The 144,179-nt window shown below is 44.7% G+C and overlaps 1 long non-coding RNA gene and 2 pseudogenes across 1 annotated transcript; 1 reads left to right on the top strand and 2 right to left on the bottom strand.

Moving 5' to 3' along the window:
• Positions 1-36,731: 36,731 nt before the first annotated feature.
• On the bottom strand, positions 36,732-36,842 carry LOC123132825 (uncharacterized; annotated as a pseudogene).
• Positions 36,843-61,453: 24,611 nt separating this feature from the next.
• Positions 61,454-105,084, top strand: LOC123129430 (cytochrome P450 89A2-like; annotated as a pseudogene).
• On the bottom strand, positions 67,227-68,490 carry LOC123130242 (uncharacterized). Its single transcript, XR_006463772.1, has 3 exons — positions 68,359-68,490; positions 68,086-68,260; positions 67,227-67,984 (listed from the first exon to the last, which is right to left on the bottom strand). It is a non-coding gene; the product is annotated as an uncharacterized lncRNA (long non-coding RNA).
• Positions 105,085-144,179: the final 39,095 nt, after the last annotated feature.

Raw genomic sequence — 144,179 nt, 5'->3', positions numbered from 1 at the left:
AAAAACAAGGTAGGAGCAAAGAAGGATGCAGTTCACTGCACTAGATAATGAAAACCACCATCAGCCAGCACGCGGGGATCAAAGAAGGATGCAGTTCACAGCACTGGAAAACCAAAGCAGCCATCAACCAGCACGGGGGGAGCAAAGAAGGATGCAGTCCACAGCGCTGGAAAACCAAAGCAGCCATCAACCAGCACGCGGGGGGCTACAAACACAAAGGTGCAGAGACAAGAACCAGCAACAATGCCATGGAAAACAAAAGAAAGTGCGACATTAGACACGCTCCAGTCACCGCGCAAAAGTAGCAGGTTAACGACAAAATAGATGAACAGACAATAAATTAATCGTATGCATAGCAGTTTGCTTATCTCTATGACTTATGTATCAGTTTAAATGTTGTGTAAACACAAATTTCTCGTTGACTATGAGTTATTCAACTAAACCATGTAAAAGAGAAAATGGTATATAGAGTATACCATATATATATATATAGCAGTCTTGAGTAAAACATTGACACATTTTGATTCAAAAACCATGTAAAAAATGCTGTTAGCTCGCTGCAATCCAACGAGTAGTACATATAAAACGCATTTCAATATGCAGTATGGAACTTGCAAATATGTAGTATGTTTCGAACTATCATGCAATACTATAGACTAACTACATGTAGTGCACAACATACAAATTGGGAAAAAATGTGGAAACATGTAGTGCTCAGCTAACATATAAGCAGTTCACATATTGTAACCATGTAAACACAAATTTCTCACTGAATAATAATTGAAGTGGTTCAGATCACAAAAGTGCTTGTTATAAAACACATCAAACAAGATGAAGCGTTCAACACGCAAAAGTACTTATTACAAATCAACCTCATAACCTTAGCCAATCACGTCAAACGTGATTCTAACCGTACGATCCTCGAGTTCAAAGAAGTTGAGGACAACAACTTGCTCAGACTTCAGGCCACTATCAATGACAAATTCCTTCCACCCTTTGTGCTGACACAGCCGCCCGTCAACGCCTACAGTGTACTTGGCTGGTTGAAGGTATCCATTACCAAGAACAACTTGAAGAATTCCTTTCTTCTTGAGCCGGACATACCTAACAGCTCGTTTAGGAATTTTCTATAAAAAATAATAAAACTGTTTGAGAACGAAACTAGCAGTACAATTCTCATAGTGTGCACAGAGATAGATGAAGTGCACAACAGTCCAACGAGTAGTACATATAAAACGCATTTCAATACGCAGTATGGAACTTGCAAATATGCAGTACGCTTCGAACTATCATGCAGTACTATAGACTAGCTACATGTAGTACACACCAAAAAAATTGGGAAAAAATGTGGAAATATGTAGTGCTCAGCTAATATATAAGCAGTTCACATATTGTAACCATGTAAACTAAAACATAAGCTACATGCACACAAGCATAAAAATAAAAACAAGAAATAAGAACACATTGCAGTACACTTCAAAAAACAAAGAAAAAAGTGCGTTCCTAAAATACTGCAAGTTTAGAATGCAATGGAATTATACAAAAAAACACAAAGAAAAAAATCATATCTAACGAATCATACCATCTTGTAGTGAGTCTCCACATCTGTTGGCGTAAGCTGATGGACAAAAGGACTCGTGCAGCCAAGGCCACGCCGAATCAAGGCAGAATAGAACGCAGAAACGTTGATCTGGCCCATATCCAATCCTTCCGTGAATACTGTACCATATGCAAGCTGCTCGGCTCGCCCAGTTCGGCACAACACCTTCCCACCACGACGAGCACGACAGGCCTGCGAGCAAGCTGAACAATTGCAGTGCGTCGGCACAGCACAACCATGGCCACAGCAGAAGAGATACGCACAGGGGCCTGGAGCCATCGCAACAAAAATCTAGAAAAGCAAAAAAATAATAATAGGCCGGAGAAAGGAGAGAACTTGCGGCTAGCGCAGAAATGAAATGCAAAGGAAGGGTATAAGTTAGCCTTCATTTATATAAGAGGAATGCAAAAAGGTCAAAACAGAAAAATTAAAGGGGACTTAATGGAAATTATGTTCCCAAGAATAAAGGACAATCAATAAAGGCTTATGTTACCAAAGAAAAAGGAACGAAAAAAGAAGGTGTACTTTGACTGCAGCAATTCCCATGAACAAAACCGCAGATCATTAAAAAATAATACTCTGAAAAATTATAATCCACACACCATTTTATGTGTGCAGTTCTCCAAATTCGTACCAGGAAGTTCACTATATGTGTGGATGAAGTGCAGTACATGATAAAAAAGCAAAAGAGAAGCACTTTCGCAGCATTGGCATAGCCAGTCACAACTTTTTGGCAAAAGGAGGATGCACGCAGTGCAAAATGTGTACATCTGCAGCACAGAACTATGACGAATGCAGTGCGCATAGGAGCACAAAACCAGTGCACACCCGTACACTAAGAAAAAAGGATACGAAAGAGGAAAAAAAATAAAGAAAAATGATACCAATGCAGTGCACAAAAATGTAGCCCAGAAAATGTGCACTACGGTATGCGTAGTGCGGACATTCTGTTTTTCCCATCAAAGGGGACGCACGCAAAAACCCACCTGGACCCCACACACCATAAGATAGACAGGGGGGCGACGGGGTATGACGGACTCGCCTACGCATGCGTCGCCGCGGCAAGCCGCGTTGCCGCCTGCTCCGGCTCGTTCCAGGCTCGACCTCACAGGGGGATGTGGAGGGGGGTCACGACCCCCCCTCCCCACCCCCTGCCCGGCCTCGCGCTAACGCATGCAGTGCGCTTGGTTGACAGACGTAGTGCGGACATTCTGTTTTTCCCATCAAAGGGGACGCGCGCAAAAACCCACCCGGACCCCACACCCTAAGATAGACAGGGGGCGACAGGGTATGACGGACTCGCCTACGCATGCGGCGCCGCGGCAAGCCGCGTCGCCGCCTGCTCCGGCTCGTTCCAGGCTCGGCCTCGCAGGGGGATGTGGAGGGGGGGTCACGACCCCCCCTCCCCACCCCCTGCTCGGCCTCGCGCTAACTCACGCAGTGCGTACAAGAACAATACAAAAAATATATAGACAGCTAAAAAAATGGGGGGGGGGCCAACCCCCCCCATGTACCTTAACATACAAACAAATAAAAAAAACCAATTACAAAACGCAACTATAGGCTAAAAGCAATGCGTTTTTTGTTTTGGCAAAAAAAAGCAGTTCGGTGTCATAAAGCAATGCAGCTTCGGCATGCACACATGTGCAGCACTTTGCTTGAATGCCAAAAAAATGCAGTTCTCTTATATTGGACAAAGAAGTTCGGCATCAAATGCGATACAGTTTATCGAACACATATCATACATATAAAGCGTGACAAAAATGCCAGTTCGCATAGACCGTGGTCGTCAACAAAAAATAAAATTATACACTTATATATATTGTATCAGTTATTGATATAAAATACACATACATATACAAAATCATCCACATGCACTGCTGCATAAACAAACAAGAAGAAACACAACGACAAAAAAAAGTCTTTTTCATACATTGTCTACCTTAGTCAGCACACACAAACACAACATCAAAACCTAGCTATTGTCCACGCACAGCCTTTTGCACCCAGTAGAAAAACAGTGCCCCAAATGACTGTTACTGCGTCTGCGACTGCGTCTGCGATTGCGACAGGGAAGTGAGCCCGAGGTCCGCAATCAGTTCACGTAACTCAAGCGGCATGTCTTCATAACACAACATGTTCAAAGGATTGAACAGCAGCTGGAACATGTACTCCGCCTTCCAATCTTCAGCAGCAGGCTGAAAAAAAGAAAACAAATGCAAACAAGTGATTAAAAAAAGGTTGTCATAAAGAACAAAAAAGTAAAAAGAAAACAGAGAAGCTGTTACGTCGGATTTCAAAATTTTCTCAACTAGACGTTGGCCGTCATACAACTGCGTCATCCTCAGAACATAGATTCCGCACTCATTTGCTCCCTGCGCTGGCACGACCGGGTAAGATGGCTTCTCTGCCAATTTAACCCAGTCAGGAAGGTTCCTCGATTTATACATTTTTTCACCATAAATCGCCTTCAGCAGCTGAGTCATCCTCCTCATCTGGCAAAAAAAAGAAGCACAAGGTAAGAATAACACACATCACGGATCAAAAAGTTGATATTCAAACGAACCCAAAAAAAAGTTGTTCTCAAACATCTAAAACAATCCCTCTTTTAAGTGCACGTGTGAGAAAAATGCAGTTCTGTCGCGCATATGTTGAAGTTCACTACATAAACAATTGCAGTTTATAAAAAAATACAGTGGGAGAAACACAAAGAAAGCTTTACGCTTGGCAAAGAAAAAATAACATACCACTTCAGTGCAATCTGCGTGGTAGTCAGTCCTGCGCCACCTTGTCGTGACATCAGGATGGCCAGTGTACTTCCTACTGTCATGGATATCAAGGGTCTGGCGATGCTGGTTCATCGTGTATAAGGAATAATGACCATCCTTGAATCGCGGCATCATAATCTGTTCGCATAAAAAAATGAAATCAAAAGTTCTTTCGACACGTACCACCAGGACCACTGTTCCAAAAATAACTATAAAAAGAAATGCAACAAACCAGGAAAAATAAATGACAAAAAACAATGAATTTACCAGTTTTGCATCCAACAGGTTTGCGCCGTCGTTCACAAAAAATTTGAACTGCTTAACTGCATCTTCTAAAACAAACGAGCTATGCACAACTGGCAACACAGGATTTCCGTCATTATCTCTCGTCACAGAGGTTTCCATTTGAAGAACGTACTGCACACAAAAAAGAACAAAAAAAGGACATGAAAAAAAGAATAAACAATGCAAGCAGGCATGGACATGAAAAAGCCCAGTGCAGTAGGAAAGAATGACAGCAAACGTTTACCGTGATAAATAAAGGTGAAAGTAGCAAACGTTCACCGGATTGATAAGCTAAACCCAATTCAGGGTCTTGCTTCCAGTACTTGATGACAAAATCCATGATATACGAATCCATTAAAGCTCCTTTGCCAAATGTATCATAGATATAGTCGATATTGTAAGTATCGACATCACCAAAAGGACCATGCACCATAAAGAACGCGTTCCTGCAGTAAACATACACAGATGGGATCAATAAAATTAGAATTAAAATCAAAACACACAAAAAGCATGAAAGGGCACACGCATCACATAAAAAACTTACTCGCGGTATTTGGTTACAAAATCTTTGCTGAGAACAAGATCCTTTATTTTAATCGCCTCATCCATATATCTGAACCTCGGAGGCTTCAATTTCTCTATAGAGCATCTCAACTTAAAAGCCCTCTCACCTGCCCTCTTGTTCGAAAATACTTCAACCTCATCCAAATGAGGACGATTAATTGCTGCACTCCTAGTCCTAGTTGCACGTGCACACGGTGTAACAAAATCATCATCATCAACATCATATACATCGTGTGGAGAGCTAGGTCGAGAGACACTTCCACCATCAGGTCCAGACGCCACATTTGTGTTCAAACCAGAATTATCTGGAGAGATTTCAATGACACAATCCTCCATAACCACATCAGAACCCTAGGACTCAAACAGTGACGTACAGCCTTCATGAAGCCCCCAATCGAAACCTAAAAACGTGCAGGAAAAATATGAAGCACTCAGTACAAAACACAAAAACCAAAAAACATGTATAGAGAAAAAATAGAATGCAGCCCACTGTTGTATACAGCAATGCAGCCCGCACTTGTATACAGCAATACAGCCCACATATAAATAACAATGCAGCCCACTTCTCTACAGCAATGCAGCCCGCACTTGTATACAGCAATGCAGCCCACATGTAAAAGAACAATGCAGCCCACTTCTCTACAGCAATGCAGCCCGCACTTGTATACAGCAATGCAGTCCACATATAAATAACAATGCAGCCCACTTCTCTACAGCAATGCAGCCCGCACTTGTATACAGTAATGCAGCCCACATATAAAAGAACAATGTAGCCCACTTCTCTACAGCAATGCAGCCCGCACTTGTATACAGCAATGCAGCCCACATATAAATAACAATGCAGCCCACTTGCCCATAAAGAAGCGGAACCAAGCAGTAGTCAAAAATAAAATAAAGCGAGGATAAATAAGTTCAATAAAACAACCTTTATCTGCAAAAAATTAGAAGTGATGTTAAATCAAGGCAACACTTCCTCGATGTTAGCCAGCTATAGAGCATGGCCTTTCTGATGTAGCCAATGTGCTCCACCCCAAACTTAGCAACTCGAACACCATCCCATGTCTGCAAGAATTGAAACATATAGAATCCACAATCATGCCTGCAATAAAAAGAATAAAAAACATCAGTTTCACAAAAATTAAGTGAAAAAAAACTTGAACGGTATGACACAGAAGGGCTGTAAAGAACGCACCCATTTGGCTGCAATGGGACAATGACATGTTTCAACACAAATCCATCAAGTGTGGGAGGATTTAGCGGCTCATCAGAACTCAAGCTACCTTCTTTCCATGCACGCTTGATATTTTTAACCATCCTCCTAAAAACCCTGACCGCATCAGGGCTGCCAGGTTTGTTGAGCGAGTCAAGAAATTCAAACCGCCTTTCTTTCACATTTAACGCAACTACACAATAATGACCAACACCATCCCTCGTATCTGGCGGATCAAAAGTTGCAAAAAGGACCTGTTGGAAGCATGAATAAATAAATAAAATTATTATAACAAGAAAAAACAGAACGCTATAAAAACAAAACAGGCAAAATACACATAAAAACGTCTCTCACCATATCCTTTTTATCAACACGCTCCTCGGCTTTTGAAGAGAACATCATTTTAACACTCCTGCCTACAGTACCACCATTCCAAATATTTGTCTGCAAATCAAAACCAAAAATCAAATAAGCAAAACAAGTCGTCGCACGAAATCAGAAAAGAAAATGAAAAAAATAAAACAAAAATTTCTGCATTCTTACACAAATATGGTACGGGACAACCATTGTCGGAGATCTCTTAAACTTATCTACCAGCAAAGAAACCCCAAGATCTACAAGCCTTGTAGTGAGCATCCCTTTATCCCAAAAGGATTGACCAACTTCGCCAATGCTAATATCACCCATCTCAGTTTTAAAAGCAATCATGTCCCTGAATTTTTCATGAAAAACTCAAACATAAGATACTAAAAAAATAACAACAAATAAAAACGGGTAAATACAAAAATTAGATAATACATATGAACAAAACAATTTCTAAAAAACCATACTTCTTCTTCTTGTCCTTCCGAGCCCTTGTAACAGCAGCGTACAACTCATTGTATCTTTTCAGAAGAGCTGGATCAATGCTCGACGGTGTCACAACAGGGAGTTCATCATCTGTAATAAAAAAGATGAAGTTCACTTATACAAACAATGAAGTTTAAATATTAAGATAAGGGAATTCTGCTAGCTATTTTGAAAATTATAGACAAAAGATCAAAGTTTCACTTATCATTAAACATCTAATACAGATACCATAGTAATTAAACAACATGAATGAGAAAAACATCAAACTGCACCGTTAAAAAAATCTCTTGCCTTCAGTGTCAGAGTCTTCAGGCTGCTGTTCTTCAGAACTGAGCAAAATATTTTCTTGCATAGGTTGCGACGAATCCACCACAACCTCACTGGACTTTCCTTCTGCAGCAACATCAGCATTCTCTCGATTTACAACAGTCTGGTCAACAGCAGCTTCCTTAGATACTTCAACTACATGAGGCTCCACTATCGATACTTCCGGAACATCATTGGACACCAGAGAGACAGGGGAAGCAACAACACTAGCAGCAGGGGCAACATTCTCCGGTGGCTTTTCAATGCCAACATCAGAATCTTCATGCCGACTGGTGGGAACAGCATCATGGGATCCTTGAGCTACAGAAGGATCTGCACACTCAACGGCAACCGATACAGAAGCATCAACACTGACACGGCCATCAACAGCACAACTGCCCTGATTCAGATCAACGTGGACTTCCACGTTTTGTTCTCCAACCTGTGGAAAGTTTAAAAAACACCCAGTAACACAAAAATAAGCATGGGGATAACCAACACAACAACACACAGCACACTTATGTCAAAAGACTGCTAGCAACATACACATAACAACTACAGTCCACATATGCAAAACAACACCAACACACATGTGTCAAACACAACTACAACTGCAACCCACATATACATAAAAAAACTGCAGTTCGCTTTGACAAACGCTGCAGTTCAGTTATGTTAAATACTGAAGCTCACGTACGTAAATAAGTATGGATCACGCATGCCAAAAAGAACTGCAGTTCACTTCTGTCAAACAGTGAAGATCACACATGTAAAACTATTGCAGCTAACATACGCAAATGAAAATGCATATGGATGAACATAACAACGTACATCAAGTTTATAACAGACAACAAAAAATTAGATTACAACCCACTAACAGAACAAGTAATACAACTATACCTTATCAGCTACAACATCCAGAGGGGACGCTGCATCACCCAAGACCTCATCCTTCCCAGAGCAATCGTAAGTCTCTTTGTGCACATCACGAGCAGCGACACCAGTCTACGGGCATAGAACAAACCAAAAACGAGAAATAAGATGGTACCGACAGAAAAAGAAAAAACTCCAACTATGCACAAGCAGTACACACTTCACAACAGAGAAGTACACAAAAAAATATGGGAACCAAACAAATGTAAGTTCAAATAAAAAGGGAAGCATGGCAGAACAGACATGGCAGGAGTATTTATACCTGACGAACTCCATCGTCTCTAGTTCCATCGACACCAGAAGATTCCACTCCAGCCTATAACAAAAAAAACAAAAATAGTGAGGAGCAGTCAACATAATACACAAAAAAGAGGTCCAAAGCCACAAAAAACCTAGAACATACATTATCAGCGCCAACGCCAGCGTCCTGACGGATCATTTCATCCACAATATGCCCAGCATCCTTCTCATACCGACCGCATTTTTCTTCTTGTGAATGTCTCAATTGAGCATACGAAGAACGAACATTTGTCACTGCAATCTTCAGGCTTTCAATCACACCACAATCAAAATTGTGAGCAGCAACAATATCTTCATCTCGTGGGCCATGGCCAACAGGGAAAAAACCAGCAACTGTCCTCAACCTGTCACCAGAGGTTGGCAAATCTTCAGTCAGCTTCAAAACCTTCAGAAGAAGCTCATCAATCTCCTCATGCTTTTTGCCGCCAACAAATGTCTGTTTATAAGAGCTTGTATTATCAAACATCTGTCGAGGCATGAAACCACGAGTATGCGGCACCTCATCATCACAGGCAGGAAGCTGACTACAGATAGGCTCATAAAACCTATCATGAATGCTAGGCCCCGCATCAGAGCTGCCGTGTACAACTGCAACAGGACGGTTGTACACAATATCACCTGACGCCTTCCACTGCAAAAAAAAGACAACACGCAAAGAGAAGTACACATGTGAGTACTAGAAGAGTTCACATTTATAATGACTGCACATTTTTTAAAAAAATATGATATTAAAAAATCAGCTGCACTAACCGGCAGCTTCCCAAATTTGTAACTTTCCAAGTAAATCTTTCCCTTCACAAGCACATCCTCATTGTACAACTTCATCAGGTCCTTGGTCATCAGGTATGACGCGCGTGGCGTCAACGTGTGCATGACTGAAAATTTGCGAAGCTTCAAGCAGTCAAGATACATAATCAGGGGGACAATGGCACAACCCTCTGCACAATTCTGCTTGCTGCCTTCTGATTGCCACCTAACCACAGCTGCCTGCAACTCATCAACAACAAGCTGACAAAAGTCCATCTGAGCCATAGCCGCATAATCCATGTTCTCTACCATCGCAGCAACTCTACCCAAACGAACTGCAGGCCCCGGGCACAGCAAATTCTGGTAAAGTATCAGGAAGAACACCTTCACAGCAAGGTCAACACTCACATAATCATCTTCCTCCACCAACACCTTCAACTTCTCAAGCAAGTCCTTGACACCTATACTTTTTGAACGGTCAAAGCCAAGCTCATCCTTGAGGGCAGTCAACGATTCATCATGACCGCTGGAAGCAGGCATGGGTGCAGTGTGACGTCCCATAGGTAAATCAAAAATGTGATGAACTGCATCACGATTGATTCGAAGAACCCTGCCATTCCCAAAGTCCATTAACATAGTGGCAGGGTCAATCACTCCCATCAAATAGCACATAAGAATGCGCGACACATTTTTCTTTACTGTCAGATCAAAGACAACACCAAATCCAGCATCCCTAACACGGCTGCAATGCGCCTCTTTCAACAAAGAAGCAGCCTTGCAAACAGTGGGAAGCGACAAACGCACGGTCTTGTTAAATCGAGAATCATCTCCCTCACCATCATCTTCAGTTGCATTGCTCTTACTAGACTTCTTCCTCTGTGTAAAGGGAAATGCAGTCCACATTAGAAGATTAGGCATAAAAAAGAGACATAGAAAATACAGAAAGAATAACAAATGAAGGAAACAAATGCAGTGCACTTCAACAAACCTTTGGAGCAGCATCCACCTCCTCGCCAGAATCACCACCAACATCTTCGTCGACATCATCATGGGCACGCTTGGGTACACTCTTAGATGAACCACAGTCTTTGCGTCTAGAAGGATGAACACCCTTCACATAATCAGCAAGCACAAAGTCGTCGTCATCAGAATTGGGACCTTCAGTGACATGTAGTCGTTTGCGCTGAGGATCATCACTTCCACCAACTTCAGCGGTTCTCTTGCCAAGATTCTTCTTCATTCCAGCAACACGTGGACTCCGCCGAGGTGTACCACCTTCCTCAGCAACAGTACTCAACCTCTTCTTCACCTTGCCAAATTTACCACCCTTGGCACCATCTGCAGTTCTCCTCTGCTTCTCCTTTCAGCAAACTCTTTTTGACTCAATTTCAAACCTCAACTTCTTCTTGCTTTGCTTCAACTCATATTGACGAAGCTGTTCCGGGACCATCCAATCCTGTGTAACTTCCTCTGTACCATCAACAGACTGCGACTGTGTTTCAGACAAGACAGGACGTCTCTGATCAAAGCTCACACCAACATTACCCTCTGCAAAATAATGGTCAATCAATTGAGTAACCTCCTCAAACCCAGGCGCCCCAGCATGGAAAACAGACACTGCGTCAAAATAAAGTTTGTCTATGCTCGTTAAAATTGCACAAAAAGAACAAATGCAGTACAGTTAGACATATAAATGTAGTGCTCAACCATAAACTCAAAATAAAAAATAATGCATTGTACAAAAAACTTGAATAAAACAACAATGCAGTTCACAAGTACATACACTGGAGTTCACATACAAAAATAAAATGCAGTGCTGCATATACTAAATTCACGGATATTCGCAACAAAAATGTCGAACTAGATAAAACAAAGCATACACAAAAATAAACAAATTAATCACATACCAGAAGAAGGGGCCACACTTATAGGAGAAGATTCAATCGGCGAATTCACTTGATGTCCTCCCTCGACACCATGATCCTTACCACCAGGACAAGGAGAGACAATTGGTGTATCATTATGAGCACTGCAATCACCTGCTAGATTAAAAAAAACAAGAAAAAAGAAATTACAAAAACATCACATGACAAAATAATGCAAACGAACGCTGACAACTAACAGAGCATAACCCAATATGCAGGATGAATTAGGAAACTAGATAAACACCAAACAAAATAAACAAAGCCTAACGAATAAGCACTCCACATACCCTGAACTCCTTCTCCCGGCCTGCTCGGCGAAGACATAGCGTTTCCCTGCAACACAAAGGACGAAGTGACAGACATAAACAACAAAATCGGCGAAAATCTCACGAAACCCTAGATCCGCATTGCTACACACAACTATCGACTTCAAAACGAGATAAAATCGACTGCCTACGAAAAATTACACAAGCAAAAAGAGCTACAGCAACTACAAGAATCACAAAAGCAAGGCGAGGGGACAATCAACACCGAGCCAAGCGGAACGTACCGAAGAAAAGTGTGCAGCGACGGCGGCGGGAAGGGGGAAGGGGGGCGGCGACGGGAACAGACAGGAAAGGGCTGCGGGAGCGCAGCGGCAAGGGCTCACAGAGCGGACAGTGACGCCGAATGCAGGAATAAGGACCTCTTAAAGGCGGTGGTTCTCCGGGCGACGGCGGTTGCTGCGCGCGACGGTGGTTTTGCCCGAGGGAGAGATGCCTCTGGAGAAACTGCAAGAGAGGAGAGGGGATTGTTCTCGGTCTCTTTCTCTGACAGCGGAGCAGTGGAATAGCCTGGAAACGATATGTAGCAGGCCCGCGTGTCGCAAAAGGGTCACAAATAATGGGCCGGCCCAAAAACAGCCCGGACAAAATAAGCCAGTCTACATCAAAACGCACATATTACTAAAAAAACAACAAAACAAACATGATGCAGTTCTCTGTGAAGAATCATGAAGTTCAAACGGTAAAACAACTAATAAAATACATACAGTTCATAAGAAAGTTAAAATCAAAAACAAAACGCATGTTAAGAAAACACATCCGAAAAAAAGTCTACCTTCAATTAAGTGCCACACAAAAAAATGTGCCCCCCTCCGCTCTCCCCTTAAACCTCCCGTACAGTGAAGTAAGCACAGGCAAAAAAACAAATGTAGTACGCACTGCTGGAAAAATGCAGTGCATTTCTATACGGGATGCAGTACGCCATTATGCATTTCTTTTTCGGGATGAAGAAAAACGCGAACGCGGAAAAAGTAAACGCAGTGCGCAAGTACACGAACGTGCAGTACAGTATCATAAACAATGCAGTACAGTCGTAATTTGCTAAGCAGTGCAGTCCCGTACATTCGAAAAAAAAGATTACAAAAAAAGTAAAAACACGGGAACAAAAATGAGAACTGTACATGCAGTAAGGAATGAAGTTCACATCTAGTACATAACCATGATCAATGCAGTGCACCGATGATTTACCAAAAAGCAGTGCACTCCACGACATTAAAAAGCATACAAAGAATAAAAACTGATCACCCAAATGATACCAGCCCCAGCCACACAAAATTTGACAACGTACATGCGTCTCTGAACTACCCGAACACAGGCCCAACAAAACCGACTAAGAAAAAACAATAAGTTCAAAAAAAGTGGGGGCCCCCCACCCCCCTCCCTCCCATTTCCCTACCCGTCTCGTGCAAGGGAGTGCAATAAGTACCGGCAAAAACAAGATGCAGTACGGTGCGGTAGAAGTATGCAGTGCATTCCGTTGCGCAATGCAGACCGCCGAAGCATATAGCAAAGACACGCAAAAAACGATGAAGTACACACATGTATACAATGTTGCAGTTCTGATTTGTACGCAACGCAGTGCGTAAGTGTAATCAATGCAGTTATGTTGTCACGCAGTATACATCTATAAAACATGACAAAATGCCCGTTCGCATAGAAAAATGTGGTGGTTAAAAAAATGTCCCGATCAAAAATAAAACAAACCCACCTTAAAAAACCCCACGTTCGCATACATCCACCCGATCAGAGCAGTTCCATCGCCACAAGCCCACGATCACAGATCCAAAAACCAAACCACGATCCGCACAACCGCATCATTAGCGCGATCGTGCAGTTCATCCGACGAGGCCATCCCACCCCGCGCCCTCCCCTTAAATTCACACCCCTGCCAAAGGCCTTCTCATCCACAAACAACACAAGTATCCATTGCGCTCCCACCAAAAGCACCAAGCCCTGCCACCGGCGATGACGTTCACCGACGAGTACAATGGCGACAACACCGTGGAGGCGCACGGCAACACCAAGTTGCACGTCATCCACACCAATGACAGGAAGCAAATGACGATCACCCTCGCGCAGTACGAGCGCCACCTCAGCCTCTAGCGCCACAAGATCGTTGGCATTGATCTCGAGTACGACAACGACCCTGAAGCGACGCAGAAACCCGCCCTCTGCCAGCTCTCCATCGGTAAGAATCACCCGGTGCTGCTCTTCCAAATGAGCGACAGTGAAAGGTGCACCGTCTTCGACAACTTCCTCGCCGACCCCAGGTACACCTTTGCAGGCTTCTCCATCAACGGCGACAAAACCAGGCTGGAGCGCGTCAAATTGGAGGTCGCCAACTTCGTCAACATCCAGAAGGAGTGGAGGGTTCCCGAGGCAACCAAGCCATTGGACTCCCTCGGAGACGTCTCCGGTGTGCTCATCGACGACTACTACAACAACATGAAGAAGAAGATCACCAACGACGAGCACCAGCGCTGGGCCATCCTGCCTCTGTCCAGGAGGCACATCGAGTACGCGGCAAAGGACACCTACGCAGCGTACGAGATATGGAACCGCATCACCCTCACCCAGGACGGCCTTCGCCGTGCAATGCTGGCGAAGGAGGAGCCCCCAAGAAGCGCGCCAGGAGCAGCTGGGGATGGGGAGAGCCTGACTGGTGAAGAAGAAGATGGTGCCGGCCAGGAGCCAACAATGCCAGCGTTCTTTTAGAATTATCATCAAATTTGCTTTTTGTTGTTTGCTTATGTATCATTAGTTTGCTTGTGTGCTGAACCTAGTTTGCTTGCCATGCATAATCGCTTTGTAATGATGAACTCTGATTATGTTAGTTTGCTTTCTGTTCAACTTAGCTTGCTGGTGATGAAATTGTCGTACAGAATATCTGTGATAATTTGTTTTCGGTTGTTTGCTAATGTATCATTAGATTCGAGCAGTGAAGAAAATGAAAAAAGAGTTGCAGTGTGCAAACATGACATATGTAGTGCAAGTTGTGTATGAATGCAGTACAGAATCTGTCCAATGAAGTCTTAACATACCTAACAAAGCGGTGCACGAACCTAAATTTGAAAAAAGAATACATAAGAGCAAAACCAGAAATTGAAAAACGCAAACACGTATTAATCAATGAAGTACAGAAATATATGAACGTGCAGTACAGAACCATAATCAACGCATTACGCGTATGATTTACTAAGCAGTGCACTCCCATACATTGGGAAAAAAGATTACATAATAGCAAAAAGACGGAAACAAAAAAATGACAACTGTACAAGCAGTACGTAATGTGTACACATGCAGTACAGAACCCTAATCAATGCAGTGCAAGATCCCGACATTGAAAAAAACACCTAAGAAAGAAAAATAAAAAGAAAAAAAATGACCACCCAGGTGGCACCGGCCCCAGCCAGTCTCGTAATAGGTCTGCGCCCACAGAAGGCGAGTCATTCTGAGTCACAGTGCATGGGGCCGGCCACACATGGGCCCATAGGTCAAAGAGCATACAGCTGCGAGCGCCGTGTATAAGCGCCCAAATAAGTAACAAGAGGAATTCAACATAGATGCCTCGCCACCGCTTATAAACATGTCGGCCGCGCCTTCCGGGGGTGAGGTGGGACTAAACATTAGACCGCACACAGCGCACCGGGAACCAGCCGTATGCTCACAGGCCGACCTGGGCCCAATTGCGTCTTCACTACTAGAACACAGGGCCAACAAAAAAAAGAAAGGCCAATGAAAAAAAATGCTACATACCATACACAAACACAGGCCCAACCACGCGTTCGTAGTTTGCCGTGATATGACAATGCAGTTTGCTATTTTCAAGTAAGCAGTCCTGTTGCTTCTTAAATGCATTCGTGTTCACTGAATCACACCCAATCCACCACCTAACGCCAACCACACCATTTATTACTTCCATTGCTCGATTGGTTGCATAAAAACTTATCCATTCGTGCTACAGACTAACACAACTCCTCCCCCCGTTCCTCATTTTCCTCAAAACGTAGATCTAGGGTTCATGCCATCCACAGCTCTTCTCTGGAATTCCACTGAACCCGCCATGGACTGTAAGTGCGGGTGCTTGGCAAGGATGGCTCCAGTAGCGGACACATGCATCTACGCAGAAGGCCTACAGCTCACCAACACCGAGTGGCGCAGCATGCTTGGCTGCCTGATGATACCCAATAGGGGGTTTCGTGCACCATTTCTTCATCGCCTCACAACCGCAGATCTACCGGAAAGTTGGGTATGTTTTTCCACTCACAATTTTTGGACATAAATTAGACTGCAAATACACATCTGAATATATAGTTCAATCAATTTGTTCAGTAATATCAACAAAAATACAAAACAGAATTTGTATTCTTGTTCAGATCTGTTAGCTATTAAGACTAGATGCTTCCACCTATCTTTCTTCAGTACCACACCATGTATCGACATATGTACAAAAAAAGGGTCAGTAGATAAGTTGCAGTTATCTTAACATGCTGGAGAAGTACACTGTTACTGACATTGCAGTGCACACATGTTGCAGTATAATATATATCCCAGTAAAACTAGGAGTCAATTGCGTATATAAGTTTGTTCATACATTGCAACTACTTTACAAAATACAATCATATGTATGTAACTATTTAAGTAAACATAAACAAATCATACTAAGTATAAAACAAAAACATTTGCTGTTTACTTACAAATTCTTTTTCCACCCATTACAATATGCAGAAACTGCCATCCACAATAAAATTTCATGCTCCGAGTTCAGGGAAGCTTACTTTGGAGACAGAACATAAGAATGGCTATGGAGACATGGAAGCTGACTACCACATCGACTCTAAAGACTGCATCAACATAACTACTGGTTGGAAAGATTTTGTCTCCCAGAATGGTTTTGAGGCCAGAGAAGTGGCCATGGTCTTTTTCTACAAAGAAGAAGACTCCATCAAGTTTACAATATTTGCACTCCACGCTGTCTAATATGAAGCAACAAATATTTCTAATGCTTTGCTTAAGTTGTATGTGTTGGGGAACGTAGTCATTTCAAAAATTTCCTACGCACACGCAAGATCATGGTGATGCATAGCAACGAGAGGGGAGAGTGTGATCTACGTACCCTTGTAGACCGACAGCGGAAGCGTTAGCACAACGCGGTTGACGTAGTCGTACGTCTTCACGGCCCGACCGATCAAGCACCGAAACTACGGCACCTCCGAGTTCTAGCACACGTTCAGCTCAATGACGATCCCCGGACTCCGATCCAGCAAAGTGTCGGGGAAGAGTTCCGTCAGCACGACGGCGTGGTGATGATCTTGATGTACTACCGTCGCAGGGCTTCGCCTAAGCACCGCTACAATATTATCGAGGACTATGGTGGCAGGGGGCGCAGCACACGGCTAAGAATATGATCACGTGGATCAACTTGTGTTCCTCTGGGGTGCCCCTACCTCCGTATATAAAGGCTCAAGGGGGGGTGCGGCCGGCCTTGGAGAGGCGCGCCAGGAGGTGTCCTACTCCCTCCGTGAGTAGGATCCCCCCAATCCTAGTTGGAATAGGATTCGCGGAGGGGGGAAAAGAGGAAAGGGGGCCGGCCCCTTCTCCTTGTCCTATTCAGACCAAGCGAGGGGAGGGGCGCGCGGCCCATCTCTGGCTGCCTCTTCTCTTTTCCACTAAGGCCCACTAAGGCCCATATATCTCCCGGGGGGTTCCGGTAACCTCCCGGTACTCCGGTAAAATCCCGATTTCACCCGGAACACTTCCGATATCCAAACATAGGCTTCCAATATATCAATCTTTATGTCTCGACCATTTCGAGACTCCTCATCATGTTCGTGATCACATTCGGGACTCTGAACAACCTTCGGTACATCAAAATGTATAAACTCATAATATAACTGTCATCGAAACCTTAAGCATGCGGACCCTACGGGTTCGAGAACAATGTAGACATGACCGAGACACGTCTCCGGTCAATAACCAATAGCGGGATCTGGATGCCCATATTGGTTCCTACATATTCTACGAAGATCTTTATCGGTCACACCGCATAACATACGTTGTTCCCTTTGTCATCGGTATGTTCCTTGCCCGAGATTCGATCGTCGGTGTCCAATACCTAGTTAAATCTCGTTACCGGCAAGTCTCTTTACTCGTTCCGTAATACATCAGCCCGCAACTAACTCATTAGTTGCAATGCTTGCAAGGCTTAAGTGATGTGCATTACCGAGAGGGCCCAGAGATACCTCTCCGACGATCGGAGTGACAAATTCTAATCTCGAAATACGTCAACCCAACATGTACCTTTGGAGACACCTGTAGAGCACCTTTATAATCACCCAGTTACGTTGTGACGTTTGGTAGCACACAAAGTGTTCCTCCAGCACACGGGAGTTACATAATCTCATAGTTATAGGAACATGTATAAGTCATGAAGAAAGCAATAGCAACATACTAAACGATCGGGTGCTAAGCTAATGGAATGGGTCATGTCAATCATATCATTCAACTAATGATGTGATCCCGTTAATCAAATGACAACTCTTTGTCCATGGTTAGGAAACATAACCATCTTTGATTAACGAGCTAGTCAAGTAGAGGCATACTAGTGACACTCTGTTTGTCTATCTATTCACACATGTATTATTTTTCCGGTTAATACAATTCTAGCGTGAATAATAAACCTTTATCTTGATATAAGGAAATAAATAATAACTTTATTATTTCCTCTAGGGCATATTTCCTTCAGTCTCCCACTTGCACTAGAGTCAATAATCTAGATTACGCAGTAATGATTCTAACACCCATGGAGCTTTGGTGCTGATCATGTTTTGCTCGTGGAAGAGGCTTAGTCAACAGGTCTGCTACATTCAGCTCCGTATGTATCTTGCAAATTTCTATGTCTCCCACCTGGACTAGATCCCGGATGGAATTGAAGCGTCTTTTGATGTGTTTGGTTCTCTTGTGAAACCTGGATTCCTTTGCCAAGGCAATTGCAGCAGTATTGTCACAAAAGATCTTCATTGGACCCGATGCACTTGGTATGACACCTAGATCGGATATGAACTCCTTCATCCAGACTCCTTCATCTGCTGCTTCCGAAGCAGCTATGTACTCCACTTCACATGTAGATCCCGCCACGACGCTTTGTTTAGAACTGCACCGACTAACAGCTCCACCGTTTAATGTAAACACGTATCCGATTTGCGATTTAGAATCGTCCGGATCAGTGTCAAAGCTTGCATCAACGTAACCGTTTACGATGAGCTCTTTGTCACCTCCATATACGAGAAACATATCCTTAGTCCTTTTCAGGTATTTCAAGATGTTCTTGACCGCTGTCCAGTGATCCACTCCTGGATTACTTTGGTACCTCCTTGCTAGACTTATAGCAAGGCACACATCAGGTCTGGTACACAGCATTGCATACATGATAGAGCCTATGGCTGAAGCATAGGGAACATCTTTCATTTTCTCTCTATCTTCTGCAGTGGTCGGGCATTGAGTCTGACTCAACTTCACACCTTGTAACACAGGCAAGAACCCTTTCTTTGCTTGATCCATTTTGAACTTCTTCAAAATCTTGTCAAGGTATGTGCTTTGTGAAAGTCCAATTAAGCGTCTTGATCTATCTCTATAGATCTTTATGCCTAATATGTAAGCAGCTTCACCGAGGTCTTTCATTGAAAAACTCTTATTCAGGTATCCCTTTATGCTATCCAGAAATTCTATATCATTTCCAATCAGTAATATGTCATCCACATATAATATCAGAAATGCTACAGAGCTCCCACTCACTTTCTTGTAAATACAGGCTTCTCCGAAAGTCTGTATAAAACCAAATGCTTTGATCACACTATCAAAGTGTTTATTCCAACTCCGAGAGGCTTGCACCAATCCATAAATGGATCGCTGGAGCTTGCACACTTTGTTAGCTCCCTTTGGATCGACAAAACCTTCCGGTTGCATCATATACAACTCTTCTTCCAGAAATCCATTCAGGAATGCAGTTTTGACATCCATCTGCCAAATTTCGTAATCATAAAATGCGGCAATTGCTAACATGATTCGGACAGACTTAAGCATCGCTATGGGTGAGAAGGTCTCATCATAGTCAACCCCTTGAACTTGTCGAAAACCTTTTGCGAGAAGTCGAGCTTTGTAGACAGTAATATTATCGTCAGCATTAGTCTTCTTCTTGAAGATCCATTTATTCTCAATTGCTTGCCGATCATCGGGCAAGTCAACCAAAGTCCATACTTTGTTCTCATACATGGATCCCATCTCGGATTTCATGGCTTCAAGCCATTTTGCGGAATCTGGGCTCACCATCGCTTCTTCATAGTTCGTAGGTTCATCATGATCTAGTAGCATGATTTCCAGAATAGGATTACCGTACCACTCTGGCGCGGATCTTACTCTGGTTGATCTACGAGGTTCAGTAGTATCTTCTTCTGAAGTTTCATGATCATTATCATTAGCTTCCTCACTAATTGGTGTAGGTGTCGCAGAAACAGTTTTCTGTGATGTACTACTTTCCAATAAGGGAGCAGGTACAGTTACCTCGTCAAGTTCTACTTTCCTCCCACTCACTTCTTTTGAGAGAAACTCCTTCTCTAGAAAGGATCCATTCTTAGCAACGAATGTCTTGCCTTCGGATCTGTGATAGAAGGTGTACCCAACAGTCTCCTTTGGGTATCCTATGAAGACACATTTCTCCGATTTGGGTTCGAGCTTATCAGGTTGAAGCTTTTTCACATAAGCATCGCAGCCCCAAACTTTAATAAACGACAACTTTGGTTTCTTGCCAAACCATAGTTCATAAGGCGTCGTCTCAACGGATTTTGATGGTGCCCTATTTAACGTGAATGCGGCCGTCTCTAAAGCATAACCCCAAAACGATAGCGGTAAATCAGTAAGAGACATCATAGATTGCACCATATCTAGTAAAGTACGATTACGACGTTCGGACACACCATTACGCTGAGGTGTTCCGGGTGGCGTGAGTTGCGAAACTATTCCGCATTGCTTCAAATATACACCAAACTCGTAACTCAAATATTCTCCTCCATGATCAGATCGTAGAAACTTTATTTTCTTGTTATGATGATTTTCAACTTCACTCTGAAATTCTTTGAACTTTTCAAATGTTTCAGACTTATTTTTCATTAAGTAGATATACCCATATCTGCTTAAGTCATCTATGAAGGTGAGAAAATAACGATATCCGCCACGAGCATCAATATTCATCGAACCACATACATCTGTATGTATGATTTCCAACAAATCTGTTGCTCTCTCCATAGTGCCGGAGAACGGTGTTTTAGTCATCTTGCCCATGAGGCACGGTTCGCAAGTACCAAGTGATTCATAATCAAGTGGTTCCAAAAGCCCATCAGTATGGAGTTTCTTCATGCGCTTTATACCGATATGACCTAAACAGCAGTGCCACAAATAAGTTGCACTATCATTATCAACTCTGCATCTTTTGGCTTCACCATTATGAATATGTGTGTTACTACTATCGAGATTCATCAAAAATAGACCACTCTTCAAAGGTGCATGACCATAAAAGATATTACTCATATAAATAGAACAACCATTATTCTCTGATTTAAATGAATAACCGTCTCGCATTAAACAAGATCCAGATATAATGTTCATGCTCAACGCTGGCACCAAATAACAATTATTTAGGTCTAATACTAATCCCGAAGGTAGATGTAGAGGTAGCGTGCCGACCGCGATCACATCGACTTTGGAACCATTTCCCACGCGCATCGTCACCTCGTCCTTTGCCAGTGTTCGCTTAATCCGTAGTCCCTGTTTCGAGTTGCAAATATTAGCAACAGAACCGGTATCAAATACCCAGGTGCTACTGCGAGCTCTAGTAAGGTACACATCAATAACATGTATATCACATATACCTTTGTTCACCTTGCCATCCTTCTTATCCGCGAAATATTTGGGGCAGTTCCGCTTCTAGTGACCAGTCTGCTTGCAGTAGAAGCACTTAGTTTCAGGCTTAGGTCCAGACTTGGGTTTCTTCTCTTGAGCAGCAACTTGCTTGCTGTTCTTCTTGAAGTTCCCCTTCTTCTTCCCTTTGCCCTTTTTCTTGAAACTAGTGGTCTTGTTGACCATCAACACTTGATGCTCCTTTTTGATTTCTACCTCCGCAGCTTTCAGCATTGCGAAGAGCTCGGGAATAGTCTTATTCATCCCTTGCATATTATAGCATATCACGAAGCTCTTGTAGCTTGGTGGCAGTGATTGGAGAATTCTGTCAATGACGCAATCATCTGGAAGATTAACTCCCATCTGAATCAAGTGATTATTATACCCAGACATTTTGAGTATATGCTCACTGACAGAACTGTTCTCCTCCATCTTGCAGCTATAGAACTTATTGGAGACTTCATATCTCTCAATCCGGGCATTTGCTTGAAATATTAACTTCAACTCCTAGAACATCTCATATGGTCCATAACGTTCAAAACGTCTTTGAAGTCCCGATTCTAAGCCGTTAAGCATGGTGCACTAAACTATCGAGTAGTCATCAGCTTTGCTTTGCCAGACGTTCATAACATCTGGTGTTGCTCCAGCAGCAGGCCTGGCACCCAGCGGTGCTTCCAGGATGTAATTTTTCTATGCAGCAATGAGGATAATCCTCAAGTTACGGACCCAGTCCGTGTAATTGCTACCATCATCTTTCAACTTTGCTTTCTCAAGGAACGCATTAAAATTCAACGGAACAACAGCACGGGCCATCTATCTACAATCAAACATACATAAGCAAGATACTATCAGGTACTAAGTTCATGATAAATTTAAGTTCAATTAATCATATTAATTAAGAACTCCCACTTAGATAGACATCCCTCTAATCTTCTAAGTGATCACGTGATCCAAATCAACTAAACCATAACCGATCATCACGTGAAATGGAGTAGTTTTCAATGGTGAACATCACTATGTTGATCATATCTACTATATGACTCACGCTCGATCTTTTGATCTCAGTGTTCCGAGGCCATATCTGCATATGCTAGGCTCGTCAAGTTTAACCTGAGTATTCTGCGTGTGCAAAACTGTCTTGCACCCGTTGTAGATGGACGTAGAGCTTATCACACCCGATCATCACGTGGTGTCTGGGCACGACGAACTTTTGCAACAGTGCATACTCAGGGAGAACACTTTTATCTTGATAATTTAGTGAGAGATCATCTTATAATGCTACCGTCAATCAAAGCAAGATAAGATGCATAAAAGATAAACATCACATGCAATCAATATAAGTGATATGATATGGCCATCATCATCTTGTGCTTGTGATCTCCATCTCCGAAGCACCTGTCATGATCACCATCGTCACCGACGCGACACCTTGATCTCCATCGTAGCATCGTTGTCGTCTCGCCAATCTTATGCTTCCACGACTATCGCTACCGCTTAGTGATAAAGTAAAGCATTATAGTGCGATTGCATTGCATACAATAAAGCGACAACCATATGGCTCCTGCCAGTTGCCGATAACTCGGTTACAAAACATGATCATCTCATACAATAAAATTTAGCATCATCTCTTGACCATATCACATCACAACATGCCCTGCAAAAACAATTTAGACGTCCTCTACTTTGTTGTTGCAAGTTTTACGTGGCTGCTACGGGCTTAAGCAAGAACCAATCTTACCTACGCATCAAAACCACAACGATAGTTTGTCAAGTTGGTGTTGTTTTAACCTTTGCAAGGACCGGGCGTAGCCACACTCGGTTCAACTAAAGTTTGAGAAACTGTCACCCGCAAGCCACCTATGTGCAAAGCACGTCGGGAGAACCGGTCTCGCACAAGCGTACGCGTAATGTCTGTCCGGGCCGCTTCATCCAACAATACTGCCGAACCAAAGTATGACATGCTGGTAAGCAGTATGACTTATATCGCCCACAACTCACTTGTGTTCTACTCGTGCATATAACATCAACACATAAAACCTAGGCTCGGATGCCACTGTTGGGGAACGTAGTAATTTCAAAAAATTTCCTACGCACACGCAAGATCATGGTGATGCATAGAAACAAGAGGGGAGAGTGTGATCTACGTACCCTTGTAGACCAACAGCGGAAGCGTTAGCACAACGCGGTTGATGTAGTCGTACGTCTTCACGGCCCGACCGATCAAGCACCGAAACTACGGCACCTCCAGTTCTAGCACACGTTCAGCTCGATGACGATCCCCGGACTCCGATCCAGCAAAGTATCGGGGAAGAGTTCCATCAGCACGACGGCGTGGTGACGATCTTGATGTACTACCGTCGCAGGGCTTCGCCTAAGCACCGCTACAATATTATCGAGGACTATGGTGGCAGGGGGCGCCGCACACGGCTAAGAATATGATCACGTGGATCAACTTGTGTTCCTCTGGGGTGCCCCTACCTCCGTATATAAAGGCTCAAGAGGGGGGGGGGTGCGGCCGGCCTAGGAGAGGCGCGCCAGGAGGAGTCCTACTCCCTCCGGGAGTAGGATCCCCCCCCCCCCCCAATCCTAGTTGGAATAGGATTCGCGGAGGGGGAAAAGAGGAAAGGGGGCCGGCCCCTTCTCCTTGTCATATTCGGACCAAGCGAGGGGAGGGGCGCGCGGCCCATCTCTGCCTGCCTCTTCTATTTTCCACTAAGGCCCACTAAGGCCCATATATCTCCCGGGGGGTTCCGGTAACCTTCCGGTACTCCGGTAAAATCCCGATTTCACCCGGAACACTTCCGATATCCAAACATAGGCTTCCAATATATCAATCTTTATGTCTCGACCATTTCGAGACTCCTCGTCATGTCCGTGATCACATCCGGGAATCCGAACAAACTTCGGTACATCAAAACGTATAAACTCATAATATAACTGTCATCGAAACCTTAAGCGTGCGGACCCTACGGGTTCGAGAACAATGTATACATGACCGAGACACGTCTCCGATCAATAACCAATAGCGGGACCTGGATGCCCATATTGGTTCCTACATATTCTATGAAGATCTTTATCGGTCAGACTGCATAACAACATACGTTGTTCCCTTTGTCATCGGTATGTTACTTGCCCGAGATTCGATCGTCGGTATCCAATACCTAGTTCAATCTCGTTACCGGCAAGTCTCTTTACTCGTTACGTAATACATCATCCCGCAACTAACTCATTAGTTGCAATGCTTGCAAGGCTTAAGTGATGTGCATTACTGAGAGGGCCCAGAGATACCTCTCCGACGATCGGAGTGACAAATCCTAATCTTGAAATACGTCAACCCAACATGTACCTTTGGAGACACATGTAGAGCACCTTTATAATCACCCAGTTACGTTGTGACGTTTGGTAGCACACAAAGTGTTCCTCCGGCACACGGCAGTTACATAATCTCATAGTTATAGGAACATGTATAAGTCATGAAGAAAGCAATAGCAACATACTAAACGATCGGGTGCTAAGCTAATGGAATGGGTCATGTCAATCAGATCATTCAACTAATGATGTGATCTCGTTAATCAAATGACAACTCTTTGTCCATGGTTAGGAAACATAACCATCTTTGATTAACGAGCTAGTCAAGTAGAGGCATACTAGTGACACTCTGTTTGTCTATGTATTCACACATGTATTATGTTTCCGGTTAATACAATTCTGGCATGAATAATAAACCTTTATCATGATATAAGGAAATAAATAATAACTTTATTATTGCCTCTAGGGCATATTTAATTCAGTATGCTTTTAAAATTATGTCCAACAGACAATTTGAACGATGCCTATTTAAAGTATGCAACCTCAACTACGTCATTTTATCATCCTTTTTAGACAAAGTTGCTGTTGGCAGTAATGCAGTTCTCTCGAACACATAGTGTGGTACTAATAATAAAAAAAGCAGCCATCTGAAACAGTAACAAGGAAATGCAAATGGTAGAAACTTTGCACTTAACATACGATGTTCAAAAACAATTATCATAGTATGCAGTTAAAAAAAATCTTATAATAACTATTCAGCTAACACAAGCGTATCATGGACCATCCATTCTAATAGCAGAATAGAAAATTAACAACACTGCTAATGCAGTACAGAAATGCATATTATGCAGTCATCTAGAACACAGAATGTAGTTTAAGAAAAGGAGAAATCTCATAAACAGCCATAACCACTGTAATACAGCTACAACGAAGTACGCTACCAAAGAAAATGCAGTGCACTACAACGTATGTTGCGACTACAACAAATAAAATTAAAGCACTGAAACTACAGACAATGTGATAGACTGATAGAGGTGTCAATTTCACTCGCACTTCCATAACTCGCCTAAAAATTGTACAACCACTAAACTATCGAAAAATACACCAGCAAAAATTTACATGGAAGACATGGCAACTTGACGAACAACATCACCTTTCATTTAATAACCGCGATTCAAAAATGACAATTATACCCGCAATACAATGAATTCAAACCTACAGCAACAGTAATTACAATATTCAAACATGCGTGGACGGGCAAAAATCAAAAAAATCAACAAGAACAGAGGAGCGGACGAAGCTCACCCGCCCGCACAACCAAAATAGCAAGAAATTGAAAACTAACTCCTAAAAATTAACAAATTATAGAGTGAACGGACCGATTAAAACAAACGCAATCAAACAATTCCTACTAAATAACAACATCCGAGCACAAAAAAATCGCACCTGACGCGAACACGAACGAACAGAGAAAGCTCGTCCGCCAAATCCCTCGATTTGCAAGCACTCTAGTATATTTTCCTGTAAATTAGAAAGAATAAAGCTAAAATGAGATGCAGACACAAACTGAATCATCCCGCGACACCCGATTCCACATAGAACACCCGGGCGGAACACCGGAAAATGAAGCAGTTCTCCCGTGAAGCATTGCAGTGCCCAACATAAAGAAGATGCAGTGCACTTGCGTTCAGCGTGTAGTGCGGAAGTGGTGTGCAGAATAGTTATTCTGCTAATATTAGCAGAATAGACCGTCTATATATATATATATATATATATATATATATATATATATATATATATATATATATGATCCGTTCTACTAGAAATTCATTTATATATATGCATAACGTGTACAATATGTAGCATCGTAAAATACTAGCAAACGAAAAAGAATTAAATGGAAAACAAAAAATTAAATGAAAAAGAAATCATAAACCCAAACCCCCCCAACCTTTTAATACCGGTTGGTGTCACCAACCAGTACTAAAGGGCTCCCTGCCCCTGGAGCTGGCTCGTGCCACGTGGTTGCCCTTTAGCACCGGTTCATGCTGAACCGGTACTAAAGGGGGGGACCTTTATTGCCCACACTTTAGTGTCGGTTACCTAACCGGGACTAAAGGGCCTTACGAACCGGTGCTATTACCCGGTTCTACACTAGTGATCCCAAAGGGCGGCCTCATCCTTGATCTTCGTAAGCAGGTCACTCACCGAGGGTCGTCCTCGGTTGAAGACATAGTCGATATGGTGTTTCCAAATCATCCTAGGAGTGAACAATATTATAAATTTCCAATCAATCTATATGCTTTAGCTTTCTAAGTTGAAATATACTACAATGCATGTTCTGTGTGGCTCATGAAAACTGACAACAAAAGTAAATTCTTGTGATGTGGTGTACAACAAATTAGCACCCTTATTAACAAAGTTTTACATGCCCAATGGATCCTATATTTTAGCTTCCTAAGCTGAGATACTCCAATATATTCTTCTGTGGGTCGTGAAGATAATGAGAGTTGATCTAAATTCTTGCAGGGTCCCAACACAGGAGAGCAAGCTCTGTCCAACATGGGAAGCAGTTCAAATGCGTCAGCATCTGCATGCGTATCAACCGACAAGAACATGAAACTACAACGTCCTGTGCGCCCTGGGCTGGTACCTCCTGTCGAAGCCCAACAAGACGGAGGATTTCGTCGACTAATATGGGTCTATGGATGTTGGTCAGTCCCGCTCCCCCATGTTTTTACTTACTGCACATGGACCTACGCGATGATGATGCTGATAATAGTTTTTGATGTCGGTGAACTATCTTGCCTATTTAGCCGTGTCCTGAGAATGTGAGACTGAGATGCTGAACTATAGTATGTAGTTGTTTTGCTATGGCGGTTGGCACCTGTGGATGGTATGGTGGTGCTTTTGCTGCTGCTTAAAGAGGCATTGCTGATGCTTAGTTGTTTTCCTATTGTTGCAATGCATGGTCATCTAATGTGGATTCTCCCTCGTGCTTGGTTTGGTCAATATCTTTTGTCGAAGTGGTCAATTTTCCCTGTTGTACTCGGTTCACTAAGAATTAGGAAAAGCAAAACAATCAACTCAGAGAGATGACATTTTGTTTCGCATGGTTCACACTTCACAGTCCACACCTTTGGCTTGACTACAACCTATTTCAATCCTTTTTTATTCCTTGCTGTTTCAGTTCCGAGAATAACAAATGTGATGAAATCATGGTTCTCAAATGCTTAAAATCAAGAAAATGGTTGATGCTATTTATTTCTACCATGGCTTTTACGTAGGTTTTCTTGCTGTTGCTGTTGCTGTTGTTGTTGTTGTTGTTGTTGTTGTTGCTGTTGCTGTTGCTGTTGCTGTTGCTATTGCTGTTGCTGTTGTTGTTGCTGTTGCTGTTGCTGTTGTTGTTGTTGTTGTTGTTGTTGTTGTTGTTGTTGTTGTTGTTGTTGTTGTTGTTGTTGTTGTTGTTGTTGTTGTTGTTGTTGTTGTTGTTGTTCTTGTTGTTTAAAATAAATAAAGTTTGACCCATTGTTGTTGGTGCCACTGAGGTTGCTGTCAAGAAGGAATGCTAGTTAACAACTCAAATTTGATGCACTTCATAGTTTAGTCTCAGGAGCAATGATGATGACTTGTACTTGCTATTGGTGTCAAGATTTGGCCCTTTGTTTGGTGTTCGGGTTGCTCGTGGAGTCACTGCTATGATTATGCTGGCTGAATATCATGGTTATCATCTCTTTTGTGCCAGAGAATTTGGAAATTGCTAGTCACTCCATCTAAAAAAACTTGTCACAAGCTTGTTCCTCAAATGGATGTATCTAGCACTAACTTGGTGCTAGATACATTCATTTGAGGGACAAGCTTTTCCGGATGGAGGGAGTACTATTTTGGCTTAGGCTTTGCGATGTTCAAGATGCACTTAGATTTGACACCATCATTCATGGTTTAGGTTGAGGTTCAAACTGTCGAGAATAGGTTTATGTGCCGATGTGTAGTTGCTTATCTCTGTGTATATTTTATGGCACACATGGTGCCCTTGGTGTGTTTATGATCAAGGTAGTATTAGGCGTAAATCAGTTTATGTGTAAGTGCGAGTATTCTAAAGCTCATATGGAGTTTCCTGTGATTTTTCTTCTAATTTTGTTTCACCTTTTTCTTCCAGGTCATGTAACCTCCAGACTATTCTAGAGCAGATTCTTTGAGGTTATGCAGCATTGTACGACCTCGGCTTCCTCGGAAAGGCGAGTCATTGATATTGCTGATGACGACAATGTAACCTCCAGATTATTTTAGAGCACGGTCTTGCGGTGGGCCTTGACGGTGTCGAGCTGGGATCCGTTGCTTGTTGATGCAGGCGGACTGCTAGTCACCTCGGCCTCCGGCGGTATCTTCGGGCCCCGTGCCAGCAGACTGTAGATCCTAGACGGCTGAGGTATGCCTATTCTCCTTCCTTGCCCTTCCTGCCAAGTCTAGCCTGCTTGTGATGCTGTCTCAGTTGATTCCATCAGTACAGTTCAGTGTTTGATAGTTGCTCTTGTTAAGTTCTTGTGTCTCCGTAAAGCTACGCAGTCTTGCCCTTGTATGTAATCTCTTTTGGTTTTGGATGAAAAGCCCCAGCCCATTTTATTCCAATGAAACCCAAATATCATCCATGAAAGTTCAGGTTTCAACATGAAGCAACTCCTGCAGTCCTTCTTGGTTGCAGAAGGACTGATCGAGTTAATCAGAGCAAGCGTTTTCACTGTGGGATTTTTTTCTAAGTAGCTAGTGTTGTAGTGTTTCGATTGGCTAAAGATTGTGGCTTTGAAAGGTTGTATATATTTGCGATCTGGCAATGATTTATAGGTCTCGAGTTTAGTCGAGAGCAAATTTTCAATGCTTGAGCTGAAGCTTGGTCCTTTTTAGACTACTGCAGAAGTTTTTTTTGGTTATTTTTAATGCTTGAACTGATGCTTGGTCCTTTTTAGACTATTACAGAAGTTTTTTTGGTTATTTCCAACCCATGGGTCCTTGTTAAATTTCCAATCAATGTGTATTATTTAGCTTACTAAATTCAAATATACTACTATGCATGTTCTGTGTGGCTCATGAAAACAGACAACAAAAGTAAATTCTTGTGATGTCGTGTACAACAAATTAGCAGCATTATTAACAAAGTTTTACATGGCCAATGGATCCTATGTTAGCTTCCTAAGCTGAGATACTCCAGTATATATCTTCTGTGGGTCTTGAAGCTAAGGAGAGTTGCTCTAAATTCTTGCAGGGTCCAGCATTGTAGAGCAAGCAACATTGGAAGCGGTTCGAAGGCGTCAGCATCTGCAGGCGTGTCAACCGACTTACACCATCCTGGCAGGCACCCGCGCCGACCTGAGCGCCCTGGGCTGGTAAGCCCAACAAGACAAAGGAGGTCATTGACTAATTGGGATCTATGGACGTTGGTCAGTCCCGCACTCCATGTTTTTACTTACCGCACATGGACCTACGCGATGATGATGCCAATAATAAGTTTTTGATCTCGGCGAACTGCCTTGCCTATTTAGCTGTGTCCTGAGAATCTAAGACTGAGATGCTGAACTATAGTATGTAGTTATTTTGCTATGGCGTTGGCACCAGTGGATGGTATGGTGGTTCTGTATGGGTGCTGCTTAAAGAGGCGTTCTAAAACAGGCATTGCTGCTGCTTAGTTCTTTTTCTGTTGTTGCAATGCATGGTCTTCTGATGTGGATTCTCCCTCGTGCTTGGTTTGGTCATTATTTTTGGTCAAAGTGGTAATATTTCCCTGTTGTACTGGATTCACTAAGAATTAGGAAAATTAAAACAATCACCTCAGAGAGATGACATTTTGTCTGGCATGGTTCACAGTCCACACCTTTGGCTCGAGTACAACCTCGATCCTTTTTTATTCCTTGTTGTTTCGGTTCCGAGAATAACAAATGTGATGAATTCATGGTTCTCAAAAGCTTAAAATGAAGAAAATGGTTCATGTTATTTATTTCTATCTTGGCTTTTACGTAGGTTTTCTTGCTGTTGTTATTGTTGTTGGCTTTTAAAATAAAGAAAGTTTGACCCATTGTTTGCTGTTGATGCCATTGAGTTTACTGTCAAGAAGAAATGCTAGTTAACAACTTTATGAAATTTGCTGCACAACATAGGTTAGCTTCGGGAGCAATGATGATATAACTTGTACTTGTTGTTGGTGTCAAGATTTGGCCCTTTGTCTGGTGTTCGGGTTGCTCGCGGATTCACTGCGATGATTATGCTTGTTGAATCATGGTTATCATCTCTTTTATGACAGAGAATCCGGAAATTGCTACTGCCTTGTCTTAGGCTTTGCGATGTTCTCTTAGATTTGACACCATCATTCATGGTTTAGTTTGAGGTTCATACTGTCAACAATAGGTTTATGTGCCGATGTGGAGTTGCTTATCTCTATGTGTATATTTTATGGCACACATTATGCCCTTGGTGTGTTTATGATCAACGAAGTCTTAGGAGTAAATCAGTTTACGTGTAAGTGCTAGTATTTTAGTAGCTCATATGGAGTTTCCTGTGAATTTTTTTTTTCTAATTTTCTTTCCCTTTTTTCTTCCAGGTCATTTAACCTCCAGACTATTCTAGAGCAGATTCTTTGAGGTTATATAACAATGTACAACCTCAACTTCCTTGGAAAGGCGAGTCATTGGTATTGCTGATGACGACAATGTAACCTCCAGATTATTTTAGAGCACGGTGTTGCGGTCGGCCTTGAAGGTGTCGAGCTGGGATCCGTTGCTTGTTGATGCAGGCACTCTGCTAGTCACCTCGGCCTCCGGCTGCATCTTCGGGCCCCTGCCGTTGGACTGTAGATCCTAGACGGCTAAGGTATGCCTCCTCTCCTTCCTTTCCCTTCTTGTCAAGTCCATAGCATGCTTGTGATGCTGTCTCAATTGATTCCAGCAGTACGGTTCAGTGTTAGCTAGTTGATCTTGTTAAGTCCTTGTGTGTCTGTAAAGCTACACAGTCTTGCCCTTGTATGTAATCTCATTTGGTTTTGGATGAAAAGCCCCAGCCCAGTTTATTCCAATGAAACCCAAATTTCATCCATAAAAGTTTGGGTTTAAACATGAAGCAACTCCTACAGTCCTGCTTGGTTGCAAAAGGACTGATCGAGTTAATCAAAGCGAGTGTTTTCACTATGGGATTTTTTTCTAAGTAGCCAGTGTTGTAGGGTTTGTAAAATAGGTTGGAAAGCGTTGAACCCTTTGTCTCGGGCCGCATATGTATATATATGGCATAAGCCTTGGCGTACAAGTTGTAGAGTTTGATCGTTACAGAAGATATAGAGAGGAGAGCTACGGGAGAGAGAAGAAGAGATAGAGATGAAGTACAAGTTTAAACAACAAGTCCTATCCCTATACAACAATTCTAACACTCCCCCTCAATCTGAACCTCAATGAGCTTTGCCAAGGTTGAGATTGTATGTAAACTTTTCTAATCTTCTCAAAGTAAGCGGCTTTGTAAACCCATCTGCAAGCTGATCTCCTGTAGGAATGAACTTGATTTCAAGCAACTTCCGAGCCACTCTTTCTCTGACAAAATGAAAGTCAACCTCAATGTATTTTGTTCTTGCATGAAAAACCAGATTGGCTGAGAGATAGGTTGCACCAATATTATCACACCATAGTCTCGCAGCCTGAGGTGCTTTAATGCCAAGCTCATAAAGAAGTGTCTGAATCCACATTACTTTAGCTATAGCATTAGCCAAGGCTTTATATTCAGCCTCTGTACTTGATCTTGAGACAGTGGCCTGTTTTCTTGCGCTCCATGACACAAGATTTGTTCCCAGAAAAACAGCAAAACCACCTGTAGATCTTCTATCATCAGCACATCCCGCCCAGACTGCATCTGAATAAGCAGTTACAAGAAGAGAGGAGGACTTGGTAATTTGAAGTCCAAGACCTTCTGAGTACTTAAGATACCTTAGAATTCTCTTAACTGCAGTCCAATGAGCATTTCTAGGTGCATGCAAATATTGACATACCTTGTTTACTGAGTAGGAAATATCAGGACGAGTAAGAGTTAAATATTGCAAAGCACCTACAACACTCCTATAATTTGTTGCATCAACTGGTGCAAGAGCTTCTCCACTTTCTGCTGTAAGCATTTCTAAGGTAGAAATTGGTGTACTAACCGGCTTGCAATTTTCCAAACCCACCCTTCTGAGAATATCAGTGGTATATTTTTCTTGTGAGAGAAGTATGCCATCTTTAATTTTCTTCACTTCTATTCCAAGAAAATAATGAAGGTCACCCAAGTCTTTGAGGGCAAACTCCAACTTTAAATCCTTAAGCAAGCAAGTAGTAGCTTCTGCACTTGAACTAGCAACAATTATATCATCAACATAAACAAGCACAAAAATAGTAACATTGCCTTTTCTAAAGAAGAACAATGAGGTACCTGCCTTGGATGGTATGAACCCAAGGTGTTGCAACTGCATGCTCAATCTGGAATACCAAGCTCTTGGTGCTTGTTTCAAGCCTATAATGCTTTATCCAACTTACAGACATTCTGTGGTGTGCTGTGATCCTCATAGCCTGGTGGTTGCCTCATGAACACTTCTTCCTAAAAGAACACCATGAAGAAACGCGTTCCGAACATCTAGCTGTCTTAAGCTCCAACCTCTGGAAATAGCAATAGACAGAACAAGCCGAATAGTGGCAGACTTAACAACAGGGCTAAAGATATCTTCATAGTCAACTCCAAACCTTTGCTTAAAACCTTTGGCAACTAATCGAGCCTTATACCTGTCTATGCTTCCATCAGACTTTCTTTTTATCTTGTATACCCACTTACAACCAATAACATTGTCTCCATGTTTTGGTGGTACCAAGTGCTAAGTTTTATTTTTCATAAGTGCATCATATTCATTGTCCATGGCTTCCTTCCAATCCTTATTAGCAAGGGCATCATGCAAATGAATTGGTTCACCGGTAGTGGTAAGAAAGGCTCGTTTAATTTTGTCATACTCCCTCCGGTCCTTTTTAGTTCGCATATAAGATTTGACTGAAGTCAAGCTTCGTAAAGTTTGACTAACTTTATAGAAAAAAGTGTCAACATTCACAATCTGAAATCAATACCACTAGATGTGTCATGACTTAAAGTTTCATATTATATAACTTTAGCATGATAGATGTTGATATTTTTTCATATAAATATGGTCAAACATTGTGAAGTTGGACTTCATAGAATTCTAATATGCAGAGTAAAAAGGACCGGAGGGAGTACCTTATAGTACCATCATTGTACTGTTTTTCTTTGACAATACCTGACCGGGACCTTGTTTGCCGAAGAGAAGTCGTAGAAGGCACAGGAATAGCCGTTGTGGGTGATGGAACACGCGATCCTGGTGAAGTTGTATTGGCCACAGAAGATCCAGCCGGTTCTCTATTCAAGACAGGGAGCGAATCTGTCGGCTCCTGATCCGAGGCGGAATCTAACGCCCTGCCGGTCGGGGACCCAGGCGCGCAGCCGTGGCTGGCCACTTTGGGGCCAGTCACACGCCTGTGGTCGGCGGCTGAGGAGGCCCGCGGTGACGTGGCAACTGGGGATTCGCCCCTTTCCACACATGGGCTGGCGGGTGGCTCGACGCGCGGAGACGTGGCACGAGGCGACGCGTTAGGACCAGTGGGCTCCGCCCTGGCTGCACGGTCGGCCGCCTGCCCACGTGAGTCCAGGCCCATGAGCGGATCGCCCTGGGATCGCGCGCTGACAGTGGCAGGCTGAGTGCATAGATCCACCTGGGATTGCGTGTTGTCAGCCAGATCTGCATTGTGTTCCGCGCCACCCTTGTTTGTTTCCTCACACATGAAATCACAGTTTGGATTAGTAGAAACTGCAACAGAATCAGAATTTCTTGTGGATTTTTGCACATGATCAAGTCTAGTTAATTCTCCGCCGTGATCAGAAGGTGCATCGGAATCATATAAGAGTGCAATTTTAGCACGAAGTAAAGCTCCCGCATTAGGATGAAGTTTGGCAAAAGGAAAAAGTGTCTCATCAAAAACAACATCACGAGAAATATAGATGCGTCCGGTAGAAACTTCAAGGCACTTATACCCTTTATGGAGATTGCTGTATCCTAGGAAAACACACTGAGTGGATCAGAACTCAAGCTTATGGTGGTTGTAAGGACGCAAATTGGGATAGCATGCACACCCAAAAATTCTAAGATAGTTGTAATCAGGTTTTTGATGGTACAAGCGCTCTAATGGAGTAGAGTTGCCAATGACTTTGCTAGGAAGCCTATTGATAAGATAAGTGGCGGCAATAAACGCTTCATCCCAATATTTGAGAGGCATGGAAGCATGAGCTAGAAGGAAGAGGCCAACTTCGACTATGTGGCGATGTTTGTGATCGGCAGAGCCATTCTGTTGATGTGTGTGAGGACATGACACATGATGAGCAATGCCAATGCTCCGGAAGAAAGAGTTAAGTTTTTCATACTCCCCTCCCCAGTCACTTTGGACTGACAAAATTTTCCTATCAAATTGTCTTTCAACAAGTTTCTAGAATTCTTGAAAGATAGAAAAGACTTCAGACTTATACTTGAGTAGATAAATCCAAGTAAACTTGCTGTAGCCATCAATGAAACTCACATAATATTTTTTTCTTCCAAAAGAATCTCGGGAATGGCCCCAAACATCACTAAAAATAAGCTCTAAAGGAGCATGAGAAACACTATAAGACTTGGGATATGGAAGGGGGTGACTCTTGGCACACTGACAAGCTTCACAAATAGACTCACTAAGGGAACTTTGTGAAAAAGGGAGTTTGTCTTTATTAACTACTTGTTTCACTATAACTGAGGATGGATGTCCTAATCGTTGATGCCACCTTTCTAGAGAGGGTTTGATGACGGAGTAGACTTGACGACGCCGGCGGCTAAGTGCTCCAGATGTGATGGGCTAGAGACCCCCAGTGCATCTACCGTGATGGAGAAGTTCCCTCGTTGCCCGATCCTTGATGAAAAAATAACGAGGATGAGTTTCAAAGAAAACATTATTATCGGTGGCTAGACGAGACATGGATGCAAGATTTTTATCAGCTTGTGGAACATGAAGGACATCCTTAAGAATGAGATCACGTTTAAGGTTAGGGGAATTAATTGAAGCTTGACTAATGTGGCAAATTTCCATACCTCCTCCACTTGTAGTATGGATCTGATCGGCGCCATGGTACCTCTCGCGAAGAGCAAGTTGCTCTAGTTCATTGGTGACATGATCGGTGGCACCAAAGTCAACGTACTAGACGCCTTCTCCTGCTTGTTCGCGCATGGCAGCAGCAACATGACGAGTGTCAGGGACAAAATTCTCATAGTAGCGGTGCCAGCAATCCATGACCGCATGGCCGGGTTTCTTGCAGAGCTGGCATCGGGGACGAGGACGTGGGGCGGCAGGATGGCGGCTATTGTTGGGGTTGAAGCCGCCGCCGCCGCCACTGCTGTTGGAGTTGTTGTAGCCATAGCCTCCACCAGAGCGAGCGCCGTCGCCCTGAGGGGCACCGCGTCCGCGGCCGCCGCCACGGTTCTGCCCTGGTGACCGCGCCCACGGCCGCGGCCACGAGCAGCAGAGTTGGCCGAGGACTGCCGTAGATCGCTGCCATGAAGAAGGGTGAGGCGAGCGTCAAAGCTGAGTAGCTGGCTGTACAGCTCCTGGATGGTGATGGGTTCCACACGAGCAGCAAGTGAGGAGGCGACCGGATTGTACTCCATGTCCAAACCAGCGAGGATCTTGGAGACGATTTCCGGGTCGGAGAGAGCCGCGGCAGTGCACGCGACTTCATCGGTGAGACTTTTGATCCTGCCAAGATATTCAGCCATGGTCATGTTACCTTTTTTTAGGTTAGTGAGCTCGATGCGGGTGTTTATGGCTTGGGCTTGGCTCTGGGCGACAAACATGGCATGGATGGCGCTCAAGACTTCGGCCGGCGTCTGCAACGTCGCTACCTGTGCGAGGATATCGCGGGAGAGAGATCCCATCAGATACCCTTGTAGTTGCTGCTGTTGTGCGTACCAGAGGGATCGGGCATAGTTGAAGATCTGTTCCTCCTTGCCGTCCTTGGTAAAGGTGAGGGTGGCCGGCGGTGGCGGGCTCTTCCCGTCGAGGTGGTGTTCCATATGAGCGCCTTTGATCTGAGGTAGCACAATGGCCTTTCAGAAGAGGAAGTTTCCCCTCGTGAGCTTCTCCTGTGGTGGCGATCCGAGAGACCCCGCGGTGGTGCTGGATGAGGATGGTGCGAAGGCGGAGGACGAGGTGGTGGTGAGCGCGCCCGAGGTGTCGGACAGCGATGCGGCGGCGGTGGTGGACATGATCTCGATCGAAGGAGGAGGCTTGATGCGCTTTTAGGGAGGTAGCTAGATGCGATCTTTGATCTATGAGGAAGAGGCTCTGACTACCATGTAAAATAGGTTGGAAAGCGTTGAACCCTTTGTCTCGGGCCGCATCTGTATATATATGGCATAAGCCTTGGCGTACAAGTTGTAGAGTTCGATCGTTACAGAAGATATAGAGAGGAGAGCTACGGGAGAAAGAAGAAGAGATAGAGATGAAGTACAAGTTTAAACAACAAGTCCTATCCCTATACAACAATTCTAACAGGGTTTTGATTGGCTAAAGATTGTGGCTTTGAAAGGTTGTATATATTTGTGATCTGGCAATGATTTATAGGTCTTGAGTTTAGTTGAGAGCAAATTTTCAATGCTTGAACTGAAGCTTGGTCCCTGTTAGACTATTGTAGATGTTTTTTTTGGTTATTTCCAACCCATGGGTCCTTGTTAAACTGTTGTACTCCCTCTGTAAATAAATATAAGAGCATTTAGATAACTTACAGAGGGAGTACAATGTAAAGATCCGTGAACCTCTTCTTACTTATTTTGTTATCATCTTTTTTCTGTCTTGTTTGTGCTCATTAGAGCATCACCTCACCTGGTTCTTTGAATGTTTACAGGGATCATTGCTAAAGGGGAAAAGAATGATCTGTAAGTCATGGTTGTTGCAGGGCGAGGGAGCTCGAAATGCTCAAGAGCAACGTCGACGAATGACCGAGTAGAAGAAGTGCTTGAGAAACCAGGCAGCACCGCGATTGCTGAACTCATAGAGCTTATGGATGTCGGCAAATATCTGAGTATATGAGGTCCTACCAATGAAATGCATCTTGAACGGTGCATGGCGAGTCTTCCTTTTCTCACTCCCTACTCCATCTTTGCTCGATGCATCCCAGATCTGGTGTTTGTTTTTCTTTGTGCATTGCTGTATGACCTTTTGGCTCAAAATATATAAGCATCCTGATTCTTGATAAGTTGCATATCAGTTGTTTTTTTAATAGGAAAAAACAAATAATTAAAAATTAGGTTTGCTTTCCATAGTATGTGATATCTATATAGGATAATCAAACTTTGGGGAGTGCTAATAGGCCAGAGTCTGTTTTGTAATATGAGACTAGCAAGGTTGTTGGTCTTTTTCCTGAAAAGGAGGATAAACCCCGGCCTAGTGAGGATACCGGTGAGATGCATCTTGAACAGTGCATGGTGAGTCTTTGTTTCGTTCATATTTATCTCTACCCCAATGAGATGCATTCCAGATCAAGCTTTTGCATTTTCCTCTGCTGCACTATATAACCTTTTTGCGCAAAAGGTATGAGAATCTTGATTCTTGATTCCGCACACATGAGTCGTGTGTACTGGAAACACAAACCAATATTTATGAATTAGGTTTGCTTTCCATGGTGCTTCTGGAGAGTGCTAATAGACTAGAGTCTGTTTTGTAATAGGAAACTAGTGACGATACCGATGAGATGGATCTTGAACAGTGCTTCGCGAGTCTTCCTTTTCTCACTCCATTTCCATCATTGCTTGATGCATCCCAGATGCATTTTTTTTGTATTTCCAAGTGCACCGTTGTTTAAACACTTGTACTTCTATTTGTCATCATCCCTCCTGATGTGTTAATCACATGGAATCGATAACCGACCATTACAATATCGGCATTTGGATTTGAAATAGAGATAAGTAACTGAAACGTCTGTTGCAGGGTAGCAGAAAAATATGGGCAATAGCATCATTATGGCTGCTTGAATATTAGACTTTTGCTATGGCTGTCATCGGATTGTAACATGCCAAAGTGAAAATTGTGACTAATAGATAGTCCCACATCGTTTACATGTCGAGAGTCCCATCAGTTTAAATGTGTTTGTGAGTTGACGACAACAAGCAGCGTCGAAGGAGTTGGTCAAAGAAGGAATTAATCGAGCGGGAGATGCTGCCTCAAGAATCGAACGAATTAATGAAGAAGAAAACAGAGGGATCTTGCGGGGGAGGCGGACGAGCCGAGCGAGGGGACAAAACTGCACCAGGCCGACAGCGAGGTAGGAGGTTGCAGCGGCGGGGCTCTTCCCGGCTGGATCACGCCTGATCCGGGAACGAAGTGAGGGCGAACGGATCCACGTAGGAGGCGACGAGCTTGAAGGAGGCTGCTCTTGCCTGAAGAAAAAATCAGAGAAGAAAGAGACGGCAAGGGAGATGGCAGGGGCGCGACGGGGCGACTGGATTGGCGCGGTGAAGGTCCAGCGAAGCGGGGATGGCGGCGCGCGGACCTGATGCAGCCCGGGGCCGAGGACGACGAGCTTGAACCTGCGAAGCAACGAGGGAGAGAGAGGTTAGAGACGAGCGAGGGAGAGGGAAACAAGAGGTCGCCGGCGCGCTCGCTGGTGGATCGACAGAGGAGATGAATTTAGGATCGGCGCGCTCACATGTTTTGAATAAAACATGTGATGGGCCCTTTTCTAGGCCGCCTAGGCAACTGGGTGTTGCGCTGCTCCTCCCTCTCTCTCTCTCTCTCTCTCTCTCTCTGCTATTTTTTATGAATTTTTAATTTAGAAATAAACAGACAAGTGAGGAAAATTCCAGTCGAGTTTTGAAGTGAGGATATTTCCCCTCGATAAATTTAAATGTGCTTAATCCAAGACCTTATAAGATTTGGTCATGATGGAAGAATTTGATTTTTATTCAAAACAAATGTACATGGATCCCTATGCCTCAGAGCTAGCTGAACGCGGTTCATTCCAAGTCTGAAAGGAATCTATAGAAGATGGGCAAGTTTGGTCAAATGACGAATATACACAAAGAAATAGTAGATGGTCAAGTCGTGTACACAAGGAAAAACTCACGAATTTATTTCCATCACAGAAAAAATACTCCCGTAGTTCCCGCAAGCACATCGATTAATTTCAATTAGAAAAACACACTGTGCATGTTGCTGGCAAAATATAGAAAGAGGAATAACCATGTGTGGACTCGGCCGACGAGGAAGCACGCCATGCTTCTCAGATTGTTCCTCCAACGACACCTGATAAACACTAGCTTCAGGAGGATAGGAATAGGAATACTCCAGGACCAATCTATCAAGAAGCATGGTCGGCGGCGAGTGGGAGCCAAGACCACCACGCCATGCACACATACCACCATCTGCGTCAGCAATTACCACCGGCTACCGATGTTTGCAAGAACATGAACATATACCGATGGGGATGGGAGCCAAGCCGAACACCCACATAAAATGGTATAAAACTCACGGGCACTCACAAAATTGTTGTTTGGAGCAACAATTTGAGTATATTTTCTCTTTTTTAAAAATAAAATTAGGTGCAAACAATCAAAACATCTTTTAAAAAATTGGTTCAAACAATCAAAACATGTATGCTCTACATGAAAAAAACATAACTACACATTTGAGTTTTTGATTTCCTTTTCCCAGAAACATAGTGATATTTGGGTACAAAGACCAAGGAAGATCATGTAAAAAATACAACTACAAGTTAGAAAATCCACACTAGAAGTTGATACTCTATAGCTATCTCTATAGTGGAAAACAATGCATGCCTTTGTAACTATTGTTGGCACTATTAAACCATATTTGGGAAATTAAGCTTTAGTAATATTTCATATTCATGGTTTATGCTATTAATGCTTCTCTGCCGTGTTGAAATGGTGGGCATGTACCTGTGTGGGGTCTTGAACCATTTTCTTTTACTAAAATTGAGTTATTTTTTTCTCCCTTTGCAACGCACGGGCATGTTTCCTAATCACACTAAAACATGCAGACGGAGGGAGTGTAAGTTTCGGTTGGCAAACATGCATATGGTGATAGTTTTGGTTTCCAACCTGATTGATTGATGGTGGTGGTGGATTTTAGCATCCTGTCCTGTAACAGTTTGCTGCTTCATCACTCAAGTTCCAGGCCCTGTTTGGTTCATAAGTTCTAGGACTTTTTCTAGTCCCAACTAAAAAGTCTCTAGTCCTAAAAAGTCCCTCCATGTTTGTTTTCAGAGACTAAAAAGTTCTTAATCCCTTCCTGGAGGTTATTAAATGATCATGTTGCCCCTAGTATATAGAAAAATAACAATCAAACAATATCATGGGATGGCGGGCCATTGAATGCATGGAGGGGCATTGTTGAAAAAGTCCCAAAAAGTTTCAAAAAAGACTCTCCTCGAGAGTCTTCTTCATTTAGTCCCAAATGCCTAGTTTAGTCCTAAAAAGTTCCTCCCGTTTGGTAAAAATGTCTCTAAGAGGGATTTTTTATAGTCCCTACACAAAAAAGTCTTAGGAAACAAACACCCCCCAGTCTAGCAAAAGAAAAAGTGCATCATCAGTTCATCCAGGGTACGTGGAAGCAAACAAGCTGCTGCTGTCTACTTTAGGTTTTTTTCAGACAATTTAGTGGGAATTCTACGACAGATCTCGGCGGCGGCGATGAAGACCCTGTCTAGGTAGTTGGTTGCAGGGTCTTTTTATCTTTCTGTGGGACAACTGTTGTTGTTCTTGACGGTTCCCCTGTATGTGTTCTGCTAAAATCCACAGGATCTTCTTTGCATATAAAAAGAAAAAGAAGATAAGTTGGATGTCGACCATGAATAGTAATTAGGAAATACACTATTTTTTTGAGGGAACGGAAATACACTATAATTGGTGTGAACAATCCCATCCCACGTAGGTGCCTACCTAACAAGCGTAATTCGAGGGAGCACTAAGGGCATGTACAATGGTTGATAGGACAGTCTTATCTTAAGTCTTGCATGTAATTTAGAGATGACAAAAAAATATGTCTACAATGGGTTATATCTTAGCCTTATCTTCAATAACTAGTTATTCCTTAAAATATGGTGAGACAAATTGTGCTAAGAGATCATCTCTTGTCTTATGTTAAATAAGAGAAGACAAGCCTTTTCTTATGAGTTCTCTCTCCTCCACCTCACCATTTATCCTACGTGGCACTCCTAAGATAGCACCATTGTACATGCCCTAACAATATGATTTGAGGTAGAAAACCAGTCAACCTCCCGATGGATGGGCTGGATCCTTTAATTGTCCCTTGAAATCAGGCGCCCCATGAATCGCCTCCCAAACCAAGGCAGCGCCGCCTCTCCCTCGTTTCCAACATGCTTCGATCCATCACGCGGATCGACCCCCCATATGACGCCTCCCCTCCTTCTCAAAAATACGATGGCCGGCACCCCCCTCTATAAACTTCCCTGCCCGCCCTCCCATTGCTAGCTCCTCTTTTCTCCTCAATCCAACACCTCAAGCTAGTCGTAATGGGAGTATCATAGCTAGTATCATGCATGCCAACTAGTAGACTATTTTACTGAGGTGGCATGGAATTAAATGAGGAAATTAAGAGAGAGTTGAATATCATATCATGATACCGTATCATAATAAATGCTATGCTACTATGTCATGCATGACAATAAATAAGATCACTTAAGATACTAGTATATGATACTATACATTACGGAGGTAGTATCATACCTTAGTATCATGTGCATGATACTAAGGCTCCTGCCAATGCATGGGTGCTTAGATGAGGTGCTAAACACATTAAATAGCTTAGCAACTATACTCCCCAATGCATAGGTGCTTAGGCTGGTCACAATGGGGAGGAACTTAGGAGTAATATCACACACTCCAATACAACTTTGTTTATGTGGCACATATTTAATGAAGAGAGAGGTGCTTGTGGTAACTAGCTAAGTTACCGGAACATCACACACTCCAAAAAACAATGAGTCTATAACCTAATAAATACATTGTTGCATGACACTACATAGATGTTCCTACCCACTATGGAGGTAGTAACATAGTCTAGGGAAGTGTGTAAGTTACTAGCTTATGTTCTTGCCCATTATGATCAGCCTTATCTTATGGTTGCTAAGCTTGCTTTATTTAATGATTTAGCAACTAAAGCTCTTCATGTATTGGTGGGCTTCCTTCCTTTAAATGTTTTGCCTAGGTTCACGCGCTTAGCGTTGTTTCTTCCTAGGGTCACCACACTCATCTCTCTCCTCTTAAATAACATGCCACATCAGATTTTTTGCCTACGTGGAAGGCTTAGCACCTGTACAAGGTGGAGCATTGGGAGGGGCCTAACGTATGATACTACCCATTACGGGCAGCCTCATGCACATCCTATCTGTACAACATCATCAACCTGCCAATGATGCATCTTCGGCCGGCCGGCTTGCCTGTTTGGTTCGCTATCTCTATTCTATGTAAGACCGCGCCTGCTATCTCCATCTAATCTTCTGCCTTAAGTTTTTTTTTTCAATCAGAGGAGCCACACGGCCCCCATTTTCATTACGAAAATAGAGCCACAGCATACGAATCAAGTTTCATACAGACTCGACTTCTTTCGATGCCTAACATATGCATCATGAAAAAAAACTACTCCTACATCTTGAGGCACTTCATCTGCACCTACAAGATGCTACAACATCTTGAAGCTCATCAACAAAAAAGCTTCATTTTTGCATCAGGTGAAATAACTCACTACAACCTGAGATACCAAACTCTGCACCTACAGGGTGCTATAGCAAAAGAACAAGAGAGATCATCGCAAATGCTACATCTATCACCACTTGATCAACAGAGCCTCCGTACAGCAGGCCCCCAATCGTAAGCACGCTTGAAGACGTCCCTCGCTATCTGGGCCAACCTCTTGGTCACTTCCTTAAGAGTTTTTTGCACTCCTCATTTCTGTAGTACACCCCACGAATCCAACACGGAACATAAGGAGAAGATAATATCAGTAGGATCATTAGGTAAAGAACCTTGAAAGCAAGATTTATTTCTTGTTCTCCAGATCGACCATAATAAAGCGGCCGTACCAATAGCTATATGAAGGAAATATGCCCTAGAGGCAATAATAAAGTTATTATTTATTTCCTTATATCATGATAAATGTTTATTATTCATGCTAGAATTGTATTAACCGGAAACATAATACATGTGTGAATACATAGACAAACAGAGTGTCACTAGTATGCCTCTACTTGACTAGCTCGTTAATCAAAGATGGTTATGTTTCCTAACCATGGACAAAGAGTTGTTATTTGATTAACGGGATCACATCATTAGTTGAATGATCTGATTGACATGACCCATTCCATTAGCTTAGCACCCGATCGTTTAGTATGTTGCTATTGCTTTCTTCATGACTTATACATGATCCTATGACTATCAGATTATGCAATTCCCGTTTGCCGGAGGAACACTTTGTGTGCTACCAAACGTCACAACGTAACTGAGTGATTATAAAGGAGCTCTACAGGTGTCTCCAAAGGTACATGTTGGGTTGGCGTATTTCGAGATTAGGATTTGTCACTCCGAATGTGGGAGAGGTATCTCTGGGCCCTCTCGGTAATGCACATCACTTAAGCCTTGCAAGCATTGCAACTAATGAGTTAGTTGCGGGATGATGTATTACGGAACGAGTAAAGAGACTTGCCGGTAACGAGATTGAACTAGGTATTGGATACCGACGATCGAATCTCAGGCAAGTAACATACTGATAACAAAGGGAACAACGTATGTTGTTATGCGGTCTGACCGATAAAGATCTTCGTAGAATATGTAGGAGCCAATATGGGCATCCAGGTCCTGCTATTGGTTATTGACCGGAGACGTGTCTCGGTCATGTCTACATTGTTCTCGAACCGTAGGGTCCGCACGCTTAAGGTTTCGATGACAGTTATATTATGAATTTATGAGTTTTGATGTACCGAAGGAGTTCGGAGTCCCGAATGAGATCGGGGACATGACGAGGAGTCTCGAAATGGTCGAGACGTAAAGATCAATATATTGGACGACTATATTCGGACATCGGAAAGGTTCCGAGTGATTCAGGTATTTTTCGGAGTACCGGGGAGTTACGGGAATACGGGGGGAGAAGTATTGGGCCTTATTGGGCCTTACGGGAAAGAGAGAGGGGCTGCCTAGGGCAGGCCGCGCCCCCCCCCAAGGCCTAGTCCGAATTGGACTAGGGGGAGGAGCTGCGCCCCCTCCTTCCTTCCTTCTCCCTTCCCCTTCCTTGTCTCCTACTCCTGCTACATGGAAGGACTCCTAGTTGGACTAGGAAAGGGGGAATCCTACTCCCGGTGGGAGTAGGAATCCCCTAGGGCGCGCCATAGAGAGGGCCGGCCCTCCCCTCCTCCACTCCTTTATATACGGGGGCAGGGGCACCCCATAGACACACAAGTTGATCTTCGTGATCGTTCCTTAGCAGTGTGCGGTGCCCCCTCCACCATATTCCACCTCGGTCATATTGTAGCAGTGCTTAGGCGAAGCCCTGCGACGGTTGAACATCAAGATCGTCACCACGCCGTCGTGCTGACGGAACTCCTCCCCGAAGCTTTGCTGGATCGGAGCCCGGGGAGCGTCATTCGAGCTGAACGTGTGCCAAGAACTCGGAGGTACCGGAGTAACGGTGCTTGGATCGGTTGGACCGGGAAGATGTACGACTACTTCCTCTATGTTGCATCAATGCTTCCGCTTCGGTCTACGAGGATGCGTAGACAACACTCTCCCATCTCGTTGCTATGCATCACCATGATCTTGCTTGTGCGTAGATTTTTTTTTGAAATTACTACGTTCCCCAACAGTGGCATCAGAGCCTAGGTTTTATGTGTTGATGTTATATGCACGAGTAGAACACAAGTGAGTTGTGGACGATATAAGTCATACTGCTTACCAGCATGTCATACTTTGGTTCGGCGGTATTGTTGGACGAAGAGGCACGGACCGACATTACGCGTACGCTTACGCGAGACCGGTTCTCCCGACGTGCTTTGCACAAAGGTGGCTAGCGGGTGACAGTTTCTCCAACTTTAGTTGAACCGAGTGTGGCTACGCCCGGTCCTTGTGAAGGTTAAAACATCACCAACTTGACAAACTATCGTTGTGGTTTTGATGCGTAGGTAAGATTGGTTCTTACTTAAGCCCGTAGTAGCCACGTAAAACTTGCAACAACAAAGTAGAGGACGTCTAACTTGTTTTTGCAGGGCATGTTGTGATGTGATATGGTCAAGACATGATGCTAAATTTTATTGTATGAGATGATCATGTTTTGTAATCAAGTTATCGGCAACTGGCAGGAGCCATATGGTTGTCGCTTTATTGTATGCAATGCGATTGCGCTGTAATGCTTTACTTTATCACTAAGCGGTAGCGATAGTCGTGGAAGCATAATATTGGCGAGATGACAACGATGCTACGATGGTGATCAAGGTGTCACGCCGGTGACGATGGTGATCACGACGGTGCTTCGAAGATGGAGATCACAAGCACAAGATGATGATGGCCATATCATATCACTTATATTGATTGCATGTGATGTTTATCTTTTATGCATCTTATCTTGCTTTGATTGACTGTAGCATTTTAAGATGATCTCTCACTAATTATCAAGAAGTGTTCTCCCTGAGTATGCACCGTTGCGAAAGTTCTTCGTGCTGAGACACCACGTGATGATCGGGTGTGATAGGCTCTACATTCAAATACAACGAGTGCAAAACAGTTGCACACGCAGAATACTCAGGTTATACTTGACGAGCCAAAGCATATACAGATATGGCCTCGGAACACGGAGACCAAAAGGTCGAGCGTGAATCATATAGTAGATATGATCAACATAGTGATGTTCATCAATGAAACTACTTCATCTCACGTGATGATAGGGCATGATTTAGTTGATTTGGATCACGTGATCACTTAGAGGATTAGAGGGATGTCTATCTAAGTGGGAGTTCTTAAGTAATATGATTAATTGAACTTAAATTTATCATGAACTTAGTCCTGGTAGTATTTTGTAAATCATGTTGTAGATCAATAGCTCGCGTTGTTGCTTCCCTGTGTTTATTTTGATATGTTCCTAGAGAAAATTGTATTGAAAGATGTTAGTAGCAACGATGCGGATTGGATCTGTGATCTGAGGTTTATCCTCATTGCTGCACAGAAGAATTATGTCCTTGATGCACCGCTAAGTGACAGACCTATTGCAGGAGCAAATGCAGAAGTTATGAACGCTTGGCTAGCTCAATATGATGACTACTTGATAGTTTAGTGCACCATGCTTAATGGCTTAGAATCGGGACTTCAAAGACGTTTTGAACGTCATGGACCATATGAGATGTTCCAGGAGTTGAAGATAATATTTCAAGCAAATACCCGAGTTGAGAGATATGAAGTCTCCAACAAGTTCTATAGCTAAAAGATGGAGGAGAATCGCTCAATTAGTGAGCATGTGCTCAGATTGTCTGGGTACTACAATCGCTTGAATCAAGTGGGAGTTAATCTTCCAGATAAGATAGTGATTGACAGAATTCTCTAATCACCATCACCAAGTTAGTAGAACTTCGTGATGAACTATAGTATGCAAGGGATGACGAAAACGACTCCCGAGCTTTTCATGATGATGAAATCTATGAAGGTAGAAATCAAGAAAAACATCAAGTGTTGATGGTTGACAAGACCACTAGTTTCAAGAAAAGGGTAAAGGGAAGAAGGGGAACTTCAAGAAGAACGGCAAGCAAGTTGCTGCTCAAGTGAAGAAGCCCAACTCTGGTCCTAAGCCTGAGACTAAGTGCTTCTACTGCAAAGGGACTGGTCACTGGAAGCAGAACTGCCCCAAGTATTTGGCGAATAAGAAGGATGGCAAAGTGAACAAAAGTATATTTGATATACAAGTTTATAGCAACCCCTCAGTATTTGATACTGGATCAGTTGCTAAGAGTAGTAACTCGAAACAGGAGTTGCAGAATAAACAGAGACTAGTTAAGGATGAAGTGACGATGTGTGTTGGAAGTAGTTCTAAGATTGATATGATCATCATCGCACACTCCCCTATACTTTCAGGATTAGTGTTGAACCTAAATATGTGTTATTTGGTTTTTGCGTTGAGCATGAATATGATTTGATCATGTTTATTGCAATATGATTATTCATTAAAGCCAGAGAATAATTGTTGTTCTGTTTACATGAATAAAACCTTCGATGGTCATACACCCAATGAAACAAGTTCGTTGGATCTCGATCGTAGTGATACACATATTCATAATATTGAAACCAAAAGATGCAAATTTAATAATGATAGTGCAACTTATTTGTGGCACTGCCGTTTAAGTCATATTGGTGTAAAGCGCATGAAGAAACTCCATGCTGATGGGCCTTTTGAATCACTTGATTATGAATCACTTGATGCTTGCGAACCATGCCTTATGGGCAAGATGACTAAAACGCCATTCTCTGAAACAATGAAGCAAGCAACAGATTTGTTGGAAATCATACATATTGATGTATGTATATTAGGGCTTGCAGCAGGTATCATTATTTTTCTGACCTTCACAGATGATTTGAGCAGATATGGGGATATCTACTTGATGAAACATAAGTCCGAAACATTTGAACAGTTCAAAAAATTTCAGAGTGAAGTGGAAAATCATCGTGACAAGAAAATAAAAGTTTCTACGATATGATCGCAGAGGTAAAATATTTGAGTTACGAGTTTGGCCTTCAATTAAAACAATGTGAAATAGTTTCACTACTCACGCCACCTCAAACACCATAGTGTAATGGTGTGTCCGAACGTCATAACCATACTTTATTAGATATAGTGCGATCTATGATGTCTCTTACCGATCTACCACTATCGTTTTGGGGTTATGCATTAGAGACAGCTGCATTCACGTTAAATAGGGCACCATCTAAATCCGTTGAGACGACACCGTGTGAACTATGGTTTGGCAAGAAACCTAAGCTGTCGTTTCTTAAAGTTTGGAGTTGCGATGCTTATGTGAAAAAGTTTCATCTCGATAAGCTCAAACTCAAATCGGAGAAATATGTCTTCATAGGATACCCAAAGGAGACAGTGGGTACACCTTCTATCACAGATCCGAAGGCAAGACATTCGTTGCTAAGAATGGATCCTTTCTAGAGAAGGAGTTTCTCTCGAAAGAAGTGAGTGGGAGGAAAGTAGAAAACTTGATAAGGTAATTGTACCTTCTCCCTTATTGGAAAATAGTTCATCACAGAAATCTGTTCCTGTGACTACTACACCAATTAGAGAGGAAGCTAATGATGATGATCATGTAACTTCAGATCAAGTTACTACCGAATCTCGTAGGTAAACCAGAGTGAGATCCGCACCAGAGTGGTACGGTAATCCTATTCTGGAGGTCATATTACTTGACCATGACGAACCTACGAACTATGAGGAAGCGATGATGAGCCCAGATTCCGATAAATGGCTTGAGGCCATGAAATCTGAGATAGGATCCATGTATGAGAAAAAAGTGTGGACTTTGGTGGACTTGCCCGAGGATCGGCAAGCCATTGATAATAAATGGATCTTCAAGAGGAAGATGGAAACGGATAGTAGTGTTACTATCTACAAAGCTAGAATTGTCGCAAAAGGTTTTCGACAAGTTCAAGGTGTTGACTACGACGAGAGTTTCTCACTCGTATCTATGCTTAAGTCTGTCCGAATCATGTTAGCAATTGCTGCATTTTATGAAATCTGGCAAATGGATAAACAAAACTACATTCCTTAATGGATTTATTAAAGAAGAGTTGTATGTGATGCAACAAGATGGTTTTGTCAATCCTAAAGGTGCTAACAAAATATGCAAGCTCCAGCGATCCATTTATGGACTGGTGCAAGTATCTCGGAGTTGGAATATACGCTTTGATAAGTTGATCAAAGCATATAGTTTTATACAGACTTGCGGTGAAGCCTGTATTTACAAGAAAGTGAGTGGGAGCACTACAACATTTCTGATAAGTATATGTGAATGACATATTGTTGATCGGAAATAATGTAGAATTATTCTGCAAAGCATAAAGGAGTGTTTGAAAGGAGTTTTTCAAAGAAAGACCTCGGTGAAGCTACTTACATATTGAGTATCAAGATCTATAGAGATAGATCAAGACACTTGATAAGTTTTTTCAATGAGTACATACCTTGACAAGATTTTAAAGTAGTTCAAAATGGAACAGTCAAAGAAAAGGTTTCTTGCCTGTGTTACAAGGTGTGAAGTTGAGTAAGACTCAAAGCCCGGCCATGGCAGAAGATAGAAAGAGAATGAAAGTAATTCCCTATGCCTCAGTCATAGGTTCTATAAAGTATGCCATGCTGTGTACCAGATCTATTGTATACCATACACTGTGTTAAGAGAGGGAGTACAATAGTGATCTAGGAGTAGATCAATGGACAGCGGTCAAAATTATCCTTACTGGAATAAGGATATGTTTCTCGATTACGGAGGTGACAAAAGGTTCCTCGTAAAGGGTTACGTCGATGCAAGTTTTGACACTGATCCAGATGACTCTAAGTCTCAATCTGGATACATATTGAAAGTGGGAGCAATTAGCTAGAGTAGCTTCATGTAGAGCATTGTTGACATAGAAATTTGCAAAATACATGCGGATCTGAATGTGGCAGACCCGCTGACTAAACTTCTCTCACAAGCAAAACATGATCACTATTTGGGTCTTAATTACATAGCGATGTGAACTAGATTATTGAATCTAGTAAACCCTTTGGGTGTTAGTCACATGGAGATGTGAACCAATCACATAAAGATGTGAACTATTGATGTTAAATCACATGGCGATGTGATCTAGATTATTGACTCTAGTGCAAGTGGGAGACTGAAGGAAATATGCCCTAGAGGCAATAATAAAGTTATTATTTATTTCCTTATATCATGATAAATGTTTATTATTCATGCTAGAATTGTATTAACCGGAAACATAATACATGTGTGAATACATAGACAAACAGAGTGTCACTAGTATGCCTCTACTTGACTAGCTCGTTAATTAAAGATGGTTATGTTTCCTAACCATGGACAAAGAGTTGTTATTTGATTAACGGGATCACATCATTAGTTGAATGATCTGATTGACATGACCCATTCCATTAGCTTAGCACCCGATCGTTTAGTATGTTGCTATTGCTTTCTTCATGACTTATACATGATCCTATGACTATGAGATTATGCAATTCCCGTTTGCCGGAGGAACACTTTGTGTGCTACCAAACGTCACAACGTAACTGAGTGATTATAAAGGAGCTCTACAGGTGTCTCCAAAGGTACATGTTGGGTTGGCGTATTTCGAGATTAGGATTTGTCACTCCGAATGTGGGAGAGGTATCTCTGGGCCCTCTCGGTAATGCACATCACTTAAGCCTTGCAAGCATTGCAACTAATGAGTTAGTTGCGGGATGATGTATTACGGAACGAGTAAAGAGACTTGCCGGTAACGAGATTGAACTAGGTATTGGATACCGACGATCGAATCTCAGGCAAGTAACATACCGATGACAAAGGGAACAACGTATGTTGTTATGCGGTCTGACCGATAAAGATCTTCGTAGAATATGTAGGAGCCAATATGGGCATCCAGGTCCCGCTATTGGTTATTGACCGGAGACGTGTCTCGGTCATGTCTACATTGTTCTCGAACCGTAGGGTCCGCACGCTTAAGGTTTCGATGACAGTTATATTATGAGTTTATGAGTTTTGATGTACCGAAGGAGTTCGGAGTCTCGGATGAGATCGCGGACATGACGAGGAGTCTCGAAATGGTTGAGACGTAAAGATCAATATATTGGACGACTATATTTGGACATCAGAAAGGTTCCGAGTGATTCGGGTATTTTTCGGAGTACCGGGGAGTTATGGGAATACGGGGGGAGAAGTATTGGGCCTTATTGGGCCATACGGGAAAGAAAGAGGGGCTGCCTAGGGCAGGCCGCGCCCCCCCCCCCCCAAGGCCTAGTCCGAATTGGACTAGGGGGAGGAGCTGCGCCCCCTCCTTCCTTCCCTTCTCCCTTCCCCTTCCTTGTCTCCTACTCCTACTACATGGAAGGACTCCTAGTTGGACTAGGAAAGGGGGAATCCTACTCCCGGTGGGAGTAGGACTCCCCTAGGGCGCGCCATAGAGAGGGCCGGCCCTCCCCTCCTCCACTCCTTTATATACGGGGGCAGGGGGCACCCCATAGACACACAAGTTGATCTTCGTGATCGTTCCTTAGCCGTGTGCGGTGCCCCCCTCCACCATATTCCACCTCGGTCATATTGTAGCAGTGCTTAGGCGAAGCCCTGCGACGGTTGAACATCAAGATCGTCACCACGCCATCATGCTGACGGAACTCCTCCCCGAAGCTTTGCTGGATCGGAGCCTGGGGAGCGTCATCGAGCTGAACGTGTGCCAAGAACTCTGAGGTACCGGAGTAACGGTGCTTGGATCGGTTGGACCGGGAAGACGTACGACTACTTCCTCTACGTTGCATCAACGCTTCCGCTTCGGTCTACGAGGGTATGTAGACAACACTCTCCCATCTCGTTGCTATGCATCACCATGATCTTGTGTGTGCGTAGGAATTTTTTTGACATTACTACGTTCCCCAACACTATAACCACTCTATCTTTCCCAGTATACTTAGGAAGCCAATTCTGGCAAAAGTCAAAGAATGACAGGGGTGTTTGGGGATTTCCCAAAGCACTCCCAACTACATTCCAAAGAAACCGAGCAAAAGAGCAAGTGAAAAACAGATGGTCAATACATTCATTGGCATCACAAAATTCACATTTGTTGGTACCTTTCCAGCCTTTTTTACACAAATTGTCCTTTGTCAGGATCCTCCCTTTGATAACTAACCAAATAAAAGCCTTAATTTTCAAAGGTACCTTCAGTTTCCACATAAACTTAAAAGGGAACACTACTCTCCTAGCAATAATATATTGATAAAGAGATTTAACAGAGAACTGGCCAGAGCTGGTCAAAAGCCATTTGACTTTGTCAGGTTCCTCACTCAGAACAACCTGACTGCACATATCTGGAAGTTTATTCCACATATCCAATGTCTCCCCATATAAACATCTCCTAAATCTAATGCAGTTAAAATCTTGTTCAAATGCTTTAGCAACCGTAATGTTTTGATGGAAAGTAAGTTTGTACAAGTGAGGAAAAAGTTGACAGAGAGACTTGTTGTGGATCCAAGCATCTTCCCAAAATCTAGTTTTACACCCATCTCCAATAATTCTCTGACAACAGTTGTAAAAGATATTTTTAACACTCATGATACCATTCCAGAAATGAGAGTTGGCAGGAGATGACTCACATTGAGACAAAGTTTTCCTCTTCAAATACTTTGCTCTAATCATCTCCTGCCAATCCCCATCTTCATTCTCAAGTCTCCAGAGCCATTTACACAAAAGACAAATATTCTTGATATCCAGATTAGTAACACCCAACCCCCCTTGGTCTCTAGGTTGACAGACATCAAGCCAGTTAACTAAATGAAACTTCCTAACCCCCTCTTTCTCTTGCCAAAGCACCCGAGCTCGAAAGAAGTCGATTCTTTTGCCTACTCCCTTTGGTAGATGGAAAAAGTTAAGTAAATGACTAATGACGTTAGTCAAGCAAGTTTAAGTACGGATAAGCCTACCACCCATAGATAAAAGAGCCCCCTGCCACGCTGCAACTCCTTTCTCTACTTTTTCTTCCGCTGGCTTCCAGTCAGCATTACAAAGCTTTTTATAATGCAGGGAAATACCTAAATACTTAAAAGGGAAGCCCCCAATAGCACAAGTAAAAATGCCAGCGTAGTCAGCTTGTTTCTCCAAAGCTTTACCGAAACAGAAAATTTCACTTTTTAAAAAATTAATCTTCAGACCGGTCAAATGCTCAAAAACACATAGAATTATTTTGAGGTTCCTAGCCCCCTCAAGATCATCTTCAAAGCAGAAAATAGTATCGTCCGCATATTGCAAAATATTTAGACCTCCTGAATACAACCTAGGCAACACTTCCTTGATAAATCCTTGTTCTTGCGCCCTTTGCACCAGGGTAGCAAGAACATCAGCCGCCAAATTGAAAAGCAAGGGGGGAAAACGGATCCCCTTGCCTCAAACCCTTCCTGGTAACAAAATACGGGCCAATAACATCATTAATAGTGATGGAAACCTTTCCATTACTAACGACATCTTTTGTCCACTGGACAAAACGTTCAGGGAAGCCTTTCATTTTTAGGACATCAAGCATGAAACTCCAGTTAATTTTATCGTAAGCTTTTTCGAAATCAACCTTAAAAAGCACAACAAAACATTTATTTCTATGTAAAGAGTGGATAGCTTCATGAAGCATAAGCACATTGTCCAGGATGTAGCAACCCTTTATAAATGCAGATTGCGTTTTAGAAATTGTTTTATCAGCAATTTTCATGGCTCTATTGTTAAGAACTTTTGTAAAAAATTTAAAAGGAACATTCAGCATGCAAATGGGACGGTACATTTGAATCCTATCAGCCCCCTGCCCCTTAGCAAGCAAAGTGACTACACCATAGTTAAGCCTTGAAATGTTAATCTTGCCCTCATAAAAGTCATGAAAAAGCCTAAGGAGATCGTTACAAATGAGGTTCCAGAAAATTGAAAGAACTCGGCAGGAAAGCCGTCCGGGCCAGCCGCTCTGTTGCGCTTCATAGAAAATAACACATTTTTAACTTCATCCATAGTAAATTTGCAACTAAGCTCAACCTTATCCTCTTCTGACAAAACATCATCAAGAGGGATACATAGAGATATAGGGGGTAAATCTACATGACCAAATAAGTCCTTATAGAAATTAGTTGCATATTTGAGCAAGTTATCATCCCCCTGGATTATCCCCTCATCCTGGATAAGTCGAAAGATTTTACTCTTGCGCTTCCGCCCACTAGCCTTAATCATAAAATACCTAGTGTTGCTATCCCCTTCTTTGATATCCCTCTCCTTCGAGCGTTGATACCATTTTATCTCTTCCTCTCTAAGAATTTTATTCAAATCATTTTGCAAACTATTTCTTTGCACATAGTCAGCTGCTGATACACCAGCAAGCTCACACTTCTTATCAAGTATATCTAAAGCGTTAATAATAAAACTCTTCTTTCTCCCGTAACTACCCTCAACATTAAGGTTCCAACCCTTGAGCCTGCTTCTTAATTTTCTCATAACAGCCTGCCACCACTCCATGATGTTTTTATTAGGAGCGATAGAGTTCCAAATTCTAGAAACAACGGCCGGCAACTCATCTTTGACAAGCCAGTAAAGCTCAAATTTAAAAGGCCTGATAGCTACAGCATTTACAACTCCAGTATGTACCAAAAGAGTAACATGATCAGAGACACCTCTAACGAGTGTCCTGACCGTAACTAAAGGAAAATGATGTTCCCAAGATGGGCTAACAAGAATCCTATCTAGTTTTACATACAAGGGGTCGTCCTGGTTATTAGACCAAGTAAAGCTCCTCCCTGAGAGCTCTAACTCTTTTAGCCCCCAGTGTTCAATGATGGAATTGAAGTAAAAAGATCAAATAGGGAGTTTTTTAGCTTTACTTCTCTCATTGATCCTCCTAATGATATTGAAATCACCACCAATAACAAGGGGCAATTTATTATGACCTAACATATGGACAAAATCGATCAGGAAGTCCTTCTTGTCTTTGGTATGAGCAGCCCCGTACACATTGATCAAAGTCCACTTGAAACCCGATCTCTTATCCATAACGATCATACTGGTAAAAAAACCTACTAGCAGTGCACGTGTCGACCTCAAACAGGTCCTCCCTGACACCCATGGGGAGCCCACCCGAGGCTCCTACAGAGGGTTGCCAAAGCCAAACGAAAGTAAATCTGCCACCGATACTAGCTAACCAAGGATCAGAAAAATCAGTTTTATTAGTCTCCTGAATACAAATGAATTCTAAAGCATGCTCAGAAATGATTTCTTTAAGAAACATTCTTTTTTCAGGTTCACCTAAACCCCTAGCATTCCAGAAAACACCAGCCATAAAAACAGATTACTTTTTTGTTGCACCACACTTGACATTTGGCTTGACGCTGACCCCTCTAGCGCAAGTCTGCTTTAGTTTGGATTTATATAACGATGATAAAAGAATTAATTCGTCTCTAAGTTCTTCATCGTCCTCAGATTCACATTCTGAGTCAGATACAAGGTTCCTAATGGTATCAGGGTCAAAACTTCCCAGTTTTGACTCTTCATCACTATCTTCCACATTATTCTTCTTTCTCATATTAGCAAGAAATAAATCACTCCTAGTTTTTTTCTAAGCTCTTGATCATCGAAATAGTGCTATCTATTTCCTCAGGAGTTTTTCCTAAGCTAACACCAATGCATTGCGTAATGTGCGAAATAAAACTAGGTACTGTATTTAAAACAGTAGGTATATTAGGAGCAATATTTAAATCTGTAGGAGCCATACCTGGGGTCTCCACTTCTGCCTTAAGTAAAATCAGTCATTTTTTGTGACCAGGTGATGCTTCTGTTAGACATGGAAGCCGGATATGCGGACCGGACAAGAGCAAGAGCACTGCGACTAGGCTTGATACAATAGTATATATGTTCCATCGACGGCGATGCAACATCTGCACCGGTTCAAGCAAAGGTTAGCGGGAAATCTGTATATGCATTGACATGTGTAATCCTCCTTCCAGTTCTTAGCCCATATTGATCCGTTATGCTCATAGCCAGGCCGATATATAAGACAATAATAAGCAAGATATATTAACAAAGTAAACAAGTGCTCAGAAAAACTTTCTTTATTCCTGGGTAAGTTCAGTTCAGTTAGTTGGATCATCCATACCGAAATTAGATCATTAGTACTGTAAGCTCGGAATCCATCATGCTTAATTACTTTCTTAGAGCTCTAAAAATAGTTTGTTTCGTCTTCTGTTTAGTAAATAATTGCTCTGAATACCAGGATATCTGTTTTTGTTTGAGAGTGAAAAAAAACTGGGATATCTTAGTTACTTTTATCTACCGAATTGGAAACACAGAACCACCACTGCTCAAGCTACAAGTGCAGAACGACGATGACTATTTGGCTAGAATCAGGAGACACCGAGCTCAAAAACCTGAAACTGAAACTATGTACATATTACTGTAGGCGACAGCAAGAAGAATACAAAAATAGGAATAATTACTGTAGGCGACAGCAAGAAGAATACAAATAGGAATATGCATAAACAAGAAGGATACAGATAGGGTGTGTACAGGTTAATTGGTTGATGGACCGGCTGAATACATGGAGGGAGAATTAACTGAGGATTTGATTGTGTGATCCTTGGGAAAAATGTACTAGTGGTATATATGGTTGTGCTTAGTTTTTTTTTGAAAGAAATATGGTTGTGCTTAGTTTCCTTTTATCCTTGGGTGAATCTCCGGCTATTGCACTGCTCAACATAACTAGGCTCTCATTCTCGTATAGATGATGTACGTGGCTGTGATTTTCATTTAATATATATAGTACTAGGCTCAAGGCAATGAATCCGGTGGTGAAACTTCACAACATGTCACACTTCTGCTCCTTTTACCACACGATATATGTTATTAGGCTCAAGGCGAGTCTTTCATCCTTGTGCTAGCCCGGCTTCTTTCTCGTTCTAGTGATGCTGACCACGAACCGGATTATCTCATAATCCTTGTCACGTGGTCATGCTTATCTTGGTCGGATCACACGAGTGGACCAGAGTATATCTCTCCGGACCGGGAAGGAAAATCTCGTCTTGCTCGACCATGTCTTACGACATGGGTCTAGTACAACGATACATTCTATGTCCTAAGACCTGAGCTAGCGCAAATACTCGGGATGGTGACATACCTGCTTTGAGCCTTATAGTGGGTCTGTCCAACTCGGACCTTATTTTGACTCGGATTCGACATTGAATCTGACCATATCCTTTCGAGTCCATATTATCTGGTTAGTATCCAAGGCTTCATGTCTAACGAGACCGAACTATCCACCGTGTCATATGTTAATTTAGTCGGTTAGGTGTCCACACAGCCCTTTCGACTAGGGACCTTTTAGGACAATCATCATACAATGCATAGTCTCATAAACAAATCAAGTACTTGCTGATACACATTACTGATAATGTCCAAGGATTATCTTTATTTATAAACACATAAAAAATACCATCATACATGCATGATTGCCTCTAGGACATATCTCCAGTAGGTCGTATATGATCACAATTCTAGTGACAAATTTGGGTTCGTTGGTAAAGACACGATACTGTGTGATGGAGGAAGTGATGCCGTCAAGGTTTTATTTTTATGACGACGCTTTAGTGACGGTTAGGGTAACAGAGGAAAACGGCACCCGACCATTTTCTGTTACGAAATTAAAACAATTTAATGTGACACAAGTGAAACGTCACAAAATAGCTGAGATTTTGTAGTGGAACTCTATCTCGAATTGAAGTAGTTTTATACTACTCCCTCTATCATATTAGTTGTCGCTCAAACAGATGTATCTAGCACTGAAATACATCTAGATACATCCATTTCAGAGACAACTAATATGGAACGGATGGAGTATTACTCTATATGAATGACGTAACTAGGTGAAGCTGTATCGTTACTTGCCTGTCGGTATGTTTCGAGAGGATACTTGTTCGCAGCTTGATAATTTGACAAAATAGGCAAAAAGTAATGTGCTCTGTCTGAATCATTCGCTTTCTTCAGAGTTATGACAATCTTCAACCGAAGGAAGGGACTGACCAATCTTCAGAGTTTCCGAATGATTTGTTCTTACAACACAACAAGACTGAATGTGGTGTTAGAAAGTAAATTAACTGACAACGCCACACTACGGTGCACACAAAAGTCAGGTGACGAAGACCATCAGAATTAAGCATAAAAACTTGGTGCATGCCAAAGTACAACAAAGATAAAACAGAGTAGATTATTATCTGATAGTGGGTATTGGGTCTACGACTAGTGAGATCCACGTGACGTCTTCTGGATTAAAGACCAAGTATTGCATCATTTTGTAGGTGAAATGCTTCGAAGCAGAGTATATATGTTTTTGGTTCTACTCAAGCAATCACCAGCTGCGCACAAAGATTCCAATGTGTTGAAAATTGTTTCTTCAGGAGCTTTATTAGAACTAGATTGATGTCTAGAAAATACATGTATTTATGCGGCTTTATCCATGTTTGTACTCTGAAAAATCCTATTTGTTTATGTTGCTAAAATCTTGTAAACTGATAGACGCCGGCGCGCCAGCCCAAATTTGGGCCAATCGCACCGCAGCCATACGATATAGCTGTAGGCAGCCGTCCAATCTGTCACTTGTGTCGTCTTGTTTCTTCCCACTTTAATTATTTCTTTCTTCCCCCAAGCGCCGACGCACCAAGGCCACACCAACATCGCGAATCCCCTTCCCGCCCCGCCCCCCGACGATCCCCCAATGCCGATGACCTCGCCAACTTGCCGCTGCTCGCCATTACCGATCCCGAACAGCCGCAGTTCTAGCCCCCCCCCCCCCCCCCCCCAGTTGCAACAAAATATCCCAGCGCCAGCAGAAGCTTTCCTGCTGTCGGTTTGCAGCAAAATTCACAGTACCATCGCCACCGCAAAAAAGATCTAGAAAAGCAATAAAATCCTCAATGTTTGGTTGAAGCAAAAACATTATAAAGTTCCAGCAAAAAAGGACATCGGTGCCAGCAAAATCAATCTCAGCAGGAGAACTTCCATGGTCGATTGTAGCAAAAAAAAAAGCTAGTTCTAGCAAAAATAAATGCCGCTTCCAGCAAAAATAACAGCAGGGAGACTCCCATTGATTCGATTGTAGCAGACAAAGAAAATGATTGTAGCAAAAAGAATTACTAGTTCCAGGAAACAAACACTTGTTCCAGCAAAGCCAGATCCGGCAATCCAGATCACCCGTTACACCTCGTCGTCGCCGCCCCCTCCATTAGCTTGTACTACACAGTTGTAGCTCGTCGTCGGGTGCATCGCAGTATGCAGCTCGACCAACGGGCGGTTGCAGCTCCTGGAACCGCCCTTTGTAGCTAGCTATCTGGCGGCCGTCACTGGATGCAGCTCGACCATGCCTCGATTGTAGCTCCGCTAGCCAGGGGTTGCAGCTCCCCATTCCGCCGGTTGCATCACGTAGTGGCACCATCGCAGCCTGTGGCCTGTTGTGCCGCCCCTCCGCCTCTCAATATCTTGGTGTAGGCCAGCTCCCCTCCACCTCCCACTCTCGTAACTCTGCCCGGCCCCCTCAAAAACCAGCTCGTGGATGCCTGGTATGGAACTAGAGCACAACAGCTCAAGTCGGACGGTGGATGGACTTTTCTGGTGAGACGTCTTCGTGATGAGGAAGAAGATGTTGGAAGAAAGGGAGTAGATAGATAAGGAGGGGAAGGAATAAAAAACTGATGGGAGGTAGTGCTAGTTGGGTCACGGGGACATGTGGCTAGCGTGGCCCCATGCACTTGCGTCGCTAGCGAGCCGCGACCGGCCGAGCGTTCACCTTTCAGCAAACTCATGCTGAAGTGCTCTTGTGTGATAATTTCATTATGTGTGAAATTTTGCACAAAGAAATTATGTGTTAAATTTCAGCATTATTTGCAGTAATCTCAGCAAATTTGTGCAATTATATGCACTATATTGCATCCTTGGCACAAGTGAACACATGCACGTACTGACTGTCAAACCAGCTCTATGTGTGGTGGGGAACCAATAATCCAAAGTCGGAATGGAGTTAGTAGCGGAACAAGTTATCTTCTCCTGATTTGAGCCAAGCGCTCTAAGTGTCGGTTGACCTACCACGCTTACATTATGAAGCAATGTACTCCCTCCGTCTTTTGAAGAGTGTACTTTCAACTTTGTTGGAAAGTCAAACGTTTTTATGTTTGACCGTATTTACACAATAATATGTTAACATTTATGACATCAAAGTAGTAGAATTAGATTCATGATAAAGTATATTTTTACCACATATCTATTTGATTTCACAAATATTGCTATATTTTTGCACAAACTCGGTCAAACTATGAGATAGTTTAACCCTCTAACAAAGTTGGAAGTACACTTTTTAAAGAATTGAGGGAGTAGCTCCCTGTACGGGCGTTGAGCCCGTCCTGTAAGATTTTTTTTTTCTATATAAACACCACTGACAGGAGCAGAGCTGCAAGCAGGTTCTTACTGATTTCCAATAGGAACAATATATGGAGTCTTTGCTTTCAATACTTGCTTATGCCGCCTTCTTCTTCCTTGTCCTAGCCGTGTTCCGACGCATCTGCCGGCGCCGTGCGCCGGCGCGGGTGATCCCTCAGCCGATCATCGAGATCAGCGATGATGCCGTCACCAGGCGCGCACTGGTTGAGTACGCCGACGCTTTCTCCAACCGCCCAATGTCCATGTTCCGCATCCCTATCGTCAAAGGTCACCGCCGCTGACGGAGCGACAACATAATCTCCGTGCCATACGGCCCGCTCTGGCGCACCCTGCGGTGCAACCTCGCCGCGGAGACCATCCACCCCACGCGCTACGCTTCCTATGCGCCGCTGCGACGGGCGGCTATCGACGACATCGTCGCTAGCGTCCAGTCAGCCGCAAGCAAGGGCAGGGGGTGGTCGTCCGCGACGGCCTCTATGCCGCTGTCTTCTCCATGATTGCACGCATGTGCTTTGGAGACGGCCTGGTCGACGAGGCCGACGTGCGGGCCATGCAGTGCGAGTTCCGGGAGTTCATCCTCGCCGCCGTGGAATCCACCTCCACGTGCGAGTCTAAGCTCTTGGGCTACTGGAGGCGACGGCAAAGAGAAAGAGATCCTGTCGCCTTGCGCCACCGGCTGGCCGAGCTTTTCCTCCCTCTCATCGAGGAGGCACGGCGGCAGTCTTCACGATTTTGCGACGGCAAGGCCCATTCATACGTCGATTCGCTCATCCATCTCCGCGTTCCAGACGAGGACGACGACAATGACGAGCGTCTCCGCCGAGCCCTCACAGAAGACGAGATGGTGAGCCTCGTGTTAGAATTCCTCGGCGCCGGCACGGAGACCGTTGTGGCTTGCGTCGAGTGGACCCTCGCTCACCTAGTCACCCGGCCGGAGATCCAGAACAAACTGCGTCGCGAGGCCATCATCAACATCAAGTACGACGGTGACAACAAGTATCCCTCCGAGGACGAGGAGAGAGAAATACTCCACCGCGGCATGGCGCCGTACCTCCACGCCGTGGTGCTCGAGAGCCTCCGCATGCACCTACCGACGCCGTTCGTCATGCGCGACATCCGCGCTGAGGGAGGAGTGGTCGGCCAAACGGCCATGCCGGCCGGCGGTTTGCGCGTGCACTTCGTCTTGGGGGACATCGGGAGGGACCCCAAAACATGGACGGATCCCGACGAGTTCCGGCCGGAGAGGTTCCTTGCCGTAGGAGAGGAAGAGGCCGTTGGGCCTCCGCCGGGGCCCAAGGAGATCAAGATATGATGCCGTTCGGCGCACTACCGGAAAACGGCCCTACCCCGACGGCCAAACCTATGCCTACGGCTGCTGTCGGCCTAGTTAGAGATATACTGACAGCCCAGTCTTGGCCGTCGGCTTAGCCAGGCCGTCGGGTTATACGGATCTATGCCGACGGCACCCGTCTCCGGAGTGTGACCCCCTCACGTCCGCGGTGTGCCCCCCTCACGGACGGCGCCGCCGCCAGCATCTGGAGGGCGGAAACAGCCGCATCGGGTCTATACGGAGGGGACGTTGCTCCCAAGTGTTTCTATGGGATGACCTACCACAACTGGGTGGTGTTGTGGCATGTTCGAAGAGGCGGCACGCGTCTCCGGGGCGTGGCCCCCCTAACAGACGGCGCCGCCGCCGGCACCTGGAGGGGGAAAACAGACGCATCGGGTCCACATGGAGGGGATGTAGCTGTCGGTTTGGCCCGGATGTTGCTTCCAGGTGTCCCTCTGAGCTGAACTGACACAACCGGGTGGAGAGGTCCACTGTTCAAAGCCCGTACGTGGAAAGTCAAAGGGCTAGACCTCGTGGTCAACCGCTCCAGGGTTAGGCGGGACGGGGGCCTTGGGGGGGGGGGTAGCAATGCCACCAGAGCGTCGCACCGGCCCCTCATACATGCGGGGTGGTGTGGTGGCATGTCCGAAGAGGCGGCACGCATCTCCGGGGTTTGGCACCCCTCATGGACGGCGTCACCGCCGACACCTCGAGGGGGGAAACGGACGCCTCGAGTCTACACGGAGGGGATGTAGCTGTCGGTTTGGCCCAGATGTTGCTTCCAGGTGTCCCTCTGAGCTGACCTGACACAACCGGGTGGAGAGGTCCACTGTTCAAAGCCCGTTCGTGGAAAGTCAAAGGGCTAGATCTTGTGGTCAACCGCTCCAGGGTTAGGCGGGACGGGGGCCCTGGGGGTAGCAATGCCACCGGAGCGTCGCACCGGCCCCTCATACATGCGGGGTGGTGCGGTGGCCTGTCCGAAGAGGCGGCAGGCGTCTCCGGGGTTTGGCCCCCCTCACGAACGGCGCCACCTCCGGCACCTGGAGGGGGAAAACGGACGCGTCGGGTCTACACGGAGGGGATCTTGCTGTGGGTCTGGCCCGGATGTTGCTCCAAAGTGTTGCTATGGGCTGACCTAACACAACCGGATGGAGAGGTCCACTGGTCAAAGCCCGTCCGTGCAAAGTCAAAGCTCGCCCGCCGCCGACACTTAGAGGGGGGAAACGGACGCGTCGGGTCTACACGGAGGGGATGTAGCTGTCGGTTTGGCCCGGATGTTGCTTCCAGGTGTCCCTCTGAGCTGACCTGACACAACCGGGTGGAGAGCTCCACTGTTCAAAGCCCGTACGTGGAAAGTCAAAGGGCTAGATCTCGTGGTCAATCGCTCCAGGGTTAGGCGGGACAGGGGCCCTGGGGGGGGGGGGTAGCAATGCCACCGGAGCGTCGCACCGGCCCCTCATACATGCGGGGTGGTGTGGTGGCATGTCCGAAGAGGCGACACGCGTCTCCACGGTTCTGCCCCCCTCACGGACGGCGCCACCGCCGACACCTCGAGAGGGAAACGGACGTGCCGGGTCTACATGGAGGGGATTTAGCTGTCGGTTTGGCCCGGATGTTGCTTCCAGGTGTCCCTCTGAGCTGACCTGACACAACCGGGTGGAGAGGTCCACTGTTCAAAGCACGTCCATGGAAAGTCAAAGGGCTAGATCTCGTGGTCAACCGCTCCAGGGTTAAGCGGGACGGGGGCCCTGGGGGTAGCAATGTCATCGGAGCGTCGGACCGGCCCCTCATACATGCGGGGTGGTGCGGTGGCATGTCCGAAGAGGCGGCACACGTCTTCGGGGTTTGGCCCCCCTCACGAACGGCGCCACCGCCGGCACTTGGAGGGGGAAACGGACGCGTCGGGACTACACGAAGGGGATCTTGCTTTGGGTGTGGCCCGGATGTTGCTCCAAAGTGTTCCTATGGGCTGACCTAACACAACCGGGTGGAGAGGTTCATTGGTCAAAGCCCGTCCGTGCAAAGTCAATGCCCGCCCGCCGCCGGTACCTAGAGGGGGGAAACGGACGCGTCGGGTCTACACGACGGGGATGTAGCTGTCGGTTTGGCCCGGATGTTGCTTCCAGGTGTCCCTCTGAGCTGACCTGACACAACCGGGTGGAGAGCTCCACTGTTTAAAGCCCGTACGTGGAAAGTCAAAGGGCTAGATCTCGTGGTCAACCGCTCCAGGGTTAGGCAGGATGGGGACCTTGGGGGGGGGGTAGCAATGCCACCGGAGCATCGCACCGGCCTCTCATACATGCGGGCTGGTGTGGTGGCATGTCCGAGGAGGCGGCATGCGTCTCCGAGGTTTGGCCCCCCTCACGGACGGCGCCACCGCCGACACCTCGAGGGGGGGAAACAGACGCGTCGGGTCTACACGGAGGGGATGTAGCTGTCGATTTGGCCCGGATGTTGCTTCCAGGTGTCCCTTTGAGCTGACCTGACACAACCGGGTGGAGAGGTCCACTGTTCAAAGCCCGTCCATGGAAAGTCAAAGGGCTAGATCTCGTGGTCAACCACTCCAGGGTTAGGCGGGACGGGGGCCCTGGTGGTAGCAATGCCACCGGAGCGTCGCACCGGCCCCTCATACATGCGGGGTGGTGTGGTGGCATGTCCGAAGAGGCGGCACACATCTCCGGGGTTTGGCCCCCCTCACGGACAGCTCCACCCCCGACACCTCGAGGGGGGAAACGGACGCGTCGGGTCTACACGGAGGGGATGTAGCTGTCGGTTTGGCCCGGATGTTGCTTCCAGGTGTCCCTCTGAGCCGACCTGACACAATCGGGTGGAGAGGTCCACTGTTCAAAGCCCGTCCATGGAAAGTCAAAGGGCTAGATCTCGTGGTCAACCGCTCCAGGGTTAGGCGGGACGGGGGGCCTGGGGGAGGGGGGGGGGCAGCAATGCCACCGGAGCATCGCATCGGCCCCTCATACATGCGGGGTGGTGCGGTGGCATGTCCAAAGAGGCGGCACACATCTCCAGGGTTTGGCCCCCCTCATGAACGACGCCACTGCCGGCACCTGGAGGGGGGAAACAGACGCGTCGGGTCTACACGGAGGGGATCTTGCTGTGGGTCTGGCCCGGATGTTGCTCCAAAGTGTTCCTATGGGCTGACCTAACACAACCGGGTGGAGAGGTCCACTGGTCAAAGCCCGTCCGTGCAGAGTCAAAGCCCGCCCGCCGCCGGCACATGGAGGGGGGAAACAGACACGTTGGGTCTACATGGATGGGATGTAGCTGTCGGTTTGGCCCGGATGTTGCTTCCAGCTGTCCTTCTGAGCTGATCTGACACAAGCGGGTGGAGAGGTCCACTGTTCAAAGCCCGTCCGTGGAAAATCAAAGGGTTAGATCTCGTGGTCAACCGCCCTAGGGTTAGGCGGGACGGGGGCCCTGGGGGGTAGCAATGCCACCGGAGCATCGCACCGGCCCCTCATACATCCGGGGTGGTGCGGTGGCATGTCCGAAGAGGCGACACGCGTCTCCGGGGTTTGGCCCCCCTCACGGAAGGCGCCACCGCCGGCACCTCGAGGGAGGAAACGGACGCGTCGGGTCTACACGAAGGGGGTGTAGCTGTCGGTCTGGCCCGGATGTTGCTTCTAGGTGTCTCTCTGTTGACGACCCCTTCCCCCTTCACTCTCCTGACGAACTAAGCTACCCCGCCCCCACCCCCACCCCCACCGTCGACGACCCCCTCCCCCTTCACTCACCTGACGAACTAAGCTCCAGATCAAGCACGTGAGGCGGCGGCCATGGCGCTCCCATACCCGCGACCAGGCCACGGCCTTGGAGGACGAAGCTGCTCGAGTTCGGCGCCTCCTCTCCCCTCCCTTGTGTGTGGTTTCGGGAGAGGATAGGGCCGAGCGGTTAAAAAAATAAAAAATCTATATGTAATTATAATACATAAAAAATAAAAAAGGAAAAATATAACTATAAAGAAAATTAAAAATCTAGATGAAATAAAAAAGATAGATATAAATATAAGAAAACATTTAAAAATTTATATAAAATAAGAAAAGGAAAAATAAAAATATGCCGATGGCAAAGCCGCTGGCATAGCTGCGGCCATACGGAAGGTGCTACGCGGATCGGTGACGTGGATAATATATATATATATATATATATATATATATATATATATATATATATATATATATATATATATATATATACTAGCTAAGTGTCCGTGCGTTGCCACGGATTAACAAATATATATATACAAAGAGAAAATTCATGTGACATGAGAGTCAAAGGTCATTTCTATGGGATGATATCTCATGGTCATGATCTAGTAGATACATACATCTGTCATTGTCTTTCTTCCACACTCCATGTCTGAGCTACCACGCGACATTCGACTTCCTTCTCCCACCATGCATGCTTTTATCTCCTATTTCTCCTACCTTTACCTTACACGACAGTACCATGTTTCTTGTCCAACTATCATAATCTTCTCCGGTAGGGCACCCCCTTAGATTATTACTGACTTGTACATGTTGCAAATAAGATCAACGAAAATGGATACTAAATTTCTGATGAGAAATGAGAATTCAGGGCAATATCTTCCCAAGACAATAATAATTCCAAGACAATCTTTTTATACCTTCTGTCAACATTGGGACACACATTCCACACAATAAGCATGCAATGATGTTGATACTTGATTAATTGTCATTATATGTCTACAGTAAAGATAACTTTACTCAAAACCGCCTATCTTAGCCAAATCAACAAATCTCTCTCATTAATGCAATTTTCTTTAGAAAACAAATAATAGATTCTTGCCTATCTTAGCCAAATCAACGGATCTCTTTCATTAATGCAATTTGCTTTAGCAAACAAATAATAGATTCTTTCCTACCTTAGCCAAATCAACGGATCTCTCCCATTAATGCAATTTGCTTTAGCAAACAAATAATAGATTCTTTCCTACCTTAGCCAAATCAATGGATCTCTCCCCGGTTCGCTGGGCGCGTTTCGGTGGGTGGGCGTGGGGGTGGGGGTAATTTGATGGAAATAAACCGGTTGAAAATAAACCGGTTGAAAATAAACGGATCCTGTCTCACTCTTCACTTTCTTTACAATAAACTTCAGAATAGCAATCTTGGCGAGTGATCTCGACGGGGTTCAATCGGCGTGGCGCACCGCTGATTCTTCCAGGAGTGGGTGCTGAGAGGAAGGATCCCAAACCTCCATTGTCAATCGGCCAGAGCTGCATCTTCCTTTGGATCAGAGCGTGGACGGGATCAAGACGGTAGGGTTTGAGGAATTTGTAGGACATGAGGGTTTATGGTTGGCAGCACGAGAACTCACCCATATCTTGGCAGACGGCAGGCCCGAGGTGCGGTCGTGTTCATGCTTCGGGAGCTGCCACATGCTGTCCTCGCCGCCATCAGCGACACCACCGCCATCGCCTGTTGCCACCACTTCAGCGCCACGAGCGTGGGACCGAGGGACGAAGGGAAGGGAAGGAAGTGAATTGACGTACCTATGTTTGGTATATATCACACGAGGAATCAAAACTGGATGCACGTGAAAGCATAGAGATGGGAGAGGAGGACAGAGGAAGGGAAGGGCAAGAGGAACCTGAGGATGTGCGATGAAGGAGCGATGCCAAAACATCACAAAGGGGGACCCGTAGCTCGTCACGTAGCGCGGCCGCCTCATTGCCGGCTGCCACCCCGCGCTACCGCCTCCGTGCGCAGGTTCCGTTCGTGGAGCGTAAGGAGCGCATGACCTGCCTTCACCGCGGCCTGGTCCTCCCCACTATCGTGAAGCTCGCCCGCATCGCCGCCCCAATTGCTCAGGATGACGGATGAAGATCCTGCAACAGCGACGTGGGTGAGGGATGCAGCCGACGATGGATGGATGATTTTCGTGGCTAAACCCTCCCTATCAAAATAACTACTTAAAAAAGGCAAAGATCGATGCATTAGGAAAATTAGGATTTGGAATTGATTGTCATAAAACAAAATTTTATTAATTGATAACGTGCTATCGGTACATGCCCGTTTATAACGTGTCTAGTTAGGAAACTTTGGAAAAGTTAGGAAAGTTTTTATTGTGAGGGTAAAAAAATCAATGTGAGGAGATATGGTGGTGGGATATGGACGAAAATAAACCGGACGAAAATAAACCAGACGAAATATAACCAGACGAAAATAAACCGTGGACGCAATCCTACCAACTGCTCCATTAGGAGTATATATATATATATATATATATATATATATATATATATATATATATATATATATATATATATATATATATATATATATATATATATATATATGACTCATTTTCTGTACTCTTGGGAGTATGTACTCCTATCTTCAATATACCTTGTATATGCATTGATTATACCCTTTATCATTCTCAATATACTTTATTAAATATTCTAAGATACCTCAATACAAGTTTTGTTGAAAAAAATATCATTTACGACCTACTTTTTGCAATATACCTTTTTCACATACAAACAAATCAGTATATACGTAAACCTTTGAAAATATGAGGCACACATGATTTTTTTTCATGAAATCCATTTTAGGGTATTTAGTAATTATTAATAAAGTATATTGAAAATAATAATAAGCTATAAAAAATTTATCTATGTGGTATATGAGGAGCGAGAGTACGTACTCTCAGGAGTACACAACTATTTTCCTATATATATATAGGAAAATGGGTTAATACTCCTAGGAGTACATACTCCCTCCCGCTAGCGACACCAGACCCGCTTAACTTTTTCAATATGGGAAATAAATAGATCCGATGCTAATTATTTCTCTCCAGCACGCCGTAATTAGTTGACCTGATCCTATTCTTTGGGAAAGTCGTTCCTATACAGCTATACTGCCATAAACGAGACTCCGACGCACGGCGAGACGCGAAGCAGGAGATTGGAATCATAGGATCTCATCTCCAACGCGGCTCGTCGATGGGCGCCATCGGCCGCGGCGACTCCCCGTGCAAGCGCTACATGGACCGGCAGCTGGCGGTGACGACATATGTTGGTGGCAGCGAGCTGTTTCCTTCCGTCAGCGTACGAGCAGACGCACCCAATTCTTGTTGACGGTGGCCATCGTTTGATCACCTTCAAGACCACTATACAATCATCTATCAGTTCACTACTTTTCTACTCCAGAAATGGGTACTAGTAGGAATGCCGTACTAGTATTCCAATGCGTGCAATAAGCAGATGTATTATGTGCACATCTAGATTCATCTGGTACAATTGATTTAGAGATTCCAAAAACTGTTGTTGGAGGCGCGGGTATGTTGCGAAAAGATCCAACTAGTAATTTTGCGGATCACATAATGACAATTGCAGTATTGTTGTTTCCTATATTTTCTGTTCTAGCGCCGATTTATCATTTTCTCTTTATTTTATTACTTCCATCTAATTATTTCTTACATGTTTCTACCCCTTTTTATATGTCAGGAAGATTAGTTCTAGTAGCCCTGGAGTAGAGAGCGCCATACAAAATCCAAGTGGTTGTGAAAAGCAGGGGGAGCCATACGAAGATTTTTATAGCACTAATCAACTATGATACATACACTTTATGGTTGCCTCATTTCAGAAGGAGTACATGTGCTGATGTGCTATGTTGTACACAATAATTCGGATGAATTTATGTTAATTTCAAAGCCGACTAATGCATATGTAGTACTGAAAAAACAGTATATACTACCGAAGAAACAGTATATGCTAACCTGGATGATTTGGAGTATATACCACATGGAAACAGTATGTACTACCGAGAGGAAACAGTATATGCTAACTTGGATGGTGCACCTAAAAACAGTATATATATATATATATATATATATATATATATATATATATATATATATATATATATATATATATATATATATATATATATATATATATATATATATATATATATATATATATATGCCTACGGCTAAGCCGTCGGCATAGGTGCCATGTGGCGTCCTCACCTATCCGTCGGCATACTTTACCTTATCCCTTCGCGGTGCGACCCCCTCCACCCATTCTCTCCCCAACCCGACCTGCGCCGCCGCCGCAACACCCGACCCCGACCTGCGCTGCCGCCGCAACACCCGACCCCGACCTGCGCCGCCGCCGCACCCCCCACCCCGACCTGTCGCCGCCGCCGCACCTCCCACTCCACCACGCCCCTGCTGCCGCCGCACACCCCACCCCTGCCGCCGCCCTCCCCCGCCTCCACACCCGCGTCACCGCCCCCGCCTCCACTACAAGAAATCTGTTAATACATGACGGATCTTGACCGTCATGGATCAGCCAAAAACTGTCATGCATTCCCATGCATGATGGATTTGAAATCCGTCATGTATATCGCGTCATAATTTAACATCATACCCTCCATGACGGATCTTGACCGTCATGGATCTGCCTCAAGCCCGGCCAAGCCCAAACTAGGCCCAAGCCTTTGTGGCGGAACTTACCGTCATGGACCAACGCCACGTAGGATTTTCCGTTGACAAACTGGAATGACATGGCTGCCAATGTGGACACTATTTTTCGTCACGAAATTTGTCATGAATCTAGGATCAATTTAAATTTAGTCTCGTCCATTTCTTTCAGTCCAATTTTGAACCAATAAACTTTCAGCACAATGGGTTACACAAAATATTGCCAATTGTGGCCCAGGATATTATTTCCAACGAGTTACATTACACAAAACATTCAATATATAAAATCCTCCATAGGTATCTACACCAGAAAAATTTATAAAATCCATAGGTATCTACAACAGAGCAGTTTGTAAAATCCTCCATGAAATGATAATATACAACATATATTGACAAAATATATCACAACAAGGTTAGGAACTAGTAGTCGAGTACAATCCAATTTACAACAACAGAACATATAAACTACTAAGGTTGTTATTCATGTTTTGTCCTCGGCCCTCCTGCTGGCAACTATATGTCCTGGCAACTATATGTCCTGCGTATTGTGCTGCATAGCACCAAATAGCCTGCTACCCAATCTTACCTACCATATTTACAACATTAGACATTTGAATATATGAATAGATAGTAGAAATAAAAGAATTAGAAGAAACTTCAAAAATCAATTGCATGTTCTCTAAAATCCTTAAATCTTATTGTGCCTACAAATAAGAATAACAAAGTATCTATTATAAACCAACAATAAACATGAGATTGCAAAAAATTAATCCAAAAAGAAATGTGTCAAATGGAAGTCTAATCAAGTTGACTTATAAGTGATAATGTAATAGAACATACATAGCAAAACTCATGTACGATAGCAGTAGCAATTGAGGCCATATAAATCCGCGTAAGATTCTGGCTGGCGTAAGATTCTGATGTTCATGTCTCAACAAGTTTACACATGAAGCTGAATATTTATAGGGGCACTGACAATAGTAAACAACACTTGTTTGTCAACTGAACTTCAAATGGTGTACAAAATAACTAAGAGCCATGGCCACTAATAGATCTACAGAAGTGGCAAATGGTTATGTTAAGAGATATTGAGATAGTGATTAGGATGTATCAGTTATTGATTTTAGCGACATGCATACTGGGAATTACGATTCGAGTGCATAAGATGATAAATTTAACCACCAAGATCAATGGGGCACAAACAAATCAGTTGAAAACCCTGGTGAAAAATGCATAACTCTGAACTAGATGAACTAAATAGGTGCAGTTCAGTAACACTTGAGCTGGGCACTAGAAATAAGAGGAGTGGCAGTAGAGAACTAATCCATGGTTAATCGCGGAGCATCTCCATCGCGGCCACCTTCTTAAGCTCGCGCCATGCGGTGGCACAGCTGCTACCGCTACCTAGACCTGCATCCCAAAAACAAGAGATCATAATCAGACAATTAGAGTGTTAAGTGACCGAAATAAAAACAGAGGAATAACATTAAGAAAAAAAATTGGGATCACTTGTCAGGAGCACTATTAAGGAGAGCGGTTTAGGCATGGAGCAAAGGAGTTGAAGAAAAAATGTGTTCTGTTACTGTGTAAGCAAGTGCTAGCTTGGTGTGTGTGCCTCCAGGTTGAGAGAGAGTGAGCTAAGACGTGGCTTTGGTACTAGTACTAGTAGGTGCACTACTAATATAGTAGTACTACTGCTCTAAACTGACTCACTAATACATGTGCTTAGTACACAAATTAACAGGTTTAAACCTCTGTATTTTTACTATAGGACTGCCACAATGTAATGATGTAATTTTCTTATTAAATTCAGATTAAACTTATTTCTGGAATACATATTCAGCGGGATGCAAGAGACGACAAGGAAAGAAAAAGAAATGCCTAGGGAGAAAACTCTAAACAGAACATGTCCACATTTTCATACAGTAACAGAAATAATGTCTCCAAGAGGGAAATCTAAACTGAATTAGATCTTGGTACAAAACTAAACTGAATTAAAGCTTGATAGAAGACCACATACCACAGTGCAATGGTTTGCCTCTACTTGGTACCCTGCAGTTTATCTCTATTTGGTACCCTGTAGTGTGCAAGATACAGAAACAATTAAGAGAAAATTCAGCGTCAAAGATTCAGAGAGGAAGCACGCAGAGCACACCAACTGCCTGCTGCACCCACATTGTCAGCACGCACACAAAACACACTCTTAGAGATAGAGAAGGCTGCAATTGACCCTGACAGTGTTGGACCTTTGTTATCAATCTATATAGGAAAAAAGGTGAAGCAAACTTTCCAAATACGCATGCATCATTAGGTACTATCTATAAAGAAACAAGGGGATTAACTGATTGACTAAACCAAGGGGCACCAAATAATCTAGCATTGCTAGTGAAAATAGGTACTATAGTAATACAACGATAGGAAGAAAACTCATCAATAAGATTCTAACTTGGAGCATCACCGCCAATGTGGCATTCTGAAAAAAAATTGCCCTAGTGCAGTCGTGGTTCCATTTGAGGTGTGCCCTACAGTCTTATGAAAGGCAAACAAAATAATAAGGTTTCAGCAGCAAGCAGTTGCACAGCTACATCACTCCATGTCTTCCTCCCTCAGATACATCAGCGATTGAAAAAAAAGTTCATCAATCGGACGAGTCAGCAACACACTCTGAACCCAAAGACAACATATGGAGTATTGGGTGAATCAAGCTCAAGCACAAATTTAAATGTTGTCCACATAGAGAGAATGAATTCATAAGGTTGTACAAGTAGAATGAACACTTTACCTACAGCTGCTAAGATTTCATCCTGAACTTACTACTCATCGACAAGCTACTCCTTGAATGCCAAGTACTCAGAAACAATCCACGAACTGTTGGGCCCTACACTTCCTGCACGCATGCGCAAGGGGGTTAGACCGAATCACGAGAGGGGGGCACCAGGGATGAAGTTAGTGTGATTTGGGTTAGGCGAGGGGCTAACCTTGGTGGAGAAGAAGGTCTCGCCGATGACAGCCCAGTAGTTGGTCGCACGCTGTTGGACATTAGACAGCAAAAACATCATGGAGCCCACAAGGTGGGTGCGAGCGGGCACGGTGTGGACGGAGAGGAGTTCTCTGAGACGCGTTGTGTGGGCGGAGAGGAGCCGTCAAAGATGCGCAGCGCTGGACACAATGCATCGGCCGAAACCCTAGCCATGGCTAGGGGTCGCAGGAGAGCGCCGAAGACCAGGAGTGGCAGATCCAGCCAGACGAGAGGATGAAGGGGTCAAAGTTGTGTTGTGAGAAGGATGGATGGGTGGGGGATGCGGCGGATCTGGTTGTTGCCGGAGCTACGAGGTGAGGGGAAGGGAGGGGGAGGACCGGCGGCGAGGTGTGGTTGGGACGCGAGGAGGTGGTGGTGGCGGCGTGCTGTGGGAGACGGGGAAGGGGGCAAAGGAGGACAGAGAGGAGGAGCTGAGCAGGAGAGTTTAGGGTTAGGTTTTTATACAGAAATGGGTAGACGGGCTTTAGCGGGCTTGTGGGGTTGTACCAGGTCATCCATGACAGTTTTTGAAAATGTCATCAGAAATCCGTCATGGATTAACAAGTTTGTTGTAGTGGTCACCGCCGTCTCCACCCGCCATCGCCCCGGCCTCCCCCGACCCCGCCCTGCCCCGGCCTCCTCCGACCCCACCCTGCCCCGGCCTCCCCCAACCCCGCCACTGCCCCGGCCTTTCCCGACACCGCCGCTGCTCCTTCAGCCGGGCGCGGCTCCGTCCGGCCCCATCCCTCCCATCCCCGACCGCCCCTGCCTCACCATCCCCTTCACCGCCGCGCGCCTGCCATGCCCCTCTTAGTGAGCTACGTTTTCCTTTTTTTTGCATTTTTTGCTACTGTTGGATTGATGAATGAATGCATGGATGGATGTTGGATGTTAGATTGTTAGGTTAGATGTTAGATGTTAGGTTGTTGGGATGATATATAGGTAAATGTTGGATGTTAGGATGTTAGGTTGTTAGGTTGCATTATTTTTATCATGATGATCTTGTCATTTGAGATGTGCTCCAAAATTGGTATAAGATGAGTGGTTATTTTTATCATGATGATCTTGTCGAAAAAATTGAACCGGACAAAATTTGACACTTGACAAAATATGATTTTTTCATAGTTTAAAGTGTCAATGCTTAATGTTAAGTAGCTATGTGAGATGTGCTGCAAAATTATGATATTATGAGTGGTTATTTAATCATGATGATCTTGCTAAAAAATTGAAGGACAAAATTTGACACTTGACGAAACATGATTTTTTTCATAATTAAAAGTATCAATGCTTAATGTGAGGTGATGACCAATTTTTTTTCACTCGGTGTAATTAACAGGATTTGTGGTGTTCCATCTTCGTGGAGTGATTGTCGACGTTGGAGGTGTTGGTCCACGATCGTCCCTCTCCTTTGATCGACTACATCGGAGGGTGAGAAACAATTCCATGACCTTGTCCACTTTTTTTCCATGTCACTAGATTAAATTTTCACATAAAGTCGCGTAACCTAGGTCTCCCGTTCGAAAAGGGTTGCATCGATAAATATGCATTGAATTTCATATTTATCATCGTAGCTCTTTCGGATTGTCCAGCGCTTTCCACGGACAGCCCGAGGATGTGCAGATTGGGTACGTCGTTCATGCTCTACACCGTTCCGAGATAGGATTTTGGCGGCGCCTCCCTGTTGTTCTCCGGATGCACATTCTCTCGGCATTTTGCCGAGACGTGTATTTGGAGAACAGCGGGGAGGTGCTGCCGAAATTTTCTCTCGGAATGGGGTAGAGCATGGACAACGTACTCAATCTACACATTCTAGGGTGGGATTAGGACCCATCTTTACCTATTAGACATGTAGGTGGATTAAATGTCATTTCTTGTCAACCTTGTAAAAAATAAAATATTGATGTGAGTAATTTAAATGAATCCTTAATTTTGTTATGTGGCTTCCAATAAAGCAGAGATGGCAGATAATCAGTGGATGTATAGTGGGTTTTTCCGTCGGAATCAAGTAACAACAGAGTGGGTCGAGAAAACTGATGTGTTTTTGAAAGAGATATTCCGTAATCCAATGAGGATGGTGCCAGAATGCCCGTGTGCCAAATGTAAGAAACGTATCCGCAGATATAAGAGTGAGATGACTAAGCACCTTCGCACGCATGGATTTATGCCCAACTTTAATATGCCGATGAACTTTGCCCAGCGGGACCGTGGTAGAGAGGATGTGATACGACAACGCATCGCTGGTTATGAGGACGATGGGGTTAGAGACATACTAGATGATGTCTTTGCTGCACAGCCGACACCTCCGTCACATTCATCGAATGAACCAGAGGAGCCGGAGGAAACCGCAAAGGCCTTCCTGGAAATCTTGGCCTCGTCAAAGAAACCTCTCTATGAGGGTGCCAAGCTATCTGTGCTAGATGCCATCTCGCAACTGATGGCAGTCAAGGCTGAGTATGGCTGTAGCCGAGGTTGCTTCGAAGCATTTGTGGGAGTATGGGCTAACAACCTGCCTGAGGGCCATGAACTGCCAAAAACCATGTATGCTACGAAGAAAATCATGAAGGCGCTCTCCATGGACTATGAGGAAATACATGTTTGTCCAAAGAATTGCCTTTTTTTAGGCATGAGTACGCGGATGACAAGTACTGTAGGAAGTGTGGTTCCTCTCAGTATATTGAGGTGGTCGATAAGCATGGTCAGAAGCAGCAGCTAAAAATCCCTGTGAAGGTTCTTCGGTATCTTGATTTTATAAAAAGACTGCAACGCCTTTTCATCACCGAGGAGTCTGCCAAAATGATGAAGTGGCACAAGGAAGGGAAAAGGTACAATCCAAAAAAATTGTACATCCATCAGAAGGTGAACCATGGAAGTCATTCGGTATAGAGTACCCGGAGGAAGCAGCCGAGGCTGGGAATGTCAGAATTGCTAGAACAGGTGATGGGTTCAATCCATATGATATGTCGTCTAATCCATACAGCTGCTGGCCCGTATTTGTTATTCCACTCAATCTCCCTCCCGGCGCCATAATGCAATGCAAGACCATGTTCCTGTCGCTTATAATTCCGGGGCCTGAATATCCGGGGAAGAATTTGAGTGTGTTTATGCAGCCGTTGGTGGATTATTTGCACCATTCTTGGTACTTCCCGAGGTTGACATACGACCGGCATCTGCAAAAAATTTCTTGATAAAAGTTTGGCTACAATATTGCATGCATGACTTTCCCGGCTATGCCCTGTTCTGGGGATGGTGTACAAGTGGAAAGATGCCTTGCCCAGTGTGCGTGCAGGCCTTGATTTTCATTTGGCTGAAGAAGGGTGGCAAGTATGTTGCCTTTGACCTGCATCGACAGTTCCTCCCTCTAGACCATCCTGATAGGGAAGACAAGAAGAACTTCACAAAAGGCAAAGTTGTCCATGAAGTAAACGAGATTCCAACTTTTTCTGGTGCGGATGTGCTTGCTCAGCTGAAAGCTCTTAAGCCTGCCGGTGAAGGGAAAGGCAAAGGCAAAGGCAAAGGCAAAGCCACAGGCGAAGACGAGGGCGAGGGCAAAGGAAAAGGTAAAGGGAAAAAATGTTTTGAAGGATATGGTGAGACGCACAACTGGACTCACATTACCCCCTTCACGCAACTTCCCTATTTTAAGGACCTCAAACTTCCATACAACATCGACATGATGCACACCGAAAAGAATGTCGCAGAGTCCCTTTTTCGCACGATCCTCAACATTCCTGATAAGACAAAGGATAATGTTAATGCTAGAGTCGATCAACAAAATATTTGTGATAGACCACGTCTACACATGCAGCCTCCCACAGGCAGTCGAAAATCTTGGTTCAAGCCAGATGCTGACTTCGTACTTAAAAAGGATCATAAGATGGAGGCATTCAAGTGGCTGCAACACGTCGTGAAGTTCACTGATGGTTATGCGTCGAATATAAGTAAGGGGGTTAATCTTTCAACAGGCAGAATGACCGGGCTCAAGAGTCATGACTATCATGCATGGATTGAGCGGATTATGCCGGTGATGGTTCGGGGCTATGTTCCTGAGCGTGTCTGGCGTGTGCTTGCGGACTTAAGCCATTTCTTCCGCATGCTTTGTGCTAAAGAAGTATGTCCTGAGAAGATAAAAGAAATGCATAAGAATGCGCCGGAGTTGATATGCAAGCTAGAGAAGATCTTCCCGCCAGGCTTCTTTACTCTGATGACACATCTCATTTTGCACCTCGCGAACGAGGTATTGTTGGGGGGCCCTGTGCAGAATCGTTGGCAGTACGGCCCTGAGAGACAGAACAAGCATCTGAGACAGAAATGTGGAAACAAAGCTAAGATTGAAGCTTCCATAGCTGAGGCAGTTATCCTAGAGGAGGTGGCCGACCTTAGGACAACCTACTATCAGGACCATGTTCCCACGTTGCACAATAAGGTGTCTCGATACAATACAGACGAACCCAAGTATAAACCCAAGTTGCCTCTATTCATCGGGCAAGGTGGCAGGGCTGGATGCTCGACACCTTATCTCATGCCACGAGATGAGTGGGAGGATGTCATGTTCTATATCTTGCACAACATCAAGGAAGTTGAGGATGAGTAGATGAGGTAATAGCTTTGCACCATTCTTTTAGTCAATTCATTATGTTCACTTTGCCTAGTTCTTATACCGCTTTTCTTATTGTAGTCGATTTGTTGAAGAAGAGTGGACGGGAATGCTGACTCCGACTGAAGCGGAGGCACTTGCTCTTCTCTGAAAGGGTGCTGATGGAAGGAAAAATTTCGTTGCGTGGTTCATGGAGAAAGTAATTTTTCACACTTCACTAGTACCTATTTCAATTAAACTCATGCACCCTATAATTTCAATTAAACTCATGCACCCTATAATTTCAATTAAACTTGTAGGGAAATGATCCGACCGAATCAATGGATGAAGAATTGAGATGGGTTTCCATGGGTTTTGACCCTGCCGTCATGACATGCCGAAAGTATGATGTGAATGGGTATCGCTTCCATACAGAGGAGCACCAGAACAGTCGGCCTGATCCCAAAACCATAAATATCGGAGACTTCACTGAAGGAGATAATAAAGTAGATTACTACGGAAGGGTAGGAAAAATATACGAGCTTACATTCAAACGTGGCCGCGAACACCTAAGTCTCACTGTGTTCGAATGCCGATGGTTCGACCCCAAAAAGGGTCTGAGACATACGCCTTCTGTTGGTTTAGTTGAAGTTGAACCATCAACCGTCTATGTCGGAGCTGATCTTTTTATCGCCGCTACCCAGGCCACACAAGTATATTATCTGCCTTACCCATGCCAGAAAGAGTACCTAAAGGGTTGGGAAGTTGTGTTCAAGGTGTCGCCATATGGTAAGCTACCGGACCCGAACGATGATGATTACTACAACATAAACCCCATGACATACGAGGGAGTGTTCTATCAAGAGGAACATGATGACACTAGTAGAAAAAGGGCATGTTGTCCCGGTTCCTGAACCGGGACTAAAGGGTCGGTACTAATGCACTGTCCCTTTAGTCCCGGTTCAATCCAGAACCGGGACAGATGGGCCTCCACGTGGCTTGTGCGCGGAGCCCAGGCAGAAGACCCTTTGGTCCCAGTTGGTGGCACCAACCGGGACCAATAGGCATCCACGCGTCAGCATTTCTGTGGCTGGGGTTTTTGTTTTTTTTTGAAGGGGGGTTGGGGTTTTTGGGGGGTTAATTTAGGTGTTTCATATATTGTGTTAGCTAGCTATAATTAATAGAGAGAAGTGTCCTCTCTTATGTCCGTGCTTGGTCGACGCTACGTACTATACATATGTATAGAGAGGACTAGACACGCTAGCTAGCTAGTAAGCAAACGAAGGAAACAAAAGATCGTCATGAACATATATGCATACAGAGAGAAGTGATATCGACCACCTCACCTTCTCCGAGAGATTGGTCGAACAACAAGTTCTCGTATATCTATCCGACACTACCGGCTACATATATACAATAATTATCTCTTACAAATATAATCTCCTAACATACAGACTCATGGTCCACATAGTATTCTCTGTCTTCAGCGATCACGTGGTCAAGAAAGAATGCCGCCAATTCCTCTTGAATTGCTCGCATGCGAGCTGGTGCTAGGAGTTCATCCCGCTTCCGAAACATCTAATTTGAAGAAGGGGGTCAATACATATATATATATGAATGAATGAAACTCAACACAAATGATGGTAATATAATAAAATTGTGAATGTTGTTATTTACGCACTTCATATTGTTCGTCAGAGTAGCCCCGCTCACAAGTCGTGTGGCGGATGGACTCGCAAATGTAGTATCCACAGAAATTATTCCCTTGTTCCCGCCACAACCACTTTACAAGAAATAGAGGTCAATCAAACTGATAAGCAAGAATGCCAAATGGTATTGATGAAACTAGCGTTTGAATCAATAGGAGATGCGCGGAACATGCTACTATAGTACTTACTTTCGGGTGTCTAAATTGCAGCTTCTTCGGGAGTCCCGGAGCTTTTTTGGTGAATTTTTTCCAAACCCTGCCAGACAAAGAAAACAATTACTTGATATATCAAGAATGAACAAAGTTGCTGATGTGGTGGATAATGATCGATTTGACTTACTTCTCGAGCATTTGAGTCGTGTCCGCATAGTCCTGGGGATTTTTCGTCTTGAGTCTAAGACGGTTACTAGTCTCTGCTCAAGCTTAATCTCTAGGAGAATATAGTGGAAACTGCACACGCATGCATAACTCATCAATTACATTACTATAACCTTGACTAATATATAAGGGAAACCGAATACGCACAAGACAGTGACACTCACTTGAAGTTGTAAGGAAAGAGTATTATATCTTTGTTTTCATTTATTACCAACGATCGTAGCAAGTTGGCCTCGGTATCTGTGGGATGAAATTTAACCTCAGTTTCATCTATGAGATATGTGTTAATGAACCCAATATCACCGACTTGTCTTTTCTTCAATTCGGCGATCTTCAATCTGCATAATATAGTGAGGATAATTATAAATACATGCAATGAAAGAGTTGAGCTATATAGAGAGACTTAATGACAGATGTAATACTACTTACAGACAGTAGCAGGTGACCGTTGCTTTATCGAGGGCCAATTGATTGAAAAACTGAAAGAACTCCTCAAATGGAATAGGCAACAGATCAGTTCCAACGAGGTCATGCTCCTTTTTAACTCTCACATAGAAAGTATTCCTCCCCCCAGACTCTCTGTAGATTTTCAAGTACCAATCATGCAATCTTCGCATCATTGTTGATAGAGATCTTTCATCTTTGATGAGAGGCTTCCCGTACTCGTATCTTTGTATCTGCACCTCCATGAAATCATAATGTACATCGTCGGGCAGGTAATCTCCAAGATTTCTATAACCGGGCACCATCCTCGGATCATTAGCGGGGGGTATGATGTCGCTAGGCACCTTGAGCGGGGGGGTACGATTGCTTCGCTTGTTCGCCGAGCTGTGCAATTTGTTTCCTAGCTCGTCATTCTTTCAGCCTTTGATCACTGACAGTACTTCCCGACCGCTCCGCTCCGACAAATTCCTTTCCAATAATGCGCTCATAGTTTCCTTTCGGCGGAGACTTGGGTGGTTTTGTCAGGGCAGCCAGAGTGCGCTTCGCTTTCACCGGATCTACCTTCTCCTCCGGAGGTGGATGTTTCTTTGCTTTCACCCCTTCAAAGAAGTTCCTCACTTCTTCTCGCGTGATCTCGGCATTCTCCTCCAGGGTCCTCTCGTATGGTAACTTCTCTGGAGTCTTCAGAGAAGGACCGAATCTGTATGTCCTCCCGCCTCTGGATGTACTGCTAGACGCCGGTAGAGCAGACGGAGCGGTTATCTCCTTTACTTTCTTACGAGGCGGAGGAGAAGGACTACGACGCGCCGGAGCACCCAGAGCAGCGGCAGGTCTCTTCTGCCCTTGCTGACGAGGCGGAGAAGGAGGAGGCTGGCTGCTCGGGCGCGCCGGCGCAGGCGGAGAAGGAGGCGGAGTGCCGCCATGCACCGGAGAAGGAGCTGGCCGAGTGCCCTGATCGTCACTCACCGGAGGAGGAGGCGGTGGAGGAGGCGGAGTGCCCTGACTCACCGGAGGAGGAGGCGGTGGAGGAGGCGGAGTGCCCTGACTCGCCGGAGGAGGAGGCGGAGGCAGAGGCATCCAGTTCGGAAGGTTGATGAGCTCCTTCCGCCATAGGCATGGAGTCTTCAGAGCAGAACCCAGCCTAGTCTCCCCTTCACTGGTAGGGTGGTCAAGCTGGAGGTCCTCAAATCCCTCCGTTATTTCATCCACCATCACCCTAGCATATCCTTCTGGAATCGGCCGACAGTGAAAAGTTGCGCCGGGTTCAGTAGGATAAACAGAGCCAACAGCCGCCTTGACCTTCAAATTCATCCATTGCGTCATAAGGTGGCAATTTTGAGACTCCATGATAGCATCCACGGGATAGCTGGCAGGAGCCGTCAAGACATGCTCCGGATGAAGTAGCTCGGTGGAAGCCGCGCTGCTTCTCCGCTGAGATGGCGGGGTAGCTTCGGGGGAAGCTTCGGCAGTTCGTTTGCTGCAATTTGCTTCTCGTTCCTCTATCGCTTGTACCCTTGCTTGCAGCGCCTGCATTTGGGTCTGATGTACTTTTTTCCTCCTCTCCTGGCATTTGTAACCGCCTGCGTCCGGAAACCCAACCTTCCACAGAATGGAGCCTGGCGTGCCTCGTGTCCGTCCAGGGTGCTCAGGATTCCAGAGGGCCATTGTGAGCTCGTCATTCTCTCTGTCTGGAAAGAACGTCCCTTGCTGCGCTGCTTCGATATACTGTTGAAGCTTCTTGACTAGTATGTCAATTTGATCATTCGTCCAAATGCACTTCCCTGATACACGGTCCAAGGTTCCGCCAGCCCCGAAGAACCAAGTCTGGCAACGGTCTGGCCAGTTAATTGTCTCTGGTTTGATCCCTTTATCAACCAGATCATTCTCAGTCTTGGCCCACTTAGGCCGGGCTACGAGGTAGCCACCTGACCCCGTGCGATGGTGATGCTTCTTCTTCGCAGCATTTTGCTTGTTTGTCGCTGACATATTCTTACTCTTTTCCGATGTCTTGTGGGCCACAAATGCGGGCCAGTGATCTCTGATCTTCTCATATCTACCCTTGAATTCTGGTGTCTCTTTATTTTCGACAAACTTATTCAGCTCTTTCTTCCACCTCCTGAATAGTTCTGCCATCCTCTTAAGAGCAAAAGACTTGATTAATTGCTCTTTAACTGGCTTCTCTGAATAGTCCAAAGATCATTTTTCTGCATATCATTGACATAAGACACCTCAGGGTCTTCTGTAGCCGGATTTAACCATTGCTGGATGCTGATCGGAATCTTGTCCCTAACCAAAACCCCGCACTAAGCAACAAATGTGCTCTTTGTTTGGAGGGGTTCAATCGGTTTGCCGTCGGGCGCGATTGCTATGATCTCAAACTTTTCATCTGAGCTCAACTTTTTCTTCGGGCCTCGTCTCTTTACCGAAGTTGTGCTCGATCCAGAGGGCTAGATAAAAGAACAAAAACTTAATTAATATGTGTACATACCAAAACAATGAATGCATCAATTAGCTAGTCGGCAGAAGCTTAACTAATATATATACCTGGCCGGACTCGGTTCGGTCACCGGAGACGTCATCACGGTCTCCTTCTTGCACCGGCATTGGGTCACCGGAGCCGTCCTCATGGTCTCCTTCTTGCACCGGCATTAGGTCACCGGAGCCATCATAATCATAGCCAGCTGCTTCCGGACCATCGGTGTCGTTGAGAAACAACGAGCAGACGGCATCACTTCCTCGTGCGATTATGTCCCCCAACAACTCTTCTTGTACTTCGTCTCGGGCGTGTCCATAGTTTCTACAAATATTTAGAACATGGCAATTATTATTCAAACATGACAGATGGATATATTAGTGGCAAACGTAGAACTAATATTAATTAGTGGCCTCAACGCTGCTTCTCTAGGGTTTGGGGTGGCCTCGATGCTGCTTCTCTAGGGTTTGGGGTGGCCTCGACAACGCTTCAAGGATAAAAAAAGAAGAGGAAGAAGAAAAAAAAGAGGATAAGAAAGAATAGATACTCCTCTATTCTTTCTTCTCCTCTTTTTTTTCTTCGTCCTCTTTTTTTTATCGGGAACGAGGGTCGTCGAGGGTCACCGAGCGGTAGAGGAAACCCTAAATAGCAAGTATCGTGGGTGTGAGATACATGTGGCCGTCGGTGTCGGACACTACATCCATGTCCCACAAGTGACGTAGGCGTCGAAGCCCGGGTCACTTGTGGGACGTGGATGTAGTGTCTGACACCGACGGCCACATGTATCTCACATCGACGATACTTGCTATTTAGGGTTTCCTCTACCGCTCGGCGACCCTGACCCTCGACGACCCTCGTTCCCGATAAAATAAAGAGGCAGAAGAAGAAAAAAGGAGAAGAAGAAATCTTTCTTCTCCTCTTTTTTTTCTTCTTCTTCCTCTTTTTTTATCGGAAACGAGGGTCACCGAGCGGTAGAGGAAACCCTAAATAGCAAGTATCGTGGGTGTGAGATACATGTGGCCGTCGGTGTCGGACACTACATCCACGTCCCACAAGTGACGTGGGCGTCGAAGCCCGCGTCACTTGTGGGACGTGGATGTACTGTCCGACACCGACGGCCACATGTATCTCACACCGACGATACTTGCTATTTAGGGTTTACTCTACCGCTCGGCGACCCTCGACGACCCTCGTTCCCGATCAAAAAAGAGGAGGAAGAAGAAAAAAAAAGAGGAGAAGAAAGATTTCTTCTTCTCCTTTTTTCTTTTCTTCTCCTCGGGGTGGCATGGGCTCGGGGAGGAGGGCTCGGGGATGACGGCGAGATCGGGGGCGGCACGGGCTCGGGGCGGCGCAGGCTTGGGGACGACGGCGAGCTCGAGGGGCGGCGTGAGCTCGGGGAGGAGGGCTCGGGGACGACGGCGAGCTCCGGGGCGGCACGGGCTCGAGGGCGGCGTAGGCTCGAGGGCGGCAAGGGCTCGGGGGCGGCGCGGGCGGCAGCGACAACGAGGAGCGGGCAGTGACGGCGACGGCGACCTCGGGGTGGCGACGGCGAGCACGGGCAGCCTGGCAGCGTCGATGAGCTCGGCGTCGTCAGGGGGCAAATGGCGATGAAATCTAAAACTGCTAAGTGGTGGGTATATATACACGCAGCTATGGTCCCGCTTCGTGGCATGCACCGGGACGAATGCCTACCTACGGTCCCGGTTCGTGCCACTAACTGGGACCAGAGGTCTCTTTTCAGCAGCCCAAAGGGCGGGAAACAGAGGCCTTTGGTCCCGGTTGGTGGCTCGAACCGGGACCATAGGTGGGCATTCGTCCCGGTTCGTGCCACCAACCGGGACCAATGCCCCCCTATGGTCCCGGTTGGTGCTACCAACCGGGACCAAATGTCCTGTGCTGGCGCTGTGCGGTCATAAGTTTAGTCCCACCTCGCTAGTTGAGAGGGGCTCGCAGTGGTTTATAAGCGCTGCTGCGCCCACCCACTCGAGCTCTTCTCAACTGCAGGCTTACGGGCCTAATCTGTGCACTGCTATGCCTATTGCGCCTGCTGGGCCTTCTACAGGCCTGAATCCTGGCCCATGGAAGGGTTTCTAGTCGTATTCAGGCCGTGGAGGCCTAGTAGGTGGCATTTTTTGTTTTCTTTTTTGCTTTATATTTTTTTAATTGTACTAAATACTTATAATTTTTTAGTGATTTCTTTTTGCTTTTAGGTCACAACAATTATAAATTTTCTGTTAGTGCCATTAGTTTTAAAATTTGATTTTTTTTGTTTTCTTCTTTTGTTTTCTTTTTTGCTTTTTCTTTTTTTATTTGTACTAAATACTTATAGTTTTTTAGTGATTTCTTTTTGCTTTTAGGTCACAAAAATTATAAACTTTCTGCTAGTGCCATTAGTTTTAAAATTTGAATTTTTTTTGTTTTCTTCTTTTGTTTTCTTTTTTGATTTTTATTTTTTTATTTGTACTAAATACTTATAGTTTTTTAGTGATTTCTTTTTGCTTTTAGGTCACAAAAATTATAAACTTTCTGTTAGTGCCATTAGTTTTATAATTTGAATTTTTTTGTTTTCTTCTTTTTTTTCTTATTTTGTTTTCATTTTTGCTTTTTATTTTTTATTTGTACTAAATACTTATAGTTTAAAATGTATTTGAATCACTAGTTTATGAATAACTTTACTATGAAGTTAGATTTTTGAGTGATTCTTTTTCCTGCTACTTAATATTATAGTGTTTTATCATTATACTCTATTTGGTAATTATAGGTTATTTTTAATATCTGTTTTAATCAAAAACAGATTTTGTTATTTTTTTGCTATTAAATTCTTTTTGCTATTAATGTGTTGAACAAAAAATACTTTCTGAATTTAAGTTGCATAAGTTTTATATAAGTTTAGTTTCAAAAATATTAGAGGTTTATAAAAACTTTTCAGTTGATTTCTTTTGCTTTTTTGAGCTATAAGACCCTGAAATTGAAAAGCATTTCAAATGAACTCTGAAAAGGTTGAAAGTTGGCATGGTATCATCATTTCACCCACATAGCATGTGCAACAAAGTTGAGATGGTTACGGCAAAAACTGGATGCACTTCGTGTACAAAATGGACAATCTCTTTTGAAGTATCAGCGTTTCGGACGAAAGATCATGTGTTACAAAGGGATTTCATTTTCTTGAACTTATTTGAACTCTATATTTTTTCTGTGTTTTCAAAATGCACCATTCAAAGCCACATCATCAATTTTCAACCCTTTCTGACTTCATTTGTTATTTTTCATGCATTTACTGATTTTTTTGAGCTATAAGACCCTGAAATTGAAAAGCATTTCAAATGAATTCCAAATGAACTCCGAAAATTATAAACTTTCTGTTAGTGCCATTAGTTTTAGAAAAATTATAAACTTTTTGTTAGTGCCATTAGTTTTCAAATTTGAATAGTTAAAATTTGAATTCTTTGAAATTTGTGTGAATCACAAGTTTGTGATTAACTTTACTAAAAAATGAACATAGATGCACCTATAGAGAAAATTCGACCTAAATTCATAGTTTTCAAATGAACTCTGAAAAAGTTGGCATAGCATACTCGTGTGTTACAAAGTTGGCATGGTATCATCATAATAGTTGCGGGAGAAAGTCTTCACTTTTTCTTCGCTTGTGTCATTTGCTTATTGCGCCGTAACCATGGATAATCTTCATCGTTTATCAGGATGCTTGGGTCAGCCTTGACATTGAAGGGAGGAATTTCATGAAACTTTTCATAATCTTCAGACATGTCTGTCTTGCCGTCCACTCCCAGGATGTCCCTTTTTCCTGAAAGAACTATGTGGCGCTTTGGCTCATCGTATGATGTATTCGCTTCCTTATCTTTTCTTTTTCTCGGTTTGGTAGACATGTCCTTCACATAGATAACTTGTGCCACATCATTGGCTAGGACGAACGGTTCGTCAGTGTACCCAAGATTTTTCAGATCCACTGTTGTCATTCCGTACTGTGGGTCTACCTGTACCCCGCCGCCTGACAGATTGACCCATTTGCACTTAAACAAAAGGACCTTAAAATCAGGTCCGTAGTCAAGTTCCCATATGTCCACTATGTAACCATAATATGTGTCCTTTCCGCTCTCATTGCTGCATCAAAGCGCACACCGCTGTTTTGGTTGGTGCTATTTTGATCTTGGGCGATCGTGTAAAATGTATTCCCATTTATCTCGTATCCTTTGTAAGTCAATACAGTCAAAGATGGTCCCCTGGACAACAAGTACAACTCATCACAAACAGTGTTGTCACCTCTGAGACGTGTTTCCAACCAACTGCTGAAAGTCCTGATGTGTTCACATGTAATCCAGTCGTCGCAGTGCTCCGGGTGTTTGGAGCGCAGTCTGCTCTTGTGTTCATCGACATACGGGGTCACCAAGGTAGAGTTCTGTAGAACTGTGTAGTGTGCTTGAGACCAAGAATATCCGTCCCTGCATATTATTGAGTCACTTCCAAGAGTGCCTTTTCCAGTCAGTCTCCCCTCATACCGCGATTTAGGGAGACCTATCTTCTTAAGGCCAGGAATGAAGTCAACACAAAACCCGATAACATCCTCTGTTTGATGGCCCATGGAGATGCTTCCTTCTGGCCTAGCGCGGTTACGGACATATTTCTTTAGGACTCCCATGAACCTCTCAAAGGGGAACATATTGTGTAGAAATACGGGCCCCAGGATGACAATCTCGTCGACTAGATGAACTAGGACGTGCGTCATGATATTGAAGAAGGATGGTGGGAACACCAGCTCGAAACTGACAAGACATTGCACCACATCACTCCTTAGCCTTGGTACGATTTCTGGATCGATCACCTTCTGAGAGATTGCATTGAGGAATGCACATAGCTTCACAATGGCTAATCGGACGTTTTCCGGTAGAAGCCCCCTCAATGCAACCGGAAGCAGTTGCGTCATAATCACGTGGCAGTCATGAGACTTTAGGTTCTGAAACTTTTTCTCTGGCATATTTATTATTCCCTTTATATTCAACGAGAAGCCAGTCGTGACCTTCATACTGAGCAGGCATTCAAAGAAGATTTCTTTCTCTTCTTTCGTAAGAGCGTAGCTGGCAGGACCTTTATACTGCTTCGGAAGCATGCCGTCTTTTTCGTGCAAACATTGCAGGTCCTCCCGTGCCTCAGGTGTATCTTTTGTCTTCCCATACACGCCCAAGAAGCCTAGCAGGTTCACGCAAAGGTTCTTCGTCACGTGCATCACGTCGATTGAAGAGCGGACCTCTAGGTCTTTCCAGTAGGGTAGGTCCCAAAATATAGATTTCTTCTTCCACATGGGTGCATGTCCCTCAGCGTCATTCGGAACAGCTAGTCCACCGGGACCCTTTCCCAAGATTACGTGTAAATCATTGATCATAGCAAGTACGTGATCACCGGTACGCATGGCGGGCTTCTTCCGGTGATCTGCCTCGCCTTTGAAATGCTTGCCTTTCTTTCGACATTGATGGTTGGTCGGAAGAAATCGACGATGGCCCAGGTACACATTCTTCCTGCATTTGTCTAGGTATATACTTTCAGTGTCATCTAAACAGTGCATGCATGCGTGGTATCCTTTGTTTGTCTGTCCTGAAAGGTTACTGAGAGCGGGCCAATCGTTGATGGTCACGAACAGCAACGCCTTTAGGTTAAATTCCTCCTGTCTGTGCTCATCCCACGTACGTACACCATTTCCATTCCACAGCTGTAAAAGTTCTTCAACTAATGGCCTTAGGTACACATCAATGTCGTTGCCGGGTTGCTTAGGGCCTTGGATGAGAACTGGCATCATAATGAACTTCCGCTTCATGCACATCCAAGGAGGAAGGTTATACATACATAGAGTCATGGGCCAGGTGCTGTGATTGCTGCTCTGCTCCCCGAAAGGATTAATGCCATCCGCGCTTAAAGCAAACCATACGTTCCTTGGGTCCTTTGCAAACTCATCCCAGTACTTTCTCTCGATTTTTCTCCACTGCGACCCGTCAGCGGGTGCTCTCAACTTCCCATCTTTCTTTCGGTTCTCACTGTGCCATCGCATCAACTTGGCATGCTCTTCGTTTCTGAACAGACGTTTCAACCGTGGTATTATAGGAGCATACCACATCATCTTCGCAGGAACCCTCTTCCTGGCGGGCTCGCCGTCAACATCACCAGGGTCATCTCGTCTGATCTTATACCGCAATGCACCGCATACCGGGCATGCGTTTAGATCCTTGTATGCACCGTGGTAGAGGATGCAGTCATTAGGGCATGCATGTATCTTCTCCACCTCCAATCCTAGAGGGCATACGACCTTCTTTGTTGCGTATGTACTGTCGGGCAATTCGTTATCCTTTGGAAGCTTCTTCTTCAATATTTTCAGTAGCTTCTCAAATCCTTTGTCAGCCATAGCATTCTCTGCCTTCCACTGCAGCAATTCCAGTACGGTACCGAGCTTTGTGTTGCCATCTTCGCAATTGGGGTACAACCCTTTTTTGTGATCCTCTAACATGCGATCGAACTTCAGCTTCTCCTTTTGACTTTCGCATTGCGTCCTTGCATCGACAATGACCCGGCGGAGATCATCATCATCGGGCACATCGTCTGGTTCCTCTTGATCTTCAGCAGCTTCACCCGTTGCAGCATCATTGGGCACATCGTCTGGTTCCTCTTGATCTTCACCAGCTCCCCCGTTGCAGCATCACCGTATTCAGGGGGCACATAGTTGTCATCGTACTCTTCTTCTTCGCCGTCTTCCATCATAACCCCTATTTCTCCGTGCCTCGTCCAAACATTATAGTGTGGCATGAAACCCTTGTAAAGCAGGTGGGAGTGAAGGATTTTCCGGTTAGAGTAAGACCTCGTATTCCCACATTCAGTGCATGGACAACACATAAAACCATTCTGCTTGTTTGCCTCAGCCGCATCGAGAAACTCATGCACGCCCTTAATGTACTCGCAGGTGTGTCTGTCACCGTACATCCATTGCCGGTTCATCTGCGTGCATTATATATAATTAAGTGTCCAAATTAATAGAAGTTCATCATCACATTAAAACCAAAGTGCATACATAGTTCTCATCTAACAACATATAGCTCTCCAGAGCATCTAATTAATTAAACCATACATTGAAACTATGTAAAACATTTCAATGCGAAAACAAATGCGATCATAATCGCAACCAAGGTAACAATTGATCCAACGGCATAATGATACCAAGCCTCGGTATGAATGGCATATTTTCTAATCTTTCTAATCTTCAAGTGCATTGCATCCATCTTGATCTTGTGATCATCGACGACATCCGCAACATGCAACTCCAATATCATCTTCTCCTCCTCAATTTTTTTTATTTTTTCCTTCAACAAATTGTTTTCTTCTTCAACTAAATTTAACCTCTCGACAGTAGGGTCGGTTGGCATTTCCGATTCACATACATCCTACATAAATAAAATCTATGTCACGTTGGTTGGCATAATTTTCATAAACAATAAATGAACCAATAGTTATAAAGATAATATATATACCACATCCGAATCATAGACAGGACGAGGGCCGACGGGGGCGGATACCAAAACCATCGCACTATATAAGATGCAATAATAAAAGTAAGAAAATAATACAAGTATCTATGTAAACATACAAGTAAGAATATTTTTCCTTTCAGAAAGAAGATAAGAACAAGAGGCTCACCACGGTGGTGCCGGCGATGAGCTCAACGCGGGTGATCGACGGCGGTGAAGACGGGGATGGGGCGTGACGGACCGCTAAACCTAGACAAATATTGTGGAAAACAGAGCTTGGAGGTCGAGCTTGGAGAGGAGAAAGCTTAAGTAGTGTGGCTCGGGCATTCCATCGAACACCTTGTGTGCATAGGAGGTGAGCTAGAGCACCACCAAGCCCTCTCCCCTCGGCCAGAAAAAAACAGAGCAGTGTGCTCTACTCTTACGCGAGGGGGTATATATAGGCACCTCATTGGTCCCGGTTGGTGCCATGAACCGGGACTAAAGGGGAGCCTTTGGTCCCGGTTCAAGCCACTAACCGGGACCAATGATGGTGGGCCAGGAGCGAGGCCCATTGGTCCCGGTTCGTCCCACCAACCGGGACCAAAAGGTCCAGATCAACCGGGACCAATGGTCCACGTGGCTCGGCCGGCCCCCTGGGCTCACGAACCGGGTCCAATGCCCCCATTGGTCCCGGTTCTGGACTGAACCGGGACTAATGGGCTGACCCGGCCTGGACCAAAGCCCTGTTTTCTACCAGTGTGACGTGGTCGGAAACAACAAGGATGATGACTTGGGTTATGTTGACCTGGACCCAAACGACGACGATGCACAGATTGATGGTGAGGTAGTTGTGAATCAAAGAGACATAATTATGCTTGAAAAGTTAAATGAACACGCTGACGATGAGGAAGAGCCTCCACCTCCGTCAAACAACGAAGAAGATATTGAAGGAAATATTCCCTAGAGGCAATAATAAAGTTATTATTTATTTCCTTATATCATGATAAATGTTTATTATTCATGCTAGAATTGTATTAACCGGAAACATAATACATGTGTGAATACATAGACAAACAAAGTGTCACTAGTATGCCTCTACTTGACTAGCTCGTTAATCGAAGATGGTTATGTTTCCTAACCATAGACATGTGTTGTCATTTGATTAACGGGATCACATCATTAGGAGAATGATGTGATTGACATGACCCATTCCATTAGCTTAGCACCCGATCGTTTAGTATGTTGCTATTGCTTTCTTCATGACTTATACATGTTCCTATGACTATGAGATTATGCAACTCCCATTTGCTGGAGGAACACTTTGTGTGCTACCAAATGTCACAACGTAACTGGGTGATTATAAAGGAGCTCTACAGGTGTCTCCAAAGGTACATGTTGGGTTGGCGTATTTCGAGATTAGGATTTGTCACTCCGATTGTCGGAGAGGTATCTCTGGGCCCTCTCGGTAATGCACATCACATAAGCCTTGCAAGCATTGCAACTAATGAGTTAGTTGCAAGATGATGTATTACGGAACGAGTAAAGAGACTTGCCGGTAACGAGATTGAACTAGGTATTGAGATACCAACGATCAAATCTCGGGCAAGTAACATACCGATGACAAAGGGAACAACGTATGTTGTTATGCGGTCTGACCGATAAAGATCTTCGTAGAATATGTAGGAGCCAATATGAGCATCCAGGTTCTGCTATTGGTTATTGACCGGAGACGAGTCTCGGTTATGTCTACATTATTCTCGAACCCGTAGGGTCCGCACGCTTAAGGTTTCGATGACAGTTATATTATGAGTTTATGAGTTTTGATGTACCGAAGGAGTTCGGAGTCCCGGATGTGATCACGGACATGACGAGGAGTCTCGAAATGGTCGAGACATAAAGATTGATATATTGGAAGCCTATGTCTGGATATCGGAAGTGTTCCGGGTGAAATCGGGATTTTACCGGAGTACCGGGAGGTTACCGGAACCCCCCGGGAGGTATATGGGCCTTAGTGGGCCTTAGCGGAAGAGAGGAGAGGTGGCCAGAGATGGGCCGCGCGCCTCTCCCCCCCTTGGTCCGAATAGGACAAGGAGAGGGGGCCGGCCCCCCTTCCTCCTCTCTCTCCTCTTCCCCCCCCCCCCCTCCACGAATCCTATTCCAACTAGGAAAGGGGGGGAGTCCTACTCCCGGAGGGAGTAGGACTCCTCCTGGCGCGCCTCCTCTTGGCCGGCCGGCCCCCCCTTTGAGCCTTTATATACGGAGGCAGGGGCACCCCCTAGAGACAAGTTGATCCACGTGATCATATTCTTAGCCGTGTGCGGTGCCCCCTTGCACCATAGTCCTCGATAATATTGTAGCAGTGCTTAGGCGAAGCCCTGCGACATTAGTACATCAAGATCGTCACCACGCCGTCGTGCTGACGGAACTCTTCCCCTACACTTTGCTGGATCGGAGTCCGGGGATCGTCATCGAGCTGAACGTGTGCTAGAACTCGGAGGTGCCGTAGTTTCGGTGCTTGATTGGTCGGGCCGTGAAGACGTATGACTACATCAACCGCGTTGTCATAACGCTTCCGCTATCGGTCTACGAGGGTACATAGACAACACTCTCCCCTCTCGTTGCTATGCATCACCATGATCTTGCGTGTGCGTAGGATTTTTTTTTGAAATTACTACGTTCCCCAACAGTGGCATCCGAGCCTAGGTTTTATGTGTTGATGTTATATGCACGAGTAGAAGACAAGTGAGTTGTGGGCGATATAAGTCATACTGCTTACCAGCATGTCATACTTTGGTTCGGCGGTATTGTTGGACTAAGCGGCCCGGACCGACATTACGCGTACACTTACGCGAGACCAGTTCTCCCGACGTGCTTTGCACATAGGTGGCTTGCGGGTGACAGTTTCTCCAACTTTAGTTGAACTGAGTGTGGCTACGCCCGGTCCTTGCGAAGGTTAAAACAGCACCAACTTGACAAACTATCGTTGTGGTTTTGATGCGTAGGTAAGATTGGTTCTTGCTTAAGCCCGTAGCAGCCATGTAAAACTTGCAACAAACAAAGTAGAGGACGTCTAACTTGTTTTTGCAGGGCATGTTGTGATGTGATATGGTCAAGACATGATGCTAAATTTTATTGTATGAGATGATCATGTTTTGTAACCAAGTTATCAGCAACTGGCAGGAGCCATATGGTTGTCACTTTATTGTATGCAATGCAATCGCGATGTAATGCTTTACTTTATCACTAAGCGGTAGCGATAGTCGTGGAAGCATAAGATTGGCGAGACGACAACGATACTACGATGGAGATCAAGGTGTCGCGCCGGTGACGATGGTGATCACGACGGTGCTTTGGAGATGGAGATCACAAGCACAAGATGATGATGGCCATATCATATCACTTATATTGATTGCATGTGATGTTTATCTTTTATGCATCTTATCTTGCTTTGATTGACGGTAGCATTATAAGATGATCTCTCACTAATTATCAAGAAGTGTTCTCCCTAAGTATGCACCGTTGTGAAAGTTCTTCCTGCTGAGACACCACGTGATGATCGGGTGTGATAGGCTCTATGTTCAAATACAACGGGTGCAAAACAGTTGCACACGCGGAATACTCAGGTTATACTTGACGAGCCAAGCATATACAGATATGGCCTCGGAACACGGAGACCGAAAGGTCGAGCGTGAATCATATAGTAGATATGATCAACATAGTGATGTTCACCATTGAAAACTACTCCATCTCACATGATGATCGGACATGGTTTAGTTGATTTGGATCACGTGATCACTTAGATGATTAGAGGGATGTCTATCTAAGTGGGAGTTCTTAAGTAATATGATTAATTGAACTTAAATTTATCATGAACTTAGTCCTGGTAGTATTAGCATATCTATGTTGTAGATCAATAGCTCGCGTTGTTGCTTCCCTATGTTTGTTTTGATATGTTCCTAGAGAAAAACTATGTTGAAAGATGTTAGTAGCAATGATGCGGATTGGATCCGTGATATGAGGTTTATCCTCATTGCTGCACAGAAAAATTATGTCCTTGATGCACCGCTAGGTGACAGACCTATTGCAGGAGCAGATGCAGACGTTATGAACGTTTGGCTAGCTCAATATGATGACTACTTGATAGTTTAGTGCACCATGCTTAACGGCTTAGAATCAGGACTTCAAAAACGTTTTGAACGTCATGGACCATAGAGATGTTCCAGGAGTTGAAGTTAATATTTCAAGCAAATACCCGAGTTGAGAGATATGAAGTCTCCAACAAGTTCTATAGCTACAAGATGGAGGAGAATCGCTCAAGCAGTGAGCATGTACACAGATTGTCTGGGTACTACAATCGCTTGAATCAAGTGGGAGTTAATCTTCCAGATAAGATAGTGATTGACAGAATTCTCTAGTCACCATCTCCAAGTTAGTAGAACTTCATGATGAACTATAGTATGCAAGGGATAACGGAAACGATTCCCAAGCTCTTCATGATGCTAAAATCGACGAAGGTAGAAATCAAGAAAAACATCAAGTGTTGATGGTAGACAAGACCACTAGTTTCAAGAAAAGGGCAAAAGGAAGAAGGGGAACTTCAAGAAGAACGGCAAGCAAGTTGCTGCTCAAGTGAAGAAACCCAAGTCTGGTCCTAAGCCTGAGACAAAGTGCTTCTACTGCAAAGGGATTGGTCACTGGAAGCGGAACTACCCCAAGTATTTGGTGGATAAGAAAGGATGGCAAATTAAACAAAGGTATATTTGATATACATGTTATTGATGTGTACTTTACTAGTGTTCATAGCAACCCCTCAGTATTTGGTACTAGTTCAGTTGCTAAGATTAGTAACTCGAAACGGGAGTTGCAGAATAAACAAAGACTAGTTAAGGGTGAAGTGACGATGTGTATTGGAAGTGGTTCCAAGATTGATATGATCATCATCGCACACTCCCTATACTTTCGGGATTAATGTTGAACCTAAATAAGTGTTATTTGGTGTTTGCGTTGAGCATAAATATGATTTGATCATGTTTATTGCAATAGGTTATTCATTTAAGTTAGAGAACAATTGCTGTTCTGTTTACATGAATAAAACCTTCTATGGTCATACACAACAACGAAAATGGTTTGTTGGATCTCGATTGTAATGATACACATATTCATAATATTGAAGCCAAAAGATGCAAAGTTAATAATGATAGTGCAACTTGTTTGTGGCAATGCCGTTTAGGTCATATTGGTGTAAAGCGCATGAAGAAACTCCATGCTGATGGGATTTTGGAATCACTTGATTATAAATCACTTGATGCTTGCGAACCATGTCTCTTGGGCAAGATGACTAAAACGCCGTTCTCCGGAACAATGGAGCAAGCAACAGATTTGTTGGAAATCATACATACTGATGTATGTGGTCCGATGAATATCAAGGCTTGCAGCGGGTATCATTATTTTCTGACCTTCACAGATGATTTGAGCATATATGGGTATATCTACTTGATGAAACATAAGTCTGAAACATTTGAAAAGTTCAAAGAATTTCAGAGTGAAGTGGAAAATCATCGTGACAAGAAAATAAGGTTTCTATGATCTGATCGCGGAGACAAATATTTGAGTTACGAGTTTGGTCTTCAATTAAAACAATGTGGAATAGTTTCACAAATTCGTGCCACCTGGAACACCACAGCATAATGGTGTGTCCGAACGTCATAGCCGTACTTTATTAGATATAGTGCAAATCTATGATGTTTCTTACCGATTTACCACTATCGTTTTTTAGGTTATGCATTAAAGACAGCTGCATTCACGTTAAAAAGCGGCACCATCTAAGTCCGTTGAGACGACACAATCTGAACTGTGGTTTGACAAGAAACCAAAGTTGTCGTTTCTTAAAGTTTGGGGTTGTGATGCTTATATGAAAAAGTTTCATCCTGATAAGCTCAAACCCAAATCGGAGAAATATGTCTTCATAGGATACCCAAAGGAGACTGTTGGGTACACCTTCTATCACAGATCCGAAGGCAAGACATTCGTTGCTGAGAATGGATACTTTCTAGAGAAGGAGTTTCTCTCGAAAGAAGTGAGTGGGAGGAAAGTAGAACTTGATGAGGTAACTGTACCTGCTCCCTTATTGGAAAGTAGTTCATCATAGAAATCTGTTCTTGTGACTACTACACCAATTAGTGAGGAAGCTAATGATGATGATCATGTAACTTTAGATCAAGTTACTACTGAATCTCGTAGGTAAACCAGAGTGAGATCCGCACCAGAGTGGTACGGTAATCCTGTTCTGGAAGTCATGTTACTAGACCATGACGAACTTGCGAACTATGAGGAAGCGATGATGAGCCCAGATTCCGCAAAATGGCTTGAGGCCATGAAATCTGAGACGGGATCCATGTATGAGAACAAAGTGTAGACTTTGGTTGACTTGCCCGATGATCAGCAAGCGATTGAGAATAAATGGATCTTCAAGAAGAAGACTGACGCTGACGGTAATATTACTGTCTACAAAGCTCGACTTGTCGCAAAAGGGTTTTGGCAAGTTCAAGGGATTGACTACGATGAGACCTTCTCACCCGTAGCGATGCTTAAGTCTGTCCGAATCATGTTAGCAATTGCCGCATTTTATGATTATGAAATTTGGCAGATGGATGTCAAAACTGCATTCCTGAATGGGTTTCTGGAAGAAGAGTTGTATATGATGCAACCAGAAGGTTTTGTCGATCCAAAGGGAGCTAACAAAATATGCAAGCTCCAGCGATTCATCTATGGACTGGTGCAAGCATCTCGGAGTTGGAATACACGCTTTGATAAGTTGATCAAAGCATATAGTTTTATACATACTTGTGGTGAAGCCTGTATTTACAAGAAAGTGAGTGGGAGCACTACAGCATTTCTGATAAGTATATGTGAATGACATATTGTTGATCGGAAATAATGTAGAATTATTCTGCAAAGCATAAAGGAGTATTTGAAAGGAGTTTTTCAAAGAAAGACCTCGGTGAAGCTACTTCATATTGAGCATCAAGATCTATAGAGATAGATCAAAACGCTTGATAAGTTTTTTCAATGAGTACATACCTTGACAAGATTTTGAAGTAGTTCAAAATGGAACAGTCAAAGAAAGAGTTCTTGCCTGTGTTACAAGGTGTGAAATTGAGTAAGACTCAAAACACGACCACGATAGAAGATAGAAAGAGAATGAAAGTCATTCCCTATGCCTTGGCCATAGGTTCTATAAAGTATGCCATGCTGTGTACCAGATCTATTGTATACCCTACACTGATTTTGGCAAGGAAGTACAATAGTGATCTAGGAGTAGATCACTGGACAGCGATCAAAATTATCCTTAGTGGAATAAGGATATGTTTCTCAACTATGGACGTGACAAAAAGGGTTCGTCGTAAAGGGTTACGTCGATGCAAATTTTGACACTGATCTAGATGACTCCAAGTCTCAATCTGGATACGTATTGAAAGTGGGAGCAATTAGCTAAGAGTAGCTCCGTGCAGAGCATCGTTGACATAGAAATTTGCAAAATACATACGGATCTGAATATGGCAGACCCGTTGGCTAAACTTCTCTCACAAGCAAAACATGATCACACCTTAGTACTCTTTGGGTATTAATCACATACAGATGTGAACTAGATTACTAACTCTAGTAAACCCTTTGAGTGTTGGTCACATGCCGACGTGAACTATGGGTGTTAATCACATGGTAATGTGAACTATTAGTGTTGAATCACATGGCGATGTGATCTAGATTATTGACTCTAGTGCAAGTGGGAGACTGAAGGAAATATGCCCTAGAGGCAATAATAAAGTTATTATTTATTTTCCTTATTTCATGATAAATGTTTATTATTCATGCTAGAATTGTATTAACCGGAAACATAATACATGTGTGAATACATAGACAAACAAAGTGTCACTAGTATGCCTCTACTTGACTAGCTCGTTAATCGAAGATGGTTATGTTTCCTAACCATAGACATGTGTTGTCATTTGATTAACGGGATCACATCATTAGGAGAATGATGTGATTGACATGACCCATTCCATTAGCTTAGCACCCGATCGTTTAGTATGTTGTTATTGCTTTCTTCATGACTTATACATGTTCCTATGACTATGAGATTATGCAACTCCCGTTTGCCGGAGGAACACTTTGTGTGCTACCAAATGTCACAACGTAACTGGGTGACTATAAAGGAGCTCTACAGGTGTCTCCAAAGGTACATGTTGGGTTGGCGTATTTCAAGATTAGGATTTGTCACTCCGATGTTCGGAGAGGTATCTCTGGGCCCTCTCAGTAATGCACATCACATAAGCCTTGCAAGCATTGCAACTAATGAGTTAGTTGCAAGATGATGTATTACGGAACGAGTAAAGAGACTTGCTGGTAACGAGATTGAACTAGGTATTGAGATACCAACGATCGAATCTCGGGCAAGTAACATACCGATGACAAAGGGAACAACGTATGTTGTTATGCGGTCTGACCGATAAAGATCTTCATAGAATATGTAGGAGCCAATATGAGCATCCAGGTTCCGCTATTGGTTATTGACCGGAGACGAGTCTCGGTCATGTCTACATTATTCTCGAACCCGTAGGGTCCGCACGCTTAAGGTTTCGATGACAGTTATATTATGTGTTTATGAGTTTTGATGTACCGAAGGAGTTCGGAGTCCCGGATGTGATCACGGACATGACGAGGAGTCTCGAAATGGTCGAGACATAAAGATTGATATATTGGAAGCCTATGTCTGGATATCGGAAGTGTTCCGGGTGAAATCGGGATTTTACCGGAGTACCGGGAGGTTACCGGAACCCCCCGGGAGGTATATGGGCCTTAGTGGGCCTTAGCGGAAGAGAGGAGAGGTGGCCAGAGATGGGCCGCGCGCCTCTCCCCCCTTGGTCCGAATAGGACAAGGAGAGGGGGCCGGCCCCCCTTCCTCCTCTCTCTCCTCTTCCCCCCCCCCCCTCCACGAATCCTATTCCAACTAGGAAAGGGGGGGGAGTCCTACTCCCGGAGGGAGTAGGACTCCTCCTGGCGCGCCTCCTCTTGGCCGGCCGGCCCCCCCTTTGAGCCTTTATATACGGAGGCAGGGGCACCTCCTAGACACAAGTTGATCCACGTGATCACATTCTTAGCCGTGTGCGGTGCCCCCTTCCACCATAGTCCTCGATAATATTGTAGCAGTGATTAGGCGAAGCCCTAGGACATTAGTACATCAAGATCGTCACCACACCGTCGTGCTGACGGAACTCTTCCCCGACACTTTGCTGGATTGAAGTCCGGGGATCGTCATCGAGCTGAACGTGTGCTAGAACTCGGAGGTGTCGTAGTTTCGGTGCTTGATCGGTCGGGCCATGAAGACGTACGACTACATCAACCGCGTTGTCATAACGCTTCCGCTATCGGTCTACGAGGGTATGTAGACAACACTCTCCCCTATCCTTGCTATGCATCACCATGATCTTGCGTGTGCGTAGGAAATTTTTTGAAATTACTACGTTCCCCAACAGATATGTGTGATAGTGATGATGAGACTGATCCACAAATAGATTACAATAGTGATGATTCATATGGGTTCTAGAAAATGTAAGTTCTTTTAATGATCGTTACAATAGTATGCTTAATGTGCTCTTTTGTTATTAATGTTTTTCCTGTATGCTTGTTTATTTGATATCCTTACTAATTGTTTATTCTCTTCTTAATGCAGGTTTGCTAATCATGGGCAAGTCCAGCGGCGCCAGTTTCCTCTGTAAATTCAAAGGACTTATTCGGAGTGGAAGAGCCCACAAGATTCCCTCCCGACTACGCGAGGATGACACCTCACAAGGAGGTGGAGGGGTCGGGGGAGGAGACCCTAGAGGAGGTGGCAGTGGGGGGAGAGCCCCTAGAGGAGGAGGCGGTGGGGGGAGAGGCAGCCGGGGCAAAAAATTCCGGGCAGTGTCTGACATAGGAGGGTCTTCTTCGATGCCCTCCTATACAGAGGCACCTTCTGAGTCTGAGGAGGAGGAGTATTTTCCTGATGGTGAGGAGGAGGAGGGCGAGGAGGAGGAGGTCGAGGAGGAGGGTGAGGAGGAGGGCGAGGAGGGTGGTGGAGGGGAGGTTGATCCTGAGTTGTGGGATGACTTGCCACCTGGTGCTCCGCAGGGGTGGCTGCATGGTAATGCCGGACTACCTACACCACCTTCTATCGAGGCGCACAAGTGGCTCATTGAACCTGCGGGGACAGAGTAAGTGCCTTTCAATCTTATTTTCAACACATGACAACATTTTCTTATTGTACACATGGCCATCCTTTGATTCTTTTGCAGAAACTGGATCCTTCGCGGAAAGGGCCGTAAACCGAACGGCCTTATCACTGTCCTGTTGAAGGAGTTTTGGCCTAGCCTATTCTGCCCGTGGCCAGACAGGGATCCGTAGCTGCGGGTTTTGGCCACGAGCTGGGCCCACTACGAGGCTTGCAGCAACGCGGAGTACGGGACGGCCGCTAAGGCCGTGATCACCAAATTTTGGGTAAGTTCTCTTCTGAATCACTTGTCTTCAGTTTCGTTCATAGTTTATCATTGAATCACTCAACTCATGCCTTGTTTGCTTCTGGTTTATGCATGATTGCAGCAACTCTATAGAGTTCTTGACGAGCCCAAGGCCAGAGCCGACGTAGTCTTGCTTGCGGCTGCGAAGAAGAAAGCTCATCAGTTGCAGTACGAGGTGCGCTGGGTTGCCATCTCGCAGTACTACCACATCTACTTGCAACAAAAGATGACCAAAACTCAAGCGCAGAAGCAACGACTTACCTTGAATAAGGAGCAGTTCATGATGGTAACTATTACTAACTTTTCATTGTTTCAAGCAGTCAACTATATGTTTCGTGCTCACATGTCATGCTTCCAAAATTTGCATAGGTTGTTCCTCGTTGGTGCTATTGAAGGCATGACGGATGGGCGAGTTTGGTGGATAGGTGGCTCGGCGATGATGCAGAGTTTGCCGCCAAGAGCATCAAGGCCCGGGCTAACCGTGGAAAAGACGAGACACACGGCCAAGGAAACAGGAACCACTGGGGCTTCAAGGACATGAAGGTATATCTATATGCATGATGCATTTTTGTTCTTCTTTACCGTCATGTTCTTATGTATGGCTAACTTCAGTTTGACATTGTAGGAGGACAAGTTGAAGAGGCCGCTCTTAGACATTGAGTCGTGGAAGCTAGCCCGTGAGCGAAGTCATCCCAAGGAGGGCGAGAGCCAGTACTACGGAAAGACCGAGGAGCACCTAGAGTCTTACAGTCAGCATTATCAGAAGTTGCATCCGGATGTTCCTGTTCCTGAGGTCGCCCAGTCTTAGATCGACGACACGGCGGTGGTGGCCATCAAGGGGAAGTCACATGTCCGGTATCCGTGTTTCAATGGCTTGATCACTCCTTCGATCTCGTACACACAACTTTGGTCTACCAACCCAAGCCAGTTAGAGAGTACAGGGCGTTCACAGACTCCCTTAGCCCGCCAGCATGCTGTAAGTACTTCCCCTTTATCTTTTTCTCTCTAGCATTCTCAGTCTATTTTCAGCATTGCTCACTTAGAAACAACCTAAATTATGTAGGCATATAAGGCCTTTGTCGAGCATAGGAATCTCAAGGTGCGAGAGTACTTGCAACGAGTGAAGGCAAATAATGATTACAACCGTCAGATGATGGCGGTTAGTTTTGCCCTCTTAAAACTAAGCTAATTTTTTGCACTTTCATTCCTTCTGACCTTCTAGTTTGCTTGTTTAACTAACATCTAGGCTATGTTGGCGTCTTGGAGTAACCACACGGATCCACCACAAATGGGACCCCCACCACCACCTGCGGGAGAACCCCCACACGTGCCTACGTTCAATGAATGGGTGGCACTAGGCAGTGATAGTCAGGTTAGTACATTTGCCTAACTACTGACAAACTAGTTCTCGTTCATTCAACACTATCATATCATATTTATCGTTAGAATCTTCTCTCAAACATGTAGGGGACCGGTGGCTCGACTCCTGCTCCGTCGACCCCAGTCACTCCGATCTTCCAGAGTGATGGTGGTCGCGGTGGCGGTTTTGGCGGAGGTGGTCTTAGCGGTGGTGCTTTTGGCGGAGGTGGTCTTGGTGGTGGTGGTTTTGGCGGAGGTGGTCTTGGTGGTGGTGGTTTTGGCGGAGGTGGTCTTGTTTGATGTCGATAATGATTCCGTGCATGTGGTCATCGTGCCATGCCTTTCATGTTCCTACTTTTATTATGTTCCATGCCATGCACTAGTTTTATGTTCATGAACTTTCGTCGGTGATGATCTTTAGATGATGATGATGAACTTGAGTATGCTTAGATGCTGATGATGAACTTGAGTATGTTTAGATGATGAAGTGTCATATTTTTGCATAATTCTATATTATTCTGCTTTGAAATGCTGTCAAATGAATTGGAAAAGAGAAAACAGAGAAAATAGAAAAAATATGCCTACGGCGAAGCCGTCGGCATATATAAGCCCAGGAGATACCAGGAGGCACCACATTGCAGAGATATGCCTACGGCAAAGCCGTCGGTGTAGTTTTCAATCTATGCCGACGGTTTTGCCGTAGGCATATCTCTGCCACCAGGAGAAACCAGGGGCCGACACATGGCAGAACTATGCCTACGGCAAAGCCGTCGGCATAAATTCCGTCTATGCCTACGGCTTTGCCGTAGGCATAGACCTGCCACCAGGAGGCACCACGGGATGCCACGTGGCACTGATATGCCGACGGCTAGGCCGTCGGCATATCAGTGCCACGTGGCATTCCACGATTCGTCGGTGCTTTTGACGGTGCCATCCGTTGTCGTCAGAAAACAGTGCCGACGGCTAAACTATGCCGACAGCTGAAGCCAAGCCGTCGGCATAGGCCCCTATGCCGATGGCTATACTACGTCGCGGTCTGACAAGACTACGCTGACGTGATCTACGCCGACGGGTCTATGCCGACGGCAGCCGTAGGCATAGATCTATGCTGACGGCAAAGGACCTATGCCGACGGCCCTGGGCCGTAGGCATAGACCGCGAGTCCGGTAGTGGCGCAGGGCAGAGGTACTGCCCAGGCATGGCTCTGGGGATGCTCAATGTCAAGTGCTTGCTGGCAACGCTAGTGCGTGAGTTCGAGTGGAGTGAGGGAAATGTGGCGTCGACCTCACAAAGCTCGACGGGTTCTTCAAAGCGATGAAGAAGCCACTACGTGCTCGTGTCACGCCTCACACGTGCATGCAGCACGTCATTACTGGAATTTTCATGTACGCCGAGTGTAATGCTCTTCGCCGAGTGCTAAAACACGGACACTCGGCAAAGCAAGATTTGCCGAGTGCCACTCTTGGCAAACCCAACGTCACGGCAAACTAACAGCTTTGTCGTCACCGCCTCATGGCAAAGAGGCACCGCACGACAAAGTTACAGACGCTGAGAGCCGCTCACGGCAAAGAGGAGCCACGTGGCATGCCCGTCCGCAACAGACAGCTCCGTCAGTTACTGCGTACTTTGCCGAGCGCATGGTTTTCAATTTCAGTTTCAGAAAAAATCTAGCACCAACCGAAATCACTGAAATTCAGTGAATTTCAGTGATTTCAGTTTTTATTTCGGTCAAAAGGCCGAAATATTCGCTTGAATTCAATTCAGATTTTGAACTTTTTAAAAAAATATTTGAATTCCTGTGTACTACTGAAATTGCCGATTTTTTTGGTTGAAACGTAATATTTCAGTGTTTGCTGAAATTAATGAAATTCAGTGAATTTCATTGAAATCTCACTGAAAGTGAAAACCGCCCGAGCGTCACCCTCGGCAAAGCATATGCAACATCATTTTTTTGTGTGTGTTCTTTCTAACTGACATGTGGTCCCACTGGTCACATTTATCAGTACAAGTTTTAAATAACTTGCTAAATATTTTTGAAAGAAAAATGACGATATCTTTGCCGAGAGCCGCTGTCGGCAATCCTTCTGATGGGGGCTGACACTTCACATAGCTTTGCCGAGAGCTAGGCTCGGCAATGCTCGCCTTCTTTTCCGAGAGCTGCTTTCGGAAAAGTTGTGGCATAACAGTAGTGTCCCAGACGACCATGTTTCCGAGAGGTGCTCTCGGTAGTATATCGTTTTCCGAGGGTTGCTCTCGGAAATCTTTCCCATCCATTCTGCTGTCAAGCTATTTCTTTTCTGATCCCTGGAGATAAAAACAACTGCAGTGCAGTTTGATCATATATAGGCATAATTTGATCTAATCCACACATATATAGGCATAATTTGATCATATATATGCATAATTTGATCTAGTCCACACATATATAGGCATAATTAGGGATAGTCCACATATTGTCACACACAAGTCGAATGTATTGTCCTAGTAGACGTCACACACAAGTCGCAAATTCATACATATTGTCACTACTTGCAAAACACGTGCACGTCACAATAGAAGTACACTTGTTCATATATAGATCATCTTGAGGAGGAGAGGCCATCGGGTTAACATTCCGGAGGAGGAGGAGGAGGGGCATCACTTGCACTGCTTCGAGATTGCATAAGAACCTATAAGATGAGAGTCACGTGAGGGTGGTTCGTCCATATGTAATGAATCTTCTACTCTAGTTTAGATAATGTTCTACCTGTAGTTGATCCTCAAGCAGCTTCAACCTCTTGTTCGTGTCTTCCCGTTCCTTTTCTCTGGACTCCTCTCAGCCTGCCGCCTTTTCTCCTCTTCAATAGCCCGCTGCGTCAATTAAATCCTGTAACATGGCATTAGGCTCATATAGGTTGGAACGATGCTATTTCGAGGCATGGACATAAATGAAAGGTCAGGATGCTAACCTTGAGACGCACTATCTCACGTGATGCGGCGGTTTGGCGACTCCATATGGACGGAGTTGAGCTGGTGCTCGACGCGCGTATCTCGTGCGGCTTGCAATGCGAGGAGGTGGCGATCGCCCCGTTGCAAAGGAGGTGGCGGCCATGGCCCTTCCGCTCGCCAGCAATGATGAGAAGCTCAGGATCAAGGGGCTTGGACGTAGGTTCAGCTTCCTGCCCGTGCAACTCCTGGAAGACCTCTTTGAAGTCCCCCCACTTCTCCTCCGCCGACTCGCTGCAAAACTCGGTGCGAAAAAGTGCACCGTGCGAAAAAGTTAACATCTTAATCCACATACCATGTGTTGCTTGAGAGCGGTTAGGTTCCGGCTGCCCTGGACATGAGTCGGGCCTGGCATTTTGGCTCGTTCGTTTCCCTTCTCCACATGCTACGCCTGCCATGCTGGGTCACACCACATGTCAACCAGGGCCTCCCAACAATCCTCCTTCATCCAGGGTTCCTTCACCTAGTCAAACAAAATCGAATAATTGAGGAACAAGAAGGATGAATCAAAGTACTGGCAACCGATGTAGTCACTTACCACTGACAGGTGGCGACAAGTTGGTCTGGCAAGCAGTCTTCCTTGTCATCTTCTCTCCCTTCTAATCGAGCGGCCGACACTACATCACGGCTTTGTACCGCAGCGTGTGCTTGGTGTCAGAGAGTATCTTTCAGGCATATTTCACGATGCCTTTGATCGCCTTCTGCTTCTCACCATCCACGCAAGAAAGTGTTTGCTACAAGAAAGCATATGGCATCTTCTCACCATCCACGCAAGCAAGGATTTGGATATGGAAAAATGCAGTGGTCGGAGCGAAGATACTTACAAAAAAAGCATTAATGACCCGAGTGGCCATGGTGACATCGTGATCATCTTTGTTGTGTAGATAATGCTCCCAGGTTAAACCTGGCGGCGGCGGATCGTCATCACCCGGCTTGGACAATCCAGGGAAGTGCTTCCTCAAGAGGGGCCCGATGACGTGGTTCGGCGGGCGTGCCCCCTTAGGTTGTGTCGGGATAAATTCCCACTGACTGCATGATATAAAAGACAAGAATATGTGAGTGTCAAAGCTGTGGCATCCAAAATATGATGGAAATGAAATGCTTGCTTACCTCTCTCCTGTCGGGCAAATGACAGGTCGGTTGCTGGCAGCAGTTGGTTCCGGGACCTTCCCCGGACCACGCCCGGATTTCTTCCTCTTGGAAATGTTGCTCGAGGTAGACCCCGAGCCGTCCGAGACCTCCATGTCGCCCGACTCGGTAGCGAGCGGATCTGGTCCATCTAAGTCCACTCCGACATTGCCATCCGATGATGACTCATCGTTGGGAGTGGACTGGTGGGAGGCGAACGACTCAGTCCTACCAATCGGGACTCTCCAGTACTTACTAGTGCCCCCATCAGAATCTAAAAAACAAAATAAATATGGTGAATATTAACCACACTACTTCAATAGGAATCAAACTTTTTTTTGATCAAAGAAGGGTTTCCCCTTCCGATTTTCATTAAAGAAAACCAAGCCAACAGGTATTGACTTTGTTGATTAGTTTACATATCTATGTTAGGGACGATGACTAGTTGGATGCTTGGTTTCATTTCAATAGTTCAATATAAAAGTGGAGCCGGCCTATATGTCCAAACTAAAAAAAATCGTAAGTTATGTGAAAGAAGAGTATAAGCACAACCAAAATACTAAATAAAAAGTATTGAAGCGTACTCCATGGTTTATTCAAGCTTCATTTTAACTGGATGTAATATATGCCAACAAGCATAATTCATATATGATTCCCACTCTTTAGATCTGATCAAATATGACTTGCAGGTGCATTCAATCCTACTTATATAAAGGAGGCGAATTTAACTGATGAGGCAAGATTTCCGCACATCCAAAACTACAAACTACAAACTCATGAGGCAAGATTTTCGCACATCCAACACTACTTCACTAATGGCATTGAATATTTATTCACTAACTAATGATCATTTCCTGCTCCACCGGAGGCATTGCCTGAGAAAGAGGACCCCTGCCACCACGACTCTCAATGGCGGAGGAGGACAAGATACAGAGACGAAAGAGGGAGGAGGGGCCGGTTTTGTACTAACCTGAAGCGGTGGCCGCTCCTTCATCGGTTGCCACAACCACCAAGAAGGCCAAAGGATTGGCGGGTCTAGACATCCATCCGGCAAAATGTGTGAAACAAGGTCGAGTACCACGCGGGGGAGGAGTAGGAGGCGGACGAGGAGGGGGAGTAGGTGAGGCAGGAGGAGGAGGCGGACAAGGAGGCGGACGAGGAGGGGAAGTAGGTGAGGCAGGAGGAGGAGGTGGACAAGGAGGGGGAGTAGGTGAGGCAGGAGGCGGAGGCGGACGAGGAGGGGGAGTAGGTGAGGCAGGACGAGGAGGCGGACGAGAAGGGGGAGTAGGTGAGGCAGGAGGCGGAGGTGGACGAGGAGGGGGAGTAGGTGAGGCAGGAGGAGGCGGACGAGGAGGCGAACGAAGAGGGGGAGTAGGTGAGGCAGGAGGAGGAGGCGGACGAAGAGGCGGACGAGGAGGGGGAGTATGTGAGGCAGGAGGAGGAGTAAGTAAAGCAGCCCGGAGTAGAGCACCTCTTTCTTCTCCTCGACCCTCTGATGCAGTGCTTCACCGTGCTCAGGAGAAGGAAACAGAGGATGGGGATGAGGCGTGTGAGGAGGAGGACGAGGAGGATTTTGCGGAGGAGGTGGTGGAGGATGAGGAGGAGGAGGTGGTGGAGCCCGCCGCCGCCGAGAAGAGGCTGGTTGTTCGTCAGGTTTCTGAGGGTGGGGATGGACCCTCATGGGTGACAGAGCACCACGAGGTGAGCGGTTCGCAACAGAGCGGTTCGACTATCAGCACTACTTCCGGAGGGAAAGTGTGGCTGCGTGGTCCTTCAAAGCTTCCAAGACGTCCATATGTGCATAGAGACGTGTTGATTAAACCAATGGGAGAGAAGTAAGTGGTTATCTCGACTCATCCCATAAAAATTGTACCTTTTGTCATTTCCTCACATATAATATGACTTCACTCTTCGAAATGCAGAAGCTTAGTAAAAGGTGGTGAGAGGCGTCTGTCACGGTCGCCGAGTGGCATCATTGGGGGTCTTTGTAGGTTAAATTATTCTGGACTGGTCACTTTGCCGAACGGTATCATTGAGCCAGCTTGGTCATGGGATCACTACAAACTTGCACCGGATTTCCTGGATATGCGTCAGAGAGTTTATGATAACAGAGCCATGCAAGTGCTCAACGATTTCTCGGTAAGTCCTTTCAAACACCTAAATGTCAATACCAAAAGGTTTAAATTTGCCATAGTCATGATTTAATCCTTCTCACATGTATGCATGTTTGTAGGATTTCTATACATGCGTTGAGGGTCAGAAGGATCGTGCAAATGTGGTGGTCGAGAATATTGCCAAGAAACTAGTCCATGACATGCACTATGAGGAGCGCGTCCGGTTAGTGGTCAAGTATCACGCGGACTATCTCAACCATAGGATTTCCAAACAGGAGGCTCGAGGGACACATCTTTCACGGGACAATTACTTCAAGGCAAGTGACGATGGATGCTTGCTATTCCCTACATTACCGCAAAATTAGAATCCTTACTAAGATGTATTTGTTTAATTTACAGGTGATTCCTCGATGGTGCGCTGACAAACGTTCGTGCTAGGAGAAAATCGTCGAATGATGGACAGATCCAGGGTGGCAGGATGAACGCAAAGTAATATCTGAACGGCGTAAGTTGATGGGGGGTCGAGGACACCGTCAAGGCAACCTCACCATCCCAGGTGTCATCTCAAAACATGTAGGCAACCACATCCTTTTCATCATGTTCTCTTTCATTTGTGAGCATTCCCTTAATTGTTTGGATCACTTTCTTTTGCAGAAAGAAGACACTAGCAAGGATACCACTTACTTCGAGGCATGGACCATCAAACGTACCAAAGACGACAAGGACAAGGATCCTCTCCACCCGAAGAGGGACTGGATTAGCTCTAAAGCCCGGTCAGATGGAGAGAACTACACCAAAAAATTGAAGGAGACGTACGGGCCTGACGTTGATCCTCACGTGCTACCGTTTGACCCTCTTATGGCCATTGCCATGGCAGGCGGTAGACCGAATGGCCGGATGGCGGTTCACCTCGATTCTGTCATAACCTCCTCCCTTCCGAGAGTCAACACGCTCCGTGCCATGAGTACTGGCTCTACTCCTACCGTAGAGCGTCACGTACCACATTCCGTGAGCATTATTGAGGATATTCAGGTCAGTGCTTCTTCATTGATCCTTCATGGTCCTGCATATTTGCATTTCAACATGAATGACATTTGCATTGCCATATTGTAGACTCGACTGATTGACACCAAGAAAGAACGAGATGAAAACCGGGCCAAGCTGAAGGCACAAGATGATCTAGTGAAGTCTTTACAACATATGGTGGCCAATCTTTATTCCATGCAAGGCCAACCAGTGCCAGAGATGCCACCGACGCCAGAGTGGAACATTGTGAGTTTCGTTCAAACTATTTCTATCACCATTTTCGGCATTACCATATGCATTCATCTCACTATTGGGTCAATCCATCACAGCTCAACCCATCACAAGGGTCGAACAATGTTCCGGTAGTTCCATCTCAAGTTGGGGCAGCAAAGGGAATGATGCCTTCTAATGTTGATGTTATCACTCCGGTTGATGGAGTTGGGGCGGCAAACGGAATGATGCCTTCTAATGTTGATGTTATCACTCCAATCTCCAAAATCGCGTGAACTTCATGTTATGTTATGTTTGAAATTGTTCCTTGTATGTTGAGAGCTCTTGCATCTTGAGACTTGTAAACTTGTGGTAGTCAAGTGTCTTCACTACTATTTCACCTTTTATGCACTATTGCTTTTATGTGGAATGCTTTTCAGAATCATTGCTTCTTTTGTTCAATGATGCCTATATGTGACATGTTCTATGTGTGATGAACTATATGCTGCTGCTGTATATGTTTCGCTGCAGGAAAGAAACAGAAACAAGAAAAAAGGCTCCTCGGCACACCATTACCGAGGGTAGCTCTCGGTAATAACTGTGAAACTGGACCATAATGCACCCTTTACCGAGAGGTCTCTCGGTAAACATGTACCAACCAGTAGAACCTGACACCTTTACCAAGAGGCCTCTCGGTAAAGGGTAATAACCTGTGGTGCCCCTGACAACTTTGCCGAGAGTGGCTCTCGGCAAAGCTAGCCCTCGGCATGTTCTCGTGATCCCACATGTCAGGAGGTGACACGTGTTAGCCTCCTAGTGGGTAGCTTTGCCGAGAGTGGCTCTCGGCAAAGATGGCCCTCGGCCTGCTCTCATGGTCCCACATGTCAGGAGATGACACGTGTCAGCCTTCTAGTGGGTGGCTTTGCCGAGAGTGGCTCTCGGCAAAGTTGGCCGTCGGCATGTTCTCGTGGTCCCACATGTCAGGAGGTGACACGTGTCAGCCTCCTAGTGGGTGGCTTTACCGAGAGTGGCTCTCGGCAAAGTTGGCCCTCGGCATGTTCTCGTGGTCCCACATGTCAGGAGGTGACACGTGTCAGCCTCCTAGTGGGTGGCTTTGCCGAGAGTGGCTCTCGGCAAAGATGGCCCTCGGCCTGCTCTCGTGGTCCCACATGTCAGGAGGTGACACGTGTCAGCCTCCTAGTGGGTGGCTTTGCCGAGAGTGGCTCTCGACAAAGATGGCCCTCGGCCTGCTCGCATGGTCCCGCATGTCAGGAGGTGACACGTGTCAGCCTCCTAGTGGGTGGCTTTGCCGAGAGGTGCTCTCGGCAAAGATGGCCCTCGGCCTGCTCGCGTGGTCCCGCATGTCAGGAGGTGACACGTGTCAGCCTCCTAGTGGGTGGCTTTGCCGAGAGGTGCTCTCGACAAACATGGCCCTTGGCATATTCGCGTGGTCCCACATGTCAGGAGGTGACACGTGTCAGCCACCTAGTGGGCGGCTTTGCCGAGAGTGACTCTCGGCAAAGATGGCCTTCGGCATGTTCGCGTGGTCCCACATGTCAGCAACCGCCGGCGCCGTCTGCTATCCGTTAGCTACTTTACTTTGCCGAGTTGTACTGTTTGGCTCTCAGGAAAGTCTTTGCCGAGTGCCCGTGTTCTGGCTCTCGGCAAAGTCCTGTTTGCCGAAAAGGTGTACGACGGGTGGCTTTCGCCGAGGGTGACACTTGGCAAAGGCTTTGCCGGCGGTTTTTGGCCCTTTGTCGAGTGTCCGTGGCACTCGGCGTAGCCCAGAATTCCAATAATGCATGTAATCAGGGAGTTTTCTTAACTCGTTAAATAATCTGCATGAACGGGGCACACGCGGGTTGTACGCCCCTGCTATTTTTCTTTGGGATATGTTCATGCGCAATGCCATGAGTATGTTGTATGCAGGGTCGGCCCATAGATATATGGGGCCCTGGGGCAAGACAGCAATAAGGGCCCCTGTTTACTCAAAATCTTAAAATATTTTATATTTCAAAGGCAAAGTAATATCCAGTACATAGCTTCTTAATTTGGATTCTAAAACTGATAGTACAATTTATTTATCGATCAAGTGAACTAATGAAATGATGTAGTTCGGCAGAAGCTCGCTTTCCACAATAGCTTGTATTCCTAAATTTGAATGGAGACTTCATTTGTCAGCTGGTTGTTCTTCAACACTTGCTATGGCCAATTGATTCTAGGGGATCTCTAGAAGAACTACCAGGTCTGAAAATTTTGTCAAGTGATCCTTTTAGGGATTTTACCTCTTCATCTATTTGATTTTTTCTCTTCCTTTTGTTACTACCAGATAAATACTTTCTAGAGGACATGTCAATAAACAAGAACAAGCAGCATAAAATGATTAAAACGGGGAAAAAAAGGAACCTGAATGTGGATGTAGGTGGCCAAATCAGCAGATCCACAGGTTGAAGTCAGCACGAACGAGAACACAACACCATGAACTGAATAATTTGCCCCCCTTCTCCAGTTCAGGAGCTCCCCTAATCTCCTGACTGCCGAGCACTCACACTTAGATCCACTGAAGTCTGAAGAGTATAAAATAAGAAGAGATGTAGAGTCGTTGGAGGGCACATCTACTTAATTGAAAGGAGGAACAGGATTATGAGGAGGAGGAAAAGAAGAACACGTACTATCTCCAAGTCTCCAACATCTAGCTAATGGGGAACGAGCAGAACATAGAAGAAGGAAGGAGAACCCGATTTGTGCCTTTAGTCCCCACTAATGGCCGGCGGCGATCTAGGAATCGGAGGCGCTCGGAACGGCGGCGATCTAGGAATCGGAGACGCTCGGGAACGGCGGCGCTGTTTTCGGAGTATGAGATTTGGGGTAGAGGAGAGGGTCGGAGCACGGGAAAGAGCGACGCTGAGCGAGCCCTCTTTACTCTTGTTGTTTTTCTGGGCTCCCTAGTACTATAGAGGAAATAATACCTGGGCTGGGGCCCCTGCCTGCCGGGGGCCCAGGGCGGGCGCCCCGTTTGCCCGGCCTATGGGCCGGCCCTAGTTGTATGTTTGTTGTCCGTGCCTAACTATGGTTCTCCAAAAATGGACATATGTTTTTATATATTTTTATAAAGTATTTGCGAGTTTGTCAAGTTTTTTAAAAACTGGATTGCCTAAAGACCAGATCGACGATGGCGACGCCCGGGTCTGCTCCGCCGCCATTCGTTTCCGCCTTGCTTAGCCGCAATGTGCATCCGGACCACCTCCTCAGATAGCGCCGCCGTCGTCCCCAAGGCGGCACCGGTCTCGCCCGTGGCGCAGGAGGTGCCGTCGTCGCTGTCCATGTCGTCATCTGGCTGGGCCATCGATGATCTCCTGCAGTTCTCGCCACGGGCACCGATCGTCTATCACAAATCAATCCGGTGAACCTTTAAATCAAATCAATCTGGTGACTTTTTTGATGTGTTATCAATCAGCTTCCATGGGAATTAAACGTTGGAGGGATCCTCACGTTTCCATTTTTTGGTGCTAATCGGTCAGATCTTCGTTTGACATGCTAGCTTATGAGCGCACGTACCCCGCAGCGTCAAAGGAATACTCGGTTTCAGAGTTAATTTCTGTATGTCTGGCTCACCTAAATAGTGATTTGATTCACTGCTGGGTAATTGAATAGGAAAAAGAAGAGCGAGGTGCAACTCAAGCAAATAAATGGTAGAAGAATGAAGAAGTAAGCGAGGTGCAAAAATGTCTGCAAGCCAATGTGATTGTTGCAAGATTACTTTTCTGAAAGTTGAAAAGAGAATGAGAGATAGCACTAAGTAAGTTGCTCCGGCTCTCACCAAGCTAGGTCATCGAGCAGGTTGCTAAGCTTTGCAGTTCGGGGGCATATGACACTAATTATTCGGTGGGTTGGGCGCAGCAGCCCGTAGGAAAGAAATGATTCTCTAAGTTGGGATGGTGTTGTGATTAATTGTTGGCTTGTTGCCATCAGATTTACTTACATGGTCAGCTTCCAGTGTTGAATTGTTATATGTAGCACCGCAGATGCATATATTATTATTCAGTGTATACTAAAGTGTTTACTTTGCAGAAGAAATGTATGGCGCAGATGGTGTTACTTGTTGTTCTAGGTGTGGTGATCTCAACATTTTTGCTTGGCGCTGCTATAAGGTATGGATGTGCCTGGACTGATAACGGAGGCCATTCAATTTAATGTTCTGATGCTTAATTTGCCGTAGCTTACTTTTCCGTATGCCTGAAAGGCTGGAGCTGGAAAACATCATTTTTGTTCACTGGACGCTTAGTGCAACCAGTCATGTTATTACCATTGCTCTTCTAAAAGACCTAGGCGCAAGCAACAATTTCAGTACGATAATCAAAGGAGAATCCTTAATGAACGACGGGTATGCTACTTTGACTTCTAAATTGTTCATCTTTTGATTTTTTTTAAAATGTGTTTTTTTTCCTGTCCGCATGCCCATTCTTGTGTTTTATTGGGAGCAGTTCCATTCATGAGAATCAAAATGGAATGATTGACTCAGTATACAGATTACAAGTCTATTTGGGCTTTAGAATGTATGCTTCACACTAAAATGTAAAACTATACATTATATTGGTATAGTTGTATGTGAAATTTAACACAAACATATTTTCACTTCATTTAAAAACAAAATCACACCATGTAGGAAAAAAGAGACCAGAGGGGTTTGGGGATGGGGCAGGGTGGGATGTGTGTGGATGAAACTACTTTGCATATTCTTAAGAAGAAGCAATGGGCAACTCATGTTAATTTGATCTGGGAAACAGTGACCGACAATGATAATTCTGCCCACGACTGAACTTTGAAACATAGCCAGCGCACCCACCACTGGGTTATTGCATAGTTACCAAACTGCGTCATGTACAAATATAAGATTATTTTGGACTGTATTCTTACTAAATAACCTTGCATTCTACTGGACTGCTATTGAGTTATTTTATTGAATGGTGCTCAGAAAAACTTCCCATGCAGGGCCCATAATAAAGTTTTCGTCAGAAGTTTCACTTGGAGCGTATGTGAATATTTTATAGGTCCAAACTAGATGATACAAAACCATGCTACCAATGCTAATCTCTATCTTCTTTGACTAGTGTTGCTCTGGGCCTTGCATTTGGAATTGCATCTCTACTATGGATGGGCTATATTTTTGATTATACAATCATACAAATTTTCAATTACCCTCGCAGTCAGATATATTGCTTTTTTCACTGTAAGATAATCAGATAATAGACATATTGAGACTCTTATATTTCTATTTTTATCTCTAGAAGGACATGATTTGCTCAGTGTTTTGAAATGGTTTGTAGCTCCAGTAATAGAATGGTTGTCAAGCAACCCTTTTTGCAACACTGGGATGTTGTTTTAATGGCTTGTGATGGCAATCAAGGGTCATTTCTGGATGCATTCATGTGTGCCGATGAGGCATCCATGTACTCATGTAATATTAGATTTTTTATGTTGTTGTCATTTTCTTACCCTGGAAGTACGACTATGTATAAGGTGCTCTGAGATTGCTAGAAAAGTCTCTTTGCTTTTAACTATTTCCCCATTAAAGTACGTACTATTTATCTCTGATATTGTGTTGGTCATTGAACAACTTAATAACTTTTAAGTAATGACTCTGGATAAAGATGACGAAGCAGAGAACATTATCTTGGTGAAGGCATCTCAACGGAGATGGGACAGTGTTAATCTTCAATCAGTATTACATATTAGTGATCTTGAATGCATGTTTTTCATAGTTTACTTATGTGTGCATGATTGGGAGTAGGTGCTTCTCAGAAAATAATATTGATTGTCTCATCATTTTATTTACTCATATATTTTTTGCGTTGGTCAAGACGTGCATTGCACGTGCAAGCTTACTAGTGTCACTACAAAAGGACCCCAGCATATAAGAAAAAAAATTTGGGCAAAAACAAAGCCAGATTAGAGCACATGTAGCAGTTTTTTTCAGCAAAAATCAGATAGAGGATGTTTTTTTGCCATGATAAATAATACTAGTACAATTAACTTCAGAAAGCAGAAATGTGACGGGAAATATAGCACATGCAATTGCCATCTTCAAATTTTTCTTGGCCAAGGTGACAAATTTACCATGTCCCTAACACAATTTGCCATCATGGAAAATTATTCACCATCGTCCACCAAGGTAAAGAAGGCATGGTACAAAGAGTAAATTTGCTTTGGTCCAAATATAAAATTTGAAATGGTATCAAAAATAAGATTTCCATGACCTAAAAAAAGGTTGCCATGATTAAAAAAAAGGAAATTTTCCATGATACATACAGTAAATTTGCCGTGGTTTGTGGAACAGAATTGGCATGTTCTAACTTTTTTTGCCATTGTAACAAACTTTCCGTGTTTCAAATTTGTTCTTGTCATGGTAACAAATTGTCCATGTTCCTACAAAGTGTTCCACAATTTTTTTACGATGGCCAAATATTCACCATGATCCACCGAGTAAAAAAAAACATGAAAAACTAGTGTGCTTCTGGCATCATTCAGTTAACTGAAGAAAACTGCCGTGACAAGTTCAGTCTTCAGAGTTCAACTATAACGCGTACGAGCGCCCTTTAACAAAAGGCAGTCGCATCTAAGGAAAACAGGATTAAAGTGCTAGACAAATAAATGATGCGCAACAATCAAATGGTTGAGCAGCTGGACTGGAATAATCAAGCAGGCAGCGGCATATCCTGGTCGCGCGAAAGCAGCTCTTCGCCGGCGAAGTTGAGCAACCACGCCATGCCCACGAGCATGCCGTAAAACACCAAACCCAGCGCCCAGATATCAGGTCCTCCGGCGTAGGCGTAGTAGGTCAGGCCGAACGTGCACACCACGTACATCACCAGCGAAACAACCTGACGCAATCACGTCCATGATATGTTTCGTGTTAAAATAAAAGAAGAGAGGAAATAAGCTAATCATTTGATATTGTAAGCATGTGTGCATGTAGGTTTGTACGTACGTTGAAGGCGTTGGGGGTGGCAGGCAGCAGGTAGTGGTAGCTGTTGACGGAGGCATTAGGGAGCGGGGCGTACGACGGCGCCGGGGCCATGGGCTTTGAATCTCGAGATGGACTCGACTCTGTTAGAGGTAGCTGATTTGAGGCCGATGGATCGATCGAGTTACTCCGGGTCGTTGGCAACACGTACGGTAGGGTTGTGTATCAAAGGCGGACAGCAAGCAGACTCTCTATACAATTGATGTCTGTGTGTTAGAGTAATCCTGATTATTAATGCCGAGTCCGGTTTATATCATATGTGAGGTTTAAGTCGTAGTAGCTAGCTAGGTTGATTATAGTTCAATAATGCAACCGTCTGCCGTAGGATGTTCATGTCCTAGTATGCATGTATCCAAGAGTAACACGTGTAGGTTAGCTTTTATTTGGTGTCCAAGTCGGTTTTAGGTCTCCTTCGGTCTAAGAATATATATGTGATCCATACGTGTGCGAGAAATCCAAACAGGTTTCCTTCGGTTTGGACTTTGAAGTCAGAGACAAACTTTTCTTTAAGGGAAAGTCAGAGACAAACTTAGCCTTCGGTTTCATCTATAAATATATAAGTCGTGCCAACAACTACGTACGTACCGGTAATTAATCGGCCATGGCGCGCCAACGTGAGCTCACCAAGTACCAGCGGGTCGCGCTCGCGCTCTTCCTTGTCACCACTGTCCCTTTCGCCGCCGCCGTCGTCCGCGGCATTGCCAACACGATCGGCTACACAGACCCCGTCTACACCGTCACCATCGACTCGATCGGGGGCCTCGCAGCAGACCTCGCCAAGCCAGTCTCTCCAGAGTTCAAGCTCACCTTTCGAATCGACGAGTGCACTGGCCGCCACACCGCGTGCATCGGACACAGGGCGGCCGTCACCGTGGACTACCAGGGCGCCGCGCTAGCCCGGGGACCGGCCCCAGAGCTGTGCGCGGATGAGGACACCGGCACCGCGGAGGCGCCTGTAGCAGCGTGGAGCACAGACATCAAGATCCCGGCGTTCATGCGTGACCAGCTGCGCGAGGAGCTCTGGCGGGGGGAGGCGGCGTTTGGCGTGTCGGTGCGGGTGCCGAGCAAGACCAACGCCGGGCCGGATACCTTGTTTCAGTGCCGGGGGAAACTCGGGGAGGAATCAGCGCCATGCAGCATGACGCATATCGCTTCCAAAGACCACGAGGAAGTATACTGGTATATTTTTCCCTAAAAGTAAGTACCAAATTGCTGAGCGACTGAAAAGTATAGCACGTCCGATTTACCTGAATTTTGTATGCGTTTTGGTGTAATGGTTTGTGAATAAGAAATTAATATGACTTGTATTCAATGTTTTGGTTACCAGGCGGTAAATTTGGTCACTGTCCAGTAACCGTGTTTCTCGTCTCCCATGAGAAAGAGTTACCGAGCAAAAACTATTGATTTTTTTTTTTTGAATTTACAGAGTATCACCCACGACGTCTCTTGTATGTAGCAAAATCTGTGACGATGCAGTGGTAAAGCACAACTCTATTCATCAGGAGTCACGGGCTCTAGGAGGGAAGTCTGGAATAATATTGAGCTCACATCTTGTCAGAATCAAACCCTCGTCTCTCATTAGGAAGTCATTAGGAACCTTCAGGGTGTGAGGTCAATATTATTTCAGACTTCGCTCTATTACCGACTCTCCGACAATGGTGGAGCCAGAATTTTAGTGGAGCCTGGGCAAGTTGGGCCTAAGTATATAATCTATAAATCAATAACTGGACATTCGGATACGCAACATAATATAGCACCAAACTTCCAAACCACAAATCCACATTAATAACTAAGTGAAAACATAAACATAATAGTGTCACAAAAATGAAGTTTCGTAGATCAAATAAACTAAATTTGACAAACAGAAGACATATAACTAGCCTTGCATAGAGGAAAACTCGCCATGTTCCCAACAAAAGTAAAGCTATCCATACCAGATGTCAGTGTGCAATTTCTTTCGCCACGGTCAAAAGCATCTCTCACTTGTTCATTTTTGCCAAAAAAAAAAGGACGCATAACCAGCCCTGCATAGAGGCAAGCCGACCATGTTACCAAAGTCCTAGAAGATACTGTAGTATAAAAAATAGATTTATAATTCAAATAATTTTAGTTGCGAGATGTGAATATGTTCAAAATAGAAAGCTTGCAAATATAGATATGGTTACATGGGACATACCAATAGTGCGCTAAAGAAAATCACAAGGCAAATGCCCTTTCCGAGACTTTATTGCAGTAAATGCTTAATCTCATTTGGATTAAACTAGCCATGCCCGCGCGGCGGCACGCCGCGCCTATTGATACGTTATGTGAGAAATTCTTTGTATGCTGATATCAAATTTGACCTGTTGATTATTTAATTAATTATTTAGTTTTTGCTTGTTTGCTTTAATTTAGTTTAAGTTTCGGTCACTTTTTCCCTACACCCTCATATTAAGATCCAATGGACAAAGGGGTGTGCTGCCCAGGGTTTGCATGGCACTTCTAATTACTTAGAAGTATTCTTCCCAGAATACTGACTGAACTGATCCAACAAGTGAATAGAAAAGAGATATTGCTGAGCGTAAGCAAGTCTAAAGAAGCAAACCACAGCACTGGTAAGCAAGAAACACATCAGAAGTAGCTTTGGTGTTAGGATTTGAATCATCTTTTGAAATGTTGACATGACCATTCTATAATAAACAAAGCAAAATCTTCTATCGCCGGAAGTAGTCCCATCATTAATTACGAACTCCTGCACCATCATTTTGCAGGTGCTATAGCATCATTAGGTCCCAATTCTCCCTGGTTGGCATCGAATGAGTTTGATAACAGAAGAACAACATTTAAGATCATATTTTTCTCTATCGGCCAAGGTGCTCCAAATTTGTTTCTCGAAGGTAAGCATCAGCCATATCCGACGACAGGAATAGCAGCAGTCGATACACATAAACTATACGTAGGAGTCAGGCGTCGACGCACATGGGCACACGACGTGGAATCCGTTGCCGCACCCTTTCGTGACAAAAAAGCGGATCTCCTCCTTCCCTCGAACCCCGACAGGCAGATGCCCCACTTCCTCAAGTTCTTCTCCTCATCCACGGCCTCCACGGATGCCAAGGCGCCGTGCGCCATGACGGCCGTCGCCACAACATACTCAGCTCCGTAAACGCCCTAGTTTTGAGCCGCTTGTTTGCCGCTGCCGCGTCAAAACAGGGAGCCGGCGTAGCTAGTGCCGCCGACGCCGTGCCGAGACACCTAACAATTACACAACCACGTGCATGCGCCATGCAGGCGAGCACACACGTACAATCTGGAGTAGACCAAGCAATTACGCAGGCACATGCAGAGCCCATGCAACCAACCACGCACGCGCAGCTCCCAACACCCTTTGCCAATAAAAAAATACAACACCTCTCCGGCTAAACCATGGGCCACGCTAACGTAATTTAACCTGTGTAAACCAAATTCGGCCGCACCCGACGGTCGACTGATGAACTACTCGGCCGCACGTACACAGCGTGCGTACACAGAAGGAAAGAAGAGCCCACCATCGAGTTAATGTACGCGACAGCAACAAAGACCTACATTGAATAACTTAGCAGGAAGAACAATCTATTTATAGCCCCTGCAACGTATCTATCAGGGTCTCTAGATTGCACCACGAAAGCGGCAGCGATATATAAGCGGCAAAGTCTGTAGACGCAACGGCGACAGCGGCATCGATCAAAAATAGTATAGCAGGCCGTAGACTAAACATAAATTAAATCTAAACTGTTGTAGCAGCACCGATCAAAAAGCACTCGAAGGCTGTATGCCAGACGGTCGAGTCGGCACCGCCTTCCCAGCGCAAAGCGGTACCACGTACACTGACGCAGCCCACCACACGTCGGCGAAGGGCGACGCGCAGCCCAGAGAAGGAAGGAGGCCCGCCCACGTATACAACCACCGTATAAACCCTAGAAAAGCAAGTCAACGGAGCAGGCTGGCCCATGCGCACCCAATATCGCTAGCCGCACCAACAGAGTAGCTACGCACGTTGAAATTTTTTTGGTCGAGAGCGTACAGCCAACCGGACAAATTTACACACCGGCATACCAAAATAGTACCATGCGCCACAACCAAAGTTCACCATGGGTCACTTTCATCCAAGTGGATGAACCTCAAGGCGAAAACCTTGCCTGCAATAGAGGCTTGGGTATTCATTGGCAATATGAGGTGTTGTCTGTCCCTCAACTTCTATTTCTGTTTACACACCATTCACATTTTTAGTGCTTGCTCTATTAACCAAAAACCACCTCATCTCTGAAATTGAATGATAAAACTTGAAGTTAGTTGTTACTGTCCAGCATCCAACAAATATAATTTAATGAGCTACAAGTAACAAGTTTCCACTTTCCAGCATCCAACAAATACAATTTTCTCTATCCATCAGCATATCAAACGAAACATTCTCTAAATATAAGCCCTAAGTCTATTGGCTCATTGCGAAATGACTTTTCAGATGTAAAAAAATTCACCAAACACTTTCGTATAAAGATTGTTTCTTCTGAAGGCATGTAGTAGTAGTAATTAACAATTTAACTAATATCAGAGCATAGAGGAGCGCAGCGCTGCTGCTCTTTTGAGGTTGTTCTTGAGGTCTTGGGTGATCCAATCCCTAGCCCTAATTTCCATGGAGGATTCTTACCGAAGGAACTGCTAAAACCGAATGAGAGGAAGGAGGGGATGAGGGACGATTAGACTTCCCCTGGTGCCGTGCGTCCGCTCGCGCGTCTACCGTCTAGGGCTCAAGGCCAGCCGGCAGCCGCTCGCCCCCGAGAGACAGACAGAGAAAGTGAGTAGGGAGTAGGGGAGATCGATCTGTTGATTCCCTCACGTCAATTGTTTTGGTTTGGGCTGTGAACTGTACGAAACAAAGGTCCAATATATTTTTTTGCCCGGATAAAGCAGCAAACCGAACAGGTTTGGCCCATTACATTTTGGTCGATGGCTATTGTCGCCGCTCCAGCGAGCCTGGGTAAGGGCATTTCCTAAACGGTGCCCGTTGCGCCTGATACAGGCATCCACACAAACGGGCGCACACCCCCGCAGCACCCCCGGGCAAGGGCATTTTCTAAACGGCGCCCGTTGCACCCAATACAGGCATCCACGCATACGGGCGCACACCCCCGCGCTGCCTTGGGCCGGCCTGTTTTTTTTTTCCTATTGAAACTAGAGCAAAAATTAACGTGAGATAGCAAGGGATTGAACACTTGATCGCTCGATCGAAAGTGGAGCGCACTCACCACCAGGATAAGAACGCGCCTGTGTTCACAAACTTCTTTCTTCTGTTTTTAATCTTTATCTAGATCGTTCGCTGGTCAGTTTCTGGGCGTTTTTTTTTTCTCTTGTTCCTTTTTCATGTTTCTTTTCTCATTTCCTTTTCTTTTCTTCTTTCCTTAAATGCGCCAAAATTTTACCAAATTCGTGAATTTTTTTCATTTTCGATGAACTTTTTTCAAATTCAATGAACTTATTTTCAAATTCGATGAACTTTTTTCAAATTCAATGAACTATTATCAAAATCGATGAACTTATTTTTCAAATTTAATGAACTTTTTTCAAATTCAATGAACTTTTTATCAACTTTTTGAACTTTTTTCAATTTCGATGAACTTTTTTCAAATTCAATGAACTTTATCGAAATCGCTGAACTTATTTTCAAATTCGGTGATATGTTTTTCGAAATTCAATGAACTTTTTTCAAATTCAATGTATAATTTTTTAAAATCAATGAAATTTTTTCAAATCCAATGATTTTTTTCATATTTGATGAACTTTTTCCAAATTCGATGAACTTTTTTCAAATTCGATGATTCTTTTTTCCAAATCGATGAACTTTTTTTCAAAATCGATGAACATTTTTTCAAAATCGATTAAACTTTTTAAAATTTTGTGAATTTTTTAGAAAAAATGGTGAAGTAATTTTCAAAATCGATGAACTTTTCAACTAATTTTCAGATTTTACGTTAATGTTTTCACTGAATAACGGTTAGGTAGAACTTTTTCCGAGCTACCAACATAAGGATGTATTTGGTCTACTGGTTCTCGTGTCGGATAGAAAGAAGTGTGATGGTGAGTTCGAAACCCAGCTTTCACAATTTTTCACGTTTATTTTTTCGCGTCGTTGTTTTCGGTCAAAGCTCACCTGGACCGGCCCAATAACGTGCGCTTCGAGCGCCAGACAGCGAAACCGGCGCTGAAGGCACCGGTTAGGAGCTCCCCCGGGCAAGTGTGGGCGGTGTCTCCGCCGTTGCTCTCCGAGTTCTATTGGCTCTTCCTCACATAGTTAGAACACGTTACACGTATATGCACTACAGGAAAAATAAATGAAGTCGAGCATGGAACATACTCGACAATGTCCCATTTAAGCTCGGCTTATTGTAAGCTGGGTGTTGCATAAGGTGTAAGCCGAGTGCTTTTGTTGGTCATTTCGGCTTAAGGTGTAGGCCGAGTGTTTTTGTTGGGCGTTTCGGCTTAAGGTGTAGGCCGAGTGTTTTTTTTTTTGATCGAAAAGGGTTTCCCCCCGCTCCATTTTATAAAAACGAAGCAAAGCGAGTCACAGCAGACCGTTACAAGCATTCGGGACCTGTCTGAATGGCAGGACCAGAGACACCGGAATCAAAAGACAAATTCAGCGTTCTGAGGAAGTGCAAAGACGGTCATACATCTACCACGACAGGGGAACTGACAGATCACTCTGCTATCTTTTATCTCTTTTTCACTCTGGGTGAATCTTCAGCATCTCCTCTTCGATCTTTCTCTTGCAAGCTCTCAGGCCGACTCCCATGCAATCCTGAGCAGCTCGCCTCTTCGCCGATCTAGGAGTTGGATGCATCTTCTCAGCAGCACCGATTGGTCGCCCACACATAGCACCTTCCATTGATGCAGTGACGAGCTGATCCTTGTCAAGATTGCACGCGTGCTTGTCCACTGTACGCCCTGAAAGCATATGTCATTACGCATCGTCCAAATGCTCCAAATGGTAGCAACACAAGCAATATTAGTAACAGACTTTTTGTTATTTAGATTCCAGAAGGAAGATAATTCATTCATGTCATTTGGAATACTAAACTCAAAAGAGTCAGATATATCACTCCAAACTTGTTTAGCAACCATACATTCAAAGAACAGGTGACAGACAGTTTCATCCTCATTACAAAATAAGCATTTTAGATTTTCCACCTCTCTCCTCTTATTCAGGTTATCCATGGTAAGAATTTTGTTATGAAAAACTAGCCAGAGAAAGACTAAATATCTATGAGGTATAACAATCTTCCAGAATTTTCTCCAAATGGGGGTAGACACCCCCAATTAATCATGTTATAAAACGACTTAACTAAATAGACCCCCGACGGTTCCAATCTCCAAATGGGCTGGTCCGTCTCGTCAGTTATTGGCATGTCAAAGATTATTCGGATCAATTCATGCCATCTATCCAAAAATCCAGGCTCCACACAGTGGCGGAGCCAGGAATTTGCTGCTGGGTATTCTTTTAAAAAAATTGTGCCAAAGCAGTGCAATAGAACAATAAATGTACAGCAAGATGATAACATCAATGATTCAATGACCATACATTGATAATAGTAGCAAAATATCATTGTGGCAATAACTCTAACAATTAAGAAGATTACAAATAGCAAAGGAAATTACAATATAACTTTACGATCCCCTTTTTGGAAGAGATTGATGACATCTTCATCTTTCACTTGCCTGAAGAATTCTCTCTCAACGAATGTAACCAAGCAATCGTTCAAATATTCATCACCCATTTTGTTTCTTAGTGAATTCTTCACGTATTTCATCGAGGAAAATACCCTCTCAACGCTAGCAGTGGCTACCGGAAGAATGAGAACCAATTTAAGAAGTTTGTAAACAATATAATATTGTTCATTCTTTCTTGTCTCAACCATCAAAACTGAAAGCTCACATAGATTCTTCAACTTGCTAAACCTTTTATCCTTACGCACATGAGAAATGAACATGCTTAATTGCCATGGAAGTCTTGACAATTCATCGTTTGTGAAATCCTTAGCATAAAACTTTCGAGCAAGCCTAACCAACTTTTCTTTATCATAAGCAACAAATGAATCACGTGGACTGAATGCTGCCATGCAAGTAAGTAGTTCAGTGTTTACCTCATCAAATCTTGCATTCAGCTCTTGAAGTTGCCTATCAATGACACCCACAAACATTTCAACCTTGAAGCGTTGGTAATTCTTTGCGCCATTGAAGAACCCTCTTCTTGGTCTCCCAGCAGGATAGTAAGGAGACTCCATGTCAACAACTTTGATCTTGTGCTTTACACAAAAAGAAGTGACATTCTGAAGAAAATCATTCCACCCTTCATCTTCTCGCAAGCATTGCAAGTGCAACTTTGTGAGATCAACAATCTCCATAGCATTAACAATATCTTGATCTTTCTTTTGCAAAGCTCTACTCAAGTCATCGGTGTATTCAAATATTTCTTGCATCAAGTGTGCCATGAAAACAAATTCAAATGTCCGAAATGATGTCAACATAGTCATTGCTGCTACCGCCTCTGTGCCGTTATACTCTTTTGCAATCTTGTACTGTGTGGTGTTTGAAGCAATGGACTCCCTAATTGATGTTGTAGGTGTAGTGAACATATCATATTTTTCTTGAGCTTCAGCGTGAGCACTACTAACAGCACCAATATGCCTCTTCAATCTTGCTTTCATGTTCCAATTATTAAACCCACCGTTCACAAATGCATCTCCTCCGGGACTTTTAGTTTTATCCTTGAACAAGTAGCAAACAAAGCAGAAAGCAGCCTCTTCTTGCACACTATACTCAAGCCACTTATGATCCTTAAACCAAGTAGGGCAAAAGCGACGGGAATGCCCACTAAAATCTCTGATCTCAAACTTATGATCCTTTGGTTGACAAGCACCCAAGTCAATGTATCTCCTTCTAACTCTATCCTGGTCATTGGCATGATACGAAGATATGGGAAGTCGCTTGCCAGGATCACATTCCAGAGCTGCCAAATCCGCTTCAAATTGGGGCATTGATTCGTCATCTTCATTGACCGCTTCATCATCTTCTACAATTGGGGTTGTCTCCCTCTCCGGTTGCAGAGCTTCATCATGTGTTTGCACTAGTGCTAGCTGCAGATTGCTCTCAACCTCAACCGAAAGAGGAGTTGGTGTGGATGTAGAAGTTAGTTTCCTTGTCTTTGAAGATTTGTCCCACATTTCAAATATGCTAACATTCTTCTTCTTCATCTACATCACAATCACATAAACAAAATGGAAATTAGTGACTGTGACAATGTGCCATGGACTAATGTACATTGGACAAACATTTCAATATTCATAGTAAGCAGCAAATCATGTATGATTATATGCAGCAAATCCTGTAAGAGAACATCCAAAGATGAACATGACGAAATTATTGCAATTTCAGTTTACTGCATTTTCCTTTCCCATACCGTAGTTTTGTTTTGCATTCAAGTTTTCTGCCTTTGTTGGCTGTTTTTCTCTACAAGTAGCAATCATGTGCCTTTGATTATCTTATGCAGCAAATGAATCAAGTTCAGTTTCAATCACTGAATAATATTCAGATTTGTTAGAAACAGCAAAACAGAGAGAAATAATAGATGCAAACTGTTGAGGAAAGGAGGCCGGACCTGCTGGCTCCTCGTTGTCGCCGCGCCGGGGAGGCCGGAGGCGGCGGAGGGCGGGCGCTGCCGACTGCCGCCGTGCTGGGGAGGCTGGAGGCGGACTGGCCACTGGCGGACTGGCCACTGGCGTCTGGCGGAGCCGCGGAGAAGAGGGCCGGACGCCGGAGGCAGAGGGTAGGGGAGGGACCGAGGGAGATGGCCGGCACTGGGGGAAGCGGGTAACTGGGACCGGGGGAGGAGAAGGCCGGCCGCCGGACCTAGAGTCGCTCACCGCCGCCAAAGCCTTCAGGTAGCGCTAGGTTTGGGGGAAAAGGATAGGGCGGGGGCGCCAGATTCGTTCGATCTGGAATCGGGAGATGCCCGCTCGAGCGGTCGGCTCCTCGCGCGCCTGACCAGACACTCGCTCGCTCGTGTCTGGCGCCTCGCGTCGCTGCCGTGGTGCGTTTGGGCTGGGCCAAGACCAAGTCAGCCTTCATACCATATATAATACATGTAGTAATTTTTTTTGCAAGAAATTCTTTGGTATTCCAGGGAAGTCCCAGGAATACCCCCAGCTCCGCCATTGGCTCCACACATCTGTTGAAGGTAAGTTTGAGAGTAGAACCATCCCATACCTCAGAAACTGCGCAACAATGCTGTTGGCAGATTTCATACACGTCCCAGAATTGGGTTTTGAGGGAAGAATCTCCCACCCAAACGTCATTCCAAAAGCTTATTTTATTACCATTCCCTAGTTTCCATTTATAGAAGGGTCTAACCCCCTCCAAGGCCCAGGTGACACCTTTCCAGAAGGGAGAACCCACACCCTGCCTAGACCACAGTATATTTGACTTAGCTGTTTTATATTTGTGGTCGATCAGCTTCACCCAATTTTTGTTACTGTCCATAAAATACCTTTTAGCCCAAGAGGCTAGTAACACGACTAGGGAAAAGCCTATACACAGAATCTTACCAGTAGCGCTGTACAAAATCAAACGCTACTGCTACTTAGTATCAGCGGGCGTAAATAAACCACGCTACTGCTATGACTTTTGCAGTAGCGCGTACTAACGAAAAGTGCTGCTGCTATGTTTGAACTGGGCGCGCATGGCTAGCCCAACCTAGCAGTAGCGCGTATACTGGCCCAGCGCTACTGCTACTCTCCTTAGCTGTAGCGCGCTTACGTGTAAGGCGCTGCTGCTACCGGAAATAAAATAAAGTGAAAAACAAGTAGAAAAGTAAATTAAAATGGAAGAAATAGAAAAAGGAGAAAGGAAAAAAATAAAATGTAAAGAAAAATAAAAGAAAAAAGGGAAAAAGGAGAAAGGAATAGCAGTGGCGGGTTTCAGGAAACGCGCTATAGCTAACTTAGCTATAGCGCGTTTTCGGAAACGCGCTACCATTACGTTTCACTTAAATAGCGGTTCCCCCCCCCCCTCCCGGCGCCCCGGCCACCACTTCTTCCCCAAATCCCTCGCCCTCGCCGCCGTCTCCCCAATTCGCCGTCGCCCCACTTCGCCGCCGTCTCCTGCCAGCATGGACGCCCGCAACCTCACCGTCTCCCCCCGAGGCCGCCGTCATCCTCACCGCCACCGCCCGAGGCCGCCCTCAGCCTCGCCGCCGCCGTCCGAGACCGCCCTCAACGTCACCGTCGGCGCCCTCCACATCATCGCCGCCCGAGCCCGCCCAGGACCGCCGTTGCTCGTGCCCGAGCCCGCCCTCTCTGCCCCTGCCTCCATCACCGAGCACCTCCCCGCCACCGTCTCTCCCCTCTCTGTAAGTCCCCCACCCCTCCCCCACTCATCTCTCTCTGCATTCTAGAGAAAAAATTAGTAGAGCAAAAGTTTGTTTATAGCAAAAAATTTAGTTTAGAGCAAAGGATGTTAAGTAGTAGATGTTAGAGCAAAAATTAGTTTAGAGCAAAAAATTTGGTTTACAACAAAAGTTAGTTAGGGCAGTAGGGTTTAATTAGGGTAGATGCTGCTTGTATAGTATATAGTGATACTAGTAGATGTTAATTAGGTTAGGGCAATAGTGGTACTAGTAGATATTAATTAGATGTTTTTCAGTTAGGGCACTAGAGTTTTGCTAGGTTAATTAGGTTAGTAGTGCTGCTAGTAGTATTGGTATAGTAGGTTAATTAGGTGATGTTAAATGAATAACCTAAATGAATGAAATTAGTAGTTAACTAATTTTTTTCCTTTCATCATTATAGAGCACTAAAGTTAACTGAATTTTGTTCTATTAGTAGTTAAATGAATTTTCTTCTACACTGTTTGCACATGTGGTTACTCGTGTATATTTGGACACTGTTTGCAGGGAATGATGCTTAGTGGCCTATATTTTGCCGGAATGTTGATGTTGGGGAACGTAGCAGAAATTCAAAATTTTCCTACGTGTCACCAAGATCTATGGAGAAACCAGCAACGAGGGGAAGGAGAGTGCATCTACATACCCTTGTGGATCGCTATGCGGAAGCGTTCAAGAGAACGGGGTTGAAGGAGTCGTACTCGTCGTGATCCAAATCACCGGAGATCCTAGTGCCGAATGGACGGCACCTCCGCGTTCAACACACGTACAGCCCAGTGACGTCTCCCATGCCTTGATCCAGCAAGGAGAGAAGGAGAGGTTGAGGAAGACTCCATCCAACAGCAGCACAACGGCATGGTGGTGGTGGAGGAGCGTGGTACTCCAGCAGGGCCTCGCCAAGCACCGCAAGAGACGAGGAGGAGAGAGGTAGGGCTGCGCTAGGGAGAGATCAAATCATATGTCATGGGCAGCCCAAAACCCCCACTATTTATAGGAGAAGGGGAGGAGGGTGCGCCCCCTCTAGGGTTCCCACCCCTAGGGGGGCGGCAGCCCTAGATGGGATGGAGGGGGAGCGGCCAAGAGGGGGAGAAGGGGGCGCGCCCTAGGGTGGGCCTTAGGCCCATCTGCACCTAGGGTTTCCCCTTTCTCCTCCTAGCTGCGCCTTGGGCCTTGTGGGAGGCGCACCAACCCACTCAGGGGCTGGTCCCTTCCCACTCTTGGCACATGCAAGCCTCTGGGGCTGTTGGCCCCACTTGGTGGACCCCCGGGACCCTCCCGGTGGTCCCGGTATGTTACCGATAAAACCCGAAACTTTTCTGGTGACCAAAACAGGACTTCCCATATATAAATCTTTACCTCCGGACCATTCCGAAACTCCTCATGATGTCCGGGATCTCATCCGGGACTCCGAACAACATTCGGTAACCACATACAAACTTCCTTTATAACCCTAGCGTGATCGAATCTTAAGTGTGTAGACCCTACGGGTTCGGGAACCATGCAGACATGACCGAGACGTTCTCCGGTCAATAACCAACAGCGGGATCTGGATACCCATGTTGGTTCCCACATGTTCCACGATGATCTCATCGGATGAACCACGATGTCGAGGATTCGATCAATCCCGTACACAATTCCCTTTGTCTAGCGGTATTGTACTTGCCCGAGATTCGATCGTCGGTATCCCGATACCTTGTTCAATCTCGTTACCGGTAAGTCTCTTTTACTCGTTCCGTAACACATCATCCCGTGATCAACTCCTTGGTCACATTTTGCACATTATGATGATGTCCTACCGAGTGGGCCCAGAGATACCTCTCCGTTTACACGGAGTGACAAATCCCAGTCTCGATTCGTGCCAAAACAACAGATACTTTCGGAGATACCAGTAGTGTACCTTTATAGCCACCCAGTTACGTTGTGACGTTTGGCACACCCAAAGTATTCCTACGGTATCCGGGAGTTGCACAATCTCATGGTCTAAGGAAATGATACTTGACATTAGAAAAGCTTTAGCATACGAACTACACGATCTTTGTGCTAGGCTTAGGATTGGGTCTTGTCCATCACATCATTCTCCCAATGATGTGATCCCGTTATCAATGACATCCAATGTCCATGGTCAGGAAACCGTAACCATCTATTGATCAACGAGCTAGTCAACTAGAGGCTTACTAGGGACATGGTGTTGTCTATGTATCCACACATGTATCTGAGTTTCCTATCAATACAATTCTAGCATGGATAATAAACGATTATCATGAACTAGGAAATATAATAATAACTAATTTATTATTGTCTCTAGGGCATATTTCCAACAGTCTCCCACTTGCACTAGAGTCAATAATCTAGTTCACATCGCCATGTGATTAACACTCACAGGTCACATCGCCATGTGACCAACATCCAAAGAGTTTACTAGTGTCACTAAACTAGTTCACATCATCATGTGATTAAGACTCAATGAGTTTTGGGTTTGATCATGTTTTGCTTATGAGAGAGGTTTTAGTCAACGGGTCTGCAACATTCAGATCCGTATGTACTTCGCAAATTTCTATGTCATCTTGTAGATGCAACTACTACGCTACATTTGGAGCCATTTCAAATAACTGTTCTACTTGGAGCTATTCTAAATTGTTGCTCCATTATACGTATCCGGTATCTCTACTCAAAGCTATCCGGATAGGTGTTTAAGCTTGCATCGACGTAACTCTTTATGTCGAACTCTTTATCACCTCCATAACCGAGAAACATATCCTTATTCCTCTAAGGATAATTTAGACCGCTATCTGGTGATCTACTCCTAGATCACCTTTGTACCCTCTTGCCAGATATGTGGCAAGGCACACATCAGGTGCGGTACTCAGCATGGCATACCGTATAGAGCCTATGACAAAAGCATAGGGGACGACCTTCGTCCTTCCTCTTTCTTCTGCCGTGGTCGAGCTTTAAGTCTTAACTTCATACCTTACAACTCAGGCAAGAACTCCTTCTTTGACTGATCCATCTTGAACACCTTCAAGATCATTTCAAGGTATGTGCTCATTTGGAAGTACCATTAAGCATTTTGATCTATCCTTATAGATCTTGATGCTCAATGTTCAAGTAGCTTAATCCAGGCTTTCCATTGAAAAACACTTTCCAAATAACCCTATATGCTTTCCAGAAATTCTACGTCATTTCTGATCAACAATATGTCAACAACATATATTCATCAGAAATTCTATAGTGCTCCCACTCACTTCTTTGGAAATACAAGTTTCTCATAAACTTTGTATACACCCAAAATCTTTGATCATCTCATCAAAGCATACATTCCAACTCCGAGATGCTTACTCCAGTCCTTAGAAGGATAGCTAGAGCTTTGCATACTTATTAGCATCTTTCAGGATTGACAAAACCTTCCGGTTGTATCACATACAACCTTTCCTCAAGAAAATCGTCGAGGAAACAATGTTTTGACATCCTATCTGCAAGATTTCATAAATAATGCAGTAGTCGCTAATATAATTCCAATAGACTCTTAGCATCGCTACGAGTGAGAAAGTCTCATCGTAGTCAACTCCTTGAACTTGTCGGAAAACATCTTAACGACAAGTCGAGCTTTCTTAATGGTGATACTTACCATCATTGTCCGTCTTCCTTTTAAAATCCATATGTACCTAACAGCCTTACGACCATCAAGTAGTTCTTCCAAAGTCTACACTTTGTTTTCATACATGGATCTTATCTCAGATTTTATGGCCTCGAGCCATTTATCGGAATCCGGGCCCACCATCGCTTCTCCATGGCTCGTAGGTTCATTGTTGTCTAGCAACATGACTTCCAAGACAGGATTACGTACCACTCTGAAGTAGTACGCATCCTTGTCATCCCACGAGGTTTGGGAGTGACTTGATCCGAAGTCTCATGATCAATATCATAAGCTTCCACTTCAATTGGTGTAGGTGCCACAGGAACAACTCTTTGTGCCCTGCTATACACTAGTTGAAGTGATGGTTCAATAACCTCATCAAGTCTCCACCATCCTCCCACTCAATTCTTTCGAGAGAAACTTTTCCTTGAGAAAGGACCCGATTCTAGAAACAATCCCTTATTGCTTTCGGATCCGAGACAGGAGGTATACCCAACTGTTTTGGGTGTCCTATGAAGATGCATTTATCCGCTTTGGGTTTGAGCTTATCAGCCTGAAACTTTTTCACATAAGCGTCGCAGCCCCAAACTTTTAAGAAATGACAACTTAGGTTTCTCTAAACCATAGTTCATACCGTGTCATCTCATCGGAATTACGTGGTGCCCTATTTAAAGTGAATGCGGTTGTCTCTAATGCCTAACCCATAAACTATCGTGGTAATTCGATAAGAGACATCATGGTATGCATCATATCCAATAGGGTGCAGTTATGATGTTCGGACACACCATCACACTATGGTGTTCCAGGCTGTATTAGTTGTGAAACAATTTCCACAATGTCTTAATTTTGTTCCAAACTCGTAATTCAGATATTCATCTCTATGATCATATCATAGATCTTTTATCCTCTTGTCACGACGATCTTTCAACTTCACCCTGAAATTACTTGAACCTTTCAATAATTCAGACTCGTGAGTCATCAAGTAAATATACTCAACATCTACTCAAATCATCTGTGAAGTAAGAACATAATGATATCCACTACACGCCTCAGCACTCATTGGACTGCACACATCAAAATGTATTACTTCCAACAAGTTGCTTTCTAGTTCCATTTTACTGAAAACGAGGCTTTCAGTCATCTTGCCCATGTGGTATGATTTGCATGTCTCAAGTGATTCAAAACCAAGTGAGTCCAAATGGTCCATTTGCATGGAGTTTCTTCATGCATATACACCAATAGACATGGTTCACATGTCTCAAACTCTTCAAAACGACTAAGCCCAAAGATCCATCAACATGGAGCTTCTTCATGCGTTTTATACCGATATGACTTACATGGCAGTGCCACAAGTAGGTGGTACTATCATTACTATCTTATACCTTTGGCATGAAAATGTGTATCACTACGATCGGGATGGTATTATTCAAATAAACAGAGTAACCATTATTCTCCTTAAATGAATAACCGTGTCACGATAGACATAATCCAATCATGTCTATGCTCAACGCAAACACCAAATAACAATTATTTATGTTTTAATACCAATCTCGATGGTAGAGGGAGCGTACGATATTTGATCAACCTTGGAAATACTTCCAACACATATCGTCATCTCACCTTTAGCTAGTCTCCGTTTATTTCGTAGCTTTTGTTTCGAGTTACTAACACATAGTAACCGAACCGGTATCTAATACCCTGGTGCTACTAGGAGTGCTAGTAAAGTACACATTAACATAATGTATATCCAATATACTTCTATCGACCTTGCCAGCCTTCTTATCTACCAAGTATCTAGGGTAACTCTGCTCCAGTGGTTGTTCCCCTTATTACAGAAGCACTTAGTCTCGGGTTTGGGTTCAACCTTGGGTTTCTTCACTAGAGCAGCTGATTTGTCGTTCCATGAAGTATCCCTTCTTGCCCTTGCCCTTCTTGAAACTAGTGGTTTCACCAACCATCAACAATTGATGCTCCTTCTTGATTTCTACTTTTGTGGTGTCAAACATCGCGAATATCTCAAGGATCATCATATATGTACCTGATATATTACAGTTCATCATGAAGCTCTAGCAGCTTGGTGGTAATGACTTCGGAGAAACATCACTATCTCATCTGGAAGATCAACTCCCACTCGATTCAAATGATTGTTGTACTCAGACAATCTGAGCACAAGCTCAACAATTGAGCTTTTCTCCTTAGTTTGCAGGCTAAGAAAATTGTCGGAGGTCTCATACCTCTTGACGTGGGCACGAGGCTGAAATCCTAATTTCAGCCCTCGAAACATCTCATATGTTTTGCGATGTTTCAAAAAATGTCTTCGGTGCCTCAACTCTAAACCGTTTAACTGAACTATCACGTAGTTATCAAAATGTGTATGTAAGGTGTTCGCAACATCCACAGACGACGTTCGAGGTTCAGCACACTGAGCGGTGCATTAAGAACATAAGCCTTCTATGAAGCAATGAGGACAATCCTCAGTTTACGGACCTAGTCCGCATAATTGCTACTATCATCTTTCAACTAAATTTTCTCTAGGAACATATCTAAACAGTGGAACTAAAGTGCGAGCCACGACATAATTTGCGAAGACCTTTTGACTATGTTCAGGATAATTAAGTTCATCTTATGAACTCCCACTCAGATAGACATCCCTCTAGTCATTTAAGTGATTACATGATCCGAGTCAACTAGGTCGTGTCCGATCATCACGTGAGACGGACTAGTCATCATCGGTGAACATCTTCATGTTGATTGTACCTACCATACGACTCATGCTCGACCTTTCGGTCTCTTGTGTTCCGAGGCCATGTCTGTACATGCTAGGCTCGTCAAGTCAACCTAAGTGTTTCGCGTGTGTAAATCTGTCTTACACCCGTTGTATGTGAACGTTAGAATCTATCACACCCGATCATCACGTGGTGCTTCGAAACAACGAACTGTCGCAATGGTGCACAGTTAGGGGGAACACCTTCTTGAAATTATTATGAGGGATCATCTTATTTACTACCGTCGTTCTAAGTAAACAAGATGCAAAACATGATAAACATCACATGCAATCAAATAATAGTGACATGATATGGCCAATATCATATAGCTCCTTTGATCTCCATCTTGGGGCTCCATGATCATCTTGTCACCGACATGACACCATGATCTCCATCATCATGATCTCCATCATCGTGTCTCCATGAAGTTGCCTCGCCAACTTATTACTTCTACTACTATGGCTACTGGTTAGCAATAAAGTAAAGTAATTACATGACGTTTAAGTTGACACGCAGGTCATAAATAAATAAAGACAACTCCTATGGCTCCTGCCGGTTGTCATACTCATCGACATGCAAGTCGTGATTCCTATTACAAGAACATGATCAATCTCATACATCACATATCATTCATCACATTCTTCTTGGCCATATCACATCACATAGCATACCCTGCAAAAACAAGTTAGACGTCCTCTAATTGTTGTTTGCATGGTTTACGTGGCTACTATGGGTTTCTAGCAAGAACGTTTCTTACCTACGCAAAACCACAACATGATATGCCAATTGCTATTTACCCTTCATAAGGACCCTTTTCATCGAATCCGTTCCGACTAAAGTGGGAGAGACAGACACCCGGTAGCCACCTTATGCAACTAGTGCATGTCAGTCGGTGGAACCAGTCTCACGTAAGAGTACGTGTAAGGTCGGTCCGGGCCGCTTCATCCCACAATACCGTCGAAACAAGATTGGACTAGTAACGGTAAGCATATTGAACAAAATCAACGCCCACAACTACTTTGTGTTCTACTCGTGCATAGAATCTACGCAATAGACCTAGCTCATGATGCCACTGTTGGGGAACGTAGCAGAAATTCAAAATTTTCTTACGTGTCACCAAGATCTATCTATGGAGAAACCAGCAACGAGGGGAAGGAGAGTGCATCTACATACCCTTGTGGATCGCTATGCGGAAGCGTTCAAGAGAACGGGGTTGAAGGAGTCGTACTCGTCGTGATCCAAATCACCAGAGATCCTAGTGCCGAACGGACGGCACCTCCGCGTTCAACACACGTACAGCCCGGTGACGTCTCCCATGCCTTGATCCAGCAAGGAGAGAGGGAGAGGTTGAGGAAGACTCCATCCAGCAGCAGCACAACGGCGTGGTGGTGGTGGAGGAGCGTGGTACTCCAGCAGGGCTTCGCCAAGCACCGCAAGAGACGAGGAGGAGAGAGGTAGGGCTGCGCCAGGGAGAGATCAAATCATATGTCATGGGCAGCCCAGAACCCCCACTATTTATAGGAGAAGGGGAGGAGGGTGCGCCCCCTCTAGGGTTCCCACCCCTAGGGGGCGGCAGCCCTAGATGGGATGGAGGGGGAGCGGCCAAGAGGGGGAGAAGGGGGCGTGCCCTAGGGTGGGCCTTAGGCCCATCTGCACCTAGGGTTTCCCCTTTCTCCTCCTAGCTACGCCTTGGGCCTTGTGGGAGGCGCACCAGCCCACTCAGGGGCTGGTCCCTTCCCACTCTTGGCCCATGCAAGCCTCCGGGGCTGCTGGACCCACTTGGTGGACCCCCGGGACCCTCCCGGTGGTCCCGGTACGTTACCGATAAAACCCGAAACTTTTCCGGTGACCAAAACAGGACTTCCCATATATAAATCTTTACCTCCGGACCATTCCGAAACTCCTCGTGATGTCCGGGATCTCATCTGGGACTCCGAACAACATTCGGTAACCACATACAAACTTCCTTTATAACCCTAGTGTCATCGAACCTTAAGTGTGTAGACCCTACGGGTTCGGGAACCATGCAGACATGACCGAGACGTTCTCCGGTCAATAACCAACAACGGGATCTGGATACCCATGTTGGTTCCCACATGTTCCACGATGATCTCATCGGATGAACCACGATGTCGAGGATTCGATCAATCCCGTATACAATTCCCTTTGTCTAGCGGTATTGTACTTGCCCGAGATTCGATCGTCGGTATCCCGATACCTTGTTCAATCTCGTTACCGGCAAGTCTCTTTTACTCGTTCCGTAACACATCATCCCGTGATCAACTCCTTCACATTGTGCACATTATGATGATGTCCTACCGAGTGGGCCCAGAGATACCTCTCCGTTTACACGGAGTGACAAATCCCAGTCTCGATTCGTGCCAAAACAACAGATACTTTCGGAGATACCTGTAGTGTACCTTTATAGCCACCCAGCTACATTGTGACGTTTGGCACACCCAAAGTATTCCTACGGTATCCGGGAGTTGCACAATCTCATGGTCTAAGGAAATGATACTTGACATTAGAAAAGCTTTAGCATACGAACTACACGATCTTTGTGCTAGGCTTAGGATTAGGTCTTGTCCATCACATCATTCTCCCAATGATGTGATCCCGTTATCAACGACATCCAATGTCCATGGTCAGGAAACCGTAACCATCTATTGATCAACGAGCTAGTCAACTAGAGGCTTACTAGGGACATGGTGTTGTCTATGTATCCACACATGTATCTGAGTTTCCTATCAATACAATTCTAGCATGGATAATAAACGATTATCATGAACTAGGAAATATAATAATAACTAATTTATTATTGTCTTTAGGGCATATTTCCAACAATTGATTCATTTCTTTTCCGGCAAATTTCAGGTTCTCGATTTGTCCACTTTTTAGCAAAGCTCATGCCGAAATTTTCCGTGAATTTCGGCATGACTTGTGCTACAAACTAGGACATATCGAGTGCCCGTGATTTGCCGCACCAGGAAGGAGTCAACATTCCTGCAAAACAATAGGCCTCTTTTATGTCATTATTCATTTTATTAGGTTTAGAATTAATTGACTAGATTTAATCATAGGAAACATGGCTAGCAACGATGAAGGACAGGGTTCTCGTCGAAGAACATTCACAAAAAGGATTACACCCATATCAAGGATGTTCTCGACAGTGCTATGTTTTACTACCAAGCAAGGGGTGGAGAGGTCAGGGACAAGAAGAGAAGGGGCGGCAGGGTTGCCTTCGGCCATAAGACCGACTTCTGCTGCATCCAGCAACCAAACGATTCTCTTAATGATGGATTCTATGTCCTACACCACATGCTGGAGTACAGATGGGATCACCAGAACCTTCGCATGTCACCTAGATCCGGCGATGCCCATATTCTGCAATGGGCAAAGGACATAGGAGATACCGAGGATCATCGACTTGGAGCTGAGTTCTATAACATCCAGCGCGAACTTGCCCAAATCATCATGAAGGAGGTCGTCAGAAAAACAGGGATGTTCTACGGAGAAGGACAAATGTCGCGGGAAGACGTCCGAACATGGATAACCTCTCAGCGTCTCGGCCTGAAGCCTTTCACTAGGCTCGGGGACTATCTCCCTGACTTGGATGGATGGAACGACATGTTGGAGTGATTGTCGATATATGACAATGTGTCCGTTTAGTCCATACTTTCTGTATGACAAAACTTTGAGTTATGCACGGTGGAACTTTATTTGTGATGTAATTAAACCGTCCTCCTCCTCGACTAGCGAAAATCACTCTAGTTAGGGCATTTTGGGGTACGATGAACTTTGTTATTTATGCTTATAATATGTTGTTTTTATTTTTGCCAAGTCTGTCTCTTTCTGTTGCTCAACTATATATGTTGCATATCATCGACTCATATGATGATGCAGGTGCATAGATCATAGATGGCGAAGAAGTGCTATGCTAGGAGTATATATACGACAAGTGGCCGGAGTGTCAGGCCCTTCCGGTTTCCGAGCGACAGGTAGTAGTTAGTTTAGAGGTTCACGCTAATGCGAAAGAGGGATACGAACTCATGTTTTCAAAGTGATAGCTCTTCTCGCGTATATCATTGTTTAGATGGATGACGATGTATTTGCATATCATTCGAGACTTGTATCGCTATTTTCGAGATGATGACGAGAGACCACTTTGTGTTGGATGATGATTATGATGATGACATAATTTGATGAGACTAATTGTATGTATATGCTATGATTACATTTGTATGTGTATGATATGCTAAAGATTATTGTATAAAGCCTATTCAAATACAAAACAAATATGCAGGAAAAAAACTAATAAATAAACTAGTAGTAGCGAGGGGGGAAATTTAGCAGTAGCGCCGCATTGTCAGTAGCGCGTCCCAGCAAACAGCGCTGCAGATAATATCAGTAGCGCCCTTTCCCAAAGAGCGCTACAGCTATTCATGTATAGCAGTAGCGTGGGACAACCGGCGCTACTGCTATACGTTAGCTGTAGCGCCTTATTAGTAGCGCCCGTGCCCGCGCTACTGAGAGGCCCAAAACTCTCGCTGCTGGTAGGCTTTTCCCTAGTAGTGTAAGGCCATGTTGAATTCTCTCAAGTTAGGTACCCCCAGACCACCAAAGTCTTTTTTCTGGGAGATCAAACCCCAGTTAGCAAGATGGTACTTATGTTCATCCCCCACATTCCCCCAGAAAAAGTGAGCCATCTGAGAAGTGATGGCCTTGATCGCCCACTTGGGGAACTTAATAACTGACATGAGGTACATGGGGATACTGGCAATGCATGCCTTAAGGAGGACTAGTTTTGCCTCATAGCTAAGTAATCTCCCCTTCCATCCACATATCCTTTTGATGATCTTATCTATGATGTATTAGATGTCTTCTCTTCTCAATTTGAGGTAGTGAAGAGGAACTCCAAGATATTTTAGAGGGAAATCCCCCAATTTACAACAGAAAATCTGAGACAGGAGTTTAGCATCATCCTCATTCATATTGATAGGTACTACTTCACATTTGTCATAATTGATTTTTAACCCAGAAAGGTTTTCAAAGCAGGCAAGTAGCCATTTCAAGTTCCTAACATATTCAGGTTTAGGGTTAAGAAAGAGAATTGTATCATCAGCATATTGCAGGCATATGAGTCCTTGAGGGATGATATGGGGAACAATCCCAGATATGATATTGTTATTAACAGCTTTAGCTAACATGCGAGAAAACACATCAGCCACCAAATTAAAAAGCATGGGGGAACTTGGATCCCCTTGTTTTAAACCTTTTCCACCCACAAAGTATGGACCCAGGGTATCATTGATCTTAACACAGAAAGAGCTCTGTTGCAAAATGGATAAGTTCCATCTAATCCACTTAGCCCCAAAACCCCTAGATGTAAGCATTTCTACTAGGAAATCCCAGTTCACTCTATCATAGGCTTTTTCATAATCTATTTTGAGAACAATCCCAAATTCTTTTGATTTAAGACCGAGTGTTGGGCGTTTCGGCTTATAATGGGTAAGCCGAGTGTTGCACCTGGCCTAAATGCCAAACTACTATTTTTTGGGTTGCTTGTTGGAACAACCCTGCATTTCAAACAACAATATATATAACTCCACCAAGTTTACAAGTTCACCATGCATACATAATATTACATATCCAACAAATTACGAAGTTCACACATGCATACATACCACCATGCATACATATCACAAGTTCACACATGCATACATATCCAACAGAGTTCCAAATTCACAACAAACATAACCATAAAGTTAACAACCATGAGCTCCATCACTGAGAACATGCCATGTACGCCCACTGTCAATGGCATCCGTGATGCAAACCTGCAAGTTCATTGCCACAAGCATGAGTTTTCAAGTTTAAAATGCAAAAGATCAATAAGGTTCAAAGTGAAGCTAAGAAGTATTAATAGAAGCATCAATACTTGTGTGCTCTACCATCTCTAATGAAAAAAGGAATATACATCGATAAGGCACAAGCATCAGAGTGGGGCTAGATCAAGGTTTCTGACATTCTCGTGGGTTTAAGGCAAATTTTACAAGTTCAGAAGCACAAGCAACAACAAGGCGCAAGCATAGACAAATACCTGGAGTGGTCATTCTTGCGTGGAGGCCGAAGCGCCACCCGCCATACAAGGTGTCATTTGGCTTGTTTACCCAGGTGTAGATCCACCTATCGACATGTTGCTAGATGGTTTTGGAATGTCCTTCTCAGGGATGGAACCGTCGCCTTTCCACAGTCGGCCATTCTTCAAGCCTTGTCCCGCCAAGACGGCAACCACAGGGTCAATGTCCCGTTAACGTGGATCCAACTCGGGACTGTTCACCTGCTTTAACTTCTCACTGTATCCACCAATCTTCAACCGGGAGCCTGGGATGATCCACTGCTCCCCATATTTATCAGGATCCAACTTCTTTGGGTGAGACATAATATTGTGAAGGTATTAAGCGGATCTTCGCCCTCGCCTCTCTTTCTATTCTACAATACAAAGCAATAAGATCTATAAAGGCACAAGTTATTGAGCAGTTCATATAAGAACAAGTTTAGAAGTTGTGTCAGATATTATTACCTTCTTCTGAGTGGATGCGGGGAGGGTGAGATTTCCTTGACGGTGTGTCCCACCAGACATCAAGGCACGCCGTGCTGAAGACGTCATGTGCATGTCCCCGCAAACCTGGCTTCTCCACCTGGATCTGATGGGTTGTAGCAAGGCATCTTGTCGGCTCACCTTAGAGGAACCGCCTAAAGTATGACAAATACACACATCTTATGAATGAAACTAAAGCTATGGTCGTCCAGGCAATCATAAGTAAATGGAAAGTACCTTCAAGCACTGGGAATAGGTGAGATGCACTCTCCGTGCAATTGGTTTTGGCAGAAGCGTCATGTGTTTGTTTGCAAAATACTTGGCCACACAGTGCGCGCCCTTCGTAATACATGTCGTGGACAAGCTTCTTCGCAATCTCCTCCATGACCTCATTACCCTCATCATGCTTACCCTCCAAGCAAGCAAAGAAATCCTACAAAATGTGCATAAAGGTGCATATGATAGTGATTAGTGCAATGATTTTGAATACTAACAAAGAAATAATTATGAATATTGACAAAGAAATATATCCAAAAATCATTGACCACCTGCTCGATGGCATTGTTGTAGACCATCTGCCACTTGTCGGCAGTGTCCGGAGCGCGTTTCCAATGCTCCCTGACCCAAGGAGGCTCATATTTATCGTCTCTTATTTTGACAAGGCCAGGGTAATATTGCCCGCAAAGGCACCCAATGATGATGCTTGGCAACCGTGGTGCCTTTACCTTTTCAAGAACCACCAAGGACCTACAAAAATGGATAGGCAAGTGAATCAGTATGTAGTACAAAAAATCTTGAACGTAAAGATGATATTAAGAGTCCGCGGAAGCATTTACTTTTTTCTACTTGGTTCCACAATGAATCCCTCAGTTGCATATGGTCGCATGTGGATCTTGGACACCCCATGCAATCAGAGTAGGCGTTCCTGAGGTTGCGGCCGTTCCATCTCCTTTGCCGACTCATCCACCACATACTCTCCCTCATCCAAATCGTCATCCTCCTCCTTAGCCGCACCACGTGAGGACCCTGACTCCTGCTCCTCCTCAACTAACTCCTCCGCCTCCTCCTCCTCCTCTGATGCCTCCGACCCCTCCTTAGAATTTGGGGGACATGCCTGTGTGGAAGCTTTCCCATCCTGGAGCTTCTCCTGTGTGGCTATCCTTTATCTACAGTGCCAAGTCTGGCAAGTTTGCTCGACTTCTTGCCTGGCATCTTTCAATCATCTTGCCTGGCATTGTATTGCACTGTGATGGCGCGTCGCTCGACACCGCCCTCCGCAAATCCCGCCTGGCAAACACGGTCCTGGGCTACACGCTCGTGTGCGTGCTCACGGTGGACAGCCTCCTGATGTCCGTGGAGCTCTTCTTGGGGCGCGCCGAGCATTTGGACGCAAGCATTTGACAGAAGAGCATCCTTGCATCACCCCATTGTGTTATGCGCGCCCGACATGCTTTCCGGTGTCGTGGGCATGGTTATTGTCGTTGCCGCTTGCCTGCGGAGGTGTATACAAGTGTTCAACAAAATGTATGAGCCAAATATAAGTATTACTCTGTTAGTTTAGGAGATCAATTAAAAACAATATTTTTTTAGAGGAGAAAATATCCTCCGCTAAAGGATACTTTGCCATATCCCTCTCGAAATAGGCTTTCGCCCCGCTTTATAAATAAAATAAATACTCTGCCATATCCTCCTCTAAATTATTGAGGATCGGCTAGAGAAACCCTTAAGGCCTCATTTGGTTGTGGGAGGGAACAAACCCAGGGCAGCTAACCACTTCGGGGGAATCTGCCGAGCATGTAGGATCCCCTCCTCTTGTGGGGGAAATATCCCTAAATCCACGTGACCAAATGACAACAGCAAAGACCGGGGGAGATGGACAGTTGTAGACTAGAAAAGCGGGCGTCGCGAACGACCAATGCGCGTGAGAAAATAGCGGGGAGGAATTCCACGAGTGCTGAGGCATGGAAACTCTACCCGGGAAAACAGGGGGGTTGGGGTCTGCATGCCCCGTGGGTTGGGACCTCCAAATGTC

This window comes from Triticum aestivum, chromosome 6A, assembly GCF_018294505.1.
Source record: "Triticum aestivum cultivar Chinese Spring chromosome 6A, IWGSC CS RefSeq v2.1, whole genome shotgun sequence".
Lineage (NCBI taxonomy): Eukaryota > Viridiplantae > Streptophyta > Magnoliopsida > Poales > Poaceae > Triticum > Triticum aestivum.
The sequence above is the reverse complement of the archived record's forward strand: the minus strand, read 5'-3'. Positions and strand labels throughout refer to the sequence as shown.